This window comes from Pipistrellus hanaki (assembly GCF_964339955.1).
Source record: "Pipistrellus hanaki genome assembly, chromosome: 5".
Lineage (NCBI taxonomy): Eukaryota > Metazoa > Chordata > Mammalia > Chiroptera > Vespertilionidae > Pipistrellus > Pipistrellus hanaki.
The window spans coordinates 79,973,097-80,076,367 of NC_140507.1; the positions used below are offsets into that span (position 1 = coordinate 79,973,097).

The following is a 103,271-nucleotide window of genomic DNA, read 5'->3' on the forward strand; positions in this document are numbered from 1 at the left end:
ACTAAGGGCAGCGTGGGGTCCTGGGACAGGAAAAGCTGGGACAGGAAAAGGACAGCCGGGGGAAACTGAGGAAATCAGTTAATAACACCGTATGGACTTCAGTTATCGATAATAATAATGCCTCAATATCGGTTCCTTAACTGTAACAAATGTACCATACACATGTAAGGTGTTAAAAACGGGGGAATTGTGTGAGGGCCTATGGGAATTCTTTGTAGTATCTTTGTGATTTTTCTGCAAATCTAAAACTGGGTTTGAAAAGTAAAATTAAAGTGTAAAACCAAGCAAATAAATAAAGTCATCCCTTGTTATCCACAGGGGACTGATTCCAGGACCAACACAGACACCAAAACCCCCGGATGCCCAAGTTCCTTATGTAAAATGGTGTGGTATTTGCATATAACCTACATATCTTCTCACATACTTTAAACCAGCTCTAGGTTACTCATAACACCTAATACAATGTACATGATGTGTAAATAGCTGTCGTACTGGAGAATGAAGACAGAAAAGCCTTGTTTTCAGTACAGGCGCATCATAACATTTCCCCCCAATATTTTCTATCCGCTGAATCCGCGGATGCAGAACCCGCAGACATGGAGGGCCGTCTGGACCTCTCGGAATGATTGCCCGGTTTGGATGAGGCATTTGGAATCAGGCAGCTGAGAGCCACCGAGCAGGGGTTGGGGGTCGCCAACATCCCTGCCCCAGCTGGACAGGAAGCGGGGAGAGCAGGGCCTGGGACCCAGACACACAGAACACGGAGAGGGAACTTTTCAAAGGGCTCCTGGGTCTGACTGCGTGTGCCCTGTGCTTCCCGCCAGGGCTGATCCCGGAACGTTCTGGGCCTGTGAGTCCTGGTGTCGGCATCTCGCCCCCGTCCTGCGTGGTTTGGGATTGGAGGTTTCTCTGGATAAAGGCTGTTCTCAGGCTGGGCTCTGGCCACCCGGATTCCAGCTTTATCATCTTTACTGAGAGAAGGTGGCCGAGGATGTGGTGTCTGCCGGAGGACAGTGAGAACACAGCAGGGCCATGTGCCGTGTCCTCAGCAGGTCATCCCAGCAGTCATGTCCCAGCTTCTGGAATGTTCTGGGGGAATCCAGCCTTCCAGAGCTCGTGGCGTGAAGAAAGCCCCCCGTGGAGATTAGGCCTCGGTGACCTGTAGCGGGAATCTTTAGACAGCAGTGAGGTGACGGAGGACTGCATCCTTGGGGGACAGGACGACCCATGGGAACTTCCAATTGGCTTCTCTGAGGTCCTAGAAGCTTCTCAAACAGGATTGAAAGAGAAACACTCAACCCAGCTCTCCACGTCACTGTGGCTGCTCTGCCTCTGTGACATCACGCGCGAACGTGAATGCAAGGAAAGCAATATTTAAATGAAAGGGAAGGAGAGCGTCTTTGTGTTTTGTATTAAAATATTTTATATTAATCATTCAAACTTAATTTTTATACAACGAATGCATACATCGCAGGGCTCTGTCTGGGTTGGGGAGGGGCGGGGGGTGGCCCTGGCGCTGGGACGCGGAGCAGCTGTGAGCAGAGGCGGCGGGCCAGGGGCGCCCGCGCCCTCCGCCCGTTCCGGGTGGGCATGTCCCCAGCAGGGCTGTCACAGTGGAGAGGTGATGGCGGTGGCGGCGGCCGTGCCTTCCCGGCCTCTCTGCAGGGCGAGCCCCGTTTCCTCGCGTGGGCCGAGCCGCCCAGAGCCCGAGGCCTCCTGACCAGCCAAGTGCTTGACCTACAGTGGCCGTGACACATCCCGGTGGACCGGGCCGCCGTGCGAGTGCCCGTATGTACAGACTCGGAGGCGTGTCCGCTGAGAACCGCCGCGGCAGTCCGGCCGGCCCCGCGCTCGCGGCCTCCGCCTAGGCGGGCATGTCGGCCTTGCTGAGCGCGATGGCCAGCTCCAGGTCCTCCTGCTCCTGCCGCCGCAGCCGCGCCAGCCTCTCCTGCTCCGCCTTCTCGCTTTCCCGCTTGGCCCACGCCAGCTGCTGCTCCTCATTGCCAAACTGCAAAGAACAAACACAGGCTGGGTTACGTGGCTGGGGAGTGGGTGCGTAGGGACAGGGGAGGAGAGGAGAGAAGGCCTGCCAAAGGGGGGCAGGAAGCAGGGAACCGCACGCAACGCTGGGATGCATTGGGGGGGGTGGGGGGAGAGAAAAACCAGAAAAAGCCAAAAGCTTGTGTCTTGGTTGGAGCTGGGAAGGGGACACGCACGCCCCGGCCCTGACACCCAGTCTGGGAGGGGTCACAGGCACGGAGAAGCAGGGCCGAGTCTGACTTCACCGCCACCTTGGACCCCAGAGAAACTAGCCACCTGTCCCTGCAGGGGACTGACGCAGGCAGCACGGCGCTTCGGTGTGGGACACTGACTCCCGCGGCCCCCGGGACTGAGACAGGCTTCCTGAGCTGGAGAAGCCCCTGTCAGCCTCCTCCGCGGCCGGAGGGGTCTCTAAAAGCAGCCTTGGGGGGAGGTCGGCTGACCCCCCAGGAGCTAGGACGGCGAGCCTGCAAAGCCTGGCCTCGAAGGCAGGCTGCTGACGCTGGTGGCACAGGCGCTGGGCTGCAGAGTCTGGCTTGAACAGATCTCTGACTGCCAATGGGCCCAGAGGTCTGGAGGCCAAGGGTGGCCTCTCCTCCCGTCCAGCCTCGCTCCAGCTCACCACGACGGTGCCCTGGCAGTTACGTGTCATTCAGTCCACAAGGTTTTCCTTGTTGGCGTCCTTTTCCGAAAGGTTCCATTTAAAAAAAAAAAAAAAAGTGTTTTTTTTTTTTTTTCAAACAAGGGAGAAAATGGCTATCATTCCAAGACGGGTGATTGCAAACCATCTGAGAGCGCTTAGCTCTAAGGAAAGAAAAGAAGAGCCAGATCCACAGGCTTGTCTCCTGGCTGGTCCCTGGCTCCCCGGGCTTCCCCCGTGTCCCCGGTAACTGCTCCGTCTCCCAGTGAGACAGCTCTGGCCCCGTGGGCCTGGACGTGAGAGCAGAGCTGCGGCCTGCTCTGGGCTGTGGCCGCCCTTAGCCAGAATCTCCGCTCGCAGCACTGACCCTGCCAAGCCCTGGGGGACACAGAGACCAAGTGGCAGGCTGGCCCTCTGACAGGTGCCCAAGGAACAGACCGACCGATGATCCCAATCCCACACAGCTCCCATGGAGGCCCCGGCAGGTCCACCAGGGTGCTGGAAAAGGAAGTGTGACAGGAACGCACAGCTACTTCTCCACACACACACACACACACACACACAGTCCGAGGGACAGCCCAGGAGGTGGGATTCTGGGACAGATGGCAACACCACGGCCTGGGAGGGGAGGCGGCTGCAGAGCCAAGTCCTCAGAGGCCTGGATTCTCTTGGGGTCGGGGAGGGGTGGTGCTGTCAGCTGTTTCTTCGGGAAGTCTGGGTCCAGGATAGCACCCAAGCCTCCAGGGCCCACCTGTGCTCTGGGCATGGAGGGGCCGAGCACCCACCCTTGGTGCTGCCAGAACGGAGGCTGGTGTGAGGGGCTGGGCTGAGATAGGCTATAGGCCCCAGAGGAGAGCTGAGAGTTACCCTCAGCCCCCTGGCCAGTGGCTGGGCAGTTCTCAATGATTCATGGCTCGAAGGCTGTGTGGGAGTGAGAGAGGGCTGAGGGTGGGGACCCGGCAGGGGGGTGGGGAGGGTGATGGAAGCAGCGTAGTCTTAAGCAGAGGTGTCCTGGCGGAAGAGGGGGCAGCCCAGGAGGCTCTCCCCACCTGGCCTGGGAGTCAGCACCAAGTGCCATTCTGGGAGGAAAAGTGAAGTTTTTGTTGAGAAGCTGCCCTGCAAACTGTCCCCACCCTGTTTCCACCACTGCGCACAGATAAGCCCAACACTCTGGGGGGATTTTCCAACACCTCAACAGGAGGAAAACAAGGAAAAAACAACAGTCGCTGGTGGGAATGACTCCAGGCTGCTGCTGGCGGACGGGAGGAACAGGTGCACGGACAGGGACCCTGCCCCTGCCTGCCCCGGAGGGTGGAGGGGCTGACGGGTGATGCCACGGGTCATCCAGACCAAGGCCTGTTCCCAGGGCCCCGCGCAGCCCGTGGGTCTCGGAGCCGTCTGCTCAGGGGTCTGCATTTCAGATAAAGCAGCTGACAGAACGTTCCGGTGCCTCCTGAGTGGACTGGTTCAAGGCCAGCTCAGGCCCCACCGTGGAGACTAGAATCACGCAGGTGGTCTGTGTGGACAGTGACGTCCGAGAGAAAACTGGCGAAGGGGGTGTCTGTGTCTCCAATCAGGTGATAATCCTTTCTGGGCCCTGGTGCAGGCGCTGGAACAAGCCTATTCTCCAGTCCTCTGACCTGAGGCGTCACGATGGCCAGGATCCGGGATGCCTGTGGGCAGCTCTGGTCTCTGCATCACTCTGGTGCCATCATGGGGCTGAGACACACAGTGGGCACGCGGATGCTGCCCCTCCAAGACTCCTGCCCGAGGGTGCCCACTCGGGAAGAACGCTATGTCCTCGATTCAGACAACAACTCACAGGAGAGCCAGGTGCCATTCCTCCAGGGCACCAACATCCACATCCTGAGACAGCTAACGGCACTGCCACTCATCACCCGAGGGACACTTCTAGCTCCTCCACTAACTCACTTTATTCTGATGTTGAAATTGCATCCAACTCACTCCACGGCGCAAACTTTGCCCATCTGACATTTGCTCTGCTCTCAATGCAGACTTCCGGAAAAGGTGCCGTTTTGCTAACCTATAAACGTTACTGCCTAATAAATACGTTCGCAAGAGACAGAAAGGCTGGTTTCTAAAGAAATCTCGGAAAGGTTTCCCGTGAACAAGCACAAGTCACCCACTGATGAAAACTTGGGACTCGTAAATTAGAGGGTTCAGGTTAAGGTGACCAGACGTCCCAATTTTTTTTTAACAATTTGTCCCAAATCCTGTGGCGTTTTTAAAAAGTCCCGAGAATCTTTCAAAAAATCAGGACTTTTTAAAAACGCACAGGAAGCGGGACAAATTGTTGAAAATGGGACTGTCCCGCCAAAAGCGGGACATCTGGTCACCTTATTCTAGGTGGCAGAGCTGGGGTGCCAAAGGGGGGCCACACACGTGTATGACATTAGTGCCTGAACTCCAACACGGACCAAGCTACCTTTGCACAGGTAACACCATGTCTTGGCGGCACTCAGAACATCGGATCTGAAAGCACACTGCCAGTCTGCTGGGCAGTGAAAGGCCCGTTTTTACTGGGGAGCTAAAATACACCGGAGAAACCCACTCTGGCCTCTTTGAGTTAGCACAAATCCAGGCCCAGTGTACCCTGAAACCACAGGCTAATGGGCTGAACCCCCACGCCAGGAAAATGCAAAGATATCCTGATTTCCCAGAGGGGGACAGGTATTAACGTTTTTGGACTATGGTATCACCAAGGGGAACAAGCCAAACCAGTAAGATTCCTGTCTGTCCTCCAGCCATCCCATCAGAGGGACAGAATCTCACTGATTTCCAGACTTCCTCTGGAAAACCTGGGGCACCCGAAGCAGGAAAGGTGATTTTAAACAGAAAACTCCACTGGGCAGAATCAGATACCCCACCTGGAAATGAGGGCGATTAAGTATCGGGAGTATTTAAAAATCAAAGTTAACAAGCGCTCTGGAATGACCAGAAGTGTTGAGCCAGATGATAATTTAAAACCTTGGTATTTCTTTTAATGTTTTCCAAAACCCAGCCATCGGGGGGGTGCAGGGTCCACAGGAAACAGAGTTATGCGTTTCAGAAAGAGAACAGTCAATTCTTCAAATTGCCATTCGAATGCACTTTTCCCTCTGCCCTGCCCAAAACAGAGCACCTGAGTCATGCATGAATGGCTCTATTTTTTTCATCAGCATTTAATATTTTTTCCACTGAAAAACAAACGTGGTCCTATTCAAAAAAAAAAAAAAAACTGTAGATAAAGCAGGTTTTGTTTCTGGCTTTTATTAACAAGGTCTCCATTTGTACACATCCACAGTGCGCACAGGCTGTCAACAACACCGAGCTGACTGCAGCTGTAAAACATTTACAGGTCACCAAGAGCCAGGAACATAGCGTCGCACTGGGCGGCTTCGATAAACCACAAGATAGTTGGGCACGAGGTGGATCTGAAATGAATCGGGCGTTCACGGGGCACAGGTATGGATGGCAGAGGTTGTTTTAAGAAGGATATTCTAGGAGTCAAAGCATCTATAAATAATGCATGTCACACCTAGCCAGAAAACAAGATACTTGGCATGTTTGAACGAAGAAAACTTAAAAAAAGAAAAAGAAAACAACAGACAGTAAAACCAATTCTGGGAAGACAAACCGAATCTCTGTGAGAACAAGATCTTTGGGTACTGATGACGGTGCCAAAAACACCAAAAGTGACAGCATTTATAATCTGGAATCTCTCTCATACCAAGAAATGGCCAGACTTCTGAAAAGGCACTTGAATTTGCTTAAATAGCTTTTGGAGGGTTGGGGTTTTGTTTTGTTTTGGCAGAAGGGCTTCAGAGTGGTGGTTCTAGGCTGGATTTCTCTTTTCATCAGAGCTGGTAACTGAAATTAAAGCTTCAAACAAACCAAACTGCTCTTCCTTCGTGTACTCGCCTGGGTCCCTCACTTCGCACTTGCTGCACAAAGTGCACTGAGGAGGGACAGTTAGAATTCTTGCAGAGACCTTTTGGGGACAGTGAGATCCTAATGTAACTTTTGCAATCTTGCTTTGATACTTCAGAGGTGTCTGACATCTCAGCTTCCAAAAGTCAACGAGCACAACAGCCTCCGGGCGAGAGAAACAATACAGTCGACCGGGCCAGGGAAAGAGAGAGACGGGCAGGTGCGGCCACCAGCGTGGGCCACCATGCTGGAATGACATGTGCCCTCATCACAAAGTATCCAAACCATAGCACTTTTCTTTATTGAGAAACATTTTTTTCTTACAGAAAGCAGCAGTACAGAATAAATAACACAGCTGGTGGCATGAGGTACCAGGAAACGTAAGCCAAAAAAATAAAAAAAAATAGCCCCAAAGAAGCTGCAAGCGGAGGGGAGGGAGTGGAACGGAGGCGAAGAACTCAACTTACAGAGGTGAAGTCTGCAAAGCCCAGGGAGGAGGCTTTAGAAGGCTTAGCTGAAGAGGAGGGAGCAAATGGATCTTTTCCACTAAACGGGTCCCCAAACCCCCTCTTATTTTGGAACGGGTCACTGCTGTCAGCCCCGAGCGGCTGGAATGGATCGGGGGAGTCGGGAAAGTCTGCAGAACCGAGCTGGCTTACAGGTGTACTTTTACCTGGAAAGTTCAGGAGACAGAAAAAAAAAAAAAAAGAAAAAAAAAAAGGAAGAGAAAAAAGAAACACAAGTTACTGACCACGGACAGAACAGAGTCCATGAAATGGGCTTGCTGTGGGATGAACTGTGCCCGCCCCTCACCCACACAACTCGTGCCGAGATCCTCAGCCCCAGGACCTCAGAATGTGACTGTATTTGGAAAGGTCTGTAAAGAGGTAATTCAGGAAAAATGAGGTCACTGCATGGGCCCTACGCTGAATGGTGCCCTTGTAAGAAGAGGACAGGACAGACTCAGGGGTAGACCTCTGAGGACTCAGGGAGGCAGCAAGCCTCAGGAGAAACCAACCCTGCTGAACCTCGATGTCATACTTCCAGCCTCCGGAACCGAGAACAATAAATGTCTGCGGGGTAAGCCGCCCGGTCATAGCAGCCCCAGCAGACGGGGCAAGGAGGTCTGCCCGGTGACTGAGCAGCAGCTGAGAGCAGGACCTGCCCACAGGGGTCCCCCTGCCTTTGTAAGTCACAATTTAATGGCACGCGCATGCCAATAAGCTGTGCGCTTGTTCACGGTCTTCTATGCTGCCTTCATCCAGGACAACAGAGTTGGCCACCTGGGATGGAGAACGTAAAGCCTGCAAGGCTAAAAATATATTGGTTACAGCCTTTTACAAGAAAACGGCATCCCCTTGCATGGATAGGGTGTTAGCTCTGAGGCCTGGCAGGCAGTAAACAAGCCATGAGACTGAGGGATGCTCCAGGCCGCCGGAAGTCAGAGCCAGGCCATCTGGGTACCCTTCGAACCCCAAAAGGAAACAGAGGTCTCCAACTGCAGCTCTGCTCTGCCAGAGGTGCTCAGATACAGGTGGGTACCTCCCCCCAATGTCTGCAATTTCCTGTCCAGCTCCCATCCAGTCTCCTCCTGCCCTCTGCACCCCTCCCACTGAGGAGCACCATGTGTGAGGATGGCAGGGGGAGCCTCCAGGGCAGGTCCTCTGTGGGGTGGCCGGTTCAAAGTCCCGAAGAGTTGCCCTGGGAGAGCCCAGGTGGTGACACCATCTGAGGCTTGATCACAGACACACACGTCCTCACACAAAGCGCACTGGGAGGGTGTGTATGTGTCCTGGAGCACATGCAGCCACTTCTGGGCCCAGAGAGACCAGCTCTCATGTGTACACCGTGCCAGTGTGAGGACACCACACCCATGGGCTAGGGTGCCCTGGGAGACAGCGTCCAGAGAACAATGCTGACCTCCTGGCCTGGCTACCCCCGATCTTTCCACAGCCATTTCCACTGCCCTGGCTGCCCTGCACTGCCCAGCCGGCTAGTCTCTCACACCTCCCCCTCCCCTGGCACCTCCCTTAGCCACTCCTCCCCTGCAGCCACCCCCACTGCCTTGGCCGCCTCCCATGGCACTGACTTCTGTCCTGGGCTAGCCTCCGGCACACCTGCGGGTCCCCGAGGGTCATTTCCATGTGGGTGGTGGAGCTCAGCATACCATAGGAGCCAATAAATCCCACCCTATGTCGGTTCTAGCCAGAGATACATGTGAGCCAGGGACTCAAGACCTTTGGGGGAACCACTCTGAGAAGCTAGGAGGGACTAAGAACCTCTAGCTTCCCTCCTCTGCAAGAAAGCAATAGTCACTGGAGCACTTGTGGACTAATTTATTTTTTATTTTTTTTAACCAAAAACTAACATGATGATGGACCAAACAGCAGAATCCTAACCCGGGAGAGAGTAAGAGCTACTGGGACGGGCTGAGCCCCAGGGAAGGGCACAGACTCTGGTTCCGGCAGCAGGTCCGGGGCGGTGCCTGACTGGGGGCATTCCTTGCAAGGTCTGGCTGGTCACAAAGGACAGATGTCTAAGCAGGAGAAAGAGGTCAAGCTGATCTCAGCCAGGGGTCGGGTGTTTAAGTACATCACCTGCTACTGTATTTTTCTTCTTTTTAATTAAGAACTTCCTCCCCCGGTTTGTTTTTTGTTGCAGGGTGTGTTTTTTTTCATTGCTTTTTGGGGTGTGGTAAGAATCCAGCCTGCTGGGATTTGAAGCTGAGGTTTCTGACAAGCGGAGATGATGGGGAGATGAAAAGCATCGTTCACATCAAGAACTGCTCACGCCTGGTTTGGCTGGTGCCGAAACCGTTGTTATTTAGAAATCATGACTGTGTTCATATGAAACCAGGGCACATCAACTGCTCTTGTTTTCAGAGGGGGGAAAACACAACGGTTTTTTCTCGGTCATCTGTTTTTGTGTTTCAGCACAAGGCTGGAGTATTCTTGTGCATGACACTTGCAAAGTCAGGGGTGCTGCCAGTTCGGATGACACTCTGCTTGTGACCAGAGGCTTTCTGAGTGGGACACACACCGGGACATCCCTGAACCCAAACTTCTCTCTGCATCCCCGTTTATTTTTAGCAGCTACATTTTAAAACACTCTGGGTCTAGTTCCTGCTTTTACATAACCACTTCTGCTAATTCCTTAATCGTTTTCCGATTTTCTGAGGTGTAGTTTATCTCAAACGTGACAGAATAACTTTAATTTGCTTCCGTGTCCCTGAGCAAACTCCTTGCACAGTTTTATCCCTCTTTATGGTTCCAGGTAGCACGAGAAAGGATCATGACCAATGCATGTTTCAGAGAAGAAACAAAAAATCTTTCAAAAATTGGTACAAACGCTGACCAGGATGATGCCTGGCACGCACCATTAGGTGGCATCTTCCTAGATTTCTGCCCGGGAACCCCCGGCCCCCGAGGGTAGCAGAAGGCAGTGGTGACCAAAGTCAAACGAAATGGAGACCCCTGGGGGCTGCAGCTGCCAACCTGGCACCCACGGTGATTCTCCAACACTCAGAGTAGTTTTCATGAACAAGAGGAGGACACAAGATTGAAGAGAAGGCAAAATAGGGCTTATTTCAAACCGCAGCAGTTTCAACAGTTACCCAAGCGGTGCACCGAAACCGCACACAGGACTGCCTTTAGCAAAAACAATATGAACCCGATGGTTTACCACAGTGTGTGCTGTTAAAAAAAAAAAAAGCTCGGTGGCCGGCTCCACCCTGGTAGAAATGTCTTCAATTCTCTTATTTCTAAACTTCTCGAGGCCTGAGAGCCCCCGGGCTGGGATCGGCCAAGTGGCCAGAATCGGGGCAGTGACTCCAGAACGAGTTATTGGCAACGAAGTTCCCAGTTCTGCTTTCCCAACATGCTTTTCAGGAAACCCTGGCCAGGAAGGGTCCCTGAGAGCTGGTGCATGGAAAAACAAGAGAACACAAATACACACTCTGCCCCGCCCCTCAAACTTCAAAAAATATGAACGCTGAGAAGTCGGAAAGAAGACGGATACTCTCGTTCAAAATTCTTAGGAGGATAATGATAGGTTTTGGATGATTTAGGATCTCAACACATCTGATTAATAAAATATCAAAAATATACGAGTGTGAATGTGTGTATTCATTCCAACCTTTCCAACCAGACACTTGTTGAGTTCTATTTATAAAATTCAGGGCTATAGTTGGAAAAATGCAGTTCTGCAGATGAGAGATAAATACAAAAACAACAGAAAATAAAAACAAAGGTTTGTGGTCAGGACAGCTGCCCCACCTCAGCTATTACCCTACACAACACAGGACGTTCTCACAACTGCCATTTATCCCAACATAGGACATCCACACAACTATCATCACACTACACAGCGTGGGACAGCACACAACTGTCACCCATCCCACACAACCTGGGACTCCCATCCTACGGGGGATCCTCACACAACTGTCATTCATCCTACACAACAAGAGACACCCACACAACCACCAGGCTTCTTAGAGTCACACCACAAGTAGAGCTGTGGCTGGGGAGGGGGCTCTCCTCATTCCTGTGGCTTCTCCCTTCCCACCCCCACATACCAGCAAAACAGAGTTGAATTGGGGGGAGTAGGGAGAAAGAGAGAACCAGGCTGTTCAGAGCACGATGCTGCAAGTTCAAAATTGCTTGGGAACTTTATAGAAAAAGGCTGCTTTTCACCAGCACGGATCCATGTTTGCTCTGGCTCCCACGACGATGAGCGGTGGAAAACCAGGATGCACAGGACCATCTGGCCAGCCTGCAGGTGAGGAGTCCTGCAGAAACAGCCCTGCGCTCACGGCTGCACACGCGAGGAGAAGGCGAGCGCAGATCAAAGCTGTGCCAAGTAGCACAGCCCCATGATAAAATCTGAGGTCCCACCATCACAGCATTGAGATTTTCCACTAAAAATATTTACGAATTTTAAGAAAATGTGCTTAATGCATTGAAGGGAACAGGATGAGGTTTGGTTCTGAATTGTTGAGAAAAGCTGAACAAATATTTACTATTATCCACTGGGCTCCCTACAACTGGTGTGTTTCCATCCTCTGGGAGGGGTCTGGGAGGTCAGAGGTCATGGAAATCTCACCGGGTGAGGAGCCCAGTGGACATGGGGTCAACCAGAATCAGAAGGAAAAGGAGACAAAGGGGGAAAGCAGCCACTTTGGGTCCTCCGAAGTTAAATACCTCTTGGAATGAGAAATACAAGTTTCAAGGTTTCCACGAAAGGCTACTGTGACATTTATAAGAAACCCGGGGGAGGAAAAATCAGATCTACAGCCAAAACGGGGGGAGGGGGAGCTATATGATTCACAAATGAGTCCCAACTCGGTCATCACGACAAAAAAAAACACAGACTGCAGGTCTCACAGTTCTGCTTTTTGAAAAATCACATTTGTTCTTTGATTTGCACCTTTGACACACTCTGCGGGTCTGCCCGCACCCTCCAGGGGCTCGGGGGCCTGGGGGGCCTGGGGAGACGCTAGCTACACCCACAGGGGCCAGTGCCTTTGTTCCTCCCTACGGGGGAACACTGATGCTGCCAGAGTGAGTGCCACTTCTGCTCTGGCACAGAGGTGTCATGCCCACATTTAAGAAAAGCACAGGGTGCCACGCTGTGGGTCCGGAGCGGTTAGAAGGCGTGTGTGCACTGGAGGGCCACGTGTAGAGCCCATCAAGAACATTCTCTGGCTGTGGGGGCGGCTCAGGAGTCAGGAGAGCCTGCAGCAGAATGGGGGACCCCCATGCTCATTCTTTTTATGACCACCTGCCCCCAATCAATCATACATGTGCTGCTTTTCAGTTGACAATGGTGGGGGGTGGAGGGCACGGAGGTTTGACTCAGTGCTTTGAATGTGAGAAAAACAAGAAGAAATGAACAACCATGTTCACCCCCATCAAAGGGAAAAAAAAAAAAAAAGAAAGAAAAAGCAGGGCAGCACAGGGAGCACCGTCCAGGCCCCCCTCACCTTGTAGGTAGAGGCAAAAACCCAAGGGCTGGTGGCAGGTACACAGGTCCCAGAGGGGTTGGGAAGGGCACCGGGGCAGGGCAGGGTCTCCTGTCTGTTCGCACCTATGCTCAGACACAGGATGGGAGTTCAGGCTCTCGGTACCCCACACCGCGACCCTCCAGGACCCCAGCTGGCTTCTGTGCTTCAAGACCCCAAGCCTGGGCATGTGCAACGCACTGAACAACAGGTGACAACTGTGTCACTTGACTCCCACTCAATCCGCCCTTCTGGGTGCAGGAGGGTGGGTGTGCGCTAAGATAGGCAAATGCTTCTATTTTTGTACTCAGCCAGTTTTGCAGAACAGAAATTCACCCAAAAAACAACCCATCTCCAGGCATTTTACTTGTAAGAGGCTGAGAGGAAAGCACTTTCCCTCTGCTGCAAGCCAGGCCCGCCCGCTCTCGAGCACTCCTCCTTGGGGGCACGCCCCGCCTGGCAGACCCTGCCATGTGCAGGGCCGGCGGCTCCGAGGGCTGGCCGGCAGTGGTGAAATTTTCCAGGCTTCTCGTGCGGGCGGTGAACTGCTTGTCCCATTCTAGAACCTCAATGTACCCACTGATTATCTCTTTGAAATCATCGTGGGAACGGAATTAAAGTAGTTAAGTTCAAGGCTGAGGTGCTAACCGCATGGCTCAACTGGAGAAGCCATTTTAAAAGTGGATCTTGTGTGATAAACATGAGGTCAGGACCCACGTGGGTGCAGGACGACCACCATGGTTTCGCCCCAGCCTGGCCTCAGGACACAGGAGAGCCAAGCACACACCTGCCAACCCAAAGACGGGCGGCAGCCAGAAACCTGCAAAAGAACGAACCTGAAGCCAGTCAACCTGGAATCCACACAAAGTTTGTAGGAGGGACTCGTGTTCTAGGGGGAAAAGGATTTTCCTTTTTATTTATTTTTTTTTTTTTTGAGAATCTTTTGAATCACACAGGATGCAGACGAAATGGTATCTCGTTTGTCTGTGGTCATCCAAAAGATTACGAGAAGGGAAAAGGGGCAAAAAGACCTCGTGAGTGTGTGCACTGGCTTTTTTGGAGGGTGAAAAGGTCATTAGCAGTAATAAAAGGACCATTAAATTGTGGAGAGGTTAAAGGTGACGGGCTGGTTAGTGGTGAAGCGCACTAGCTGGTGTTACCCGGGCTCTGCAGGAACCGCAAAGCAGGGCTGCACTTGCAGGAAGTGGCAAGGGTGGGGCCGGGCACAGCGTCCCACTATCTGCCGCTGCGGGGCGGGAGGCCCAATCACTGACACCCACACAGCCATTTCCTGCACTTGAAAAAAATCTGTTTCTCCCTTTGCAAATCAACAACTTTTACCTAGAAACTTCAGCGGTGAGTTCTGACTGATCTCGATCTCTGCCCGTTGCAGAAAATACACACTGTTTACCTGGGGAGGTGTGTGCACAGACTCCAACTGACAGGTTTCGAAGGGTCTGATTTGCATCTGCCTGGAAGAAACCAATTCTCTTGACCCCAAACAGACACCTGCTGGTTACTCAATACTATAATAGACCTTTCTAGAAAAGGCCTCCAGGCACAGAGAAGTCAGTGCTAAAGCCCTGTGCCCCAGAGGGTGACCTGATGGTCCCCAAGGGCGCCCTTCCCAGCTGGGGCCAAGAGAGAATTGAGGATTTGGGGTTGAGAGCAGATGGCCAGGCATGGGCTGCTCTAGTCACATGAGTATGACACCAGAACTTTCCCAGGGAACCTCCCAGGTGGAGGTCCCACACCGTGACAGCACAGGCTGACATTTAAATACATGCATTTATTGCATGCCAATGAAACCTCGATCCGGCTAAAAATAAAAAAATAAAAAACCAATTACCCAGAATGTGAACACTGCAGCTTCTAGTGCATGCAAAACACCATGCGTGACTAAGGCCCAAATGTGCATTTGGTCCCATTTGAGCGGCAACGCCAAGCTTTGCCAGAGAGGCCCCTGGAGCCTCTTTGTAGTTCAGCTAGCCAAGCTCTGGCTTTACTCAGTTGCAGATTTCTCCTAAACTGCAGCCTGTGGGGAGCAAGGGTCCCTGATAAACCCTGTGAGCACACAGCCCATCCGTCTTTTCTGGGGAAAGGAGCCTACAGAAGGGGATCCCGTGTCCTGGTCTCACACCCGGGTGGGTTGGGTGATGCACGTCACACACACGTCATATTATGGATCATTGCCTTGTGCAGGCACTACCCACATGGCACTTGGCAGGCTAGAGCTGGTCCTGTGCTCAGGCAGGAGAACTAAGGCTCAGCAAGGCTAAGACGCGTGCCCGCCGCCCCTCAGGGAGATGGGCAGCAGGGGCAGCAGGGCCAGTACGTGAGCCCAGGCCCTCACTCCAACATCTGCCAGAAACCAGCCTGAGCCAGCAGGCTCCCTGCGTCCCAGACAGCTCAGCAGCCAAGGGAAACGGCACTGGAGTCACCTGTGACAACTAGGCACAGAGACCAGACGGGTTCTAGAAACCTCGGGGCCCCTGGGACAAACAAGCCCCAGGTGAAAGTGGCAGCCTCAGGCCCGTCATGTGCAGGGTGGCAAGATTTTGGAAAAGCACGTTCTGTCACCTTCGTTTCTGTGAGTGCAGGTATGAAGTTGCGTGTTTGGTGTGTAAGAAAAACCACTATAACTAGGCAGTCTAGATTGTCCACTATGCTGTGTCCACAGGATCTCAGCTCAGCCACTAGGAGCCTAGGACCACAGGGCCCCGGGAAGGGGGTGCCCACCTTACCTCCTCCCCACTGAGCCACCCTGGGACCGTGCCTCTGCTACATGTCAGGAAGGCCTTTGACACAGCGCTCCCCGGTGGAGGTGGCCTCCTCCTCATGCTGGCTTTGTGGCCTCTCCAAGCAGGAAAGGCCAGGTCAAGAGAAGAGCAAAAAACACATTCTTTTCAACTTGTTCGATTATATATTTTCTTAAAAAATAAAAATAAAAAATAAAAAACCCAGCCCAGCACTCTTGGCTGCCTCCCATCCTAAGCAGCCAGGAGAACAAGAGGCGTGCTGGTGTTTTAATGAACGCTTTGAGCAGGGCTTCCCCCTTCACTCATCTGCCGACCTGTCCTGCTAATAACCAGGTACCGCCCAGGCTGCTCACGGTTTATGCGCCATGCTCCATGCAGCGTGCACAGCAAGAGGGGAGGCACTGCGCACAGTTGGGCCTTAAATCACTCCACTAGAGAAGCAGCAGCGTGGAGCAGACACCTTCCTCTCCATCCCCAAATTGAGAGATGCTTGTCCCCAAATGCAACTCGTGAAAAATTCAACTGCTGGGTCCATGTCCAGTATGACAGCATCACACAGCTTGTAGTTTCCATGGCTAGTGCTAGAGGTTAGTATGAAATCACAGCAAAAGGCCACTGGAAGGCTCAAATGACAACCACCACACAGTATGTACCTACCACCCAGTAGCGAATACAGTGCACAGCTTTTCTGTTCAGCCATCGCTTCTAAGTAAGAGAATCAGACGAGACATTTAGGCATCTACCAGGATACGTCATGGTTGGTCAGAGATCAAATACTGCATGTGTTGACAGTTTTCCAGAGCATTTCGGACCTCACAGTATGGTTCTCATTACAGCTGTCTTTGGAGGTGGGAGGCCTGGGTGGGGGCAGGTCACTGAATGCAGAGTCAGTCCTGCTGCCACCTTGATGTGTCCTCTCTCACTTCCCTTTCCTCTCATGGTAACCAAAGGGCATCACAATGCCTGGCCTGACTTGCTTGCAGGTCTTCCTAAGTCTGGAGAAGCAACAGCGCTTCCTAAAGGTCTGCTGATGTGAACAGGATATCTGGGGCACCTTACAGGCCAAGGCAGAGCATGGGTGTGACAGCCCAAAGCCATGAGCAAAGGCAGACTAAGACCCCATGATACAGGCCCAAACCTCCCAAGGTGTGGACAGCTCTCTAAAAAGCCCGAGCTCTGAAACCGGCTCTAAGGAAGTCACTGAAAAAAACAAAACAAAACAAAAGAAGCCAAAATGGGGTGGGCAGGCTCGAAGACAGAAACCTGAGGGAGGAGACAGTGTGGGACACAAAGCAGAGCTAGCACTGATTCAGGGAAGGGGAGGAGGCTGGGTGAGACTCTCCAAGGAACCTTGAGAATGCAGCTCTGCTCTTCCCAGCAGGTGAGGGGAGCAGCTCCTCCTCGAGGCCCCACTGCGGCACTGAACACATGCATGCACACCAGAGCGTGCGCACCTCTGCAGTACGAAAGCAGGTGCATGCAAGCACTGTGAGAAAGTGTGTGTGCGAGGATGGATGCATTTGAATATGTGCATGTTTGAACATATGCACACACATGAACTCTAACTCTCATCTTTCCGGTGGGATGAGGAGACTCCATGCTATTCCATCAGGAGACCATCAAGGGTCCCCTAAGAGCCACTGCCTCTGTCTAAGGTACACGCAGCCTCTCATAGTGGAAGGGAATTCCTCTGTTGTTTTTGCTTTTCTCCCCAGTTTATCGTAAATGCTTTGATGTGTGGCTGTGGCTGATAGAAGTGATCTCTTTACGCATCTGTTTCTGCTCACAAGTCACAGCAGATCTGTATAAATCCGCCCAACCCATGGTCAGACTTGCTCTCATGTCTCATCTGCACACAAGGCGCCCATCCTCCGGAAAAGCCCTGGCCCTAGTGACAGGAGGGGCATAGCAGCAATTTTAAGTAACTCGTCCTCTGTTTGTCTCTTCTGTGTATCTCATATAGGAAGACTGGCCTGCCTTGGCCCAATGACCATTTCTAACCACAGACTCAAGGGCTGCAGTGATGACACCAAGTGGAGCCCTTGGGGCAGACTGAAGGGAGGGAGAAGGAACAGAAGAAAGAACTGAGGGAGCATCAGGTCTAGAGACACATCAAGTGTCTAGTGGATGGGAGTTTGCCTGGAGACCACAGGATGAAAGATACGTGCTGGCCAGGGTGCCAAGAACATAGAAAGTGAAATGGGTAAAGAAAATGGGAAATGGCAGTGAGTCCCTCTACTGCTTTCAAGTCTGGTACCTGGCCTGTGGGCCTATCACTATCACATAAAGACCCCACACATGACTTAAAAGTCCCCAGAATCCTCAGAGGGCGCCAGGGCCAAGGCTGAGTGAAATTACAGTGCCAGCCACAGCCAGGCAACCCCTTGCTGGGAGTCATCTACTGAGATGTCAAACTCAGCCAAGGAAGACTCCCACCCCTGACACCCCACCCCGAGCCCTAACCCATCTGGAGATACTGGATCGAGGGGGCAGACTCAGCTGCTGTCCCCACCCCTGGGCCACCCTGAGAAAAGCTTTGTGGGGTGGGGAGACTAGAGGGTCTGCAAAGCCCTGGCCACATGTCAGACGGGGGCTGTGTGGCATCTCTCCTAGACAGAGGAGGGCCCTAAGCCCTGGGCCTTTGGGAGACCATCTCAGCCTGGAATGGACTCTGGCCCACGGGACCGGGCAGGGGGTGCTCCAGGCACAGCGTGGACCGAGTGGACATGAGTGGACCGAGGCAGCTGGGCAGAGGGTAGACCCTCTTGTTCCCCGTGCAGACCTCACAGCAAAGCTCTATTCTGGGCTGGTGAGCGAGGGGCCCTCAGCCCCACCCCGTCCTGTGACAGGGGTGGCGGGCGGCGGAGAGAGAAGAAAGCGTACTGACCACTGGGCGGTTTAGGCCGTGGAGGAGCAGGTTTCTTCGGAGGCAGAGCGGGAGTGTCCTGTTTACTTTTAAAGGGGTCATCGGAGAATCCTGCCCCTCCAAAGGACGAGGTGAAAGGACCAGAAGGTGGGGGCTGTAAGAGAGGACACGAAAGAGAGGCAAAAATAACTGTTAACATGGAGCAGCGGACTTCCACCGAGTCAGCACTCGAGTACCGAGAGCCTGGTGCGGCCCCACCCTCTGGGCTGTGGAACTCGGTCCCTACTAAGACCTTGAATCTCTCACAGGCCCCTACTTCTCCACCCTCAGTAGACAGGGTCCCTGGTCTGTGAGGGAGAAGCCAGAAAGATCACAGAATAGGTGAGAGCAACCCCATGTCTTGATGGGCTTGTGTCATGGGAGAGTGCTTCCTGCCACACATATATCTTTCCTGACTCCAGGCCCCTGGGCCTCCTGCTCATGCGTGAGATGTGCCCCACTTTCACCCCTTCATTCAGTGACAGGCAGCTCCAGACAAGGGTCAGAACCTCACCAGAACCATACCAGACCCTCACTGTGCCCCAGAGGCCACTGCCCACCTAGTGACTCAGGTCAGAGCCCACCCTTGAATACCTGGCCCATCCCCACCCATAAGCAGGGCCAAGATTGCCTCTTAGCACCTCTGGCCCAGACCCTCTGTGAGCAGCAAACCACCCCATCGTCTCAAACCCAAACAGGAGCCCATCTCCCCACAAAAGACATATACATGGAAGATGGGTGGGTGGGTGAGTGGGAAGATGGTAGGTAGAGATGACAGGTAGGTAAGAGGTAGGAAGGAGGTAGGTGGGTGTAAATCAAGATGACAGGTAGGTAAGTAGACGGTAGGTAGAAATGACAGATAGGGTAGGTAGGTAGAGATGATAAGTAGGTAGGTAGGTAGGTAGGAGTTAGGGATGACAGGTAGTGGGTAGGTAGGTAGGTGGCAGGGAGAGATGACAGGTAGGTAGATGAGTAGAGATGGCAGGTAGATGGCACTGCGTAGCCCTGATGGTCATAGGTAACCTCCAAGCACTCTTCATCGCACCCCCACAGCCTAATTCTTTGGCCTCATCCCTGCTGACTACCCTCTATCCCCTTCTAAGACTGCCTGGTACCTGCAGCCCCTTGGGCCCGCATTTCCGGACCTCTGCACACAGGGACTCCAGCTGGAGAGCCCTGTCCACCGGAGCCCCTCTACTTCCTTGGAGACTGGCTAGACCTCACTGCCGCCCCCAGAGCTCTCTCCGACACCCTTCCTGCCAGCTGTTCCTGCAGGTTCCCACAGGACTGGCGTCACCACATCAGGCTAACAGGTTCCCAACCCCGTCCCACCTAACTGGTAGCCTGAAGGCAGGCTCCAGTTCTCCTCTTCTCCTCCAAGTCTGCTGCGAGCGAGTGCAGGTGCTGGGGCAGAGGCCTGCTGGCAGACCTAGAGCAGCACTGCCTATCCGTGTGCAGCCGGACCTCGAGCACCGGCACAGCACCTGGCACAACACATCCACCGACCCCTGGATGAGCCGCAGACAGGCCAGCTCATTGCACACGACGGGCATCCCAAAGGGAGAAAATCGCTTTCGATGGGTGTGGGGACCACTTTTACTGAAACAGAAAATAACTAGGAAAAAAGAACAAGAAGATACATAGCTACCTTTTCGCTTTCCACAGTTTCAGTTACCCCTGGTCAACTGCAGTCTGAAAATATTAAATGAAAATTTCCAGAAATAAACAATTCTTAAGTTTTAAATTGTGCACTTTTTGAGCAGTGTGAATCATCCCTTTGCCTAGTATCGCCATGCTATAGACACTTCCTGCCCATTAGTCACGTAGTAGCCGTTTCGGTGATCAGACCAATTGTTGCTGTATTGCAGTACTTATGCTCAAGTCAATTTTATTTTACTCAATAATGTCCCCAAAGCACAAGAGTAGTGATGCTGGCAATTCAGGTCTGACAAAAATAAGCCATACAGTGTTTCCTTTAAGTGAAAGGAGTGGGGGGGGGGGCACACAACGAGGGGCATTTTTAATTCTTCCCCCAATGGGGCAGGCCTAGGGACAGCAAACAAAGCAGGAACACATTGGTGGGACTTTCTCGGACAAGCTGGAGAAGGGTCTGCCTCCGTCGCTGGGGCTGTGCTGTGCACTGCTCCTTCCCTCCAGGACCCAAACACAGGGACAGGAACTGAGCTTCCTCTGTCTCTGGGGTCTAGTCATGAACTTTAGTCTCAGGTTGGGGGCAGATGGCTAGCCCACAGGGAGGAGGGGTCCAGAAGGCTTCTACACACTCAGCTGACACCACTGGACACGCTGGCCCCTACCCCAGCACTCTGATGCAGCCTGCGTAGGAGATGCTGTCTCTGCCATCACTTCCGCTTTATTTGTTTGTTTGTTTGTTTGTTTGTTTGTTTTTAATACACTTTTATGGATTTCAGAGAGGAAGGGAGAGAGAGAAATATCAATGATGAAAGAGAACCATTGATCAGCTGCCTCCCGCATGACCACTACTGGGGGTTGAGCCGGCAATACAGGCATGTGCCCTTGACCGAAATCAAACCCAGGACCCTCCAGTCCATAGGCCAATGCTCTACCTACTGACCCAAACCAGCTAGGCCCATCACTCCCATTTTACACACAGGGAAACAGAGGCACAGAGAGAAGACAGAGCCTGCTAGTCACACAGCATCTCAGAGCAGTCAGAGTGGGAACCCAGGACAGATGCCTCCTGGGACAGGGCTTCTGGACCCTCTCCTAGGCTCTAGCATCCTGTCACCTCATGGTAGGTCATACAGGCCACATTCTGGGCAGAGCATCACTGTCCTCAGGCCTGTGAAGGAGACACACGTGAATGTAGACAAGAGCAGAGCAGGCCAAAGGGCCAGCAGGTAGGAGAAGGCCCCAAGGAAGATGGGGATCTGCAATGCCACCCTTCCCCTCTCCCCAGACTCATTCTCTGCCAGGACCACCCTTGCTCCAAGTGAGTGGGGCTGCCAGGGCTGTGGCAGGGCAGAGAGGTGCCTTCCCCACAGCTGCTGCTCCCCTCTCCCAGGCTCTACGGTCACTGTCCTTTCAGATACAAGTCAGGGAGTCTCTTAGCAAAATCTGCGGCTCAAGTTTCTAGAACGTCTGCCTGGACAGGCTGCAGAGCACGGTGGTCAGGGGTGGGGTCTGGAAGCCCAGTCTTGCCACCTACTAACAGCCTCAGTGCCTCAGTCACGGCCTCTGTGAAGCTGACAATAGTGACAATAATGACAATAATGACAATAATGGTCCTAGATCATAGGCTAAGGCCAAAACACAAGGTCATATGTAAATTGCTCCAACTGGCTCCGGACAAAGTCAGCACAAAGACAGTGTGGTTATTACCATGACAAAGATGTGGATGTGATTGAATTCTTTCAGACATCACAAGAATCTGCAAACACCTCTCAGCTCCCAACACTTTGTCTGCTGCTGCAAGTCATCTGCAGAGTCTTTCCGGGGGCAGCAGCATGGGAACTGTGGTAGTGTTGACCTGAAGCTTAGCTTTCAAATGGGTGATTTAGCCAAAACCGGTTTGGCTCAGTGGATAGAGCGTCGGCCTGCAGACTGAAGGGTCCCGGGTTTGATTCTGGTCAGGGGCATGTGCCTGGGTTGTGGGCACGTCCCCAGTTGGAGGTGTGCAGGAGGTGGCTCATCGATGTTTCTTTCTCATCGATGTTTCTAACTCTCTGTCCCTCTCCTTTCCTCTCTGTAAAAAAATCAATAAAATATATTTTTAAAAATAAATAAATAAAAATAAAACGGGTGATTTAGCCCAGCAGGTGTGGCTCAGTGGTTGAGTGTTGACCCAGGAACCAAGAAGTCACAGTTCAACTCGTGGTCAGGGCACATTCCCAGGGTTGCGGGCTCCATCCCCAGAATGATGTTTCTCTCTCATCAATGTTTCTATCTCTCTATCCCTTCCCCTTCTCCTCTCTCTAAAAATCGATTTAAAAAATAAAATAAATAAAATGGGTGATTTTGGGTCTGTTGGCTGGGAAAGAATGGGGTGAGGGCAAAGGACACAGAGAAGTAGGGAACATCAGTGCTTCTGCCTCTGCTGTTCGTAGAGCCTGGGCTCACACAATGTCCCACAGCCTGAGACTAACAGGCAGAAATCAAGACCATTTTCCTAGTAGAGCAGCAGCACGACGGGCCCTGAGGCCCCCACAGGGACCTCAGTCCTGGTCCTGAGTACTGGCAATGTATTAGCTCTGGGGGATGGGGCGCAAAGGGACACCAGAGCCCTCTGAACAGCTCCCCCACAAGACTCTGGGTGCAGAGTGCCCTGGGCCAGCTGGCCCATGTGCTACAGTAACTCTCCCGGCAGGCTGGGTACTCTCCGCTCCCTCTTCTGTTTAAACGCAATGAGTGAAGCAGCCTGCTCCCGTGTGAAAGGTTTTCAGCCGTAAATGCCTGGTGCACCCACATCAGTGAACTATATCACTCCTAACACTCAAAAGCCTGTGTCATTTCCAAATCCCAATTTTTACAACTTCCAGTTTCCCAAGAAGCCTCCTTTGGAACCCGACTTATTTTTCCTCAGGCTGTGACTTCAAGGAAAGTTGCTATTTTTGGGAGGGTTTCAGTAAAGTCAGTAGGGGCTCTCTGGGCTGACCCAGAGTGAAGTGTGCGGTGGGGGGGGCGAAGGGGGGAAGGAGAGAGAAAGAGAGAGAGAGAGAGAGAGAGAGAGAGAGAGAGAGAGAGAGAGAGAGAGAGAGGCAGGCTACTATGAAAAAAAAGCAGCTCTAAAAGAAATGTGTTTTGGGTTCAAAAAAACATCCCTAAATAGAAATGCCCAGCTAAAAAAAACAAAAACAAACAAACATGAAAAACAACTCACGGGCTAACAACCAGCCGCGTGTTTCATAGATGGCCTTTTTCAGAGGAGAGGTGTGAACTAATTAAGCTGGGGTCTTGTTTTTATTCTCAGATGCTCCCTGAAATCTATGTGGGGGAATGTGTTTTGAAAGCTGGGTAACAGGCTTGATACGGTCTAGAAAAATCTCTCTGGGTCTGGGGACACCTCAGCTGGGAATGCAAGCCTGAAGAAGCTCCCAAAGGAATCGACTGGAGTCACATCACAGCCCTGTTACTTTCCTTCAGCCAAGAGGAGGGTAGACAACCCTGCTCAGATGGGGGAAAGCTGGCAATGTATTAAAAACACACATACACACACACAAAAAAAAACACCAACCCACACACCTTCTTGCCACTTTACTTTCGTTTCCCTCAGCCTTTTATTTATACACATGATGTTCTTGAAAAACAGAGAGGGAACCAAAAGGGAAACACAGACCTACAAGGTTAGGGCTTGGTATTTAGTGAGACTAGTGGCACGAGATCAGGAGCGGATGGGATCGTGGAAGAAAAACAATGGGGTACTGGAGGCAGTTTTCCACGGCCCCATCCAACTCCACCCCCACACAGGGCTGCCAACAGGAAGGGGCGCTGGCTATGGAGTCATTAAGTGCACGTGTGTGGAGACATGATGGGGACATGATAAGAAGGAGAAGTAAACTGGAATTTCAAGGGGAACGGTGCAACTTTAGGTTAGAACGAGAAGAAATGACCTAGGCTCAGAACTGCCTGGCTCTGGGGCCTCTGCAGAGTCTGCCTGGAGGAAGGACGGGTGGCTAGCCATCCTGCATCAGCCTCAGAGCCCATAGCCTCTACTGAGATACTTCCTGAAATGAGGGCCTCCCTTGTGCCCTGTCCTTATCCTTGTCCTAGTTGGACCACTGCTAGTTCTCACTCCCTCTGCCTCTGGGGCCAGCCTCCTGCAAAGATGACCCACAGTAACAGCTTGAGAATCCAATCAACCCCTTTCTTGGGGATGCTGCCATGTGGCAGAAGTTTTCTGATTTCAAGAGATGGTTTCCCGTCTGCTAAGCAGGGATGGAAGCTGAGAGCACACAGCTCCACTCAAGGAGTGCAGGCACGTGTCACAGCCACTAAGCAACAAGCAAATGTGAGGGCTAATCTCACACCCGGTGCCTCTGGGTTCCCTCCTGCGGCAGTCGATGGGCACTCTCCAAGCTGGATTTTCAAAGCTGGATTTGCTACCTCAACAGTATGCTAGCGTGTTTCTTTGAAAACCTAAACAGAATCTCAAATGCTTCTCGGAAGCTGTGTACCACAATCACATGTTGCTAACCACAAGAGCTCAGTGCCCAGACAACTGTGTGCTCCTAGGGCTGAATGAACATGGAGCAAGCAAGCAGGATGCTGCGAGGAGCTGGTGCAGTGAAGGTACTGGTGGGGACAAGCAGGGTACTCCTTGATGTGTGGGTGCATGGCTCCCACATCCTCCAGGTACTCCTCCCCAGTCCCTTCTGCACCATCTGGATTGAGCCTTCCCCAACTACAACCTAAGAGAATGAGGATGGCCGAAAGTGGTTTGGCTCAGTGGATAGAGCATCTGCCTGTGGACTGAAGGGTCCCAGGTTCGATTCCGGTCAAGGGCATGTACCTTGGTTGCGGGCACATCCCCAGTAGGGGGTATGCAGGAGGCAGCTGATCGATGTTTCTCTCTCATGGATGTTTCTAACTCTCTATCCCTTTCTCTTCCTCTCTGTAAAATATCAATAAAATATTCTTTTTTTTTTTTTTTTTTTTTTTAAGAGAGAATGGGGATGTATTGTTTGTGTCCCTCCCCTCCCAGGGATCAATGATACCTGGCCAGGAGCAAGAAGAATGAATGAAGAAAGCAGAGTTCTACTGCTCCATGGCCATAGGCTGTACTGCATGAGCTTCTTTATCTGTGAGAGATCCCCCCCTCACATGCCTGGGAGCTGCCAGAAGGAGTAGAACACACAGGCCAAGACAGCATACCTAATGCTTTCCTGAATTCTTCAAAGAAATGCATGCTCATAGTTAAAACCAAGACACCCTAAAGGCTATAAAAAGAACAGAAGACCCTCAGCATGCTGCCTTTCCCACTTGGGAAAGCCAACGTTTTCTACTTCTTAGTAGTTTCTTCTGAAATTTACCTCAGTAATCATGGAGTTCTACTGCTAGTTCTGGATCTGTCCATTCTGGACATGATCCACTGACTTCTTGCTACATTAAAGATTCAGCTCCTCCCCAAATCACTCTCGAGACAGCACTCTGACACCATCTGGAGTTACATCCATAGTCAATTAATGTGCCTATAGCCACAAGGAAATGATGTCCAGCCTGAGAATGGCATGGATGCTGTCTGTCTTGAACTTTTCACCTATGGATTTATTCACTGAATTCTCCCTTTCCAAACACACTGGGATTCTGTCCACAGGCAGTCCGACACTTATCCCACTTCTTCCAGACACCTCCCACCTACCAGCCTGTGGTGCCAGGGCTCCGGCCTCAGAAGGGATTGGAGGCTCGGACAGTTTAGCACAGAGGAAGGAAAACAGTTCTAATCACAGTCACAGGTACTTTCTAGACTTTGTCCACTGACTCATGGCGTCATGTGAGGGTGCATTTCAGAGTCTGACATGTACAAAGGAAATACGTATGTGGTGTTAACAACTACCCCTGGCAGCCACGACAGGACCACCACAAGCGGCACAATGACCTGCAGAGGCACAGGTGCTCCACGGGAGGGGCTTTACCTTGGACATCTGACTGAAGTCCGCAAAGCCCTCAGCACTATTGAAGGACCCACTTCCGAAGGGGTCTAAAGTTCCATAGTGACCTGCAAGCAGCACCAACAGAGGCAGAGTTACAGGGCGTCCCAGGACATGCCTCCTGGGGTCAAAGGAAAGTGTTGCCTCTCGATACCAACAGCCCTGGGGGCAGGAGATCTGGGAGGTCACATTTGTTTGCAGGGGTCATGCTTCTGGATGGGGATCTCCTACTGGTTCATGAGGGGAGGTAAGAGTGCGAAGAGGAGCCATTCCACAGCAACCCACCACCCACACGACTGGCAGGAGGTAGTCACCTGTGGGTAGAGATTTCTGTTGAGCTTTCTCTTTGGTGGGGCGATTTGCTTGGAGTAAACTCCTATGCCCACCTAAGACCTCAAACTCTGTAACCAACAAGCCAGCAAGGCCACAGGACCAGGCAGGGCCTATTCCCAAAAGCCAGGGGGAGTCTGCAAATGCTCCTTTCCCTTGATGCAAAAACCAGTACCCTTGATCAAACTTTGGATTCTTTTAGGAAAAATTCCAAGGTACAAATCAAAGATTTATACAGAGGAATGAGTAAAGAGTAACCAATAACGTTGGTGTTATTACAGAGTTATTTCCTACTGCTGAGCTTCCTTTCAGGAAAGACGCCAGCACTTACTCAGGAAGATGAACAGCGAGGGGGACCTCTGACTCAACTGCCTCTGGTGGGGGTTTGAGGACTACTGTCTAATGACATAAACTCTGAGGACACACCAGTTTTGGAAATGAAATCATTAAATGGGTGAGTTCCTTCCACTGCCTAAGAGAGTAAAAGAAAAATAAGCCATCAGTCTCACCTGATCCTCTTGAGGAGACACTGGAAGATGAAAAAGGATCACTGGATTCAAAGGGGTCGAGCTGAGTGAAAGGAAAGAGGAAAGAGTGAAAAGCAGTTTATTGCCCCATGTATTCATTCAACCCACAAATTTTCTTGACATCTACATGTACCCTATCTGGTGCTGGGCCTTGGGGAGGGTAAAACCATTAAAACTAAACCTCAGCAGAATGAAATCCCAACTGACTGACCCTTCCTGCAGATAATACCTATAAAGTCTTAACAAAATTAAATTAAAAAAAGAAAAAACCAATAACAACCACTTGAAGGCTTAGGAAGTGAACCAAAGAAGGCAGGCTTTGGAGGAAAATCAAAACATGCCAGAAAAAATAGACAGTTGACCCCTGTACAACATTAGTATGAAGGGTGCTGACCCCCCACAGTTGAAAATCAGTGTATAAATACAATACACTCTCCACATATGCCAATTCCTTACCACAGATGAAAATTATAGTTGACCTGTGAACAACTTACAAATTGAATAAGTGAATCTGCGTAGTTCAAACCCATGTATAGTACAAGACTGAGTTTTCCATTTTGACAGCTATATTTGAGAATATAGGAAGGCTAAGACTTCAATAAAATATGATATCTTTGCCCTGGTCAGCATGGCTTAGCATTGGCCTGTGCACTGGAGGGTCATAGGTTCAATTCCTGGTCAAGGACATGTACTCGGGTTGCAGATTCAATCCTACTCCGGTCGGGGATCCAGGGGCATGTGCCAAAGGCAACTAATCTCTCTCTCTCTCTCTCTCTCTCTCTCTCTCTCTCTCTCTCTCTCTCTCTCTCTCTCAAAATCAATGGGGGAAAAATATCCTCACTCCTGGGGTATATTTTTTTATTGATTTTTTTACAGGGAGGAAGAGAGAGGGATAGAGAGTTAGAAACATAGATGAGAGAGAAACATTGATCAGCTGCCTCCTGCACAACTCCCACTGGAGATGTGCCCGTAACCAAGGTACATGCCCTTGACCGGAATCGACCCTGGGACCTTCCAGTCCGCAGGCCAATGGTCTATGCACTGAGCCAAACTGGTTAGAGCTACGATTTTTTTTTTTCTTTTAATGCCATCTTTCTGGCCTGAAGACCAGAGGATAGAGGCCTGGACACAGCCATGGGAAGGGACAGGGATCCAGAAAAGAGAGGAAGAGAATGGAAGCCCAAATTCCATGTTCAGCTCTGCCCAAGTCTCAGGCTTACCCCTGTGGACGGAGAGCAACTTACAGGGAGTTTGAAGTGTGAATCTCACTAACTTAATGGCCTGGTGAAACTAAACCATTCAAGCTCTTTGGAGAAATGTAACAAAATCCAGTGTCCATAACAGAGTACCCACAATGCACAGGAAACATTTCTAAATGATTCAACATACAAGAACCAGAAAAATGTAGCTAATTTTCAAGGGAAAAGACAATCAATGAAGTTAATCCCAACATGACCCAGATGTTGGAATTCTCAGAGGATGACAACTTTAAAGCAGTGGTAACTGCTCAATGAAATAAAGGAAAATATGCTGGAATAAAAAGATAGTGAGATCTTAACAGACAAATAGAAACTAAAGAAACAAAGGAGAGAGGGAAAAAGTGAGCAAAAGCTTAAGACAGAAGAGTGGAAATTCCCAATCTGAAGAAGAAAAAAAAAGAATGAAAAGAAAACAGGGCTTTAGGTTTAGGAACTTGTGGGAACATTAGCAAAAGGTCTAATACAGGTATAACCATAAACACACAAAGAGAAGAAAAAGAAAGAACAGGGTAGAAAAAAAAATATTTGAAGAAATAATGGCTGAAAACTTGCCAAACTTGTGGAAGACATAATTTACAGATTTAAGAACCTCGGCAAACCTCAAACAGCATACATACAAAAAGAACACACATCCAGACACTTCACAAAGTAATGAAAAGTGAAGGTGCCGAAACCAGTTTGGCTCAGCGGTAGAGCGTCGGTCTGCGGACTGAAAGGTCCCAGGTTCGATTCCAGTCAAGGGCATGTACGTTGGTTACGGGCACATCCCTGGTAGGGGGTGTGCAAGAGGCAGCTGGTGGATGTTTCTCTCTCATCGACGTTTCTAGCTCTCTCTCTCTCTCCCTTCCTATCTGTAAAAAATCAATAAAATATATTTAAAAAAAAAGAAAAGAAAGAAAAGTGAAGGTAAAGAGAGGCTCTTTAAAGCAGCAAGAGAAAATATGTTACATATAGGGGAACAACTATCAGAAAGATGGGTGACTTCTCATCAAGGACAATGAAGGTCACAAGGCAGTGGAACAAAAAAATACTACTAGTTTGGGCACTTAAACCCTTCCAGAATGACAACAAAGTATTACAATGACCAGTATTACAAGAAGTACCCAGGGAAATTCTTCTGGTTGAAGGAAAATAACAGAGGGAAAATAAGATCTTGAGAGAGGAATGAAGAGTGTTCGAAATAGTAAATCAATGAGTAAAAATCAAAGACCACTTTTTTCTCTTTAAAGTTTCTTTAAAATACAGTGAAGTAAAGCAAAAATTATAACACCATCTTACTGGCTTTATAATACATTTACATGTTTTACATTCACAGGACAGCTATAACATGTTGAGGGGAGATGGATAAATGGACCTATATGGCTGCAAGTTTTCTAAATTTTGCATTAAATAATATAATATTAACTCCAAGTAGCCTATGAAAAGTTAAGTGTATATGGTTAATTCCTAGAGCAACTTCTAAAAAATAATACAAAGAGGCATAGTTAAAAGGCCAATCGATGTAAGAAAATTCTAGAAAACTCTCAATCCAAAAGAGGGCAGGAAAGGAGTAACTGAGGTACAAAACAAAGAGGATTAAAAGAAAGCAAACAATAAAATACTAGGTTTAAATCCAAACATATCAATAATTACATTAAATGTTAAGGGATGAGCTCCATTTAGAAGATAGAGTTTTACAGACTGAATAGAAAAGCAAGCCCCAACTACATAGCCAACTCAAAAGATATCCTTCAGCCTGGCTGGTGTGGCTCAGTGGTTCAGTGTTGACCTATGAACCAGGAGGTCATAGTTCGATTCTCAATCAGGGCATTCTCAATCCCCAGTGTGGGGCATGCAGGAGACAGCGACTGAAGCTCTCATCTATGTTTCTATCTTTCTATCCCTCTCCCTCCCCCTCTCTCTAAAAATCAATAAAAACATATATTAAAAAAAGAACCAACCCTGCCAACCCTTTTATACATAAACACCAAATAGGTTAAAAATAAATGCATTAAAAAAATATGACGCGAATAATAAGCAAAAGGAGGATAAAGTAGCTACCTTAAATGTGTGATAAAATAGTTTCAAGACAAAGATATAACCTGAGAAAAATAAGAAACACTTTATAATGATTTAAAAAAAAAGTCACTGTATCAGATAATAATTATACATGTACTAGAGGCCTGATGCACGGAATTCGTGTAAGAATAGGCCATCTCATCCCTGTCAGGACAGTCGTTTCGCTGTTCGGCCGTTCAGTCGATTTGCATATTACACTTTTATTATTATAGATAGGCACTTGATAAAGCTTCAAAATATATAAAGCAAAACTTGACGGAATTAAGGGGGATATAAACAATTCCAAAATAATTGGAGCTTTAACACCCTACTCTCAGCAATTGGAAGAATCAGAAAACAAAAACAGTGAAGACATAGATGACTTGAACACAATCGACTTTGACCTAACTGGCATTTATAGACCATGACACCCAATAACTGCAGACATTCTTCCTAAATGTATGTGGTATGTCCACCAACACAGACCATAAAACAAGTCACAATAAATTTCAGAGTCTCAATAAAAACATACAAATATGTTCTCTAATAATAATAGATATTAATTAGAAATCAGTGTTATACAATACCTAAAGAAAAAAAACACAAGTATATGGAAACAACATAATGCACTTTAAATAACACATGGTTCAGAGAAATCACAAGGGAAACTAGAAAATATCTCAAACTGAATAACAATGAAGACACATATCCAAATGTGTGGGTGGTGTTGGTGGTATACTGACTTGCATAGCTACTTTCCAAAATGTGTGGAAAGCAAATTAAAGCAGTGTTTAGAGGAAATGTGTAGCTTTAAACACATTAGAAAAGAAGGTCTAAAATCAATGGCCTATGGTTAGATATCAAGATGTTAGAAATAGAAAAGCAATGTACTAACCCAAAATAAATAGGAGGAAGGAAATAATAAAGGGCAAAAATCAGTGAAACAGAAAACAGAAGAGAAAATTAACAAAGCTGTAAGTTGGCTTGTGGAAACAATAACAAATTGATAAAGAATAAGAGGACATGCCCTAGCTGGTTTGGCTCAATGGATAGTGTCGACCTGCAAACTGAAGAGTCGCAGGTGCAATTCCAGTTAAGGGCACATGCCTGGGGGAGGCAGCTGATCAATAATTCTCTCTCATCATTGATGTTTCTCTCTCTCTCTCCCTCTTCTGTCCTCTCTGAAATCAATAAAAATATATTTAAAAAGAATAAGAGGACAGCCCAGCCAGTGTGGTTCAGTAGTTGAGTGTCAACCCATGAACCCAAGAGGGTCACTGGTTCAATTCCTGGTCAGGGTACGGGATTGATCCCCAGTAAATGCTGTGCAGGAGGCAGCCAATGGATGATATTTCTCTCTCATCGATATTTCTATCTCTCTATCCCTCTCCCTTCCTCTCTCTCTCAAATCAATAAAAACATTAATTTTTTTAATTAAGAGGACAGATCATCAAAACAAAAACAAACAAAAAAAGAATATTCCATGACAGGTCCTATAGACAGAAATGTTACAAATGAACCCCTGCCTTCAAGGAACTCTGGGTCTGGTGATGCACACACAGGTCCATGGGAAGAAGAAGAAAACAAAGGAATGTGTAAGTGGGAACAGAGATGCAACCTAGAACACTAAGTGAGGCTACAAACCACCCTCACATAAGTCTCAAAATTATTCAATCACAAAACACCTTGCGGCCTAATGTTGTACAAAATACATGGTTTACTAGACGTTGGGGGGCGGGGGTCATGTTTGCCTCACACACTAAGTGCAGCCAGGCTGGTCTGGGCTTTCTCCTGCCGTGACTGGGACCCACTGAGGCAGTCTGACTCCACTGGCTCTGTCAGTGCTGTGCACTAGGAAGACAGCAGGTGGAGGCCAGGCTGGTGTATGGAAATGTGTGGTGCTTTGTTTTGTTTTGTTTTTGCTGGGAGACAGAGCAGCAGTTGGGACAGAGACAGAGCAGAGAACCCAGCAGACGGGCCTGAGCTGAAGTAAAGGGGCACAGAAAGGGACAGAGGAATGACAGCTGTTCAAGACACTGCTGCCTCCTGACTTGGGCTCCCTGGACCACACATGTTTCACAAGATGATCCACAAGGACCCACAGGCACAGCCACCGCCACCCTGCCATCCAGGAATGAGCCCTGGCCCATGACCTGGCTGCTAGAGAACCACCTGGCCTCACACTGCCCACAGGCATCAGGCTCAGTGAGCAAAGGACAGAATCCCAATTCAACCCAGAGGGGAAGACAGGACAGGCTGCCTTCACAGGCACGATGCACACAGATACTCCCCCTTCCCACATCACTCACCTTTGAAGGTATTGAAGGGTTTTTCGTGAATGGGTCTGAGGTAAACGGGTCATTCTTTGTATGTTTCTTAAAGAAGTCATCGGGAGCAGAGCCACGGAATGGATCACTTTCTTTGAAAGGATCTCCTCCAAAAGGATCTACAAAGTGTTTTGGAAAGGAGGAAAAGAATGCATCATGAATAAACATTATGTTTAGTGAAAGAAGCTAAATATGAAAGAACACATAATTGACTGATGCCGTTTAGGTGAAATTCTAGAAAAGGTAAAAACCATAGTGAGAGAGAGCAGGTCAGTGGTTGCCAGAGACCTAGGGGTTTGGGGTAGATGGCACAAGGGAACCTTTCAAGATGATGGAAAGGTTCATTATCCACATGACTGTACTCATCTGTCAAAACTCATCTCACAAAAAAAAAGAAAGAAAGAAAGAATGAAAGAAAGAAAGAGGAAGAGAAAAGAAATAAATTAAAAAAACTCATCTCACTCTGGCCGGTGCGGCTCAGTTGGTTGGAATGTTGTCCTGAACACCAAAAGGTGGCAGTTCGATTTCCAATAAGGGCACATACCCATACCCAGAAGGCAACTGACCAATATTTCTCTCTCACATCAATGTTCCTCTCCCTCTCTCCCTTCCTCTCTCTAAATAACAATTAAAAAAAACAAACATCTTATTACATACTTAAAATTAGTGAATTCTTTAAATTATACCTCTTAATTAATTCGATTTTTAAAATAATAAACAATGTGGGCAAATCCATAGCAAGAGAAAAGCAGATTAGTGGTTGCCAAGGCCTGGGGGAGAGAAAATGGGGAGGTGACTATTAATGGGAATGGGGTCTCCTTTTGGGGTAATGGGGATATTCTGAAACTAAAGAGAGATAATAGTGGCCGCCAGTGACTTTTTCACTTTAAAATTATCAATTATGTTATGTGAATTTTATCTCAGTAAAAAAAAAGAAAATTAAAATTATAGGCAAAGTGATCCCAATACCACAACCACAGTGTGTTCATTCCCCTCAAGTGCGGGGTGCGGCATGGTAACTAGAGAAGGGGGAAAGCCACCATCACCAGGAAAGAACAAAACACTAGGCTTTCGTGCAATGCAAATGGCTGTCCTTCCCAATGTACACTGCTGCCCTCTTGGCATGGATGGCCAGAAGTCCTGCCACTTGCGTGTACTGCACAGGACCCCCTGAAGCTGCCACAGGTGACATAAGCAGGCACAAGAGTCTGAGTTGCTGTGGGTAACAATCACCAGGCTGCTGGGAGCTCCCTTTCTAGTTCTAATGGGAGACTGGCAACAAGAGCACCAGACTGTGAAAGGGAGGGACAACGTTACTGCCAGTTTCCTTCAGAAACGAACTTCCCTGCTTCCCTGTGGTGGGGGCTTGGGGGAGGAGACTGGAAGATATTTTACATTGCCTTCAATTTGGAAACCAGACTGCTCTGAGGACGAGTACATGAAATGCGTCTTTTAACAAAGGCTTCACCTGTGGAAGCTATCTGCTGTTCTGCGAAGGGGTCACTCTGGAACGGGTCACCTAGAATAGAGGAGAGAGAAACGTTTAGCTTTACAGTAGAAAAGACCCTAGCATTATCAAAGTGGGGGAGCAGGGAAGGCCACTGGCTGAGGCAGCTTTTGGTGGCTAGGATGTAAGATGAAGTGAAAGGTATTCTGGCTGCTCAACCCAGGCCAGAGCCAGAGAAAATGTACAAGCCAGGATTCACTCTTCTCCTCCTACGCCATGTGCCACTCCAGTATCTCATCCCCCCCTCACATGCCTTCGCTATAAGAACAGGGGACCTGGGGTTGCCCAGTCCTCAATCACATGGCCCCCCAGGAGCCATGAAGAGCTCAGTACATCTGAGCCTCAGGAGCTGCCTAAGGTGCTTCCCTCCAAATCTGCACCTGGAAAGAGTCCCACTGCCGCTCCCTGCCTCGGTATCTTTCTCAGAAATGTAGATAGTCTTCCTGGAAATACTGTTTTGCTCTGGGGGGAGGAAAAATGGAGAAATATAGGAAATGTTGTTTCTAGAAATTCTTATTTTTGACTCACGTGTAGCTCTGAGTAAACCCGCCAGTTGAGTCCTTAGATTTATGTGGGGATTGTCATTTGCTAGGTAGTTTCAGTAATGGGTAGTTTCATAATCATTACTGTATCTGATTATCTTATCAATCCTTTCAGTGCAGTGAGAAAGTATGTGCCACCCACTGGTGGATGGAAACAGAAGAGCGAAGTGTCTAGGGGCCGAGCCAGCCATGAGCTCTTCCCACCACACCCCAAGGCCTCAGCTCCTCAGTTAACTGGGTACAGTGAAAACTCAAAAGGGCCGAAACCGGTTTGGCTCGGTGGATGGAGCGTCCGTCAGCCTGTGGACTGAAAGGTCCCGGGTTCGATTCCGGTCAAGGGCATGTATCTTGGTTGCGGGCATATCCCCGGTAGAGGGTGTGCAAGAGGCAGCTGATTGATGATTCTCTCTCATCGATGTTTCTAACTCTCTTCCTCTCTGTAAAAAAAATTCAATAAAATATATTTTTTTAAAAAGAAAACTCAAAAGGCCCGTGAGGCTCAGAGGATTCCTTTCCTCCTCCATCCCAGAGGGTGACATCCCCCACCTATTCTGGTCACTAAACAACCCTCAATGGCACAAACTAAACAGCCTTTCAGTGAGAAAGTGGGAGCCAAATGAAATACCTTTGAAGGGATCGGCTCCTTTAAACGGGTCAGATTTGAAGGGGTCTTCTGCCTGGAAAGGATCCGGATGCAATTCTTGGGCATTGTTGCTAAATAACAAGGCTTTATTTTTGAAAGGATCATCCTAAAATTTTGTGAAGAGACAGGACAGGGACTTTATTATTTCAGATTTAAAGCAAAATACAGAATTCCATACCTAACTCATAATTTTTCCTTTTAGTGCTATGACTCTAAAGAGAATAACTTTAAAAAAAAAAAAATCATTGAAGATGGACTTCAGTTAATAACACTGTGGCGGCCGAAACCGGTTTGGCTCAGTGGATAGAGCGTCGGTCTGCAAACTGAAGGGTCCCAGGTTCGATTCCAGTCAAGGGCATGTTCATTGGTTGTGGACACATCCCCAGTAGGGGGTGTGCAGGAGGCAGCTGGTTGATGTTTTCTCTCTCATCGACGTTTCTAGCTCTCTATTCCTCTCCCTTCCTCTGTGGAAAATCAATAAAATATATTTTTAAAAAAATAAAAATAAAAAAATAACACTGTGGCAGCAGTGACTCATTAGTTGTGACAAATGTGCCATATAAAGATTTTAATAGGGGAGAGTGGGTGTGGGGTGCATGGGAACACTCTGTACCACCTTGACAATTGTTCTGTAGGCCTAACACTCTTCTAAAATAAGCTTATTTAAAAATCACTGAGTGGAAGCCAACCCAAGCATCCACTGGTAGATGAATGAGTAAACAAAATGTGGTATACATACATGCAATAGCATATTATTCAACTTTAAAAAGGAAAGAAATTCTGACACATGCCACAACATGGATGAACCTTGAGCATATTATGCTAAGTGAAACAAGCCAGTCACAAAAGGAATCATATATACATTATTCCACTTATAGGCAGTCCTTATAGTAGTCAGATTCATGGAGACAGAAAGTAGAATGGTGAGTGCCAGGGGCTAGGAGTGGAGGAATGAGAAGTTAGTGTTTAATGGGAAAGAGATTGAGTTTGGGAAAATGAAAAAGTTCTACAGATGGACAGCAGGAACTGGCTACACAACAATGTGAATGTACCTAATGGCACTGAACTGCCCTCTGAAAAATGGTTAAGATGGTAAATTTTGTTATGCGTATTTTACCACAATTAGAATTTTTTAAAACATTGAGATAGAAAAAAGTCACATTTTTTGAAATCTCAGAAAAGAAAATATAACAAGCCACCAACTGTAGCACAGGACTCTTCAAAGGTGTGATCTCCCTCCGTTACCTTTGTTTCAGAGCATGTGGGCATTTTAAAACAGGCTGTTTCCACACCAAGAAACATACATGCTGGCTATTTGCATGCTGGGAGGAAGTGAGTGCTTATGCAGTTGGAACTACTAGAGCATATACACTACTTTGAATTTTTTCTAAGTGCTTATTTCTAGAAATAAACAAGCGTATTTAAATCAGAAGGAAAAAAGGATTTGCTTTTGAAGAGTACATTTTTATAGTGGAAACGGCCTACAAAGGGGGGAGGTGGAGTTTGCAGTATACAAGGGAACAATGCATTTAGCTTAAAAACACTGAGTGTTTTGGTTAATAAAGACACATCCTCAGTGAAAACATGTAAGTTTCACTGTGATATTTAAAGCACAACGTCCTCCCTGACTCTGGTGAAATGTGCCAGCATCTATGGGGCTGGCACATGAATCCATTCTTCCAACTGACCAAAACCAAATGAAAGAGCTGGAGCTTTAGTCAAAACACAACAGTGGTTACCGGGAAATGACATCAAAGGTGCCAAAGGAAGATTCCTGACAAGGCTTCTACCACACGAGCCAGTCCACCTGTGGGGGCAGGACGGGTCTCAGGGCACCGGGCTAACAGGAAGCCATGGGCTTTGGAAAAAAGGAACCCAACACCCCTGGCCTCTGATGAACATGAAGCAATTGTTCTTACCTGGGAGAGATTATCTGGAGCCTCCGGCCAGGTGGGGAAACCTTCCCAAGGTGGGGAAACCACAGCAGGTTCTTAGGCAAGTAAGTACAGAGGTCTGCAAGCACCGCGTCTGGTGGCAGAGCACGGTTCTGTAGGGACACTGCGGTGCTAATGACCACAAGATGGGTATCCAAGGAGCACCCAATGGGGCTCTCAGACACAGAAAATAGGATGGAGTCCTAATCTAAGGAAGCCAGGAGGCCAGGGGCAAATAACCCACTCGAACTGTACCGTGGGGCAAGGTACCTACCCCAGAAGGATCAAAGAGGGGTCACAACACACATGAAGCCAGCAGTTAAGAATAACAACTTGGCCTTGAAACAGAAGTTTCCTTCATTTTTAATTGGCACCAATTTACAAGTTGATTGGGTTTTTTTTTTTTAAATGTTTTTCATCATCATTTAGAAGACTGCCAAATACCAGTGGACAGTATCAGAGAAAAGACTGATTCTGGGAGCTCCAGCCATGAGAGCACCCTAAACTGAAAGTCAGGTCTCCACTCTTTCTCTCTCAGGGGCAATTATCTCCCCGAGGCAGCCATTGCTCCCTCCCCTTCAGAGGAAAAGCCTCAGAAGACCCTAGCAAGACTCATGTGGTTAGGATAACTCCTGGGGGTTTGGGTTCCATTTCAGATTCAGAGCAGAAAACTAGATTTCCCTGGTACAGAGACACCATAATCTGTCTCATCCATGAGAAATGAGCCATCTGCCAACTTGGGAAATGCAAGTGCAACAGACCAGCATGGTGTGAGTGATACGTCCCTTGGCAAAGGTTACAATACCTTCAAACAATTAAGTTCTTAGGAAAGTTTTGTACTTCACAGGAAAGAGAAATGACAGCTGTGAAAGGGCATCAAAAAGGCTCCTGTGACATTCCTTCCCTTTAAATGGGACTGGGCAGTGGTGTACCGGTGAACCAGCTTTCTGGAAAAAAGTCCTGATGGGCAGCTTCTGCCAATTCTGTGGTGTAAATACATAATGGCCGATTTCAAGTTATTGGTTGGATATTGACTTCAAGGACAAGAGGTCAACATACTCATCATCCAATGAGAGAAAAGACATAACCATGACTTTAAGAATCCTGTGTCTCTTGGACAAAGTAACACAGTGTGAGCTTAACACTAAACTTAGTAATTCTAGTAGAAATGCCTAGGCTTAGAAACTTCTAGATGCAGCTCTGTGGTCATGCTAATCTTGGGACTAAACCCCTTACTTTCACCCCTCGAAGAGAACTAAGAGCTCCCTCTTCTTTGTAGCAGTCTTAAAATGTTCAGGAGTAAGTAAAAAGCCCTCTTCAAAGTGTTTATTAAGAAATGGAAACAAACCCCAAAAAAATGCTTTAAAAACTGTATTTGTACAAGATAAATAGTTTTTCTTTCAGGTATCAGTTGCAAGTTCCTATGTAACATAACTGACATCAACATTCCAAGATGAATTGACTCTCAGGTAAACGCTGCTCCACTTAGAAGAACAAAAATAAAGAAAGGTTAAAAAAAAAAAAATCTGTGGTGAATGGGGAAGGAGGAATCACTGGCCACTTGCAAATTGCCACTTCACTGCCAACTTTTATCCAAGGAAACCAATTTTATCAAAACCTGCCAAACAGTTTAAGAGCAAGGTGTTCCCTGAACTAGCACAGAAACAGACAAGCCAAAAGCCATGAAGGGGACTAGTGACAAGAAGGGGGAAAGTCGGAGCAGGGCTGTGAGGCTGAAATGCACACCAAGGGAGCCAGACACCAAGCAGGAAATTCTGTCCCACGCAGTACATGAAGAATGAATGTTCATCGTCTACATTCAAGCTGACGATGGGCCCCAAGAGCAGATATGTCACCCATTTACAATTCCACAAGAGTGAGGAATCTGAATGGCTGAGGGAGGCAGTGATGGCCAGAGAAAAGAGATGAGAACACACCAGCATATTCTAAGCAATGTGGGGAGGAAGCTCAGCTTCCTCATAAATTCCTGGGACTGAGAACTTGGCTACTGAGAAAAGAAACATGTCAAGGAATAAACATAAAGAACCGAGTCTTGAAATCGAGAAAGACTGTCCAATTACAAGGAGGAAAGGAATCCAGGAAGCAAACAAGGCTGGGGACAGAAGGAGGGCTTGGAAAGGGAGCCCTGGAAGAGAGAGATGAAGCACAAGGTGAGCTGCTAAAGACTTTGGGAGCAAAGCATAACAAACCCATCAAGACCAACCACGTCCCACTGGAACCCTCAAGAGCACAGAGACACTCTCCTCAGCCAGACTAAACTGGAAACCACACACACCAGGGCTCAGGGCTACAAAGGCAGATTGGGGGAACAGGAAGACGTGACAATCTAAGGAAAAAGTAGCACCTGCTGGATGCCAGAAGCCTGAGAGACCACAGCAACCTAAGAGGCCAATGGACCCCTGGGCCTTGATCAGGGCCCCCAGGTTCATGAGGTTTGGACTCATGTGCCAAAGTTTCAAATGTCACCGATGTTTCAGAACAGAGGCCAATTCATAGGTGAGACAGTAATGTCCCAAGAGGGCTATTTTCTTTATCTTTATCAATACATTTGATTTTCATGGTGTTCCTTGTGGGAACAAACACATTCCCTCAGTCCCTCCACTAGCAGGATGTGGGTTTCACAATTTAGGAGACTGATCCAAGTTTGGTTAAGTTTGGCAAGCCTTCCATATTTGGGTGATTGGCCCATGGAGATGGAAGTCTTTAAAAAAGTTCTTTTACAAGGGAGTCGGGCCTATCCCATTGCTTTGCCCTGGATGGAGCACAGCCACATACACTGGGCTGCGGGGCTGGTGGGGACTCTCAAAGCAGCAGTGAAAATGAGAAACACCCTGCACTTGGATAGAACAAAGCTGGCATGTGCTGGACCGAGTGGGAGGGGCGTTCTCGGATCCCAATGTGGGACCTGATCCCAGGACCAGAACACATTATTCCACCTTTACCATGGTTCCAAAACCGCCCCTCTCTGTCAGGGACACTCCCTCGCTCAGGTCCGCTAAGCTGGTCAGGCTGGCGCCGTGGGCCCCATCGAGAGCCTCGTCGTACTGCTCCAGGCTCCTGTGGGCTTCCTGCTGGCTTTCATGCAGCTGGGCAAGCTTGCTTCTTGCCTGCACAACAAAGACATCACTTGCGTCAAGTGGCGTTTAGGGGAAAATTCTCAAGTGAGACATGTTTTCATACAATCCTGAGCAATTCGTGTGGGTAACTAAATTATCCATCTAAGGAGTAGGTGACCCCTGTCACCATATTTACAAGTGAGAACCCTCATAAACCAAGACAAGGTCCTTCTCATGGCCCCAGAAAACCTCTCTGTATCCCCAGCCCCTGAAAGAGGCATGAGTTCAAAGAAACATTTGTCGATTCTAAACAAACTGAAATGAGACAAAACCCAGATTCACAATCTGTTCAAAGTAATCCTCTCTTTTATAGGGTTTTTATTACCCACTTGTTTCCCCTTGTCCTGGAGAAGCCGTGTGAGGCCCAGAAAAGGAGACAATCTATGAGGTCAGACAGACCCAGGCACTTACTTTAAATGTCTCGTACACACAGCACGACCTCAAGCTGGGGCCCTCTCTCTACACCAAAACCTCTCTGTTTCCTCTTCTCCAAAGTGAACCATTGGAAGTCAGAAGTAAGACAGGGTCTGGCAGGGCGGGTGTTATCATTATCATTATTATTAACATAATCTTGTTTTAAATTAATGCTCTCACTTGTTTTAAAAGTCAACTCTTATAATATATATATATATATATATATATATATATATATATATATATATATATATTATTGACTTTTTACAGACAGGAAGAGAGAGGGACAGAGAGCTAGAAGCATCGATGAGAGAGAATCATCGATCAGCTGCCTCCTGCACACCCCTACTGGGGATGTGCCCGCAACCAAGAAACATGCCCTTGACCAGACTCGAACCCAGAACCTTTCAGTCCGTAGGCAGATGCTCTATCCACTGAGCCAAACCGGTTTCAGCTAATAACATACTCTTACATCCTGGATCCTATGAAGATTTTACAAATTCTAAAAATATTTACTAATATAATACTACAGATGTTAACAAAGCACAATTTAGGTATTAAATCCCCCCTACTACATGTTTGTGATCAATTTTTGTCTGTAAACTGTGAAAGAGAACAAAAGCTCTATTTAGTTAAGAAAGGAAGCACAGCCCTGGCTGATGTTGCTCGGTGATTAGAGGGTCAGCCTGCACACCAAAGATTCTCGGGTTCAATTCCTGGTCAAGAGCATGTACCTGGGCTGTGGATTCACTCACCACCCCTGGTCAGGGCACATGCAGGAGGCAACCAATCCATGTGTCTCTCACATCGATGTTTCTCTCTCCTTCTTTCCCCCTCTCCCTCCCTCCCTCCCTCTCTCCCTCCCTCCTTCCCTCCCTCCCTTTCTCTTTGAAGAAGCAATGGAAAAAAATGTCCTCCGGTGAGATTTATCAAAAGAAAGGAAGGATGGAAGCACAAATAGCCATTTCAATACTGCCAAGGGCACATATAACTCCCATTTTGTAAGAGGGACCCAAGGGCCAAGCAGGGAGTCCTATGGCTGTCACATTAGCGGGCAGCAAAAGAGCTCTTCCTGTGCTGGTAAGCTGTGCTGTAGGCCACATGGCCTTCACACCAGAGCAGGATAGGGATGGGCTGCCCAGGAAGCTTGAAGAACTGAAGAGGGCCCTGCATTCAACACTGCTCATTATAGGTTGGGACCTCCTCAATGTAACAGTCTTCAAATCACATGGGGACAGAGAGGCACTGGGACATGTTTCCCATACTCATGCTCATGGGAGAACCAGGCCGATGAGATCAATTCCTGAACCCAATGCTCTCTCCCAGTGAGCCATTAATTTAATGCCCTTCATTCTGCCCCTGCCCACTCCCTGAAAATGAGATGCATTCAGGCAGGGAAGGGAAAAGAGTGAGACCAAAGTCAACATGATGCTAGAACACACACCAGGAGTTCTCAGCAATTAACCTCCAGGTGGCAGGATGCAAGTGAAGCGAGTGAGAGCAAAGGGAACAAGAGGCCTCAGGGCAGACACTTGGCCCCGCCAGTCAAACAGCTCATGGCAGCTGCTCTGCTTGGCAGAAAATCCTAGGCCTTAGTAGGGCTTGCTCCCAGTGAGATACCTGGTTGATTTCATCTTGTGTGGACTTCAGAGACTTGATAATGGTTTCCAGTTGAACCTTTCCAGCCTGGATGCTCTGCTCCAGCTGGGTCTCTTCCTGCTGCAGCCGGTTCAGTTCCGATTTGGCCCGGTTCAGGTCATCCTCCTGGGACTTCAGGTCAGATTCCTGTGACTGGATCTGGGTCTTCAATGAGGAAATCTGAAATGAGATGAAATATGGCTCCCAGGGAGAATTCTTAGTTCACGGTTCTTGAACAAGCTAAGCCAGGGAGGCCGGACGCCTGACTTCCTCACGGGCCCTCTCTCTACACCCAAAACAAAGACAGAAACAAGGCAGACATGCTCAACCATGTGACTAACAGAAAGTCACGTTGGGATAAAGAGGAACTCAAGCTCAAGCTTGAACAAACAAAGGCAATCTGTCCTACTGGTTGAATGTCCCCATACGAGGCCTAAGAGGGTTTTATAAGCTGCTGAGGCGAGGGCCTCCCTGGTTTATGACAAGCAGTGAAGATAGCAGAGGAAGGAGAGAGGTGTGCTGGACTCCCATGCTGTCAGGCATGGGCCAGGGTAGGTTGGCTACACACATGGGTTCCTGGGGATCAAGGCTGATCACTCCTACAAACTTGGCAGGTGAGACTGAGGTCAAGTTCCAAATGTATGAACATTTCTCCAAATGATATGTCCAACTACTCTATCAAACCAGCAGGATGCTCCACATGGTGTTTCAAGGTTGGAGAAGCCCTTGGGAAGCTCCCTCCCCTTCTGGACTCGAGCAGGACTCACCATCTGAGTCTCATCCTGGCACTTCTGCCTGACGTCACTCAGCATGTCTCGGAGTTTGGCCTTCTGCTGATCCATTTCATCCAGGCGGTCCTGGGCATCCTGTTTCTGAGCTTCCAGCTCTTGTAAACTGCTTGTTTCCCGGTCTAAGTCATTTTGTAATTCCTAGGGAAGGGTTGTGTGAATTACTTGAGACTGGTGAAAACGAGCCATGCTGATATAACAGGTCACAGCCTGAGCTAGAGGCCCTGGACATCTGTGCTCGGGGTGGGACCCTGCACACGCCCACTGTGAATGTGTGCTTCTCAGCTGGGTGCCTTGGCTCAATCTCTCGTTAAGTCCCTGCAGCAAATATTTACCAATGGCCTGAGAGAGGCCAGGCCCTGGGAGAGGGGCTGGGTCCCTGACAAAAAGAGTTCTCCAGTGATCTATGGCTGGGGATGGGCAGGAGAGAGGAGACATCTAAACTCAAATGAACTGGGAGGAAAGGTACTCCACTGGTGCTGGTGGAGTCACGAGGGGCAAGGGGAGACCAGACTGATGCGACATGGGTGGAGAAGACCTCAGTGGAAGTACCACTTAGGATGGACCCGAAGAACAAGCAGGTGGCAGCCAGAAAAAGAGGCAGGAATGTGACCATGTTATTTCAGACATGCCCCATGTTCACCAGTCTCAAGTAAATTCAAAGACCCAATAGAGAGGTCTGGTGGAAAGGGCGGCCATAGGGAGCTCCAAGGGGTGTGGGGATGTCCATTCCAGCTGGAGCAAAGGGAAGCAGGATGAGGGCGGCAGAGGCTGCCTCACTTCTGCAGTGAGAAGCCCCTGGAGACTGTTCAAACGTGGGAGTGGGACCTGCTGATTCTCCATTGCTAAAGCCCCTCCAAGTCAGCCATATCTACAGAGATGGCCAGTGTAGGAATCCTTGTCCCTGACCACTGCATCCTAGAAGCATCCTAGAAGTATACGAAACAGGGAGCTGTTAACAGCAATATCATCAACAATGCAAATTCAACCAGGCAGGGCTGGCTGATGACTTACAGTACAGCCCACTCAAGGGATCTCAAGTTCCCAGTTACAATGTGAAATGAACAAGGTGTGCAACAGAGCACATGTGTTTTGCACCCTGGCATTCATGCAAACAGGAAGGGGAGAACATGCATAGATGTCTCTCCTTAAACATGCACAAGGGAAGGCCTCCTGGGAGCAAATCCACTGCATCCCTGGAGACCAGAGGGAGGACAGGAGGCTTCTCATCTTTGATTTTCAACCAAACAAAAGACTTATGGAATGTCTTATCTATCTGAAATAGGATGGCAGAAGATAATGTAGCCTGTGGAGCCAACAGAGGGAGCCAGGACGGTGGGCAGAAGGTTCAGGCTGGGTCCAGAAAGAGGTGACAGTGGCCGAGGCAAGGAGGTAGCTGTGGACTCAAAGAAAGGGGTGAATTTGAGGATCTCTAGTGGAAGTGAGGAAGGACAAGTGGTAAGGCTGACCCCGAGGGCTGGCCAAAGCTGCAGGTGGCTGCTGCCTTTTCGGGACAAAACCCGAAGACTGTGCATGGTCTCCCTCTCCTTGCTTTGAGGACAGGAACATCTCCACTCCCTCTTCTTTCAACAGGCAAAATGCATCTCTGAATTATTTTGGAGAGCTGCGTTCTCTACTCTGCAGTCTACCTGCCCCTGACCTTTAATTCAAAGAGCACATCTCAAGTCTGACAAGTCTGGGAGATAACACAGAATGTCTGAAAGAGGATTGGTGGTAAAGAGTTGGGGTGTAGGTTTACCACATCTGAGGGGAGGACAGGTGATGGGGGAGAGGGAAACAAAGTGTGGCAGCCTGGCACAGCAGGTGGCCGACAGCCTAGGTATGTCAAAGAATCTGGGCCTTGTTCTGAAATGGATAAGGAGCCATTAAAGAGCACTGCAGACACAAAAACGCATCAGCTCATGTTTAGAAAGGGCACTGAGGTCACAGTGGGGGAGGTGTCTGAGCAAAGAGAGAACAGAAATAATGCAGACAACCCACAGACTCAATGAAATCCCTATCAGAACCCCAACTGGCTTCTGTGCAGAAACTGTAAACAGATTCCAAAATTCATAAGGAAATTCAAGGAATCCAGACTGACAAAACGATTTTTTTAACATATATATTTCTATTGGTTTCAGAGAAAAAGGGAGAGGGAGAGAGAGATAGAAAGATCAATGATGAGAGAGAATCACTGATTTGCTGCCTGGCTGCCCCATACTGGGGATTGAGCCTGCAACCTGGGCATGTACCCTGACAGGAATTAACCATGACCTTCTGGTTCATAGGTTGACACTCAACCATAAGCCATGCAGGCTGGTCTAACCAACAAAATCTGGAAAAAGAAAAACAAAGTTGACAGACTCATACTTTTCTATTTCAAAACTTACCACAAAGCTTCAGTCATCAAGGCAGTGTGGTACTGGCATAAGAGGGAGATATATAGAGATCAATGGGATAGAACGGAGAGTCCTAAAATAAAGCCACACATCTATGGCTAACTGAATTTCTGATGAGTGCCAAGACCATTCAGTGGGGGAAAGAATAGGTTCTTCAACTAAGAGCACTGGAACAACTGAATCTCTACATACAAAAGAGTAAAGCTGGACTCTTACCTCACACCATATATAAAAATTAACTCAAAATAAGTCTAAGTGCTAAAACTGTAAAATTCTTAGAAGAAAACATGGGACAAATCTTAATGACCTTGGGCTTGGCAGTGAGTTCTTAGATGTAACACCAAAAGCAAAGGCAAAAAAAGAAAAAGAAATAACTAGGTTTCACCAAAATTTAAAACTTTTGTGCTCCAAAGGACACCATCAAGAAAATGAAAAGATGCCCTAGCCAGTTTGGCTCAGTGGACAGAGTGTAGGCCTGCAGACAATAGGGCATCCCTTGAGGGGTCCCAGATTGGAGAGCATGCAGGCTGGGCAGAGGGACAACCGGACCTCTAGTGTTCTATAATTGATTGTGGTGATGGTTGTGGAACTGTGTGCATATACTAAAAACCACTGAATTATACAACTTAAATTGGTGAATTATATCTCAGTAAAACTGCTGATACAAAAACAAAACAAAAAGATGCCGCAGGCCCTCACCAGTACAGTAGTGGGTAGCAAAGGAAATGGAGCTGAGAGATGCCCAGGGCAGGATGGAGGAGGGGGTGATGTGAACAGGACTGTTGGGGCTGAGGCTGAGCTGAGCTTTTGCTGCTTAAAACCAAATGTAAACTGACCTGAGTGGAACAAAAGGCTCCTACTCCACACCGGGCCATGACCCATAGCTGTGCCAGCAGGTGTGATGCATGATCTCCTGGCCTGACCCATCTGGGAAAAGGCAACAGGAATGAAATGAACCTGCTTTCATAGGACTTTTAAGAAAAATATACTGTTCTGTCCCTGACCAAGGAGCTACCATCATTCTTGCCAGCTTACAGATGAGGCCCCCGAGAACAGGGCTGGCCTGGCGAGAATCAGGCTTCCTCCCAGCTTGGGGAGGTCTATAAAGGTGCACATGTACTCAAGTGTCGTACAGATGGCAGGGGGCATTGTTGGAGCCTAGTAGGGGCTCCAGGGGCTCTCACCATGCCTGCCACAGACCGGAGGGGACAGTACCTCCGGACTTTAGATCGAATCTCTGAAAAGACCAATGGCTTTCTCAGAATTGGCTGGGAGCAGATGCCAGAGAACAGTGACTGGTTTCCTTGGAAGTAAAATGACATTACAGCATTCAGATCCTCGGTGATCAGAATGCAAACCATAGCTGGCTTAGGCAAAGGGTGGGAAGGGAGAACCACTTAGACTGGGTTAAGACATGAGGGAGCCCTAGCTGGTTTGGCTCAATGGATAGAGCGTCGGCTTGTGGACTGAAGGGTCCTGGGTTCAATTCCTGTTGAGGGCACATGCCCAGGTTGCAGACTCAATCCCCAGCAGGGGGGATGCGGGAGGCAGCCGATCAATGATTCTCATCATTGATGTTTCCATCTCTCTCTCCCTCTCCCTTCTTCTCTGAAATCAATAAAATTGAAAGAAAAAGAAAAGAAAAGAAAAAAGACATGAGGGAAGGGGAGGCTAGCTCCACCACACCACACCAAGAAATTAAAGGATAAAAGGTGAAGCAATGTGGGTACCTGTAGAGGGCAGGGGGTGGGAGTGGAGCGCTTTGTATTTAAGATGAAAATCAGAAGGCATGGTGAGAATAAAATGACTGGATGAAGGTACAAACATGTAAAAATGTAAAATCACTTCACTTGTGAGATACTCTTATAAAAGCACTGAATATAAACCCTGGCCAGTTTGGCTCAGAGGACTGAAGGGTTGCAGGTTTGATTCTGGTCAAAGGCATCTATCTTGGGTTGCAGGCTTGATCCCTGTTCATGGTCAAGGTACATGTGGGAGACAACCAACCAGTGTGTCTCTCTCACATCGATGTTTCTCTCTGTCTCACCCCCACCCTTCCATCTCTCTAAATATCAATGGGGAAAAAACATCCTCAGGTGAGGATTAAAAAAAAAAAAAAAAAAAAAAAAAGCACTGAATATCAGAGGTAGGCCAGTCCCTGCCTTCTGACCCAGAACATTCCAGGAGAACATCTAAGGCTCAGTCCTCACTGCCAATATGCAGTGAGAAACCAGTGAAGAAGGGTCTGGACAGAGTACAGTGTGAACCAATGCAAGTCCTAAAGCTGAGTAGGCACACCCACCCTCCCTGTCTGCAGACTACAGCTATGACAGGACATTTCTCACAGGGCCAGTGGACAAGCATCAAGTGCCATCCACCCCATCTACTAATAAAACAGTAACATGCTAATTGACCGTACCTTCACAATGCCCACCAGCCAATTAGGAGTATACAAATTAACCCAACAAATATGGCAGGTTCTGCACCACCCCAGCCACTCTGGGCAGCATGGGAAGGCAGAAAGGCAGCTCCGGGCCAGAGCAAAAAGGTGGCTCCAGCCAGACCAAAGGCAGTGCCAGCAGCCAGGGGAAGGAAGGCCTATTCTTGCATGAATCTTCATGCATCGGGCCCTCTAGTGTCTCCAGCCCCTTGTGGGTAAATGCAGGGAATAGGTAGGAGGATTGCGAGCCTGACTTGGCTTCCCCTAGCTCAGACTCAGGTCCCCACCCTAGGAGGTGGCCCAGAACAAACCAGTCACTCATTTAGCACACACTGGAACCAAATGCTACTCTCAGCTCTGTGCAGAGCAGCCCATGCACTGATCCTCACTGTCAGCTAGAGATGAAGGCTGGGAAGCTAAGCCATCCATCCATGGTCACCAGGCTGGGACGTGGCGAGCTGGCATCCTAACTGTTCCACTGTGCTCCTCCTTCTCTCAGCTTTGAGTTCAAAGCACTCAAGACCCCAAGCAGAGCCAGTCCCAGCTCAGGGACCCATGGCCAACTCAAGTCCTCTCCCAGTGGCAGTGCCTTCTCTATGCATTCACACCTGGGACGCCGCAGGAACTCTGTCTCTTCAAGGGTGTAGTTCCCAGGTGCTGACCACTTTGCTCCTGGTGCAACCTCCCCTCTGCTCATTGAATAGCTGAGTTGGCCCCAAGTGAGTATTGAGCATGTGCCAGACCTCATGCTGCAGCCCCACAACCCAGAAAAACTAACACTCATTACAATGTCACACAAAGCCCAGAGACATTTCATTAAGTAACTTGTCCAAAATCAAGCTACTAAGGAGTGCCGAGTTTGAGCCCAGGTAATTAGACAACCCCAGTCTCTGCCATCACCACCACCCACTAGGAAACACTCTGAGCAAGAATGATCTAAGACAGGTTAGAGGCCATTGTCTGAAACTCACAAATTCAGGCTGATTGAAAGAAACCAGACACAAAAGGCCACATGTTGTACGAGCCCATTTATATAAAATGTCCAGAACAGATAAATTCACAGAGACAGCCCGGCCGGAGTGGCTCAGTGGTTGAGTGTCAACCTATGAACCAGGAGGTCACAGTGTGATTCACGGTCAGGATACATGCCTGTGTTTTGGGCTCCATCGCCAGTGAGAGGCATGCAAGAGGCAGTCAATCAATTATTCTCTCTCATCAATATTTCTACCTCTCACTCCCTTTCCCTTCCTCTCTGAAATCAATAAAAATATACTTATAAAAGTAAATAAAAATATATTTTAAAAATCCATAGACACACAAAGCAGATTAGAACCTTCCAGGGAAGGGGAAGTGGAGGGTGACTACTAATGGTTATGAGGTAACTTTTTGGGGTGATGAAAACATTCTAGAATTAGAGATGATGATTAAGCAACATAATATGTTAAGAACCACTGAATAATACAAAATAGTGATTGTACATTACACAAATTACATATCCCAATAAGTTTTTAAAGCCCCTGTCTAAGAGTATAGGGAACTTAAGAAAATTCACTTGGAAATGCCTACAGAGCTCCAATTCCCAGTGAGTGCAGGGTCACTTTCCCCTTGACCCCATCCTGTCACCACCGATGAAACTCCCTGCCCTGCATTTGACACAGGACAACCTGACCAGAAGGAGCACCATGCTTACCTGCACCTCGTTCGTTTTCTGTCTGATGGCCTCTTCCTTTTCTCTAATGTCTTGTTCCAGTGAGTATTTCTCCCTGAGTGTTTAAAGATATTTCATGAAAGCACAGAGTAAGTTAACTGTCACCACAGTGCAGATTCTCCACCTGAGTTCGCAAGACCCAATTCCAGTCCTAGCTGGTTTGGCTCACTGGATAGAGCATTGGTCTGAGGACTGAAGGGTCCCGGGTTTGATTCTGTTAAAGGCACATGCCTGCGTTACGGACTTGATTCCCAGTGGGGGACGTGCAGGAGGCAGCCAATTGGTGATTCTCTCTTATCACTGATGTTTCTGTCTCCCTCTCCCTCTCCTTTCTTCTCTCAAATCAATAGAAATACATTAAAAAAAAAAAAAAAAAAAAGACTAAATTCCTTCCATCACTATGGAAACCCATGGAAGTCTAGGAATGGCCCAGGGACCATTTGCCCTAGGTGATCCCCTCCTCTGAAAGCAGGGGGAAGCCTGTGGATGTGATGAGGCCTCACTTGCACTGTGGACATGAGAGCCCTTAACAGCAAAGGGTTTCCAAAGAGGGGGTCAGAGTGCTGCCATGGTGAGGAGGACTTTAAAGACTGGTGTTTCCGGAGCGAAGGAGAACAAGCGAGCACCCTTGACCTTGGCTCTCTGAGACCCTGACAAGGGAGCCCAGTCAAACCCCTTGGGACTTCTGGTCCATAGAGCTGTGTATTAATAAATATGTGTGACTTTAAACTGTAATATTTGTGTCAATTTGTTATGCAGCAAGAAAAAAAGTAATCTTCTCCAAATCCTGTATTCACTCACTCACTGAATAATGAGCATCTACTGTTTGGAAGCACCAAGGGCTAAGGACCTGGGGACACACCACCAGAGGCTCCTACCCTCATGAAGCTCGCAGTCCAGTGGGGAAGACAGGTGACAAGTCAATGCACAAATCAATGCACTCTAAGGGCCACAAAGTAAAAACAACAGGATAAGGAAAGGAAAGTGCTCTTCAGGGAGGTGGTCTGTGAATGGCAGACATGGTGGAAAAACGTTCTAGACAACATGAAGAGAAAAGCAAAGCTTGGCTGGGGGAGCCATGGTGAGAAATTTGAAGATGCAAGTAGGGTGGGGTTTAGAGGGCTGGCAGCAAAAAGTGGTAGTGAGGCTCTCAGGTCCCTGGGCTGCCCCCAGCTAACCCCGAGCAGGAGGCTGTGGTTGGCCACTATGCACACCAGGTGCTCAGTGGGGCCCTGCCTGTCTCCTCAACTGCACACAGCTATCAACACCCGGTGGCGGAAACCAGTCTCATTCTCCTCCTTATGGACTGAACATCTGTGCCCCTCAAAATTCATATGCTGAAGCCGGGCCCAGAGCAGCCGGGTTGGGTGTGGCCAGGCCCGGAGCAGCAGCAGCCAAGCCCGGAGCAACCAGGTCGGGAGCGGCGGTGGCCAGACCCGGAGCAGCTGGTTGTGGAACGGACCAGAGCAACAGAGGCCAGGCCTGGAGTAGCCAGGCCCAGAACAGCTCGCTCCTCGCCTGCCCCCGCCCCAAGGCTGCCTCTCAGACATGGCTGGAAACTTTTGCGGGAACTTGAGGGTCTGCTGAATCAAGTGATGAAAGCTTAGATCTGGATGTGTTGAGTTAGTATAGCGCTGGGGTGTTGATCTGTGAGTGCCTTGTACGGGGCTTGGATGAAGTTGGTTGACCTATTTGGAAATGTCTTTTGTGTGAAGTGTATCTTTGGGCATGTGGAGGTATTATTGATATGAGAAAATGCTAAGTAACTGATTTACTATCTGAAAAGGGATTTACTATCGGGGAAAGGGAGGGAGGAAGAGATTGAACATAAACTGTGCACCTATGGATGAGGACAATGGGGGAGGGGAGGGGGGCGAAGGGTGGGGTGGGAACCTGGTGGAGAGGGGAAGAAATGAGGAACCTTTGTAATAATATGAACAATAAAGATTGATTTATTTTTATTTATTTATTTATTTATTTTAAATATATATTTTATTGATTTTGTACAGAGAGGAAGGGAGAGAGATAGAGAATTAGAAACATCGATGAGAGAGAGTCATCGATCAGTTGCCTCTTGCACACCCCCTACTGGGGATATGCCTGCAACCAAGGTACATGCCCTTGACCAGAATCGAACCCGGGTCCCTTCAGTCCCCAAGCCGACGCTCTATCCATTGAGCTAAACCGGTCCCGGCCAAAGATTGATTTAAAAAAAAAAAAATTCATATGCTGAAACCCTAACCCTCAAAGTGATGGTATTAGGCGGCAGGGCCTTTGTGAGGTGATTAGGTCATGAGAGTGGATGGAGGAGCCCTCAGGAACAGGATTAGGGCCCTTATAAAAAAGACCCCAGAGAGCTCCTTCATCCCATCTGCCATGTGAGGGCACAGAGAAGACAGCCATCTATGAACCAGGAGGCAACTACACCAGACACCAGGCCTGCTGGTACCTTGATCTTGGAACCTCTAAAAGTAAATGTCTGTTTTTTAAGCCCCACAGTCTATAGCAGTTTGTTAGATGCACTAAGTCACTCTTACTGTGCCCAAAGGGCTGTCTCGGTGGCAGAACATCACTAGCCAATGCACTCTGCCAGTACTTGCACAAGAAGGCCTTCTTTAGGACATTCTGCCAGATACGAAACAACTGCAACCATCCGAATATTCCTCTCTACCAGCCTAAGACTACCTAACAATGTCCTTTTTAGATCCAACCCATTATGACTGGATCACGTTGTAAAGGGAGAGGCAGCAGGTGTTGTCACAACCCACCTCCCCACCCACTCCAGCAACAGCTTGCTGAGTCCCTCTCGAAGCTGCCAGCAGGGGGCCCAGCCTCCTGCAGATAGATGCTCTTACACACTGGTCTCTCACCTTCAGAGGAAACACTCCTGGCTGTCAGAGGCTGCACAGCTATAGAGGCTCCCCTGGCCTGACTTGGACACTGGTGCCCCTCCTATGACCCCAACCCTTGCATGATAGGGCCCCTATGCTCCTCCACCTGCTGTTCTGATTAAAACCTGATGGGGCTCTAGGACACTGGAGCCTTCACAGACCCTCTCCGCCTTGCGAGGTTGACTGATCTCTGGTTTGGAGGACACAGCCCCTGGGGCTGGGGGAAGAATGGGGGCCATCCTCTGGACTGAGCATGAAGGGGGAGTTTGGCTTCTGCAGGCAGCCCCGGATGAGGCTTTGGGACCCACCCAACCAGTCCCACCTGACTCTGACCTGCCTTTGCTTCCTCAAGACTCTGAGAGGGAAAGAAGCCACTCTCACAAACCTCTGTAGCTGAGGGCTCCCAGCTGTGAGTGGAATCCAACCCACTCTGGCAAAATACCGCCATTTAATTTTGGATTAATATAGGGTGTAACAAAAGTAGGCTTACAGTTGTTCCTATGGAAAATAACATAATCCTATGTAATAAAAGCCTAATGTGTAAGTGTCTAGTCATCTGGTCAGCCATTCAAACAATCAAAGCATAATATGCTAATGATATGCGAAGGACACTCAACTGCTCGCTATGAGTGGGGAGCAGTTGAGTGATCTTAACACATCACACAGGGAGCACCGCTCAGCCAAAAGCCAGGCTCATGGCTGGAAAGTGCAATGGCAGTGGCGGGAGTCTCTCCAGCCTTCACGGCAGCACTAAGGGTGTCCAACTTACGGCTTAGGCCTGCTCCCCAGCTTAAGCACACTCTCAGTGGGAAGCGAGCCTAAGCTGTCAGTTGGACATCCCCCAAGGGCTCCCAGACTGTGAGAGGGCACAGGCCAGGCTGAGGGACCCCCATGAATGCACAAATTTCATGCACTGGGCCTCTAGTAAGTAATAATACAAGAGTAAACTCTGTTTTGCATACTCGTAACTGTAAACCTACTTTTGTCCCATCCTGTAAGTGCTCTCTTCCCATGGAGGGCAAAGTGCTCCGGCCCTTCTACTCTCTGCCCCTAAGTACGGAAAGTGCCCCTTTCCCAGAATTAACTATAAAGAGGATGCAGCCTGGCTAGTGTGCTGTTCAATGGTTAGAGTGTCAGCCCACAAACTGAAGGGTCTTAGGTTCAATTCCTGGTCAAGGGCATATACCTGGGTTGCAGATTCAAGGCACAACCCTGGACAGGGTGCATGCGGGAGGCAATCAATGTGTCTCTCTCATCTCTCTCTTTCTCTTTCTCTCTCTGTCTCTCCCTCCCCCTCTCTAAAAATTAAGTAGAAAAAAATATCCTCCAGTGAGGGTTAACAAAACAAAGAGGATGCAGTTCTGCAGAGGAACCCAGGGACCTACAGGAAGTGGGCATATTTCCTTATGCCAGACTTTGAGAGTGCAACACCCTGTGCAAAGCCTTCATTCACACGTGGGGAAACCCAGGAATGGAGCTGGAGACCCAGACGCGAGGCCCCTCTAACAGTTTAGCTGTCAATCCTAAGCCATTAACTTGCCACCTGAGTCACAGTCACTTTATGTGTCAGAGATAACAAGGCCTTTGGGGAAGGTGGAGGGAGGAGCTGGTGCTGCCTGGTAACCACCTGCCTGAGACCCCACAGCCCACTGGCTCCAATTGAAGACTCATATACTCAAGTTCATTAAGTCACTTCAGAAACACAGAAGAATTTGTGTCCCTTTACTTCTGCTGAACAAACTAGTGATGGTCATTTTCCAGAAATTTCTGAGACCTCTCTCCAATACTTATGGGGTAGGTCTGTGTGAGATTCGGAATCTGAGGGGAAGAAGCCACTCTCACATACCTTTGTAGCTGGGCGATCTCTTGACTGATATCATCGAGTTCCTTCACACCAGTGAATTCCCCTGACCCAAGAGAGCTTGAGCTGTCCTGGAATCAAATTCAGACACGCTTATATATTACCACACTGAATTCACCACACAGCAGGGACTAGTAGGTCTTAGAATGAGGGATAAAATCGTCTATGTCTCCCCCAACCCCCAGGCCTGAGGACTATCTGGGCATCCAGACACACCAGAGGCCCCTGGGGAAGACTCACACAGGCTGCCAGCGCCACCTGGTGGCGGGCTGTGGAAGAGATTAAAATACAACAGGGGTGTGCCAGTGGCTACTCACCGGGATAGGGGTGCCTCTCTCTGAGGGTGGGACCATGTCCGGCGAGAGGACCTGAGGGGGGTCGATGCCTTTACTGACCTTCTGCTGAATGAAATACATAGCTAATGCGAATTGGTCTTTGCTTAACTTTCCCGTTTGCCTCGTATCGGCCAGGGCCCTGGGAGAAATGTGGGACGCTAATTACACATCACAGACTTCAGATTTAGGATGCACTTGGAGCAATGAGTACCAGTCACAGGACCCATGCTTTTAAAAACTGGATAATGATTATGAAAAACAACAGGCCATAGTGTAACACCTTTTCTACTACACATCCTACTCTGGGGATCAGTCCTGGCCTCCCACTCGAGCTTCCCACCCAGACACTTATCAAGGAGGGGCTGTGGGGTAGGAGGGGGCTCCCTCCTGGCTATTTATCGTATGTTGGTGGTAGATAAATGGTCCAGTACAGAGCAGTCATTCCTATGGAAATGGAAGCTGGGCCAACTGAGTACTCAGACCTTTAGCCAATTCCTGCAGCCCTGGTTCACCTTAACGGCCTGGGACACTGGTTTTCAATGGAGACAATGGCAGCAGCATTTTGTGTTGTGACTATAAGGGGATGGGGCCTGAAATGCCAAGTAAGGCTATGCTGCACAGGACAGTTCCTCCCTGCTGAGGTGTCACTGCCTGCATGGCCTTTTGCTGTCCTGGCAGGTAGGCAAGGCAGCACATAAGCGCAGGACCAGGAGCTGGCCCCTATGGGAAGGGAAGCTCTCATGGTAAGGACTCGGCCTGCACGTCTTCCAGAAAGGTCTTCCCTTCGTTCAATCACTGCCCACTCAACACGTAGCCTCTTTCCCACTGTGTGGAGTCACTACAGAAATGAAATCGTTTTCTAATGCACAGCAAGGAGAGCTGGGAATGTTGAGCAAACTCAGGCCCAAACACTGTCCGTGAACAGGGCCACAGGAAGCATAGGAGTATGGAGACTGCTGACTGTTGCTAACCAAGACTCATTTTAAAAAGTCTTCACTCCGTCAGTTTGAGGGCACAATTTCACACTGCAACTACTTCTCGGTCTGACTGAGGGCCAGTCCTGCTGCACACACAGCTTAGGCTCTCCTTCTCTCCAGCACCTCCCCATCTCTCAAGGACCGTGGGCTCCAAGTCCACATGTGGGTTCTCTGTCAGATCCATGCTGGTCCTGACACTATGCTGACTGAGCAGGCACTGGGTGCTGTTAGGGGAAAGGCCTAGTCCCTATTTTCCCTCTGCATTGTTCTCTCCTTTTAGTTACGTCTCCTCCCTGGTCACCTGCAGCCTAATCTAGACGGTTGTTTCACTTTCCTAGCGGTGATTCTAGAACTCACACAATATGCCCTTTCCCTTCACTCACTATATGCAATCCTCTGCATTCCTTCTTTAATCCAAAAGGATGATTTAATGGTGTCATTTATGTGTTGTTACATCACTTACAGGTTGGGGTATATGTTATAAATTTCTTCCCTTGCATTGTCCCTGTAAGTAATGATCGGGCCTTTGACTTCTGTGTACATCCATTTCAAGTGACAAAGGGGATGTGTTTATTGGTTTCTAAAAGGAAACACTGGATCTGAAGGGGCTGCAGCTGGGCCTCCCTCAGCTGGTCTGTGACTAACTTTGGATATCATGTCGTCCTGAGGATGGCATGGCCCACTTCCTGGGCAGAGGCCTCCCTTTACTACATGGAATTCCTGCTCTACTTGGAGGACTCACTTCTCCAGAATAACATGAAAATTCTCTCCTTATAACCCCAAGTGATGCTCCCGAAGGCCCTGAGCTCTGAGGACAAAGCTAAGAAGTGACTTTCAACACTGGCCAGGTACAAAAAGAGCCACCTGGTGATGTGAACACTGCTCTGGCTGGCCCCAAAGGAAAGTGGGAGTGAGCCTGCTCTTCATCCCAGCCCTGAGGTGCAAACCGGTCTCACCAGCAGTATGCCCAGTCACTGTTCCGAAAAGGGCACTGTCTCTACGGCAGGAAGCTACAACCTCCACTGCCCAGGTCGGCCCTGCTGGAGCTTTGGAGTTCTTACTGCACATCCCCCCTCAGGTGGCCAAATGTTTCCATCCCAAAAGACTGTGATGAAGGCGGACCTCCCGCTAGAATCAGCATAATCACTAGCAAGAACTGGTCTTAGCCAATCAAACAGGTCACCCCAGAGCTCTCCAGGGGGCGGGACAGGAGACCCACCTGTGGGAGGAAAGTGAACTGACAGGCACAAAATATAGGGTACAGGCCTTTATACCTATACCTTGCTCAGCCCCCATCAGCCTGGTGAAAATAATGTAAGGCACAGACACAGAGGCCTTTGCAGGGCTGTCTGTGGAGGCACCCTGATCATCCCTGACTGCCACACCCTCCTGTCCCACTTATTCCTACAGCACAGCCTCATTTCCACGGGACCCCTTTGAGCAGCCCACAGCCATTATAATCTTCCACAGAAAGAGGCCCAAATATTAAGGAGCAGATATCCGTCTGCCTGTCCTTACCATATGTGTGCTAGAAGGTTCTGGTTGAGGCCAGAGTGCATGAAGATCTCCTTCACCTCCAGGCCGCTCACATAGCCATCCAGGTCCAGGTCGGTCTTCAGGAAGATCTCATCAAAGCGCATCTTGTCTGCCACTGGCACCACCCAGTTTACTGTTGGCTAAAAGATGGTTTTTGTACAATGGTTAATCCTCAAGCTTTCCATCACCTATAAATATACACTATTAAAGTGTTTTCACATGCATTTTAGCAGAAAACCCTCCTCAAGACCCAATGAGCCAACAGGGTAGACAGAACCCTGTTCTGTAAAAGGGGAAACTGAGACTAAGAGAGTTTATTGCCAACTCGGTCAATCTCGCCCAGTGGCCAGCCTGTACCTCTCTGCACCCCATCACAACACCCCTCTCCCCTTGTGCTGAGAGGGAGGTAAAGACCCAGCAGGTCTGTCCACCAACAGCTCTTCACTCCCAAGCCAAGGACATGCCAGTGATGTTCCAGGAGAGGCTTCAAATGTGTTGGGCAAGACCCTTCTGACCACCTACAGGAGACAGGAGATGGAAGGCCTGTCTCCTAAGAACTGGCCCAGCTCTCGTGCCAGCCTTCCGGTCTGCCATCTTCTGTCTGCAAACACTTCCCTGCAGCTGCCAGGCATGTCTCGATGCCCACAGTGCCAGGATTCTATACTCTATCCTCTGTCTCTGCTCTGATTCTATGTGACAAAGGAGTGTTCCTATGAGGTGTTGGCATGTGCACAGCCCTGATGGGAGGCCTCTGACGATCACCTAGATTGTTTCAGTTCGGGGTTTTGGATAATAACTTAATACAGGGGAAAAAAAAAAAAAGGTCAGAAAATTTAACAGGACCTCTGGGCCAAATTCAAAAAGCAAGGGCTCTGACAGAGACTTCCGGCACAAGATAGACCTGCATTTTACTTGCCACCTGATGTGACTTTGCAGGCTGCTTCCCATCGGCTATGGGACGGGGTCAGAAGAGATGTGCATACAAGAGCTCTAGTGAAGAAGAGGGTTTCTGTCTTAAGTGACTGGAGAAAACTAAACCTCAGAGGCCAAGAAACCCAAGGAGAAAGTTACAGCGGGTCAGACAGGCTGAGCTGAGGGGAGAACGGTTTCTGTCTGGGACAAAAGTCCTGATGTTTGCTGCACAAACAGAATAACCTTGCTGCCTGATTTCTGGGGTATCAGGGCATATCAACAGCAAAATTCTGATGCTTGCTTGGCTACAAATCCATAGAGGGCAGACTTCCCCTAGAGCTGGGTTTAAGCTGGCTCTGTAGCCGCAGGCCCCCAGTGAATGGGAATAGACCCTGGTGGCTGGAAGGAGCCTCACCCCACATCTGGCCATGAACAGGAACAGGTGGCCCTTGGGGAAGTCCCAGAGACAGGGCAGCACTAACCTGCAGATGAGAGAAGTGGGGGAGAGGGAGCATGGTGACTGTGGGTGCCCAGAAATGCTCCTTCTCATATCTGATTCCTGAAGGGGACACCCCTCCCAGTCCCACTTCTGAACCTAATAGCCACTGCTATAATCAGTCTAGTTTAAGAACTCTTGGCAAGCCCTGGCTGGTGTTTCTCAGTAGTTAGTGTCGGCTCACGCACCAAAGGGTCTCGGGTTCAATTCCCAGTCAAGGGCACGGACCTGGGTTGCAGGTTCAATCTCCGAACCAGTGAGGCATGTTCAGGAGGTAACCAATCAATGTATTCCTCTCACCTCAATGTTTCTCTCTCTCTCCCCCCCCGCCTCCTCCTCCCTCCCTTCCACTTTTTCTAAAAATAAATAGAAAAAATATTCTTGGTGAGGATTAACAAAAAAAAAACAACAACAAAAAAAAACTCTTAGCAAGAATTTAGCAGAATAAAGGAGATGCTGGGTTGTCTTAGAAAACAACAGCTTGTGCAGGTCTAAGTGACCAGACTCACCACCTCTTTGTCCCCACCCTACTGTCCCCTTGCTCACCCTGCCCTAGTCTGCTGTTTCTAGAATATACCAAGTGCTTCCACTTCAGAGCCCTGAGCCCTGGCACAGAGTAGTCCTCTGATGGCTTCGTGTCATGCAGATTTTAGCTCAGGCATCATCCTATCAGTGACTGTCCAGCTGGCCCCATCTGCAGAAGCATGCACTCCTATTCACCCAGACACTTCTAGGCCAGGCCCAGTCCTGGTTTCTCGTGGCTGTCAGACCTTCCTTAGTTGATTGGTTTACCTATCATTTGCCTTCCAGCTAGGGAAGGAACCTATCCCACAGTCACTGTGGCACCACCCAGGACCTCCAAAACATGCCAGGCATGGCTGGAGAGTTACTAAAGATACCTGGTTGGGTTGTCTAGACACCGGGCTTCTCAGCAGACAGCCATGTAAATCTGACCAACCAAAGGTTAACAGCTGTGGGCCATACCCTCCATCTGGCCAGGGCATTTATAGGAGCTGCATTAGCCTTGTGACCGAACCACTGGCCTCTCTGATCTTTTTTTTTACTCTAGGTAGAAAGCTGTGTTCTACGAGCTCCTTGAAAATGAGCCTCCTGAATCAGAGGTTTAACTTTATAAACATATTATGAGGAAGAGAAATCGCTGTCCGATTATGCACTTCTCATTTTCATCATATTATGAAGTTGCACAGTGGTGCTGGCTGGCTGCTTGTTATATTCATTGCTTTGCCTTTGAAACCACAAATGAGGCAGAAAGCAAAGCATGATTCCAAATGTAACTCAAGTTCAAGTTCTCACATATTTTAGTCCCATGGTTGGCAAACTGCAGCTCATGAGCCACATGCGGCTCTTTGGCCCCTTGAGTGTGGCTCTTCCACAAAATACCATGGCCTGGGCAAGTCTATTTTGAAGAAGTGGCGTTAGAAGAAGTTTAAAAAATGTGGCTCTCAAAAGAAATTTCAATCGTTGTACTGTTGATATTTGGCTCTGTTGACTAATGAGTTTGCTGACCACTATTTTAGACAATCTCAAAGGTATTCTTTTATAAAGATGCTGCATTTGCCAGAACAAAAAACAGGTGTCTTTCTAACATGAGATGGATGTTCTCACTCACCTCATCATGCAACATACATTGACTGATCATCAAAGTACCAGAGATTGTGCTAAACAGTGAGATTATAACCAAGACCTAAGTCTGCTCTCATGAAGCTACAAGGTGTGTGTATAAACAAACCATACATAACTCACTATATTCCCAGGTATGAGAATCTAAAAAAATGTAGGGTAGCCCTGTCCAGGTATCTCAGTTGGTTAGAACATCGTCCTGATACATCAAGGTTTCAGGTTCGATCCCCAGTCAGGGCACATACAAGAATCAACCAAAGAATGAATAAATAAATAAATAGAATAATAAATCAATGTCTCTCCCTCCTCCCCCTTCCCTCTCTCTAAAAATCAATTTAAAACATTTAAATGAATGTTAAGCAAAGGGAGGAGAATGGCTGAGTGAGTAGGACCTGGGGATTGCTGGGTAATGATGAGGCCATGCCAGGCTCCCTGATGAGGTATTCCATGATAGAAGGCTCACTAAGCAAGGGCCCCAGTGCGATCTGGGGATACCCCTCCCAGCAGAGGGACTGCCTGAAGCAGAAGGGGCAGAGAACTAAGGAAGGGCCTGCTGGGAGGTTACTGGGTGTGTCTGAGGAAACGTAGTATTTATATGCAAGTGAATGAGAAAATTAATTCTGAGTCCCTGTTGCTATGGGTCTGAATGCTTGTGCCCCCCTAAATTCATATGTTAAAATCCTATCCCCCAATATGGTGGTGTTAGAAGGTGGGGCCTTTGAAAGGTAATTAGGTGATGAGGGTGAAACCCTCATGAATGGGATTAGTGCCCTTTATAAAAGGGACTCCAGAGGGTTCTCTAGCCCCTTCCACGATGTGAGGACACAGTGAGAGGATGGCTGCCTGTAAACTAGAAAGCCCTCATCATTTACCCATCTGCCCATGCCTTGGAGGCTTCCAACCTCAAAAACAATGAGATATAAATGTCTGTTGTTTATAAACTACCTAATCTATGGTAATCTGTTATAGCAGCCCAAATGGACTAAAATACCTGTCACAAATATTTTTAATTTAAGCACAGTCATTGCCTTTTGGGGGCACCAAGTACTTGCTCCCAAGAAACATCTCGCTGGGCCCTCTACACATGAAAATGGCTGTGCTGAGAAGAGGCCACATACACGGGGGGCACCATACCTGTGTTTGCTTGATACTGTGCTTGGGAGACAAGCTTCCTGTGCTGTTTAGGCTGCTGACGCTGCCATGGGAAGGCGTGGAGCGGAGGCTGTCTTTAGGCGGGGGGCTAGCGGGCAGGACAGGCACGGCACCTGGGAACACTGTCTTCTTCCTCTTTGTGGGTGGGATGAGGGATGGGGGCAGGACAGAGGGCACGGGTTCCTTCTCAAGGGCTCGGTACACCAAGTGCATGGCCTGGAAATGCAAGAGAATCACGTTCAGCTGGTCAGGACAAGGGCGGACAGAAGGCAGCTCTATCAGGGGTAGCAATGACAAAACAAAGATCATTCTTTATATATATGTGTGTGTGTGTGTGTGTACAGGTATATGTGTGTGTATGTACTTATATGTGTGTGTATGCATATATACATTTTTTTTAATTTTTTTAAATTTCAGAGAGGAAGAGAAAAGGAGAGATAGAAACATCAATGATGAGAGAATCATCGAATGGCTACCTCCTGCACGCCCCCAACTGGGGATCAAACCCACAACCCAGGACCCTTCAATCCACACTGAGTGGCCAGATTATTATGCGTTCAGAGATCATCATAATCTGGCCACTCAGTATATATTACTATATATATTTTTTAAATATTTTAATTGATTTTAGAGAGAAGAGGGGGGGAGAGGGAGAGAGAGAGAGAAAGAGAGAGAGAGAGAGAGAGAAACATCAATGATGAGAAAAAATCATTGATCGGCTGCCTCCTGTAAGCCCCCTACTGGGGATTGAGCTCACAACCTGGGCATGTGCCCTGTCCTGGAATTGAACCCTGACCTCCTGGTTCATGGGTTGACTCTCAACCACTGAGCTTACCATCAGGCTATATTACTATATTATATCATCTACTATATAATCTAAGGATATTATTCATATTTTTGCCAATTAATATATTTTAAATATATATATATATAGTAGTATATACTAAGTGGCCAGATTATGATGATCTCTGAATGCATAATAATCTGGCCACTCAGTGTGTGTGTGTGTGTGTGTATTAGAGGCCCAGTGCATAAATTCATGCATGGGTGGGGTCCAATTGGCCAGCCTGCCTGCTGGTCGAACTCCTGGTAAAGGGGACAATTTGCATATTAGCCTTTTATTATATAGGATTATATAGGATATACACTGAGTGGCCAGATTATTATTCGTTCAGAGATAATAATCTGGCCACTCAGTGTATAACTATATATAATAATAATTACTATAATAAATTAATTTCAAAGCTCATTTCCTGGTTTTAAAATGGAAAATGATTATTTGAGAAAATTCCTTGGTTTTAAGAAACACACACTAAAGTATTTCGGTTTTAAAAGGTATTACATCTGTAACTTACTCCAAAATGGTCCAAAGGAAAAATTCATGGATGTGTACACATATATACATTTACTCATAGAGAGAGTGAGAGGGAGAAAGGGAGGAAAAGATAAAGTGGTAAAATAGAATCTGAGCGAAGGGTGTTTACTATAACTTTTCTTTAAATCTAAATTATTCTATCCTATCCTATATAATAAAAGGCTAATATGCAAATCAACCAAATGGCAGAATAACCGGTCACTATGATGTGCAGTGACCACCAGGGGCCAGATGCTCAATGAAGAAGCTGCCCCCTGGTGGTCAGTGCACTCCCACAGGGAGAGAGCCACTCAGCCAGAAGCCACACTCACACTGGCGAGCGCGGTGGGGGTGGTGGGGCAGCGCTAAGGATGTTGCTGTGAGCAGGCCTGAGCTGGCAGTCAGACATCTCCCAAGGGCTCCTGCGCTATGAGAGGGTGCAGCTGGGCTGGGGGGACTCCCCCCAAGTGCACAAATTTCATGCACTGGGCCTCTAATATCTAAATAAACATTTTTAAGAATTAAAGAAAAAAAATAAATAAGTCCAGAACCCTTCCCCACACTATGAGAAGCACAACAGAGTGAGGAAAGAGAGTCACAGTGGGGGCCTACCACAGCAAACTCATCTCTGTCCAGATGTCCATCCTTGTCAATGTCACTGAGGTCCCACACCTGCAAGGGAAAGAGCAATAAGGCTTACTGTGTGTGTGTGTGTGTGTGTGTGTGTGTGTGTGTGTGTGTGTGTGTGAAAGACATACCAAAGCTTACTGGGGGAGGAAGGGCTGGTGTGCAGCAAGAGAGCCCACCAGAACCCAGATTCTGAATACATGCTGGCATTAAAACAAGGCAATCAAAATGCATTAAGAATCAATCTGCAGATTCTCTTAAAAACCATCATCCAATGAAGTATTATGAGTTCCAAGAACCATTCTGTCATATTATGTTCATGATTTTCTCTAACAAAAGATCATGATTTTAATCACATCCTCCCTGATTTTTTTTCTTTATCACCTCAAAAAGAAATCTTATCTAGAAAGTTAGTTTGTTTTTGGCACAGGTGTTGCTCTAAACATAAGACCACACACACACACACCAGCTTTAAACATAAGATAACACACACACACACACACACACACACACAAACCAACTCCCACCCCTATTCTCAATGCTCAGGGTCATGGACATGTGATCGAGCAGGTCTGTGGTGTCTCATTTCCTCTCCCATCAGCAGATGGTGAGTCAGGTGCTAGGCTTGTGCTAGGCTTACCTAAAACCTGAAGACCAGGAAGATAGGTATGAGTTCCTAGAAAAAGGCCACGTAACAGATTTTTTTAAAGTACAATTGAGGCACTGACCCAAGTTAGCTGGCCACCCTGCTGTGACCTTGTATGACCTCTCAAACATTCCAGAGGCCAGAACTTCCAGCTGGCCTCCCTGCCTTTAGTACTATCCCCAGGGTAACCACAGGGACTGCTCTAGAACAAACTCTGACACTACCATGCCCTGCTGACAGCTCCTCAGTCTGGCACACGGAGTCCCCGGTACCCTTAACAGGTCCTGCACTCCAGGCCAGCCTTCTGGGACTCCACCTTGAACTCTAGGGACACCAAAGTATTCATAGTCCCCTCAAGCATAGGAATGCTCTCTTAAAGGTGTTCAGAAAAGCTGGCAATAGTAAAGCCATGTTACAAGCCTTAAAAACAATGAAGTCATTAAGATCCCTGAAAATGGCTATAAGAAATTTTAATAATGAAACCATTTTCTTTAGAGATGAGCTAATTTTAAAGCTTCGCTATAACTAGTATTAATGACTTGGTGGAATCTCTAAATGTTTGTAAAAAATAAAAAAATAAAGGTGTTCAGTACTGGGCTGAGTGCTTTATACCTTTTCATTTAGGAAGCAGAAAAGTAACTTTCCCAAAGATACAGTGTATTATATGTGTGGGGGAACCAGTATAGGAATGGGCCTTCCTGCCTCCACAGTCCTCCCTGTGCCCAGGGCTTCCTCACTGTCATGGGCCATCCTAGGGACTCAGGGTGTTGTGCAGCACCTCTGGCCTCCATCCATATGATGCCAAAGCACCCAAGCAGAGGGGACAGCCCAAACTGTCTCCAGACATTGCTCATGTCCCCTGGGGGTAGAATTTCACTACCCGGCATGCCAGGCCACCTCTGATCATGCTGTCACAGCCAGGTCTTCTCAACCTGTAGTCTGCCACCTGAATGAGCCATGTCTAAAGCCTAGGAAGTGTCTGTGGACAGCAAACATGGGGCCAGCAGAATCTGCAACCTTGCAGGAGGTGAGAAACCACTTACCCTGCCCAGGACATCAAGTGGCAACTTTGAGTTCATGAGAACTGGTTTAACCTTGTCTCCAGAGAGCAAGCCATTTATGGGTAACAAGCTTTCGAAAATTCCATCGAATTTTGCCTTTTCTTCCACCTAGTTGGAAAAAAATAGCCCAAGTGAGTGAAAAAGTTGGTCTGTGGGAGAGTCTAAAGTGAGCTGGAAGCTCAATTAAAGCGGGAAAGGATCCACCCCAGGTCTCTCCTAAATGCACAAGACAGTCTTACAGCAGTTCCAGAATGAATTTATGCCCTGCCTGATACCCCTGGATCTGTCAGTCAAGATCAATGGGAGAGAGAGGATCTGACGCCAGGGGCTGCCGGGAAGATAAAGATCACCCCACCTGTGTCCTAGGACAAGAGCATGCATGGATTTTAGTCCTTTTAGACAAGCAACTAAATCTAGATATCAATCTACAGAACTAACAGAATTAAAAAGTCAAATATAAAAGTAAACCAAAGATTTGCCCAGACAGTGTAGCTCAGTGGTTGAGCTTCGCCCATGAATCAGGAGGTCATGGTTCAATTCTCAGTCAGGGCATATGCCTAGGCTGTAGGCTTGATCCCTAGGAGGGGGAGTCGTGCAGGAAGCAGCCGATAAATGTTTCTCTCTTATCGATGTTTCTATCTCTCTATCCCTCCCTCTTCCTCTCTCTAAAATCAATAAAAATATATTAGCCCTAGACAGTTTGGCTAGTGGATAGAGCATTGGTCTGTGGTTTGAAGGGTCTCAGGTTCGATTCCAGTGAAGGGCACATGCCTGGGTTGCCGGCTCAGTCACCAGTGTGGGGTGTGCAGGAAGCAGCCAATCGATGATTCTCTCTCATCACTGATGTATCTGTCTCTCTCTCCCTCTTCCTTCCTCTGATATTAATAAAAAATATTTTAAAAAATAAAACAAAGATTTAAGTAACTAGTTATCCAAATCAGCATTAAACTAGGACATTCCCTGTGTCTAACAGTAAAATAATAAACAATAAAAATTCCTCATTAACAGAGTGAAAATTTGGGCAAAGCAGTAGCTCCTGCTATTTTGAAATATGACATGAGGACAGCATATAAAGGGGGTTGCTGCTGAGGAAGTTTTGGGTGGGAGATTCCAATATACCTCCTGCAGAAGTAGAGCCTGCAATAATTGCAACCAGGGTACCGAAGACCTCTCACCACCCCTCTGACTACAAGCTGAAACCATGGGGGGGCCTGGGAAAACACTCTCAACAAGTGTTCATCAAAAAAAGAAAGCAGCAGCAAAATGTGGTTCATACTCCAGTGTATCATTCAATCTTAAAAAGGAGGAAATTCTGACTCAAGCTTCAGTATGGATGAGTCTGAAGGACATTATGCTAAGTGAAATAAGCCAGACACCCGGGACAAATTCTGTGCAATTCCACTTATATGAGGTCCCTAAAGTGGTCGAACTCACAGAGACACAAAGTAGAATAGTGGGTTGTTGGGGGCTGAGAGAAGCAAATGAGGAATAATTGTTTAATGGAGACACAGTTTGTTTAGAATATGAATAAATTCTAAGAATGGATAGTGGTGATGGCTGCACAATGTGAATGTACTTAACACAACTGAACTATACACTTAAAAATCATTAAGATGGTGAACTTCGTTATGTGAATTTTATCACAAAAAAAAAAAGTCAGAAACAAGATGACCAGACACTGCACATGAGTCACTTATCATTGCTCAGATATGCGCGATAAGAAGCCAAACACTCATTATCTGCCTTGAGCATTGCACTTCTCCCGCTGACCTGTCAGGCTCAGTGACTTGGTGCTTCAAGAAATCCAGAAACTTTCTTTTTGTTTTTGTTTTTTTTTAATTAATTTCTTTATTGATTAAGATATCACATATTTGTCCTCAACCCCCCATTCCAATCCCCCACCCCCTACCTATTCATGCCCCCACCCCCTTATTGTCCTTGACCACTGGTTAGGCTCATATGTATGCACAGAAGTCCTTTGTTGATCTCTCCCTTTTATCCCCACCCTCCCTTTGAGGTCCAACAGTCTGACCCATGGCTCCTTATCTCTGGGTCTGTTCTTATTCATCAGTCTATGTTGTTCACCGTTTCCCCTAGATGAGTGAGATCATGTCCTACTGGAAATATAAGAATAAAAAACGAGACAAGCAATAATCGTTATGCTGAAAGGCATATGAATCAGTCTGTAGTGAGCTTCTTTCTGGGCCACCAGTTCTTTTGAGACTCAAAGAAATCCAGAAACTTTCACAACAGAAAACAACACTTGGCACTTCAGGTCTGTCACTGTTCTCTCTGAATGGAGTCTCTCTTGAAAGCAATCTGCCCATCCCAGCCCTTCTCCCCTGACTGCCTACCCTCCTCAAGGCCTCAAAGGCTCTTCAGCTTCAAGCCTCTCCCTGAGGCCTCCACATGGCTCCCAGCAGAAAGAGAGCAGAAATGTTTAGGGAATAAGATCTCTTTGGTGCCACTCTTCATAACAAAGCAGCCCTTTTTCAAAGCAAGCGTCATGCAAACGAACGATGAATAAAGAAAAAGTCCTTTGCTACTGGGATCACCACAAGCAAACTGCTCAACTGCTCACAGAGGAAATTTCACAACTCCTTGGTCACATGAGGCCTCCGCCTGCCCTGTCTCTGCACAGACCTCTCTCCATCTAAACCTTTCCAAGGAGAGAACAGACCAACTACGTAAAAACAGAAAAGAAGCACTTGGGAGCTGGAGGGGGGTGGATATTTTATAACAAGACTGTTAGTAATGTCAGCATTTAAGCCAAAGAAAAGTGAGGACATGTGACAATCCTCACAGTGAGTGGGAGTGAGGGAGTCTCACCATTATCTGGGGGACCATCTCTGCATCCCCATGTGCATTTCCTTTAGGAGTAACCCCGCACTTACTGGAAGACACCACTCATTTTTTTTCTTTCTAGAAGCAGTAACACAGCTTCCCAGACATAACATCTCTTTCTTAAAAGTTTATGTGCTGAGAGAAGCTTCAAAAAGCATGTGCTTTCACCAGAGAAGGAAGAGTGATAACACATAAGCTAGCTGGAAATGATAGAGTTGCAAAGACAGGCTGGAGATCCTAAAGCTTGCCAGTTCTCACAATTTCCCCTCTATCCTGATTAACCAATCCAAGCAGCAGAAACCGCACAACATGATCTAGAAATGCAAGGCCATAACTGATCTAAAGACTTTCATTCGAAAAAGTACTTCATCCCAATTCTATGGCATACTCACTATGAAATACAGTAGATGGCAAAAATATTTGAATCAACATTATAAATAGCTAAACAACTGCACATGAAGGACAGCCAAGGGGTGTCACCTGTCACTTACCCTCACAGCCCAAAGAGCCTCTGCAGAAGGTGGCGTGACCATCAGAGGGCTGCTGGTGTCATGCTGGGGGGGAAAGAGAAAGAATCTGCTGTGACTGACATAGAATTAAATTACAGGAAGATGTGTTTGTGTTAAAGATACACATTTCAAAGTGCTTTCAAAACAGGAAAGACCTGGCGTGCTCACCCTCTTGGGAACATACCCACACTGTTCCCTCCTCGCTCTTCTTCCCTCTCAGGCATGCATCTCCTAAACTTTAAGGGACCCCAGGAGACTTGTAACCAGGGAAGCAATGGGCAACGGAAGCTCATCCCGGGCTAACCCCCTGAACCTGTCTCCAAGGCCCCCTTTTTTCTGACTTTCCAGTGAGCTGACAGCAGCACTCCCCTTGGCTCAGTTCTTTCCCGTAACGTTTCTAGAGCCAAAGCAGCCCCATGTAGTCTCTATCCTGTTGCTTCCTATATCCCTCTTCCTTATTTCACTGTCCCCAGCTTTAATAAATGTACTCTCAAAATAAATATTAAAACGAAGGGGGGCCGAAACCGATTTGGCTCGGTGGATAGAATGTTGGCCTGCGGACTGGAAGGTCCCAGGTTTGATTCTGGTCAAGGGCATGTACCTTGGTTGTGGGCACATCCCCAGTAAGGGGTGTGCAGGAGGCAGCTAATCAATGTCTCTCTCTCTCTTCAATGTTTCTAACTCTCTATCCCTCTCCCTTCCTCTCTATAAAAAAAATCAATAAAATATATTTGAGGAAAAAAAAGGGAGGAGGGACCTCAAAAAGTTAAACACAATGACCATAAGACCCAACAATTCTATTCCTAGGTATGCACTGAAAAGAAGTGAAAACAGGTACGCAAATCCTTGTATATGAATTTTTATGTCCACTAGCAGATGAACAGATTAAACAAATTGGTGGGCCATACAATGCAATCTTTCTCAGCCATGAAAAGGAATGAAGCATTGACACACACTACAAAGTGGATGAATCTTGACATTATGCTGAGTGAAAGAAGTCAGATATTTGATTCCATAAAATGCCTAGAATGGGCAAACCCAGAGACAGAAGCAGATTAGTGGCTGCCAGTGGTTGAGGAAGGGGAAATAGGAAGTGATTACTTAATGGGTAGAGAATTTCCTTTTGCGGTGATGAAAATGTTCTAGAACTAGGTAGAGGTAATGGTTGCACAATATTGTGAATGCATGAAATGTCGCAAAATTGTTCATAATTTTAGGTTATGTGAATTTCATCTAGGAAAAAAGGGAGAAAGAAAACATGGAGAGGCAGGCAGGCAGATAGATACATGGATGGCATTACAAGGTGAATTGGAAGGATTTTGATACTTACGAATTTAGGCGGTGGCATGTTCAAATTCAGATTGCTCAAGGTAACTTCGTGGCCACTCTGTGCGCAGGCTACTAGTCTCAGTGCAACATAGAAACCCTGCAAATCCAAAAGGAGGATATATGAATCCTACCAGCCGGCAGTGGCAGCAGAGGAAGAGCTGACTGTAGCAGCAGGCTTTAGGGAAAGAGGGATGTCAATTCATGTCAACAGAGACTGCATGTGCAAAAGTCACTTACAGTGTCAAGGTGAACTGGTCTCACCCTGGGAACATTGTTTAAATGAATATGCTAAAACAGACTTAGCCCATTTGCATTCTGAATGCTGTAACATTTCAAATAAATGTATTTTCAAAAATAATCAGCTCCCAACACTTAGGAAATGTAGATTATATAACTAGCAAGCTTAACATGTTTAAGACTATGAACTGTGGCTCATATGTGTGACTTTTTGAAAATGGTTTGAAATAGACACAGCTATTTGGAAATTTACATTCAGGATTTCTGTGGTCCCCGTGGCTGGCCTCACTGAACAGGGCATCCTCTGCCCACTCACCTCCACCTGTCATGGCCCTTCACCTCCCATGCAGGGACAAAGAACCTAAACTAGGCAACCGGCAGCCTTGGCTCTTCCCTGCCCTCCTCCTAACCCTGAACAAGCCTCACCACAGGCTTAGTGAACTCATGCAGCATCACCTAATTTTTTTTAATTGATTAACTGGATCAACAACATAGACTGTTCTATTTTTCTTAATATTTTTTGTTTGTTTTTAACATGGACTGTTTTAAAACTACAATTACAGTATTTTTTAATGTCTTCAAAGAGATAAGCAATAATCAGTCTTCTTCAGGCTGCTTGCCACAGAATGCCCATGTAGAGTGTCAAATAAAGGGAACATAAGCCCTAGCCAGTTTGGCTCAGTGGATAGAGTGTCAGCCTGTGGACTGAAGGGTCCTGAGTTTGATTCTGGTCAAGGGCACATGCCTGCATTTCGGGCTCATCCCCAATAGGAGGCAGCTAATCAATGATTCTCTCTCATAATTGATGTTTCTATTTTTTCTCCCTTCCTCTCTGAAATTAATAAAAAATATATTTTAAAAAAAGAGGGGGGAACATAAGTTTAGGGGAACTAAATTAGGAAAAGGTAACAGGCTTCTTTCCATTGAGGATATTCAGACCTTATACATGCAGATACACAGTGTGAACCTCAAGGAAAGGAGGAATAGTGCTGATGCTTTCCTGATGGATCAGATCCCAAACTGTGAGATACCAGGAACAATATCCCTTGGAATGCAGTTTAGGGAAAAGCTGAGCTAAATTAAAAATGACCATTTAATATCATTTGTAAGTACTTATAAATTTCCATTTATAGAACATTCTTGAAATGATGAAATTGAAATGGAGAAGGAACCAGGGTTGCCCGGGAGTAGGGTGTGACTACCAAGGGCAGCAGGTGAGGGACTGACTCACTGTGATGCTGGGGCAGGTCTATGTCCTGACAGTGGTGATGGTTATGTGAATCTATGCAAGTGATAAAATGATACAGAACGACACACACCAAAAAACACCAAAGAAGTGCTTATAAAAATTGGTCAGCTATGCGTAAGGTCTCTTACTGGTTTAGTACTGCCTTGGCTCTGATCATTGTGCTATAGTCACATAAGCAGCTCTCACTGGGGGAGCTGAAGAAGGAGACACGGGAACTCAACCATTTCTACAACTTCCATGAGAGTCGGAAGTTATTTCAAAATAAAATATTTTTGAAAACATTTTAATCACTTGTAACCACACAAAATATGAAAAGATATGCTAACCATGAAAGATGGTTCCAAATGTTCAACAAAGGCCTTTATTTATAAAGAAAATCTCCCCATTTTAACAATTTGACAACTGCACTTTTGTCTAGTGACACGTCAGTGGTACGAACAGAAAGGAAGTGCAGAGGAGGCCAGCCTGGGGTCTCTGGCCCGGCCCTTCCACTTGGTCTGAGCATACGTGTATATACCTGTTTGTCCAAGAACCCTTTACCTTCTGGGTCGGCCAAGTCCCATATCTGTAGAAACAGAAAAATTCTCATGAGTGTGACTGCTGATTGCTGCTCATTTATTCACGAAACAGGAGCCACCACCATTATATGTAGGTCTTAAGGGAAGGCCGGAGAAATCCCCAATTTGTAGCAGGTGAATGACCTGTGCCCCTCCCTCCGCCAGTCCATGGCAGAGCCCCAAGAACACCCAGGTCCATTCAGCTCCCAGGCTGACACAAATCCATAAGTTGTCAAGACCCCTAAAATGCTCAGGCCTCTTGTCTGCTCCCTCAGCAGGGAGTGGCAGCTGCCACCAGAGTAGTGTACCCACCTTTTATAGCCTTATTACAGAGGGTGGCAGTGGCCTGTCCACTCCCAGGAGGCCTGTCCCCAGGAAAAGGGGTCTGCAAAGCACATCCTTCCACCTGCTGGGGAAGCCCCAAGGGCAGCCGCAGAAACACCCTCAGGCTTGACGTACCTTCCCAAGGATAATGTCTGAGAGCCCAGACTTCTTTAGAAAAAGTGCAGCTTCACTGGCTCCAACTCTCCCTGTGTATGCTGGGTCTACCTGCAATGGGAGAGCGACACTGAGATGCAGCTTCAGGAAGCAGAGCAGCAGATAAGGCAGCATCCACCACACTAACGGGGCCGATAATCCAGAGAACAGAAGGGACCAGAGGCCATGCCATGCTTCAGTACAGGGCTGTGCTTTCTGGGTCACTCACTCTATAGTTCCATCCAAAAAGATACCAGTGAAACTTACCTGCTTGTAATATGATTCATATAATGGATTTCCAGTGGGAATCTGTAAACAAAACCAGATATTGGTTAAAAGTAGACATACCCCTCAATTTTATTACCAACATATAAAATAGTGAAAAAATTTGCACTTTAAACATCTCTATAGACACACTGCAGTTTATTTTCAGCTAAAGACATTACACTTCCTTGATTTAGAAAAGGGAAATGCTAATGCTCTTTAATAAATCTCAATTTCTACAACAACAACAACATGGTTGTTCAGGCAGGAGTGGCAGCCCAGAGTAGATTTCCATGTGCTTTACGATGGAATTCAATGTGTCCGGGAGCTCAAAGACACCCTTTTACTGTGAGATCATTCTCTGGCCCCAGAATCAGAACAGGAGCCTCTGCATTTCATCATGAATCACCAGACATGCAAGCATCAAACCGGTTTCCCAGCCCCAAATTTCGTCCCCACTTGCCACTAAGGGACTAGGCAGAAATGCACATTGACTGGCCCCGCTGGAAAAGAACTGGCCAGTGACACTCCCCCTATGATAGGCAGGAAGTTCAAAGCCCTTGGCTCAGCACAAGATACTCCATATTCTGGCCATCAAATCCCCAAGACATTGCTATTAACTGCCTTGTCCAGTGTCATGTGGCAAGTTAAGGCCACATCTGGATCCAGCCTGGTTAGCAGCTGAGCCCATGCACCTCCCACCATGTCCAGGACCTCTCTTCCAGGGGAAAGAGAGAGTAACCAGGGGAGGTGGCAGATGGGAAGGAATTAAGCAGCCACTAAAATATGGGCTATAACCGAAACCGGTTTGGCTCAATGAATAGAGTGTCGGCTTGGGGACTGAAGGGGCCTGGGTTCGATTCCGGTCAAGGGCATGTACCTTGGTTGCAGGCATATCCCCAGTAGGGGGTGTGCAAGAGGCAGCTGATCGATGATTCTCTCTCATGGATGTTTCTAACTCTCTATCTCTCCCTTCCTCTCTGTACAAAATTAATAAAATATATATATATTTTTTTTTTAAGATATGGGCTATAAAGGCTGACACATGTTGTGGTTTGCTTATTTGTTTGTTTTTAAGGTTTTTGAATTGATTTTTAAAGAGAGAGGAAGGGGGAGGGAGAGCAACACTGATGTAAGAAAAACATCAATGGGCTTCCTCCTTTTGCACGCACTCTACTGGGGATCAAGCCGCAACCTGGGCATGTGCCTGACTGGGAATTGAACCAGCAACCTTTTGGTGCACAGGATGATGTCCAACCAAAACATACTGACCAGGGCAATGTGTTGGTGTCTTATAGCATGCAGGGAGCAATGTAGTAAAAAAAACTGCTATTGATTAAGTGAGCAAAGAAACATGAAGACAACACCATCCTATATAGTAAAGAGGTAATATGCACATTGACCCTCACGGTGTCGCACAAGATGGCTGCCCTCATGTGGTCAAAGATGACTGCCACAAGATGGCCAGTAGGGAAGGGTAGTTATGGGCCAGCGGGCCAGCAGGAGAGGGTAGTTGGTGGGGACCAGGCCTACAGGGAAGGGCAGTTAGGGGCAACCAGGCTGGCAGGGGCGGGCAGTTGGGGGGCAATCGAGCTGGCAGGGGAACAGTTAGGCATCTATCAGGCTAGCAGGTTTGATTCCCAGGCAGGGCACATACCTAGATTGCAGGTTCCATCCTAGGTCAGGGTGTATACAGAAGCAACCAATAGATGCCAATACCCCTTGCCCCATACCCATAGATGTTTCCCTCTCTCTCTCTCTCTTTCTCTGAAATCAATGAGCATGCCCTTGGGTCAGAATTAAGAAGAAAAAAACACAAACTAAGAAAGACTGGAAGGTAATGAGTGATGGCTTGAGAAAGAAAAGGTGATAACACCAATGAGTATTAAGAAGTATGCTGCTGTATCAGCTCCCTGCCCAGAGCTCTTACCTGACACCATCACTGGGGGAGGCTGTCACCCTTAGCTCCTATGATCTTAGGGGACAATGTCCACCATCACACTCTATGTGGCCTCCTAGGTTTAAAACTCCACATGCCTGCCGAAGCCGGTTTGGCTCAGTGGTAGAGCGTCGGTCTGCAGACTGAAAGGTCCCAGGTTCGATTCCGGTCAAGGGCATGTACCTTGGTTGCGGGCACATCCCCGGTAGGGGGTGTGCAAGAGGCAGCTGGTCGATGTTTCTCTCTCATCGACGTTTCTAGCTCTCTATCTCTCTCCCTTTCTCTCTGTTAAAAATCAAAAAAATATATTAAAAAAAAACAAAAAAAAACTCCACATGCCTTCAAAACACTCCCATCTCCCAAAGGACTAGGGCTGACAGGGGAAGCAAAATCAGACAGGCTATTTGTCAACTCTCAATCAAGGTGACAGGGGCTGGGCCAATATAGGACAGCATGTGCCACTGACACTAGAGTGGAATGCCTAGACTCAGAGGTCCACACCATGACAACAAAGGTCCCCTTCCCACCAAATTTCAGGGAGGCACAGGTATGAAGTGCATTTCCCACAGGTGTTTTCTTTAAAAAAAAAAAAAAATCTCATGGTAGGCAAGAAAGGTTTCCAAGCTACTGTGAGTCCAGTGGAAAAAGTTACAGTAAATGGGGAAGACAGGGTTAACAACTGTCTCAAACTTCCCAAATGCTTCTGAGCTTCAAGATCCATGATCAAGAGAAATAAGGCCCTGAATAGTCCAGAAAAGCGTCTAAAGCACCAGACCCAAAGTTTCCCCCATCTGTGCTGAGTGCTTACCCCAGGTTAGGGCCAGGTTCAATCCCAAAGTATCTCAACTGATGGAAAGATCAGACCATGCCTCTGCCACTCTTCTCTAACTATGGGATTTAACTTGGGTGAGCTGGGGCAATGAAGTAGAAAGAGGTTTGAATTTCATTACATATAGTTCAGCTAATGCAAAAGCATAAGGGAAGGGAAGAAGGGAAAACACCAGATCTAACTGGTACTTCCTCTTAACACACTACTTTCTCACACGGATGGTGGTTACACATGCAAGCTGCCCAAAATGCCACTGCGACAAAGATGAATATGCATGCTATTTTAAAAAAATATATTTTTATGGATTTCAAAGAGGGAGAGGGAGAGAGAGATAGAAACATCAATGATGAGAGAGAATAATTGATTGGCTGCCTCCTGCACACCCCCTAAAGGGGATTGAGCCCGCAATTGGGCATGTACCGTTGACCAGAATCTAACGCGGGACCCATCAGTCTGCAGGCTGATGCTCTATCCACTGAGCCAAACCAGCTAGGGCTGAATATGCATGCCATTAATGCCACCAATCTCTCACATGCTGAACAATCTGTGTGGCCAGTGCTTGCACAGAGACCTCAGTACAACCAGCTGGCTGGTGGGGCAGCAGCTCCCAGAGGATGCATCAAAGCTACTGGGACAAAGCCCTCTGAGCTGTCTGACTATGTCTGACCCCAAAGTAAGCCCAGGGCCAAGCACAGGGCAAAGGCAGAAAGAGAATAGGCCAGGGGACAAGGCTTTCAGTGTAAGAGAAGCAAGGCCCTGGCAGGTTATGGGTTTGATCCCCGATAAGGACACATATAAGCAGCAACCTATGAATGCATAAATAAGTGGAACAACAAATCAAAGTTCCTCTCTCTTTCTCACCTCTCCTCTCTAAAATCAATGCATAAAAATTAAAGAACAGAAGCAAGACGGGCATGGCATTCTCCATCAGCCGACTGTACTAATAAAATGCCATTATCAACTAGGCCAGTGGTTGGCAAACCACGGCTTGCAAGCCACATGCGGCTCTTTGGCCCCTTGAGTGTGGCCACAAAATACCACAGCCTGGGTATTAGTGGCGTTAGAAAAAGTTTAAGTTTAAAAAAGTTGGCTCTCAAAAGAAATTTCAATCATTGTACTGTTGATAATTGGCTCTGTTGACTAATGAGTTTGCTGACCACTGAACTAGGCAATGTCTGAATTATGGGTGAGTTTCAGCATGGTTTGACCTTTTAGTTGCTCTTCATGTCTTCTTTTTTTAAATAATTTTTTATTTTTAATTACAGTTGACATACAACATTATACTAATTCCAGGTGTACAATCCCATGATTAGAAATTTATATAACTTACGAAGTGATCACCCTCATAAATCTAGTGCCCATTTGACACCACAGAGTTATTAAATATTATTGACTAGGGCCCTAGCTGATTTGGCTTAGTGGATGGAGCATCGGCCCGCGGACTGAAGGGTCCCAGGTTAGATTCTGGTCAGGGGCACATGCCTGGGTTGTGGCTCAATCCCCAGTAGGGGAGCATAAAGGGGGCAGGCGATCAATGATTCTCTCTCCTCATTGATGTTTCAATCTCCTTCCTTCCTTCCTCTCTCTGAAATCAATAAAAATATTTTTAAATAAATATTATTGACTATATTCCCTTTTTACATCCCCATGACTACTCTGTAAATACCAATTTATACTTCAACTTTATCACCCAGCCCCTTAACCCCCTTCCCATCTGGCAACTGTCAAAATGTTCTCTGTGAGTCTATTTCTGTTCTGCTTGCTCATTTAGTTTTTTAGATTCCACATGTAAGTGAAATCATCTGACATTTGTCTTTCTTTGACTTATTTATTCAACACAATACCCTCTAGGTCCATCCAGGTTGTTGCAGGTGGCAAGATTTCATTTTTTATGACTGAATCATATTCCATTCTATGCATATGCACCACTTCTTCTTTATCCATTCATCTATTGACAGACACTTAGGTTGTTTCCATATCTTGGCTATTATAAATAATGCTTCAATAAACATATGGCCAATGTGGCTCAAATGATTAGAGACTGTCCTGTATATTTAAGGCCGTGGGCTCAATTTCTGATCAGGGCACATACCCAGGTTGTGAGTTTGGTCCCCATCGATGTCTGTGTCTGTCTGTCTGTCTGTCTGTCTGTCTGTCTCTCTCTCTCTCTCTCTCTCTCTCTGTTATCCTCAGGTGAGAAATAAATTAGTGAATAAATAAGTCACTTTAAAAACAAACAAAAATATGAATGTATATGTCTTTTCAAGTTAGTGTTTTGGGTTCTTCAGATAAATACCCAAAAGTGAAATTGCTGAGTTCATCTCTGTTGTGTGTTTTTTTTTTTGTTTTTTTTTTTATTTGAATATTTTATTGATTTTGTACAGAGAGGAAGGGAGAGAGAGAGGGAGCTAGAAACATCGATGAGAGAGTCATCGATCAGCTGCCTCTTGCACACCCCCTACCGGGGATATGCCCGCAACCAAGGTACATGCCCTTGACTGGAATCGAACCCGGGACCCTTCAGTCCCCAAGCCGACGCTCTATCCATTGAGCCAAACCGGTCTCAGCTGTGTGTTTTTTTATAGTCTTTGTTTTAAAGTCTATTTTGTCTTGTAGAAGTATTGCTATCCCATATTTATTTGTTGTTGTTTGTTCTACTACCCCAAAACTTCTGTTTGTTTGTTTCCATTTTCATGAAATGTCTTTTCCATCCCTTTATTTTCAGTCTGTTTGTCTTTTGACCAGAGTGAGTCTCTTGTAGACAGCATATGTAAGGATTTTTATTATCCATTCAGCCTCTATATGTCTTTTGGAGCATTTAATCTATTTTCATATAAAGTAATTGTTTATAGATTGCCATTTTATTATTCATATTTTTCATCTTTTTGTTTTCCTCTTCATCTTAAAGAAGACCCTTCAACATTTCTGGTAATAATGGTTTGGTGATGATGAACTCCTTTCGCCTTTTCTTGTCTGGGAAGCTTTTTATCTATTCTTTAATTCTAAATGATAAATGGTAGTTGTGCTGAGTAGAGTAATCTTGGTTGTAGGTCCTTGCTCTTCATCACTTTGAATACGTTTTGCCACTCCCTTCTGGCCTGCTAAGTGCTGTTAAGAAATCAGCTGACAGTCTTATGGGAGCTCCCTTGTATGTAAGTAACTGCTTTGCTCTCTTGTTCTAATTCTTACCCAATGATAACCACTGAGTAATGCCAGCCAGGGTTCCATTGATTTTTAGAAGAGAGTGGAAGGGAGGGGGAGAGTCAGAAAGAGAGAAACATCAATGTGAGAGAGATACACCAATTGGTTGCCTCCTACATGTGCCCGAAATGGGGCTGGGGACCAAGCCTGCAACCGAGGTATGTGCAACTTAACTGGAATTGAACCGGCGACCTTTCAGTCTGAGGGTCAAGCAGGGTTCAAATACCTGCTAAGTCAACACCTTGAGTTTGTTGCTCATAGAGGTGTTTAGGTGGTGCTTCAGCGTGCTCTAAATCTGTCCACCAGATGCACTGGATCTGTGGCCTCCTGGAATACGCAGGCCAAAGTCAACCACTGCCTGTGCTCTGCCCAGAGCCACCTGACATGACCTACAAAGTGATCTGTAGATGGTTGCTATTCTACTTGTGCTGGGCTCAGAGGTGCCCATCAGAAAACAAGCTGCAAAACAAGGTCGGCTGACAGTAGCCCCATGCCTGAGGCCACATAGCAAGAGGTACAGGGTAGCCCAGGTGGTATTGCTCAGTGGTTGAGTGTCGACCTGTGAACCAGGAGATCAGGGTTCAATTCCCAGCCAGGGCATATGCCTGGGCTGCGGACTCAATCTCCAGTGTGCGGCATGCAGGAGACAAATGATTCATGATTCTCTCTCATCATTAATGTTTCTATCTCTCTCTCCCTCTTCCTTCCTCTCTCTGAATTCAATAAAATAACATATGTGTGTGTGTGTGTGTGTGTGTGTGTGTGTGTGTGTGTGTGTGTGTGTTTAAAGGTACAGGGTTCACAGAGGCAAGATGCTGCTTATTGAAAGATTTTAGGAAAGTTGGCAGCATAAACAAGACAGGCTATTTATATGGAAAAGCCACTGGAAAGGACTAAAGTGAACCCACAAGTTGGGTGGGGCAGGGTCTCAGGGAATCACTGGGGTGGGGTGAACAGTATTAGCAAGGTTGAAGGTATCTCAGACATGGTGCCTGTCTGCTGGCTGTGGGGGAACACTCAGCAAAGGAACAATGGGATCTGCCAATACTTCTGTCTGGGAGAAAGCTGCCCCTACAGCTCTCAACACGCTGCCAAACAATTAAATTCCTCTCCGTGTATCACTGGCACTTTTGAACTGCTGCCCCAGCTCTGGAGCTCAGAGTGAGCCTGCAACCAAGGTATGTGCAAAACTTGATCGGAATTGAACCGGAGACCTTTCAGTCTGAGGGTCAATGCTCAAACCACTGAGCCTATCTTCATGTTTTATTTTTTTATTATTGTTAATCCTCACCCAAGGATATTTTTCCACTGAGAGAGTGGAAGGAAAAGGGAGAAACAGAAAAACACATCGACTGGTTGCCTCCTGCACACATCCCAACAAAGGCTGGGGAATTTGCAACCAGTATGTGCCCTTGACTGGAATTGAACCAGGACCCTTCAGTCCACAGGCCAACGCTCTATCCTCTGAGCCAAACCAGCTAGGGCTTTGTTTTAAAATACTAAGAGAGCCCGGCCAGCATGGCTCAGTGGTTGAACGTCAACCTATGAAACAGGAGGTCATGGTTCAATTCCCAGATTCCAGGGTCAGGGCACATGCTCAGGTTTCGGGCTCGATCCATAATGTGGGGTGTGCAGGAGGCAGCCAATCAATGATTCTCTCTTATCATTGATGTTTCTATCTCTATATACCTCTCCCTTCCTCTCTGAAGTCAATAAAAATATTTTTAAAAAATAAAATACTAAGAGAGAGAACATAAAAACTTCCTCCAGCCCAGATGCAATTTACAATGGGGGGGGGGGGGGCGCGCTCCAGGAGAGGGCACATCAGAGATTTCACATCCTTCTGTTGAGAGGCTTTAAAACACCACAATTAGGTGAGCTCATGCGATTTTAATGCTGGATAAAACTAGCTTGAGATGAGGGACAGCAGAAACATTTTAAAGGAATGCCTAATGCCTGATACCTAATGCCCCCAGAATTGAGTCTACCCAGCTCTGATGCTCACTTTCATCCATGGCAGGATTCCTAAATCTTTAGGCCTGGAGCCAGGAGAATTCGCAGTCTGCTGGAAGTATGTGCTCACATGCCAATGATTCCTGACCTTGCTCAGTTCAAGATGACATTTCTTTCTAAAGCGAATTAGTTTTCATTATACAACTTTTAGAAAAGTATATGTAATTTTTGTACTGATAAATAGTGAATCACATTTATTGAGCACTCACAGTTTCCTATCCTGCATCTCATTTAACCCTCCCCAGTAACACTATGGGCAGGTAGTATTATAGCCCCCAACTAACAGGGGGGAGACTTAGGGCCACAGAGCCGATGAGTGATGGAACCAGAGAACCACCCAGGCATGTAGCCATAAGCTACTGTGTCTCCTGCAAAAAACAGCCCAGACATGACAGAGCCAAGCGTTGGGCCACAGCATGGCCCCCTGCACATACTCACCTGGCAAAATGCACAGGAGATCACATGATGGTGCATTTTATTCAACAGACAAGGTCAAAGTGCAGGACACAACTTGAGCATATATGTACCCTGACTCAAAAACCAGCACAGCCTGCCATTTTCCCAGGAAAACGGAGACCCCATCAGGGCTGTGTTTCAATGTGCTATTGCCAAGTTTTGCAGGAAGCTGGGCACATAACACCAAAAGACATGCTGGTGTGAGTTCCTATGTGGAAAACCAAATAATGATGAAAAAAAAACAAAAAAAAACAAAAAAAAAAACCGGGCCTCTCACACCTGTCAGAATGGCAACCATCAACAAATCAACAAACGACAAGTGCTGGCCAGGATGCGGAGAAAAAGGAACCCTCGTGCACTGCTGGTGGGAATGCAGACTGATGCAGCCACTGTGGTGAACAGTATGGAGTTTCCTCACAAAACTAAAAATGGAACTCCCATTTGACCCAGTGATCTCACTTCTAGGATAATATCCCAAGAAATTAGAAACACCAATCAGAAAGGATATATACACCCCTATGTCCATAGCAGCACAATTGACCATAACTAAGATTTGGAAACAGCCTAAATGCCCATTAGCAGATGAGTGGATTAGAAAACTATGGTACATCTACACGATGGAATACTATGCTGCTATAAAAAAGAAGGAATTATTACTATTTGCAGCAGCATTGATGGACCTGGAGAGCATTATGTTAAGTTAAATAAGCCAGGCAATGAAAGAAAAATACCACATGATTTCACTCATTTATGGAAAATAAAAAACATTATAACTTGATGAATAAAAAGATAGATATAGCCGAAACCGGTTTGGCTCAGCAGTAGAGCATCGGTCTGCGGACTGAAGGGTCCCGGGTTCGATTCCAGTCAAGGGCATGTACATTGGCTGCGGGCACATCCCCAGTATGTGCAGGAGGCGGCTGGTCGATGTTTCTCTCTCATCGATGTTTCTGGCTCTCTCTCTCTCTCCCTTCCTCTCTGTAAAAAATCAATAAAATATATTTAAAAATAAAAAATAAAAAAAATAAAAAGATAGATATAGAGGCAATAAAGCACCGAACAGACTGTCAAATTACAGAGGGAAGGCTGGGGAGTGTTGGGGGGAGGGAAATAGATCAACCAAAGGACTTGTATGCATGCATATAAGCACAACCAATGGACACAAGACACTGGAGGGGGAGTGAGGACATGCAACAGGAGGAGGGGAGGCTGGGGGAAGGTCAATGGGCGAAAAAAAGAGGTATATATGTTCTAACATATGTAATATTTTAAACAATGAAAAAAATAATAATCTAAAAAAATCAAAAACAAAACAAAACACGGCCTGAAGAAGTACTTGCTTGATAATCTTTGCATTTTTGCCTTCCACGTATGGATAGTTACCCTTGTTGCTTGCACAAACATTATCTAGGCCAGTGGTCAGCAAACTTATTAGTCAACAGAGCCAAATATCAACAGTACGATGATTGAAATTTCTTTTGAGAGCCAACTTTTTTAAACTTAAACTTCTTCTAACGTCACTTCTTCAAAATAGATTCGCCCAGGCCATGGTATTTTGTGGAAGAGCCACACTCAAGGGGCCAAAGAGCCACATGTGGCTCGAGAGCCGCAGTTTGCCAACCACGGATCTAGGCTGCATGCCCAGCCACATTCTGCAGGTGAGAAAACTGGAACTTAATTCACTATCACTCAAAATTTGTCAAGAAACACTGGGGCATCCCAAATCTTTCTGGAACTGACAGCTCCCTCTGATTGCCCAATCAGAGGTTCCTAAGCCACAGCTAAGGTAAGCATTACCAAGAGGAGGAGAACTTGAGTGTGAGAAAGAGCTTTTAAAAGCTCAAGGAAAAAAACAGATATCCCAATTTTTAAAATGAACAAAGGGTAAGAGAAAGACAATTCAGAAAGAAGAGAGGGAGCAAAGTTAGGAGAAAATGTTCAATTTTTGTATTGCAAAATCAGAAGAAAATGTCAGTTTGCCATCAGGTCGGCAGTCATAGAAAGGTTATCTGCATGACTGGCCAAAATGGAAACATGTCTTGTGCCATGCTGGTAGAAAGATAAACTGACCAACCTTTCTGAAGGTCAATGCAACAACATATGAAAAATATGTCGCCTCTGTTATGCAGGTTTCTTCAATCCCTACCAAACTCCAGGAAGATTCTTTGTAGACACCAATAAGATTATTCTTTTTTTAAAAATAATAAATTTAGCCGAGACCGGTTTGGCTCAATGGATAGAGCGTCGGCTTGGGAACTGAAGGGACCCGGGTTCGATTCCAGTCAAGGGCATGTACCTTGGTTGCGGGCATATCCCCAGTAGGGGGTGTGCAAGAGGCAGCTGATCGATGACTCTCTCTCATCGATGTTTCTAGCTTTCTATCTCTCTCCCTTCCTCTCTGTACAAAATCAAAAAAAAAAAAATTTAAAAAATAAAAATAAAAAATAATAAATTTATTGAGGTGAAACTGGTTCACAAAATCATACAAGTTTCAAGTATACAACTCAATAAAACATCATCTACACACTCATGGTGTACCCATCACCCCAAAGGATTACTCAAAAATGTAAATAGAGCACTGGCCTGTGTGGTTCAGTTGGCTGGGTGTCTTCCCATGCACCAAAAGGTTACTGGTTTGATTCCTGATCAAGGCTCAATGCCTGGTGAGGGGGCATGTTAGAAGCAATTTTTTTTCTCTCTCTCCCTTTCTCTCTCTCTAGAAATCAATTTTAAAAAAATATTTTTAAAAAATAAAATGTAAACAGAAAGGCAAAGAAACTAAGATGAATAAAACAACTCTGAAAAAGAAATATAAAGTAGAAGGAATTATTCTACTTGATTCCAAGGCTTGCTATAAAGCTATAATGTTCAAGACAGTGTTGCCCGGAATGTGTAGCTCAGTGGTTGAGCATCCACCTATGAACTAGGAAGTTATGTTCAATTCCCGGTCAGGACACATGCCCAAGTTGTTGTCTCAATCCCCAGTTGCAAACAGGAGGCAGCCAATTAATGATTCTCTCTCATCATTGATGTTTCTATCTTGTTCTCCCTCTCTCTTTCTATCTAAAATCAATTTTTAAAAAAATTTTAAGTGTGGCCGAAACCGGTTTGGCTCAGTGGATAGAGCGTCGGTCTGCGGACTGAAAGGTCCCAGGTTCGATTCTGGTCAAGGGCATGTATTGATACATTGGTTGCGGGCACATCCCCGGTAGGGGGTGTGCAGGAGGCAGCTGGTTGATGTTTCTCTCTCATCGACGTTTCTAGCTCTCTATCCCTCTCCCTTCCTTTCTGTGGAAAATCAATAAAATCTATTTAAAAAAAAAAAAAAATTTAAGTGTGGCATTGATGTTCAGACAGACACATAGAGCCATGAAACAGAATGGAAAGCCCCACAGACCTACACAGATGTGCCTACTTGTGACAAAGATGTAAAAGCCATCCAGGAGGAAAGAGTCCTGTTCAACAAATGGTGCTGGAGCAACTGGACATCCAGCCAGAGGAAGAAAATGGAACATAAACATGACAGAAGTTTCACCTTTATATAAACTCTAGTGACCGAGTGCATGAAATTCATCCACAGAAGCGGGGTTTCCTTCAGCCTGGCCTGTACCCTCTCCAATCTGGGACCCCAAGGGGGATGTCTGACTGCCAGTTTAGGTCTGATCGGGCCTCAGGGATCGAGCCTAAACCGGCAGTCAGACATCTCTCTCGAAATCCGGGTGCTGACTCCTAACCACTCACCTACCTGCCTACCTGATCACCCCTAACCACTCTACCTGCCCTTCCGGCCTCATCAGCCCTAAACGCCCCCTCACCTCCCTGCTCGCCCCCAGCCTGCTCACTGCCAACTGCCTTCCCCTGCCAGCCTGATCATCCCAGCCACCTCTGCCTTCAGCCCACCACCATGGCTTTGTCCAGAAGGATGTTCAGAAGGACGTCCAGAAGGTCTCCCAGTCTAATTAGCATATTATCCTTTTATTAGTATAGAATTAGTATAGATGAACTCCAAATGGCCCTAGCCAGTTTGGCTCAATGGATAGAGTGTCAGCCTATAAACTGAAGGGTCCCCAGTTCAATTCCGATCAAGGGCACAAGCCTGAGTTGCAGGCTAGATCCTCAGTGTGGGGCGTGAAGGGAGCAGCTGATGAATGAGTTTGTCTCATCACTGATGTTTCTATTCTCTCTCCCTCTCCCTTCCTCTCTGAAATCAGTAAAAAATATTTTTTTTAAATTAACTCTAAATGGATCACAGACTTAAATGTAAAATTATAAAACTTTTAGGAAAAAAATATAGGTGAAGATATTCAGGATCAGGAGCTGGGCAGAGAATTCTTATACTTGACACCTAAAGCCTCTTTCATCAGAGAAAGAACTGATAAACTGGATCTCATCAAAAAATACTTGCTCTTTGAAAGAACCTAATAAGAAGTTAAAAAGATAAGCTATGGACTGGGAGAAAACGCTTGCAAATCACCTATCTGACAAAGGACTAGTATCTGGAATATATAAACAACTCTCAAAACTCAAAAGCAGAAAACCAAACAGTCCAATGAGAACATGAGCAAAAGACACCAAAGAGAATATACAGATAGCAAAAAAGCACAGAAAAGATGGCCACCATATTGTTAGCCATCAAGAAAATGCAAATTAAAGCCACAGTGAGATACCAGCACACACTATTAGGGAATGGCTAAAATAGCAATACCAGTGAGCAGGCAGAGAAACTGGACTGCTCATACATCGTTAAAATGTACAGCTACTCTGGAATACAACTTTGTCATTTCTTTTTTTTTTTTTAATATATTTTATTGATTTTTTACAGAGAGGAAGGGAGAGAGATAGAGAGCTAGAAACGTCGATGAGAGAGAAACATCGACTAGCTGCCTCTTGCACACCCCCTACCGGTGATGTGCCCGCAACCAATGTACATGCCCTTGACCAGAATTGAACCTGGGACCTTTCAGTCTACAGACCGACTCTCTACCACTGAGCCAAACCAGCTTCGGCACAACTTTGTCATTTCTTAAAACAAACAAATAAATAAAAATTAAACACACAACTACCACATAACCCAGCAACTGTTTTGGGTACTCATCCAGAGACATGAAGACTTAGTTTCACATAACATGCTGTTCTCAAACGTTTAGTGCAGCTTTATTCATCGTCATCCAAAACTGAAAACGCCCCTGATATCCTGGGATTTGTTAAATGAATTATGATTCCATGGAATACTGCTTGGCAATGAAAAGAAACGAATTGCTAATACATGCAAAAATCTGAAGAATCTGCAAAGGATTATGCTGACTGAAAAGGCTAATCTCCCAAGGTTACATACTGAATAATTCCATTATATAACATTATTAAAATGCTGAAATCAGCCTGGCCAGCATAGCTCAGTGAGTGAGCATCGACCTAACAACCAGGAGGTCAGAGTTCGATTCCTGGTCAAGGCATATACCCAGGTTGTGGGCTCGATCCCCAGTGTGGGGTGTGCAGGAGGCAGCCGATCGATGATTAATCATTGATGTTTCTCTCTCTCCCTCTTCCTCTTCCTCCCTCCCTCTCCCAACCCCCACAACTTCCTCTCTGAAATCAATAGAAAATATATTTTAAACATAAGTGTTTTCCCACCTGGGGCACTTTATTTAAAAAAAAAAAATGCTGAAATCATAGAAATGAACAGATTAGTGACTGCCCAGGGGTTAAGGAAAGGATTGGGGGGGGGGGGGGAGCGGAGAATGGAGTGAGAGTGGCTATACAAGGTTACTGGGGCCTTGGCAGTGTGGCTCTGTTGGTTGAATGTCATCCCATGCACTGAGAGATCACTGGTTCGATTACTGGTCAAGGCACATGCCTAGGTTGTAGGCTCGATCCCCAGTAGGGGGCATGTGGGAAGCAGCCAATCAATATTTCTCTTCTCTCATTGATGTTACTCTTTCTCTCTCCCTCTCCCTTCCTTTCTCTCTCTAAAATCAATAAAAACATTTTTTTAATAAAAAAGGGCAATTCAGGATCCCCATGGGAATGGAGCTGTTCTGCATCTGGTGAGAGTAATGCCCATGTTTAGGTTGCGATGGCGTACCATAGATCTCTGAGACATACCACCAGAGGACAGTGGGTAAAGAATACACAGGACAGCCTGGACAGGGTGGCGAAGTGGTTGAGTGTCAACCCAGGAACAAAGAGGCCATGGTTCAATTCCTGATCAGGGCCCATGTGAGCTCTGTCCCCAGTAGGGGTCGTGTTGATGGATGATGTTTCTCATCAATGTTTCTATCTTTCTGTCCCTCTCCCTTCCTCTAAAAGTCAATAAAAATGTATATAAAAAAAAAAGAATACACAAGATGTCACTGCATTGTTTTTTTTTGCTACTGTATGTGAATCTACAATCATCTCAAAATTTTTTTAAAAAAAAATTTTTTTAAAGGACTTAGGGGACCTCAATCAAATTCAAAGTTCCATTTTTAGACAATCAGGAAAATTTAATCTGGACTGGGTATCTGACAGTACAAAGAAATATTGTGTAAACTGTGACACAACAATAACTTTTTTATTAAAAAAACAGGAAACTACACAAAGTGGGGTGTTTTTGTTTTTTTTTTAAAGAAAAACAGTCTTAACTGTTAGAGATGCGTATTGAAATATGATTTCTAAAATTAAAAAAAAAAACACTTGGAAATAAAAATGAATATGGGAAGATCAGGAGATGGTAGCCAGTGAAAGAGATTTGCAAAATTTTGGCCTCTATGGTAAATGGGTGGTGGGTACATGGGAGCTCATTAAACTCTTCCTGCAACTTTTATTTTTTAAACTTTTACATAATTAAAGACCAACATCTGATGAGTTTCTGCTCTGGCAAGGATCCTAAGGTACAAGCTGCTTCTCAGTCAAATATGATAAACAAAGAGCAGCTTTATCACCAGCTGGATCATGCTTCTGTCAAACAAAAACTAGCATTTATTTAAAATATACACATGTGCACGCACACACACACACATACACATACACACACGTGTACATATGCTCTCCCAGTACTGTAAGGACTCCTCCTGAAGAGTGATCAGCCATGCAGAAGGGGGAAGGGCAAGAGAGTTTCGTCAGTTCGTCCAGCTTAGAGGTGTGACTGCAGGCGACAGTGAAGGGCGGAAAACCTCTAAGGACTGGTAAAGATAATAAAGAATTGTGTCTCCAATGAACAGAAAGCCACATGGCAGTAAAAACAGTATGAGCAGAACATGTATGAATGTGGTATGATCGTCAGATACTTGCTAAGTGAGGAGGGCCCAAACCAGCTCCACAGCTGTGACCTGGTTAGTAAGCACAAAGTAATCAAATCCATGTGAATGTGAATGTGGCTGGAGAGACACCATGTACTACTATCAGGTAAACCACTGCCTCCTCATGGCTTTCTGAGCTCTCCAGGGTTCCAAGCACACATTGCTTCTGTAAATAGGACAAAAAAAAGGGAAAGGGAGAAGCACAAGAGGGATCTAAAGGGAGATACACAACTCTCCCTAGGGACCGAAATGACCCCATGACAAGGGACAAGCTGAGGACCTGTGCCCGCCGTTCAGCACAGGACTCTGTCCGACCCATGCTGAATGCAGGGCCTGAGGTGTGGACATGACAGGGAGGCTGGGGAGTAAGACCTGCAGTCCCCAAGGAGAACCAAGGAGCAAAAGCACCACAGCTGCAAGTTTAGACCAGCAATGAAATGTCTGATAAACAATCCAGCTGGAAGGAGTTCAGGACCAGGAGTCGTTCGGAAAGGCTTTCGGTCAGGAAGGAACAGGAACACAGAATCAAGGTGTGAAAGCTTCGGGGCTCCTGGAAAACCATCGCTCTCAGCCCATCTACCAGAACAGAAAGTGAGGAAGAAACAGAGGTCACCCTCACACACTGTCCTCATGCAGGATGCAGGGCACAGAAGTCATCAGCCACCAGACAATGTGACTCGAGTCCTACCCTAACTTTATACAACCCTGGGGAGGGTGAACGGCCTCCTGGTGCCTTGGTTCTTCATTTGGAAAATGAGGAGGAGCTTCTCCATCACCGGAGACTGACTCAGGGTAAGTGCTGGTCAAACACTGGCTGTTTTGAGTCCTGTTCTCTCCTTGGTCACTCTCCTTCTACCAGCTCCATGTGAAAACTTTGTGCTAGTCCCAGAAATGTCCCCCATCCCAGTTCTACCTCAAGCTACTGCCTGTCCCTACCCTTCACAGAAAACTTCCTAACGGGGTAGTCTGCCCTTGGATTCACCAGTTCTCAACCTTGTGGATTTATTAATTCATTCATTCTCTCACTGAACAAACACAATGAGTTCACACTGAGGAGCATGGATGACACAAAAGTGTGTGGGCTGGTGTTCAGGGGCTCAGGAAGAGGAGACAGGTAGGCAGAATGAGCCTGTGGCTACAGAGCAGGGTGCCGAGGGACATGACAGCAGGAGACACAGCCATAGCTCCAGAGTCTGGGCAAAGGTCAGGGATGGGTAAACCAAGTTCCAGGGCAGAGGGGCAGGCAGGGACTCTGGGTCACTCAGCACCATTTCAGCCAGGCAGGAAGGGTGGATAAGGTGAGATGACAGGGTCAGTGCATGCCTTGCTGAGAAGCCACCTGGAAGGTAACCTTGGCAAATGTGCACATGAGAGCTGACCTGAACATGCACTCAGCTACACAAAAAGGGGAACAGGAGGGCCGGGCAAGAAGGAAGCAATCAGGGTGCATATTCAGGTTGTGGGTTTGACCCCAGGTCAGGGTACGTGCAGGAGGCAATGATGTCTCTCTCTCCCTTCCTCTCTGGGCGGTAGTGGTATGTCTGCGTTGGCACAGTAATGTGGCACAGCCTGGGGCATCAGAAAGTAGACACTAAGCTCTAGGGTATCATCTGATCCAAGATAGTCACTCCACTTCCCAGATCAGCTGATTGGGGTTAAGAACCAGGCGTGGGAAACTTGCTTTAAAGTTCAAAATCGGGGCAGAGGGAGAGAAACTTATATGTTCTTGCTTGATTGGGAGCTACTTAGTCAACAAAAACAAAGCAGGCCAATGCAGGTCTGTCAGGCAGAGAGACAGCCAAGGAATTCTGCATCTTACAGGGAGGGGCCAAACTTTACTCTCAAACCTGGCTCTCTGCCCACCAATTTATATGGCATCACCATTAGCATTCTAGTAAGATAGTGAGACAGCAATTATTTTAGAGAGAGGGGTAAAAAAAAACAGAAATGAAAGGACAAACAAGTGTCCCAAGCTATCAGCATTCACTCCAGACACACTGGCCGGGTGTTGTCTGGGCGGGGTGCCCAGCAGGCTGCCTGGAGGAGTGGAAAGAGCAGGGTTCTACAGGCAGATGAATGTGGGTCAACCCCAGCTCTGCCCCCACCAGCTACAGATTACTGCAATCTCTGGGGGTCTGTTTCCCATTTGCAAAAGGGAAAGTAAGGGTGGGGGGTGGAACTCCTTGAGCAAAGGGAAGCCTCTCCTCGCCAATGAGGCAATGCTTTCCTCCAGTTACCATGGACTGCCTAGGCCCAGCGGCCACACAAGGGACTCACAGGAGGGACAGGAGGGAGAGCTTCTGCTCAGGTGGGGCTGAAAGAAGACAACAGCAAGGAGGCCCCTAAGAGCAGCTGGGCAGGCAGCATGCTGCAGGAGGTCACAGCATGGGGTTGAAGGGGGCACTGGGAAGAGAAAGGGGGTTTCGTGGAGGTGATGGAAGAGTGGAGAGCAAGCCCACAAGGTCAGGTGGAGCAGGAGCAGGGAGCATGGGAATGCCAGGCCAGCAATCAAGCTGGACCTACTGAAGGGGTGGGGAAAGGGAGCCGATAGAGGTTTCTAGAGCAGGCAAGAGGCTGAGGATGCGTTTTTGAAGATGCATCCCACAGTAATGTGGGATGAACTAGGAGGCCCAGCAGGAAGGGAAACAACCCCAGCGTATGAACTTGTGGGTGCAGTAAGGAGGTAACTGGTTCCAGAGTCCAGCAGGCTAGCAGAGACAAAGGAAAAACAGGAAGTTGGACTCCAAAAGAGAATGGAAGGCAGGTTTAGAGTGTAGTACACAAACATGCCAGAGACCATGCCAAAGACGGAGCGCACAGAAAAAAAGGATACAGGCAGAGAAGGCTTGACATTTGGGGGTAGAAGAGAAAGTGTGAAGGTCCTTTGGTGGGCTACGGTGACAAGTGTTTTGAGAAAGACATCCACTGGGGTTAAGAATAGTAAGATGTCTCTAAATGAAATAAAACTCTGAAATCACCCATAATTCATCCTACCTGGTTTGGCTCAGTGGATAGAACATTGGCCTGAAGACTGAAGGGTCCAGGGTTTGATTCTGATCAACAGCACATGCCCAGGTTGCAGGCTTGATCTCCAGTAGGAGACATGCAGGAGGCAGCTGATCAGATTCTCTCTCATTACTGATGACTATCTCTTTCTCTCTCTCTCTCCCTCTCTCTCTCTCTCTCTTTCTCTCTCTCTTTTTTAATTTCTTTTTTTTTTTAAATATATTTTATTGATTTTTTACAGAGAGGAAGGGAGAGAGATAGAGAGTTAGAAACATCGATGAGAGAGAGTCATCGATCAGCTGCCTCTTGCACACCGCTTACTGGGGATATGCCAGCAACCAAGGTACACGCCCTTGACCGGAATCGAACCCGGGACCCTTCAGTCCATTGAGCCAAACCGGTTTCGGCCTCTCTCTCTCTTTCTGAAATAAATAAAAAATTTTATGAAAATAAAAAATCACCCATAATTCCACCAACTAAATGTAACCATTATGCTTGTGTCACAGTATCTGCTATATCATCTAATCTTTTAAAATAGTTACATATTAAAAATTAAATCATACCATACAAGCAGTCTTATAATTTGCTTTTCCTCTGAGCTAAATCCTCAATAATATTTTTCATTTTACAAAATATTCTTTTAAATATAATTTAACAGCTATGTGGTAATTTCATCATGTAGGTGAATGTTTATTTTTTTATATTTTTGTATTATTCCAATTTTTCCTCATAAATGAAACTGTAATAAATTTTTTTGTTGCTTAAAAAAAAAAGACTGTCAAGGTAGCCGATAACCTATGAAAGCACATGGTACAAAGGGGTAACACAGGTGTATTTCTGGTGTGGGTGAGGCAAAAGAAAGTTGTGCAGGGACTAACATAAATCAACTAGTGACCTAGTGCACGAAATTCATGCACATTAAAAGGAAATTAACTAAAGCCGAGACTGGTTTGGCACAGTGGATAGAGTGTCGGCTTGCAGACTGAAAGATCCTAGTCAAGGGGATGTTCCTTGGTTGCAGGCACATCCCCAGGAGGAGGTGTGCAGGAGGCAGCTGATCGATGTCTCTCTCTCTCATCGATGTTTCTAACTTCTATCCCTCTCCTTTCCTCTCTGTAAAAAAATCAATAAAATATATATTTTTTTAAAAGGAAATTAAAGGAAATATTTTAATATTGTTATTTGCCCTTTCTCTATAATATAAGTGTCAGAGAAGAAAAAAAAAATGGTAAAATGTATATGAAAATCTTCCTCCTGTCAGAGTCTGGGGAACCAGAGTCAAGTCCCCACCACCCAATTGCACCTTGATATTGCGCTAGACCCAGACTCAGCCAGAACCAGGTGACAATCTAACCTAGGGGTGTCGAACTCAATCAGAGAAGGGGCCAAAATCTAAAATCCAGCCTAAATCGCGGGCCGAATGGTTTACTGAACAGTCATAAACTGACAATGTCATAAACTGACAGCGGAGTGCAGTGATGACAGTGCGGTGCGGGCCACATTGCAAGGCCTGGCGGGCTGGATTTGGCCCGCGGGCCTTGTGTTTGACACATGTGGTAGAGGAAGAACTATAGACTCTTAGAACTGATAAAATTTATATTCAGGGTTTAGGGAAGATGTCATAAAGACATCAGAGAGTAAGGAACAGACCAGGAAAGCTGCTGATGGGAAAAGCACACACACACACACACCGTCCCTCTATAGAACCACTAGCTAATCACCTTACTCACCTTCAACTGGCCACCCATGTTCCAAGTGTGCACTACATTTCAACCAGATCACAGCCTCCTACTCCAGGGGCTTCCCACTGCCTCAACCAGAAATTATCCTGGAATCATATTCACCCTTCCCCTGTAATTATCTGTGAGCCGTGTGATCAGCCAGAACTGGAGGTGTCGGAAGGGCTATGCCTCACACCTGGGTCGGTAGGAATACCTGGTGCAGTGCTTCACTTAAGAACAGGTGTACAAAACTGTTGACATAATTACCCAAAGGAAGAAAGCCTGGCCATGCCTCCATTCAATAAACATAAAGGGAAAAGCAACAGAAAAAAGCACCATCAGTGACCCGAACTTGGCAGAGGTCAGAGGATCCAGGATGTCAGTCTCTTACAACTCCTCAATTTTTTTCTAACTTAAATTCTTTATTGTAAGTATTACATGAGTCTCCTTTTCCCCCCATTGACCTCCCCCAGCCACTCTCACCCCCTTTCTCATTCAATTTTGCTCCCACCACCAGCCCCCATGCCACACATAAAGAAAAGCCATCTGTGAAAAGCTTTGGGCAGTGCAAGTAGCTGGTCTCTACTTCATGGCACCTGTCATAAGTAGACCCCACCCTCCTCACATCACCACTCAGCATGAATCACAGTCCACAGGTGTCTGTGAGTCTGTATACTATCTGTCTCCCTAATAAACGGGGCACCAAATAATAGCAGGCACAGGTTTCTTGATCCCATGCCCCCAAACCCATGCCCACCACCCAGCAGCAAGAGGCCTTAGGACAGGTGACCAGCAAAGGGAAGCTGCCATCTGAAGGAAGGAAAGGAGCCAGGCACTGGAAGATCAAGGGGGAAAGCAGGGAAGAGTGCTTCAGAGAGAAGGAACCACCTGTGGGGACAACTTGAGGAAAGGGAGCCTGACTATCAGAGGAACAGAAAAGCAGCAAGTATGAAGTATGATTGCAGTGTGGGTGCCAGACAGAGCAGGCGAGAGAAACTGGCAGACACCGGACCAGCAGGGCTTTCTGGGGGAGGTACGGGGATTTTATTCGAAAAGATTCTAAACTTGTGAAATCATATGACCTGATCTACCTGATTCAGGTTTTCACACTGCCTTCCTCTCTAAAGCTAACCCTTCAGCAGTAAAATAAGAATCCCCTTTGTTATGCTGATAAGCATCACCGTGTTAGACAGCCCTTAATAAACTCAAAGGCACTCAATAAGCATTAGCTATCGTCATCAAAGTTCACATTAAGGCTAGTGGCAAATTTGAAAGGAAGTTTTCAAAAGATTTCCCCCAAAAGCAGAAGCCCTTTCTCATTCAATGAGCCTGAGCCGAGTTTCAACCCTAACACCCTAAAACTGTAGCAATTGGCTATTATTAATACCCAACTTCTGTAGGGCACTTGGTTTACAGAGCATTTCCATTATGTTACAGACCTTGCTAACTAGTAACCGCTGGCCTTTAATGCTTTCAATTTAGCAACAGTTACAAATTGGCTAGTTCTTGCAAGATTTAGCAGGTATGCATGTCTCTCTCCTTAGATCAGCATACCACTGATGTCAACCTGCCTATCAGCTCTCCTAGGGTTTGGCATTCTTATTGCTGTGTCTCTATTCCCACATGTCCAAATCTGCCAGAGAATTACATGATAGTTATGGAATCACCGAGCGCTTTGATGTGCCAGGCACTGTTCTAAGCGATTTACGTGCTTAATCTTCACATTATCTCCAATACTTCTTTTATTCCTGGTTTCCAAATGAGGTGACTGAGGTGTGGAGAGAGGCTAAGAGCTTCATCTAAGGACACTCAGAGGAATAAATGCTGAAGCCAAGATTTGAACATAAGATGATGTCACCTATGTCCTCACTCTTAATCCCGGTGCTGTGCTAGGTTAATGCTTGGCAAAGTGCTTATACTATGGTACTACAGCAAATACAACACAAGTATTCAGCAAATAAAGGCAGTTTATCATCAGGACACAGGTAGTTTCTAGTTCCCACGAAAGTGTCACCTCCAGGAGAGCAGCGACCTTGTCTGTCCCGGGTGACTGCCGCGCCCCCAGAACCTGGACCAACGCACATCGGAAGTACATACAGATAAATGAATGAACGTCCCTCCCTTTAGGAAGCGGGGCTGCTCGTTCATGGCTCTCTTTGGCTCGTCTGTGTCGCGCCACCGTTACTGCCCCTTAGAAAGAGCAGCAAGCGGACCTGAGGACACAGTGGGCGCCCGGAGACCTGCGATCCCCCCCGAAGACCTGCGATCTCCCGGGAGAGGGAGGAATGAGTCCAGGATTCCACTGCTGGCGGGTCCTGGCTCCAGGGGGGCTCTGCCCTCCACACCGGCAGAGACACAGTCCACACGGCCGGGGACAGTCCGCCCCGCCGCCGAGAACCGGCAGGAGACAAAGGCTCCCGGGGCCGCAGCACCGGCAGAGATGCTCGCTCCTCTCGCCCACCTTCCCGGGACAGAGTCCAAAGCCGCGGTGCCTCGCCCAGACTGGGAGCTACGGCGGAGGGCGGCGGGTCCGGACCCCGCGCCGTGCCCCGCCTGGCCGCCCCCTGTCCAGGGTAGCGCGGGTGCCGGAGGCCCCGGGCCGGCCTGTCACCTTCAGAACAGCCCGCCCCCTCGCGCGTCCTTCGCCGGGGCCCTACCGCGGGAGCCGCCGCCGCTCAGCCCGGCAGCCCCGCGCCGCGGCCTCCCCGCGGCGCCCACCGCACGCCCGGCGCCGCGCCCCCGCCAGTCCGCCTGGCTCGTACCTGCTGAGAGAGCGGGAGAAGAGGCGCCGCCATCTTCCCACGGACCCGGGATCCGAGCGGCGGAGGAGGGGCCGCGCGTGCGCACTGTGCGAGGGGAGGTGCGTGCGCAGCGGGGCTTTGGCAGTGGGCGGGGCCGGAGCCAAGCCGCGCATGCGTAGCGGAGCCTACGGAGGCGGGGTCCAGGGTGGGATCGAGCGCTCCCTGCACCGCCTGGGACCGCGGGGCCGGGCTAGCCGGCGTGTTCAGCGGACCCTAACCCGGTGTTTGCGGTTGCTCCCAGACCCCCGCCGCCTGCCAGACTTTGCCGCGCTTCATTTCTCCAGGTTCTTGCCGATGCCGAACCCTCTTCTAGGGATTCTGTTCGCCACCCCGAGCACCTGGTAAACGCATTACAGGGAGGCCGTTGCCCACCCAGCAGAGGGTCGGGACCCTCGACCTGCCCCGCATGGTGCCCTTTTCCTAGGATAGCTCTGTGTGCTTGTGTTCCTGAGTTTACCCCCTCAGGGCGTTGGCTCAAACTGGGTTGCGACACAACCTATGCTACAGCAGCAACCACCATGCCTAGAGTCAGTTCCCAGTCTCCACTTTCCAGCTGTCTGACCTTGGCAAGTCACTTAAGCCGCCTCTCTGGCCCGTGGGCTCCCCTTCTGAAAAGAGGGAATGATAATATGTTTGCTGTTGTTTCACCTCTGTGCCTCACCCTGTGCTCAGCATGGAGCAAGCACCTACCTGATGTTTGCTGGAGGACCATTCCTGGAGAGGCATTTATTTATTTAAACACTGATAAATTTTATGAGATGTTCTAAATTAAATTACAGGGGGCTGGAGAGTGAGGGAAACAGAACAGTAAGGCTGTTAACAGCTAGGGAGCAGCTAACAAGACTGCTTACACACCTGAGTGTGTAATTCGAGGTGGCTATTTCCACCATTATCTAAAAGGATAGCCAGCAACTTCAAATCCTGGGAGCCTAGCACTTGTTTACACGTGAACTTTCAGGACTTGCCCACTACTACCTGGGACTCTGCACCTATCCCAGAATTAGCTTGCTTCACCTTCTGCCATCTCCTTAGTCAACATAAAAGCTTTCAAAACAACTTACATTTTCTCCCCACTAGTTATATTTTCTCCCCTACTCCAACACGGTGGATATGTGTTGTTTTTTTACACCTGTCACTGCTGCTGGTCATTTAGGCTCCATGCCCCAGGACCTGGTCTTTTTTCTTGCTAGTAATGGCCCAAGAAACCCTCTTTTTTATTTTTTGTTAATCCTCACCAGAGGATATTTTTTCATTGATTTTTTTTTTTTTTTCCCCAGAGATAGTGTGCTGGGGTTCTTGTCCCAGCATTACAAAGGGTTTTCAGCAATCTGGAGAAAGGAGCTGCTGCATAGATTCAATAAGGAATCCAAGGACAAAAGATAATTTTGAAAGGCGTTGGGGGTCAGAGGAGCTTCAGCTAAAGGAGCTAAAGACTATCCCTTGACTCAGGACCCTTTGCTATTTATTAACACAATTTGTCATAAGGCAAGGTGTAGATAATACACCTCAAAGGGTAAGACTTCAAATGGTAGGGTTTACAAAAACATTGAAAGATTAGGGAATAGCCTAGAGCTGTTCAGGTATTTGGCCAACAGGAGGCAATAACATGCAAATTAAAGTGCTCTGAGCTGTCTGGAAGCAGACAATCCTATTCAGGTTTGGGGAAATGCCCTTCAGCCATCCGAGATGATTCAGCCCTGCTGACAAGCTGGGATTGGCTTCCGGTAATAATGGAAGGGATGGGGAAAGACACACATCAAGACTGGTTGCCTCCCACATGCGGACCAGCCCACAGATGGAGCCTGCACGTGCCCCTGATGGGAATCGAACCCAAACCCTTCAGTGTAAGGCCAATGCTCTAATGATTGAGCCAAAACAGCTAGGGCTAAACTCTTTATTTTAAAAAGTAATTTAGCCATGGAAGTTAAAGTTTTAACAAAAACGGTTTGCCTTCCATTCACTACTGACACCCATTCATCTGTGGAGGGTTCCCACTAACAAGTTGAGGAAGAAAGGCTAGCAGGCAGATGACCACGGTGGCTCAAGGTTTCTTCAAGGCCAGTTGGTCCCCTTTACCTGGTCCCCTGGGATGGTGCCTGGCAAGCAAGCTAGAAGGCATGGGATCTCAGGGGTGGGGCACTGCTTCCTGTGCACCCGCTCCATTCTGGGGTCTCAAGCACTGCTGCTCCAGTGTCGTCAGTGAGTTGGTGCACCTCATGCGATTCGGATGATTATAGCATGCTTTGTGTCTCACTCAACAACTGTGTCCCCATCAAATGCTCCTTGAGCAACCCTCATCCCAGCACAGGTGCTCCAATGTTGGACCAGGAAGACACATGCTCTACCCACCTCAACAGCCTAGAGTGGGGGGCTAGCCCTGGCCTGCATCAGAACCCCTAGAGGGCTTCTTCACACAGACTGGTTTCTGACTCTGACTCATAGATCTGCTGAGGCAACTGGTACCACCCCCATTGTGGGGACCCCTGGTGTAAAGGAGGGAAAGACATCAAATAATTACATGAGAAGCAGACCACTGTAAGCAGTGATAGTGGGTTGCATGGAGTACTCCAAGGGTGTGCCACTTGAAGGTAGAACATACATTTGGTGACAGAGGTAGGAGTGAGGACATGGCAGGCAGAGGGAGCTAAGCAGCACAGAGAGACTGAGGCTCTGGAACTCAGCACAAGTATCAGGATGAGGCCAGATTATACGTGGTCTTACAGGACACCCTTTTCCAAGAGCAATGAATGAAAAGCATGTGTGATCCAGCCTCATCTTCAAACTGTCTTGTTCTCTGAGCTCCACGTTCTCAGATTCACTGTGCTCCTTTGGCCCTGGACAAAGAGCAATGGGAAGCTGCCAGGGGGGTTTCCTTTGTTTTTATTTTGAGGGTACGTTTATTAAAGTTGGGGACACTGAAACCAGGAAAGGTTTGGGTCAGAAGAAGCAACAGAAGAGAGCCTAGGCAGACTGCTTTGGCTCACTGAGAAATAAGTCACAGTGAAAGTGAGCCAGGGCGGGGCTGTGGTCAGCTCACTGGGGGCCTTGGAGACAAGTTCAGAGCATTAGCCTGGGACGAGCTGCGCTGCCCATTGCTCCCCTGGTTTCAAGTCTCATGGGGATCCTTACGAGTTTCGAGTTTAGGTGTTTCACACTTGTGGGGGAAGCAGAGGAACAGAAAGGCAAGGACGTGCCTGCCAGAGAGTCTCGAATTTGAGTCTGAATGTGCAAAGTGGACTGAGAGGAGAGGGATGGAAGTGAGTAGGCTATCTTGCAAATGCAGCAGTGGTCTAGATGGGGGTGATGGAGGTTTTTAGCTACTCTGCGTACTTTATCAGGTCCATGTTCCCTGAGGAAAAGACAGAGGATATTTGATACAGGGGATTGAGTACAAAAGTACAGGAAAAACAGAACGGGTGTGCGAGGTTAACTAGGATTAGTAACTATAGGAAGCTGTTAGCCCGTTTAGAGCCACAGGTCAAAAGGAAAAAAAAGGTGTTACCCAAAACCAATATAATCACTGGGCGCTCACCAGTCATGACTGTTTTGGCCATTGTTGCTAGAGTCACTGCTCCTGTCACCACTGCCTAAGGTGTTGGCAGAATATTGAAAATAATGGTTTCTCTCCACCTGCCTTAGGACTTCCTTTGACAGAACATGGGAAATGGTATCTGGGAAATATGTGCAGTTTCCAGCCTGGGTGTCAGAGTCTACAGGGGCCATGACAGCAGACTCAGCTGAAAATAGAGGCTTGGTCCCACATGCCTGGCCCGAGTGGCCTGGGACTCCCCCTACTGCTGTGGCCACCATGCTTGGCAGGGCTCAACTGTCCTGGGGACTCTCTCACTGAAGTCCAGGGTACGCTTCCCAACACAGCAGCCATTCACCATGTGTGGCTATGTAAGTTTTATTTATTTTTTAAATACATTTTTATTGACTTCAGAGAGGAAGAGAGAAACAGAAACATAAATGATGAGAGAGAACCATTGATTGGCTGCCTCCTGCACATCCCACACTGGGGATGGATCCCGCAAGCTGGGCGTGCAACCTAATCAGGAATCGAATTGTAACCTCCTGGTTCATAGGCTGATGCTCAACCACTGAGCCACGCAGGCCAGGAGCTATGTAAGTTTTAATTAATTACAATTTATTATGATTAAAATTCATTTCTCCATAGAATGTACAACAACAATAGGAGTTAACCCCAATGCAAACTATCAACCCTGGGTGATAATGACATGTCAGCTCATCAATTGTGACAAGTGTACTATTTCGGTGGGGGATGCTGTTGGTAGGGGAGGTTGTATGGATGTGGGGATGAGGGGTATATGGGAACTCTCTCTACTTTTCACTCAGTTTTGCTATGAACCTAAAACTGAGAACCAAGAACATTAGTTTTTGTAAAAAGTCATTCCTCAGTCCCACCAGCCATATCCCAAGGGTTCACATGCAGCCAGTGGCTATTGTATGGCCAACACAGGTGGGGATAAGCGTAAGGTGACCAGATGTCCCGCTTTTGGCGGGACAGTCCCGATTTTTAACAATTTGTCCCACATCCCGCGCCGTTTTAAAAAAGTCCCGATTTTTGGAAAGAATGCACGACAAGCTAGGGAACCGCGGGAGAACGGGAAGGGAATATATGGTTTTCAGCGGCCATGTGGCTATTTAGCCAGGATATGAGTTTTATATTATTTTTGTTAATTTTATAATGTTAAACTTTAATAATAACAAATAATTGTTGAGAACTGATTATCGAGAACTGCTTATCAAAGTTCACATTGTTGATCAGTTGTTAGAATTGTGGAATATGCGCTGTCCTTACCAGGAACTAATGCTGCGACTGAATGCGTTTTTTCTATGGTAAATAAAGTGTGGACATCAGAAAAATCACAATTAAGTGTTGAGACTTTGAAAGCCATTTTATGTGTGAAATATAATTTAACAAATTCTGGTGAAAAATTTCATGACCTTTTAAATAACGACAGCAATCTACTAAGAAAAAAATCACTCAAATGAGAAATATGCCAAAGAATAAAATACTATACATAATTTTTTATTTATTATATTTGCAAATTGTACTTATGTTGAAATTTTAAAAAATATATTACAATACTATTTTGCGTTCTATGAAAATTTTTGTTGCTCCATATAGACCAAATTTTTAATCAAGAAATCCCCCCACCCCCCCATCAATGGTGTCCTGCTTTAACAATGTTAAAATCTGGTCACCTTAGATAATCTCCATCTTCACAGAAATGTCTCCAGGAGAGTGCTGCTTCAAGAAGATCATCTCTGAGGGATTGCTTCCAGCATTTTCTCTATAGGCCTGGCTCTCCTCCTTCCCTTACTAACTTCTCAGGGTTGAGAGAGGCAGGTAATGTTTGAATCCCACCCCTGCACAGCAAGGGAGTATTTAGTTTCTAAGACTGAAAACCCCTGATGAACTCTGAAGACCAATGAAGTCCAAGTTCGAAGGTCTGCCAACTTTGGCCAAAGCAAGAACAAAACTTGCCAGAATTTCACTTTCTGAGTGGACTTTTCATACTGATCATCTGTGAATATGCCATTTATAATTTCCAATCTATTCAGCTTATTTGTAATATCACTAGATTCCAAATTTCTGGTGTCCTAAATTTGATACAGTAAACTCTCGATTTTGCACACCTTGATTTACCAGACTTTGGATTTTATGGACAAAATGTCACATGTGAAAATTAACACCCTGTTCATTTTAAAATACTTTTAGCCCTAGCCAGTTTTTCTCAGTGGGTAGAGCATTGGCCTTTGGACTGAAAGGTCCTGGGTTCAACTCTGCTCAAGGGCATATCAGGCTCAATCCCTGGCCCTGGTCAGGGCATGTATAGGAGACAACCAATTGGTGTCTCTCACATCACTGTTTCTCTCTCTCCCTCCATCTCTCCCTCTCTCTCTAAAAATCAATGGAAAAATATCCTCAGGCAAAGATTAACAAAATAATAATAATAACAATAATATGCTTTTAACCAAAATTTTCTTATAACTAAATTAACAAGTTATTTTATTGTTATTAATTCACTGTTTTTTAAGAATAGTTTAGCCCGGCTGGTGTGGCTCAGTGATTGAACATCAATCCATGCACCAAGAGGTCACTAGATCAATTCCCTGTCATGGCACATTTATGGGTTGCAGACTAGATCCCCAACAGGGGGACATGCAGGAGGCAGACAATCAATTATTCTCTCTCATTATTGATGTTTCTAACCCTCTCCACCCTTCCTCTCTCTGAAATCAATTAAAAAAATTGTTAAAAATTATAGTTTATTGATTTTTAGAGAGAAAGGAAAGGAGGGAGAGAGAGAAACATCCATTCATCTGCTGCCTGCTGCCTGCCCCCTACCTGGGAATATGCCCCTGACCAGGAAATGAACAAGCCGTCCAGAGCAATGCACTGTCATTTTGTGTTTGTTAATCCTCACCTAAGGATATTTTTTCCATTGATTTTTACAGAGAGTGAAGGCAGGGAGGGAGAGAGGAAAAGAGGAAGGAAGAGAGAGACAGAGACAGAGAGAGAGAGAGAGAGGTGAGAGAAACACATGGACCCGTTGCTTCCTGCATCCACCCCAATTGGGGCCAGGATCAGGATTCAACCTGCAATCCAGCTACATGTCCTTGATCAGGAATCAAATCTGCAATTCTTTGGTGCTCGGGAAGATGCTCTAACCCTTGAGAGATACTGGCCAGGACAATTTATTGTTGTTTTTAACAATATGTCGGAAAAAAATACTGTAGTAATTTTGCCAACATGAATAAATATTGCATATCTACAATTATAGTCTACAACATATTTAAATCCAAGAGTCAGTACTCACAAACAATGTTCAGGGAATGATTAGCACCTGATCACACTGCATTGTGCCCCGTAACTGGTTCTGTTGTGCGGTGGTGGTGCAACTTTCTACAGCAGTTTTAACTCATGCCTACCAGTTTTCAGACATGTGCTAAGCCACACCCCAACCGTGTGCATCTGTTTACTCTTGGGGACTGGTGAATGCATGCATTTACCACATCTATTCAACATAAATTTAAAATAACGGTAATACATATAGAAAACTTTTCAGTAAAATTGAACTTCTCATACATACTTAATAACACAAACATGTCTACATAAGTAAAAAGTAAACTAATTTGTTAATTTTTTAACATATGCATTCTGAAAACCTACTTTATTATATACTACAGGCTCATTGCAAGAATTTCATGCACAGGTAGGGTCCCTAGAGGCTGCCAGCTGGGGCCTTCCTTCCGTGCTGCCTCCTGGTGGTCAGCATGCGTCATAGTGAGCGATGCAACTCCTGGTTGGTCAAACTCCCAAAGGGGACACTTTGCATATTAGGCTTTTATATATATCAATAGGACTTTCAGTTTTAGCAGACACCACCTCGCCCAAATTAGTACATTATTTCAAGGTTTTACTGTAATTTCTAACACAAGTTTATGCATGAGAAAGCAGGTTTCTTCAAAACAGAAGATTGCTATATGTGACTTTAAAAAAAAAAAAAAAAAAAAA

General features: G+C 47.0%; 1 protein-coding gene across 13 annotated transcripts; it reads right to left on the reverse strand.

The window, feature by feature from the left end:
- Positions 1-1,392: 1,392 nt before the first annotated feature.
- On the reverse strand, positions 1,393-95,763 carry EPS15L1 (epidermal growth factor receptor pathway substrate 15 like 1). 13 transcript variants are annotated; one of them, XM_084885860.1, is made up of 25 exons: positions 95,687-95,763; positions 72,486-72,527; positions 72,201-72,290; positions 71,702-71,749; positions 69,700-69,795; positions 68,352-68,414; positions 64,999-65,124; positions 63,295-63,354; positions 61,311-61,544; positions 57,110-57,267; positions 54,597-54,753; positions 54,265-54,350; positions 49,510-49,582; positions 42,960-43,121; positions 42,175-42,372; positions 39,967-40,131; positions 35,052-35,175; positions 33,846-33,896; positions 32,360-32,496; positions 26,737-26,797; positions 25,883-25,965; positions 18,255-18,387; positions 16,025-16,072; positions 7,078-7,283; positions 1,410-2,008 (listed from the first exon to the last, which is right to left on the reverse strand). In XM_084885860.1, the coding sequence occupies exons 1-25, from the start codon at positions 95,717-95,719 to the stop codon at positions 1,865-1,867; spliced, it is 2,778 nt and encodes a 925-aa protein (XP_084741986.1). In that variant the 5' UTR covers positions 95,720-95,763; the 3' UTR covers positions 1,410-1,864. The 13 variants fall into 13 exon arrangements, 10 of the variants coding, with proteins under 10 accessions (XP_084741993.1, XP_084741986.1, XP_084741984.1 ...); XM_084885858.1 differs by having other exon boundaries at positions 39,961-40,131; XR_014795171.1 differs by lacking the exons at positions 7,078-7,283; positions 16,025-16,072 and adding an exon at positions 19,921-19,964 and having other exon boundaries at positions 39,961-40,131.
- Between the last annotated feature and the right edge of the window lie 7,508 nt (positions 95,764-103,271).

Bases quoted from the DNA above. Each gene is read 5' to 3' on its own strand.
- EPS15L1 (XM_084885858.1), bottom strand. From the start codon at position 95,719: ATGGCGGCGCCTCTTCTCCCGCTCTCTCAGCAG. The intron at 16,073-18,254 runs GTCAGTACGCTT...TCTCTTACTTAG, and splicing joins ACGGCCTAAACCGCCCAGTG to AAGCGATGGCTGAACAGAAA. The intron at 2,009-7,077 runs GTAAGTTGAGTT...TGTTCTTTGCAG, and splicing joins GCTTTGCAGACTTCACCTCT to TTTGGCAATGAGGAGCAGCA.